The following is a 144,179-nucleotide window of genomic DNA, read 5'->3' on the forward strand; positions in this document are numbered from 1 at the left end:
TTAGCACCTTCTGCTTGTATTGAATAGTAAAAAAGTCCAATCTCATCAATGCCACTGGACTGGAGATAAAGGTTTTTCAAGGAGACAGAAGAGGACAACAAGCTAGTTATCCTTCCTTCTTTCTTGTTCTATATTAAGGAGCAGGCTCATAATATCAAGAACTGAACATTCTTTCTTTTGATTGAGTAATCGATTGGAGAGCTTTACAGTGGATGAAAAAATAAGCAAAAGTTTTACTCGCCAATCTAATTTTAAGAAATATTCCCCATTTAATTGCTATGCAGGAAAAAGAAAGCATGAAATTCTTTCAGAGTGTAAACATCGAACATTTACACTTTTTAATTGTTTTCATAATAAAAGGACAAAAATTTTACAAATATTTTTCAAAGATGTAGATTCTTTCATGCATTTGCTGCTCACTCGTATGCTTGCCCCAAAGCCCCACACTGCCACCTGCTGCTCTGCGGCCACACAGGGAGCAATGTTGAAAACTTCAAAAGGATATCCCAAATTACTTCACAGTGATAAGCACTATTTAGCTTTGATTTTCACAAATACAGTACTCCAATATAAGAAAATCGTATCTAATTGTTGACAATGCAGACACTAACCTCATATATTTTTGTTTTTGTTTTTTTGAGTAGCAATTTGGAAATTATTAAAGAGAAATCAAAAGTGTGACTGCAAAGTAAGCACCAGTTAGCCATCAATAAGTGGGAGATATAATCACATTTACAGCATATAGCATATTGCACAGAATCATACACTGTACCAGCATTTAGAAGAAGTCTGATCCTTTATACCACCACAAGAAGCATGAGAGGAAAGGCAGAAACAAATTTAATTAGTTAATTAAATTAAATTAATTTTAATTAACAAAGTTAATTAAAAGATGCCTCGCTCTAATGGCAAATATTTTATCTTCAGTGTTCAAACATGCAAAGTAAATGCACAGTTAGTTCTGGACACCATTTCCAAAACTATACAATAATGATGCCACATTGCTCAGTTCTTCATAGGATCAGACCTAATTTTCTGCAGCCTCAGCACTCAGATTGTAATTTTGGTTTTGGGTCTAAACAAAACCATCCAAGCAACAGCTTAATTAATTTGTAAGTATCAGTAAAAAATTTTGCTGCCTGCTTACAAAGGAAATGGTACTTGGAAGTTAATTCTACTGTACTGGAACGCGCAGAAAAACCAAGTGATCTCAGTGCTGCAGCATTCTATCATAAAACTGGGTGCATCTCAGTAATACCTTGTAAGGTTTAGGAAATCTTCCTACTGTTGCAGAGACACAAAGGGAACAGAATCTGGTTTGCTTTTTCATGCCGTGTCAAAGCTACCTTTCCAAGTCAGATCCTAAATTTGTTGTGGTCTGAACTATTGTGCTTTTATTCAAAATTTAGTAGAAAATTAGAGTCTGTTTTAGTGGCTATCATGAAGAACAAAATGTTTCAAGCAAGCAAAACAACTCAGGTGGAGGCTTGAACAGAAGGAGCAGAATGGTCTTAGACCAACTTTAGCTGGTTGTAAGACTGCATCTTGAGGCTATAGTTACCTGAAACACCATGACACCATCTGGAGACTTGCTGCTAATGAAATGAGAAGATTCAGCTTCCACTCTTTTCTTCTCAGAGGCTCTGGCATTCATTAGACCCCTCTGTGACTTCATTCAGCTCAATAACCTGAAAGAAAATTATTCATTGTTTCTACTTGAATAATAAGATGAAGGAGTTTATGAAAAAAATATGATCTGTGCTAGAGGATATAAAGTATGAAATCAGAATCAGGCAGCTCAGAATAGGGTGAATAGAAGGGAGGACCATGATATTTGCCATTTACTGGGGAGTTGTAGGAAAAAAAAAAAGATCTGACCAGGCACAAATATTTGGACTTCGAACAGTTTCACTTTATTATCCTAATTTTCACTCTACTTGTTTGCTGTAAGATTATTCTTCCAATGAGGAAAATGATTAAATGCTTTGATTTTGAGTACTGTCCACTCTCCCATTTGACAAATGGGTGCAATCTGCATACAGCACGTGGGACAGAATTGGGCCTGTGCCTCATATGTTCCTGTCACTAATATTTCTCCTGGCATGAGAGACCATCTGCTGCTTTTCTTTATTTTCCCCGGGAAACATTTTATAAAGCCACTACCAGATCTCAACGGATTATTTAGATATGTACTATGTGCCTTCATAAAGATCTAAGTACTTTAGTCTATGTGTACAAACACTGACATATGTTAATGATCATATCATGTGTTACAGAATGGCATGGCTAAACATAAAGGAAGCAAACCAGTAATGAACAGATCAGCCAAAAAAAACTGTACAGGTTTCTATCCTTTCTTTTGGTCTCCGCAGTTTGTCATTTGTACATTTGTGAAGAACAAATGCAATAACTTATTCACCAGGCAGCTTTAAAATACTTCGTAAAGAACACTCATACTTTCCCCCACATTTAAGCAGATGTAGCACCCAGTCAATCATTTTTGTCCACACTGCTCTGGAAATCAGCTAGTGACATCTAGTACTGTACCCAGAGTTTTTGTCCAAAAATGGATGTGAATCTTCCTGTTCACTTTATTGGGCAACCTAGAAAACGTCAACGGGTTTACTTGGAAATAAACAGGGAAAACAGTCTAAGAACTATTGGACTATATTAATTTTATGGCTGTTTTTGTGTCTAGGATTTTACTGATTTGCTTTGGCAGAAAGTAACAAGAGTAAATGCAACTGAAAATTGTTCTTGTGAGACACACTCTTCATTAAGCAACTAAATAACCATTTTGTCTAGGCCTAAATACAACCTTCAGATCAAGCACGTAGACTTGTTAGTTTGATAAATCAAAATACTTTGGCTTAAAACAAAACAAAACAAATGTTTGATTTTAACAGACTCATGCAGAAGTGGCTGAGATTTAAACTGATGCTTTTAGATCTGCTTCTCTGAGATCAAAACATCGTTTACTTTCTGAGCCTCTTCTTTCATTTATTTGATCGCAAACAGAAGATACTGTAGATTTATGTGTTTGTGTTGCAGAACACAGCTGTTTTAGCTTTTCTGTCAGACCCCCAGGATCCTGTCTTTATAATGAGTTCTTTAAATGCACAGTGCATTTGCCTAAGCAAATTTAATTTGTATTAAATTCTGGATCCAAAAGAAAGGGAAAAAAATGGAACAATAAACCCTCTAGAACACCTTTAGAAAATGTGTTTTTTTTATTTTAATAATGTAATCGTCTTTTAATCTGGTGGGGGTAAAAAAAATGGTTAAAAAATTTCCTCTCGTGAAGACAATTTAAACATAATAGAGAGGAAAAGTATGCGTTGCTCTTGAAAACAGCAATAATAACAAAAATAATAAGTTGCATATCATTAAGTAGCAAAGCACAGGAGGGCATTTCTACGAACAATTAATTTTGGGAATTAAGAAAGAGAAAACAAGATGGTAAAACAAATGATAAGAAATTCAAAGCAACGTAAGATGAAAACAGGAAAGTTTAGGGGCAATATAAAAACAAAATGGAGATTTGAAGAAAAATCATTACATGCAACAGAAGGAAAGTTGTGAAAGAATCTCAGAGCCGGAATATCAGAGGCAAAAAGAACATGAAAAGGGATTGTCACAACTGCAGAAGTGTTTTTTTGGCATCACTAAGGAACAAAAAGGCTTAAAGCTACAGGAGATAAGAGCTCTTTTAAGTAAAAAGAAACAAAAAAATGTTGAAAGGGATCAAATCAGTCTTGAGAAAAAATGATTACTTAACAGCAATAACTCATCAGCAGAAAAATGTATTCACCTCCTACTGAAAGAACTGAAGAACGAGGTGGCTGTGTCAATAAAATCAGTTATTACTAGAAAAAGATGGAAGAAAAAAAATACAGTTAGCACTGAAGAGGTATTAGACCAGTTTATAATCAGGACACATAACAGCTTGTGTCAGAGCCCAGGTTTAGTTCACAGTGCCCTGTGGGGCGCTCGGATTCAAAGGGACAGGACTTTAAACAGAAATGGAATGAGAAAGAGATTAAATATTTATTAAGAAGGGGGAAAGCAACAATTACATCTACCTGACTCTGAATAATACCAAATATTTACTATTGTTCCCCCCTAACAATTTGTATTTAAAAGATAAGCAGTACAGGAGCAGAACAGAAGAATGAAATTTATTGAAAAATATGGGCTTAGTTCTGAGCTCACTGAAGTCAGAGAAGGACTTCCAATGGCTTTAATAGGCTTTGGCTGAAGCCATTATACTGTTGCAAAGAAAACAATATAAACCAAACTGGGATTTATATCCCTACCATAAATAATGTATGTAATCTCAATTACTGGAGGCAGTATTTGTATATATCCAATTTATCATTATTAAAGAGAGATTATAGCAGCTTTATGTGAGACAGAAGCAAATCTGGGTCATTTACATTATCCACTGTAATTACTCTGACACTTTCATTCTTAACGTTTAAAATCTCAATCTTGCCCCCACGTGGCCCAGGAAAATATAGCAAGCAGGCACTGTAAATTCATCTTAACTAACCTGTAAAGACACTATATACAATCAAAAGTACTCCTTAGTTTTGTAATTTTCCCTTCAAATTTGAAATAAAAATGACAAACAGTCAAGGCACAAACAAAATCTAGGATATCTCCTCTTCAAGCTATACATATTATTAGCACTTGTTAAACTGACAATACTGAAGAAAAACATTTGTCAGACTTCTGCATTCATAAAGTTTCCCCCATTCCCTCTCATCATGGATTCTTGCATACGTGACAGAAGCCAGGCTGATGCAGGCTGATAATGGCTATGGCTGACCTCAGTTACACCATTTTCTGGGCGTATCTCAGCTGTGCTTTGCTACATGGCTTTGTCCAGCAGAACTGCCTACAGCTCCGCCCTCAGAGCTCAGTTTGGCCCTGTGGCTCAGTATGCCATCTTCTGTCCCTGCTGCCATGGATCAAAATGAAATCTCAAAATAAAACAGCTTCAAACATCTGTATGGTCTTTAGGATGGAAACTGGCCACTCTGATATATTAGCAAAGGCTCATGAATCATCACCATTGTCATCACTGCCATCAAAATAAAGGGATTCTGGTGGAAGTTGGAGGGGGACAGCTACCAGTGGCTTTGGATGCCAATACAAGCCCATGGCTACAGAGCTTAAAGGACAATTCCAGAGAAAATACTACTTTATCTCCTGAAGAAAAGAAACTTGCAGATAATACGCCTGAAAACAGACAATAGTATTACTGCCACCCAATGATGACAGTAAGGAAATAAACCACTCCATCTAGGGTTGGAGAACCAAAACAAATCACACATAACATGCTATTCATTTAGTTACTTCTCTGACAATAGAATAAGGTTTGTGTCATTCCTGTTACTTTCATAATCTCTGCCTTCTCTATGAAAAAATAAAACTTCTCTTCAGTTTAATCCATGCAGACTTAATTAATACGGATTCCAACCTGGTCCATTGTGTCCCTCAGAAAAATGTTTCCCAGGACTGCCAGATTCTTTATTATCAGGAACAAGAGAACCAACCATTAATTTTAAAAAGGTCATGTCATCAGCTGTGGACATGCAGACGCTCTGCCTGGGCTCAGTCTGTTCCTTCTTACAGCAATGGGATGCACAGTTCCAAACCTCACATTTTGTCTTTTTGTGTTTTTCCAGTAAAGAATTCTTCCTTCCTAACAACTTGCTACCACAATTTTGACATAATTACTATTCAGAAAAGCTGGCAGCCCACAGTGCCTTATTTTATTTATTAAATGGAAAAACAACAATGCGAGCTCCTAGGCTCCCCATTTGCTTTCCCTCTCCCTGAGATCTTAACCGAAGTGATTCAGCGTCAGCGGCCATCTGATCCTTTTGCTCTCTTGAAACTACCAACAAAAAGGAAATTAATGCCAACTGTGGAGGTGATTTTGTATTGAAACTTTTCCAATAGAATCCAGACAGACCACCAATGTGTTTCACAGGGGACATCCACCCCTCATCAGATGGTTGTAATTTTCCAACATCAATTGTCCTGGGATGCTTTCAAAATAGTAACTGAAGCTAAGAAAGATTCTTTATTTCATTATCAATAATTACACCACCAATTTTTCAAGCTAGTTTTGAATTTGTAAGTATACCAATAAAAAACATCCCACTTAAAGTTGTTACTTCTGTATGGCAATAAACCATACATAAAATATAACCAACCTATCCAACATAAATTCATATTATTTTATAAAACACATTAACCTGCTCTACTTCTATCTCCAGAACTGTTAGTTAATATTTCCTTTCATCCTGCCAGCCAAAAGGCTAATCCTCACAGCAGCTGTTACTACTCCAGTACGGAACGAATGTGAATTTAACCTCTCCTGGATATAGTCTAATAAATTCTGTTGTTTTTCTAAGCACTTCTGTGAATTAAAATGGACGTTGGCTTGCCATCCAAATTCATGAACAGGTCTGAAGTGGCTTTTAGGCAAGTCGCCAAATAACTTCCCAATTCCCTTATAGGGTATAGCTCTCACTTGAGGTCTTCCAAGCAAGAGCTGAAAAACAACATCTTCTCAATTTCCTCAACATTGTTTTTAATTTTCTTGGCATTATTTAAATAAATTAAGCACAAAATCACATTAAAATAATATTAATAATAATTATAATATCATTTGTGCTCTAATTCTCAATGATTTCAACTTGATTGTACCAGTATAAATATGAGAAGAATATGCCTTCCTATGACCTTTCTGATAATTCAAAGGTCAGGATATTGAAGGACAAAGCTTGAATACAAAATTCAACTCAGTCCCTGTATTGAATAAAGCTAGGTAAAATAAGAATGCTGCCCAGTACAACAAAGATCTATTATTAGAAACAAATACATACTTAAACAGATGCTTAGCCTTATTCTGACTAAAACCAATACATGCTATACAGTCTTTGTTTTCCCTAAGACTTTAATCTCCATTTTCAAGTGTAATACAATTTAGACTCTGATTTGGCACAGCAGCTGTCAACCTACTAAACTTTAAAACAATTGGAAACATATTTAAGCACACTGCTTTTGTTTTGAGATCTTGCCTCGAGGAGATGAAATATTTCCCAGTTTGTCAGTTGTCAAACAGATTGCATCACCTTGTGGCTTTGAGCATTTTACAATCCACATCATCCAGGGCCCTTCTTGAGACTTGTCTGCTTGTAAAAATACATTTTCTCTGATTCACACACCCCTAACTACAGCATGTGAGGCTGACACTCAGCAGAAGGTACAGACTAACTAGCAATAATTAACTAAGTAATGCCTACTGAAATATACTCCGCTATAATAACTGAGCAACTGTGTTAACGAAGTTGCAGAATCATTAAGATTGGAAAAGACTCCCGAGATCTCCAAGTCCAACCCCAGCCCACCGTGCCCACATCCCTCAGTGCCACATCTCCACAGCTCTGAACACCATCAGGCACGGTGACTGCCCCACCTCCCTGTGCAGCGCCTCACTGCTATTTCTGAGAAGAAATTCTTCCTAATATCCAACCTGACCCTCCCATGGTGCAACTTAAGGTCATCACCTCTCATCCCATCGCTGTTAACCTGGGAGCAGAGGCCGACCCCCACCTCACCACCGCCTCTTCTCAGTGAGTTGCAGAGAATGAGGTTTCCCCTGAGCCTCTTCTCCAGACCGACCCATCTCAGTTCCCTCAGCTGCTCCCATCACACTTTGTGCCCCAGACTCTTCACAGCTCCGCTGCCCTCTGGTCACGCTCCAGCACTCAATGCCTGTCTAGCAGTGAGCTATTTATTTCCCCCCGCACCAAGACACTGAAGTTCCCACAAGGGCAGCCTACGGCCGGCAGTGACCTCTCACCGACCTGAGAAGGATGCACTGCGCAGTGCCGCTCCTCAGGCAACAGCACTCGTGGTGTCCTTTGGATTTATTCCAATTTACGGGTCGCACGGAAAACCTGTCATCCCGTAAATGCCGGATTATCAGAGAGAACCACAGGACGTTCTTCGTTTTGGGTAAATTACTCCAGCGTTATTCCTTCTGCCAGGTGCTGCCCGCCGCCTCCTGGCTGACTGGGGGAAAGCAGCAGTTTGGCGGCGGGAACGCACAACGCGCGCTCAGCTCCGCGTTCTGCTACTCCGTGTCGCAGCCGAGCGAACACCTGCCGGTCCGCAGCCCTGCTCCGTGCCATTCCCGCCCAACGCCCCTGCTCTGACAGGAACGCCAACTCGCACTTCCACCTCAGCTCGGGCTCCCGCCTTCACAGCGTTCACACGAACACACTGAGAGCGGCTTTCTGACCGAGGGAGATTCTCGGCACGGGGAGCCGCGCTCGGAAAGACCGCGCACTCCATTTCCCGACGTGCCTCAGGAGCGATGCGGCGCCTGCGTCGGCGGCGAAGCGGGGCGGGGCGCGAGCAAGATGGCGGCGCTCGCAGCGAAGGGCGCGAGTGTGCCGCCCGTGCGGCTCTCGCGCGTGGCGGGGGCGCTGTGGGGATGGCGCGTGCAGCGGGGATTCGGACAGGACGCGGGGCCTGCGGGCGGTGCGTGAGCGGCCGGTGGCGGGAGCAGGAGCGCGAGCGCATTCTCTGCCTTTCCTGCGTTTCCTGCCCTTCGCGGAGCGCGGCGCTGCCTGGGTGGCTGAGGAGGAGGGAAGCGGGCCGGGGGCGATCACGGAGGGTGGGTGTGCGGCCGTTCATTGCGTATAAAATCTTCCGGCAGAAAAAAGGGAGGCGAAGCCTGCTTTTACGGATGAAGCGGTTCAGGATTTGCTGTACAGAATGACGGGGCTGAACCTGCAGAAGGTTTTCCGTCCAGTTCGGCAGGAGCTGAAGCCGCCCAAGTACCGGCTGCTGACGGAGGCTCAGCTGCAGGAGGTGCGCTGCGCAGCGGAGCCGCCCGCTGTGCGCTCCCGGCGCCGCCGCTCACGGGGCAGTTCCCGCTTCCCGCCTTTCTAACTTCTAATTGTGAAATCAATTCAACTCTTATCTGAAGGCCACAAGAAAAGCCATTGAGGAGGCTAAAGAAAAGCTGAGAATGCCGCCAGTGTTGGATGAACGAGAGCCCATTGATGATGTGTTAGCAGACGACAAAGTCCTCGAGGGAACTGAAACTGCGAAATACGTGTTTACAGATTTAACTTATGCCACTCCGCATCGTGTAAGTGACAATCCATCAATTTAAGAGCCGAGCAGCTGTGAATTTGGGCTTTAGTGCAGAAATAGAGGCGTTTCAGTTGTTGACTTCTGTCTGTTGATGATAAATCACAGCCCAGTGCTTAATAATAGAAAACACACGCACTGTTAATTTAGTGTGTATTGAATGTGTAAAGTCGGGCCAGCAGCAGCGTTAATTCCTTTCTCTGGGCTTAGTTACGTTATTTGTTCCATTTTGCAGTGTAAGTGCATATAGTGTTGTGTTGTACCGTCAGATTAAGGTGTAAATGTATAATTTATAAAGGGAAAAATAATTCTATGCATACTAGCAGTCAAAAAAGACACTGTAATATTAGCATGATTTTGGTGTTGGAGCACTTAGTCAAACAGGAATCTGTTTACGTAGAGAATGCTGTGGGAGATAATGCTCTTTTTGATCTTCTTTTCAGGAACGTTTCATTGTAGTTAGAGAACCAAGTGGTGTATTACGTAAGGCAACCTGGGAAGAGCGAGACCGAATGATACAGATTTTCTTCCCCAAAGAAGGGCGCAGAGTTATTCCCCCAGTGTTATTTAAGGACGAACACCTCGGGGTAAGAACACCTTGGGATTGGAAACAGATTGTTTTTATTTTCTTGACTGTGCTGTGACAGTGAAGCTGTGCTGTTTGGACAGAGTAGTGGCTCTGAATAAGCCAGTTGGTTGGTAGGTTTTAATCTTCTTGAACAATTGCTTACCAGTGAAACTTGTTTAAATTGCTTAAAATAAAATTCTGAGTTGCAATCAGATAAATACTGGGTAATGTAAATATTCTCTCATACTGCAAGTAGATGTGTAATAGTTATGTGTGCTGTGTTGCCCAGAAGAGGAATGTTTTCATTGCCATTTAAATTTTGGATAGTTGCAATTGTGTAATATGTAACCTATGCCTGAATTTGAACTGTTTCAGACTGTGTTTCAGCAAGACCGTCATGAAGATATCCTTAACATGTGCATTGCTCAGTTTGAGCCAGATTCAGCTGACTATATCAGAGTAAGTTCACTTTTTTTTTTTTTTTTTAAGTCAAAAAACATCAGGGAAGAAGTTTCAAGGTTTATTTTGTAAGCATAAATATTGTCTGGGGATCAGAGTTGTTCACGTGTGTTTTTCCCCCGTTCCCATGGATTACTTGTTATCTTTGCCGTGAGCTTTCTATTTTATTTATTTATTTATTTCAGAAAAGTGACCCATTTAAATATTTTTCCAACCATATAAAAAGAAGTACAGATACAGAAAATAGTCTTCTGGTATCCAACCAGAACTAATAGTAACTGTAACTGGCCACAACTAGAGTTGTGCTCCTTGAGTTGTCTTGACTACTATGCTAGGATTTGAAAAAACAGGTAGATAACATGCATCTGAGAGCACTGTGCACAAAATAAACTAATGCTTATGAGAAAAACTGGGTACAAAAATACACTTCCAACTGAAGGATGTCAATTTAGTAACTGTAAGTACTAATGAAGATATCAATTGTTATGTTGTTAAAAAGTTTTTCTATTGTATCTATTTAAGATTAACTAATTTCCCGAATCACTGTGAGCAGAACTTCCATTAATCACTGTTTCAAATAACTTTCTTTAACTTTCTCCATTAGCAACTCTTTGCTTTGACTTCATTGAAAAATAGATTGTAACTTGAGGGCAGTGCAATCAAGGTTCAGAGGTCATGTCCCTCCCTCCCAAAATTGCCAGTATGTGGGTTGCATTTAGTTTTTTCTTAACACACATCTATGTATGAGTTCTAAGAACTGGATTGTCCCAGTGTTACCCCAAATTAAAACAGTGTAAAACTTTGAAGTAGCACACTTGAGCTTGTGGCTTACTGCCACAGTTTAGAGAGGCCTAAAAATGGATCAAAAAATCTACGTGAAAAGTAAAGAGGAGGAACTGTCATGAAGCTCTGCCTATGCTATTGAAACTGAATTCTTTTCTGTATCTAGGTTCATCATCGAACGTATGATGACATTGAGAAACATGCAAAATACGATCTGCTCCGCTCAACAAGGCACTTTGGAGGCATGGTGTGGTACCTGGTAAACAGAAAGAAAACGGATGGCTTACTAATAGATATGATCAACAGAGACTTGTAAGTGGCATTTGTCATTTATTCTGTTTATCTAGACAAATAGAAAATGTAAAGGTCTGTTGTCTGAAAAGAAAAATGGCATTTCTGTAAGATGTCTGAAAGCTTCCATTTGCATGATATTTTAGACTAGCTGTAATTACTAGCTAGCTAGATTCTGAATGGAAATATCAACTACATTGCAGTCAAAGCGTTAAGATACCAAGGTAGGTGTCTGCAGAAATTAACCTCTTACAGTTGCTGAATTTTATGTTTTATGTACAGTTCCTTGTATTTTATGGCTTCTGAACAGTAGTAGATCAGGCTTAAACTGCAGTATGAATCAGTTTCTGTCTGTTAATTGCTGCATATGCTTCTGGTCTGCCTTCTCAGGAACAAGCTGCTATTACAGTAAATTATGGGCTGCCTATTTAGCTCTCTATTCTAATGACTGTGTATATGAAGTGAAAGTGTATGAAGGCCTGTCATGTGCAAGCACACTCAAATTATTTAGAAACAGTAATAGCTACAATTGAACCTTTATTTGTTTAGGCTGGATGATGCCACAAGTTTAATCACACTGTATCACATGCTTCATCCAGAATGTCAGTCAGCAAAAGAAGCTAAAGAAGGGAAACTTCATGGAATTGATCTGATCAAGGTACACTTTTCTATTTTAAGTAGTTACCTACAGAAGATAAGGCTTTTGAACACCAGAAGCCTAGTTGATAGCTTCCTGTAATGAACTAGAACTGCTGTATATTTTTTTGAACTGTATAAAACAGTGTAATGATGGGGTAGAAATGGCTGATGAACCACTGGAATGATGAAATCTCACCGTGTACTCCGGTCCTAACTGTACATTAATCTTCATTCTGCCTTGCTTCTAGGTCTTTGTGAAAACTGAATCACAAAAAGGCGGCTATATACAATTGGCCCTCCAGGCATATCAAGAAGCGATGGCTACTTCTACAGCTTCATGAAATAAACAATAGTTTATCATTATTTTGAGCTGTTTGTAAACTTTCTTTGTACAGGATTCTACAGTAAATACCATGATAACTGTGCATGCTAAAAAACGTTTTGGTACATAATACGACTCACTAGAGAAACAGGCTTAGTTGCAGAAGTGCTATACATGAACTCTCTCTTGTCACGTTCTTTTCTACTTCAAGGTGATGTATGTTGAATAAACACTTGCCTGTAATTCAATTTACTTCTTGAAATACAGAAGAGAACAGGAATGGAATGTTTAAAAGGATTTATTGAACTGCACATTAAATGAAAACACTTCCACGTTCCATGGTTTAGAGCAGGCCTGTATCTTAAATTTCAACATACTCAAATTTTTTACAGTTGCAGGGTTTGCCCCTCTCCCTACGTCTACATGGTCCATCTTCTGTATAAAAATCAAGTTAATGTGGAGCACGTAGTCCACAGAACTTCATTCCTTTGTTTGGAGTAAGTAGTAGTTGAGTTGGTGATCTAGAACTCTGTTCAGTCATCTAAGATCTCTTCATCCAGATTGATATCTGTGGTATCAATATCCTCCAGGTCTAAGTTATCGAGGTCATCTTCCAAATCCAGAAGTGTCTGGGAATTAAGTCCAGATATACATGTTAGATAGCTGTTGTGATAGCAGATGTAGTTAGTATAATGCTATATGAGGTACTGAAACATTCAGCAACCTTAAGGCAGTCAAGTTGTGCATAAGACCTACAATAACCTACAGAAAGAAATGCCTTCTTGAATAAGAAAGTAGTTTGCAGTACTGCAACTTGGTATTATGTTCTGGGTTGTGACTCATTTGTTTCCTTGTAAGCCTACAAGGCTGTAGGAATTGTTCTACGTTACCATGTACAGTTTCTGCACACTACAGGAAGAGATCCACACAGTGTAATAAGTCTCAGGAGTGTGGTTCATACAAAGATAAAAAGTGACATGTGGTATACTTAAGTTCTTCATTCAGCCACTACAAAATCCTTCCCTTCCTAAGATATATTCCAGTACCTTTTGATCTCGTGGTGGAAGTAGATCAGAATTTTGCAGTACTGTATTCATCACTTCTGGTTTAGGAGATGGAACTGCTTCTTCTGTCTTTTTCTAATGAAAAAGATCGCTTAATTTTAACAAAAGTAAGTAAACAACATCCCCCCAAGCTTTGATGGCTGTCTTCTAAAATTTCCCTCAGTAATTCCAGAATCACATCTTCACAGTCATTAAGTTTTCTGGTCTCCTGAGGAGCCTACCGTGTTTGTTTCCCCCCACACCCTCCCCATTTAATTCAAAGCAGTTGTTAAAAAAAAAAAAAAACAAAAAACAAAACCAACCTTCAGTCTGTGTCAATTAATTTAAAGAACTTAAAACTGAAGAACATGGCAGGCCTTGTTTATAGCTTTGATGCAAGATAATTGTAAATTAACATGTTGTAGGTAACTTTCACAAAGTGAAAACGTTCACTTGGGTGATAAAACCATCAGTCTGAGCTACTTAACTACTAAAAATATTCTATTTCCAAATAATTAATCAGGACTCCTACTCTCTAACTTTTGAAGCAACAAATACAAAGCATTTGTAATTGCTGAGGTATGTAAGAGATTCAATTTTCCAGCTACTGAGCTTTCAGAGTGCTAGAAGCAGTTGAGCAGTAAGGGTTTTGATATGCAATTTTTCTTCAGGATGAATTCAGTGGCACTACTGTGATTACACACATGTACTTGAGTGAAGTTGTAACAGAACAAAAACATAAGCAGCCACACAAAGTAAATAATTCTGTAACAACTAATGAGTTCTCTTAGTCTACTTTTTTAGTCAAGAAGCCTGAGGCAGAAGAATGTGGATCTCAACTGCAGTGCTTGTAGTCAAGCCAGTAAGAGCAACAGTTCAATCATCGTGGTTGTAAGTTCTCCAGGGTAGATGTTGCTGTACAATAGAAGCACTTAGGTCATTTGGTGGTAACACTGACCTGAGATGCCATTATTCCTGATGGTTCAAAGCCTTTTGCTTCTTCAAGTAAGTTTCTTTCTTCATTTGGCTAAAATGCAGAAAGCACAGACATGTTAATGGAAAGTTTAAATAAGTAATTTCATCAACTTGCTTACAGCGGAATTTGCACAACTTCAAATTTTTCTCTTTTGGAGAAAAGAGGAACTCCCACTTCTTACTTACAGTGACAAGGGGGTATTCCTTGGCTGGCTGCAGGTCAGCAAGACTTTGTTTAACATATTCTTCAACAACAAAAGCTTCCTTTAATCCAGGGAAAAGATTTTCATATTCTGTAGGATCAGCAAGGGATTCAGCAGCTTTCTGGTTAACTTTAGAGAGACTCTCCCGCCACAGTTTAACAACCCTGGAGACAGAAATCAGATTCATTGTATAAAGCTAGTTTTGAACTATGAATAGTATCTGTGTATTCTTTAATGTTACCTTGAAACTTGGCTTGGCAAATAGGTCCGTGCAAGAAAAGCAGCTTCTGGGAGACGTCCAGTTTTAATCAAGAGTTCCAAACATGAGTCAAGCCTAACGATTTTAAAATAGAATTTTTATCAGTAAGTTTTCAAGTTTGACTTTTGCATTATAGCTGTTCAGTCTATGATGTCAGTAAATTAAAAGTGCCCGATTTTAAAAAGTAGGCATCATAAAACAGTTTTTCTGAAAGGGTACATGCTACTGTCTTTCTTCTTGAAATTAAGTTAGCTGTAGTTTACCATCTGGAAATCAGAGTTCTTGGTATTTCAGAAAGCCCAATGAGGACCATCTGAATTTCTCACTACTTACTTTCCCTGCAGGAAGTAGCTCATAAATGCAACGTTGTTCTTGCCATCTTTTTCTGCTCCTTCAGCTAATTTATTCACCATGTTAGCATTTCCTGAGGCTGTAGCCAGCAGAAGTAGTCCTCCATAGTCTTGTGCATGGTGGAGACACTCCTGGGCTAGGCCAAACTGGCATTTACTAATGGCAAGTTCAGCAAGTTGCTTCCATTTCTGTTCTGACTGAAAGCACAAGGGGAGAGAGGAGAAAGAAAAAACAAAACCAAAGCTCGTATTTTTGAATACCATTAAAGATTTTTAAAGCATTCAATATAAATTCTAAGTTCACCTATTAAGATACTGTATCCCATCAGTATACTTGTCTTACTATTAAGATACAATGACTACTGCAGTTCGTTCTGCGTGTACCACTGCCATGCTGTCACTACACAGCATGGACATTGCTTTGTCCTCTTCCTGTTGAATGAGGAATATTAACTTAGTCCTATCACTTCATTATTTTACAAAAGGAACAGTGAGATCAATTCTCTTAAAAATAGCTGTGGGACAAATCACTGCCTGTCAATCTTCCTAGAACATCAGAAATGATGCAAGTTTTTTAAGGCTGGAACAAAGACCCAGAGGCTTTAGGGCTGCCACTTCTCTCTGTTCAACACTGAAGATTAAGGCTTCGTTGTTGGTTGGAATGTCTTACTCTCCAGGGGTAAGCAGACAACATGCTTCTGTTCCCATCCCACAGCTCAGGCAGAGAAGCTTCAGTAAGGAAGTTGGAGGCATATTTACGGTGTTCACAGAGCTGTGCTGCATCTTCACACTGCCTTTTCTTACAGGGCCTCTAGGATTTATAGTCAGAATTATTACGAATCACCAGAAATTGTATGTTTACCTCGGCTTCTACTGCAAGCTGATAAGCAATTTTTAATTCTCCCAGCTGAAGAGCAAGTTCAAAACGATGCTCTGGATCTGTAGATACTGCAAGAGCTTGTTGTTTGAAGCCCTGAAGTAAATAAATAATCAAAATAATCCATCAGGTCAAACAGCATCCTAGATGTTTTAACAAAAGCCCTCTGAAGAAAAGATTACAGTGTTCCAAATAAGTACAGATGATTAAGACGACTCTACATTTACAGGAAGTTAGTGGCTTTTTCAGTTCTTTTTTTACTTAGCAAATTCAATTAGAAATAATCAGCTGATTACTTTTTTGATGTCTAAGAAATAGTTCTCTTGCCTGTTTTTCAAGAAAATGCGCAACTCTGGTTCTCTGCTCTTTTGGAATGGTGGGAAGAACTTTGTCAGCCATACCGAAGTCTCTTCTCATCACAGCAGTTTGATATTCAAGCACAGAGACCAGCAAAGAGTAGCTAACAATGTTTAGCTCTTTATCACCCAAATAAAGTCGGTTGTCCTTAGGAATATACCCCAAAAGATACATCGTCCTGAAACAAAACAAAGATTTTTCACCTTGGATAAGTTTACTATGAGGTACTACATAAAAAAATCCAATGGTAGCAAGAATATTTGCATCAACTTTTACTCTATAACCATGCTTTCATACAATGCTATTTATTCTATGCAAGATTACATTAATTGTCTCAGAACATTAGCATTATCAAGTACCAAAAGTAATTACAGCAGAGTAAGTGGGGGATTTACCTTGCCATAACTTCTACTGAAAAAACATTTAAGATATTCTTACAATCTAATGCAGCAACTTACCTGTCTAAATGGGCAATCGTGACAATTTCTCCTCCGACGTAGTAGTTGAGTCTGTTCACAGAGCTGGTGTAAATAAAGCAGTCGCCAACCCACAAGCCTGTTTTCACTATCTCCTGAATCTCACCAAGAACCTGCAAATTAAATTTAACCAACAAGCTACTCTGAGATAGCAGTAAGACTGCTGTGCTTTCAAATTAAATGTAACATTCTGTACTTCAACAGATACAAGGATAAGTTGCAAAAGAAGCTTCAGGTACAAACTAGAAGTTCTGTAATCTATGCCTTCAGTTTCACAAAAAATGTTGTAAAAAAAAAAAAATCTCTATCTCAATAATTACCTGAATTACAAATCCAGGAAGGAAATACCAAAGTAAGTGTTAAACAAGATAATTAAAACTTAGTAATGTTCTGTTAAAGACTAACTTTGCTATACTCTGGCAAGACTTGCTTCAGTGATCTCTGATCCCAGTCATATTCCATTTTTAAATACAGATACCTCAAATGCATCTTCAATTCCATCTTCAGTGACTCCTTTGTGTGTTTCTTGGGCAGATGCAACTTTTTCTGATAGATATTTCAGAATGAAGAATGACTCCTCTGTAGCAATGCAGACAAGCTCACCCGAGTCAGACCAGAAAATCTGTGTCATCAGAATCAATAATGGCATTGGTTTAGAGAGCCCAAGTTAAGGGAGAAAGTATGTTTTAGCTTTTATTTGTACAAACTCTCATAGCAGCCTTAGGAACCAAGAAGCCAACACAAAAGACTTTCTTCCCTTTCACTACAAGGCAGAGATAAACCTAGGATGTTGTTACTTTACGGTTGACAGCTTGGCTTCATTATAGAAAACAAAAATCAAGTCTAGTCAAAACTGAGTAAACACAGACATGTACACATAGATTCATATCTTCCTTTCAAAACTTACATGTTTGGGCTGAATTTCAATTCTGCGGATCAGTTCCGTGTTTTCCCAATCATAGAATGCCAAACCATTAACAGATCTAACTCCCAGCAAGAAGCCACCATAGATGCCTGCAAGAAAACGAAGGTTGAAGAATTTTGCATTATGCAGACTGTGCACGTGCATCAGTATGTGTATTCTAGAAGTAAATACTCACCTTCTGCTCCAAAATCAGGTTTGAACGATTTCTTCTCCTTGAAGTTTTTAAATATCTTTACAACACTGTTGCTCTCTCTGATTGCATATCTAGAGATTGCATCATAAAAAAATATTACTTGCCTGTTAAAGTAGCAAACTACTAAAATAGTAAACATCTACAGGAAAACCCCCTGCATTTATCTTCAAAAACTAGCAGAGAAAAGAAAAGGTACTATTTAAACATTTTCTAAGTTCATCATTCAAACCTTTTTTTTTTTGCCTTCAGCCCAACTTAGCGTTTGTACAGACTGAAACATAACAGCAGCAAATTTAAGTTAATACAAAGGAAAAATCTGCAACACTTACTCTGACGAATCATGTGCCCATACGAACTCCTGTGCAGAACCAAAACTCTTGTTTCTCAAAGCCATAGCTGTGTAAATGATGTATTCGCCATCACCACACACTACAACAAACCTACAGCAAGACAAAGATGCAGCCTGTCAGACATGCACATTCAGTGCACTGGATCAAACACACAAATCACCTGAAGATATTAGAAGCCTGTACCACAATATAATTAATACAAATGCAGACAAAATTAAATAGGACAATTTTGTGTATTCCCAAACCCATCACATAATGGATTTTTTCTGCTTCATTTTGCTAGCTACTTGCTATCCTTTCTTGCTTCTGCTCTCCACTCTGCTGCATTTCTACTGTGTATCCCTTTACCTTTTTTTCCAAATTAGTTTATCTAATTAAAAAAACTGAGATGTAAGAGAAGAATTTGATTTGCTACTACTACATTATACATTTTGTTTGTATAATTCTTGCCCTATTTATGAAATGCAACTTGTTTGTTTAAAAAGTGAGCTATTATGCAGATGAAACACCTGTATGCCATAGGCTCTTGGTCACTAACCAGGACACATGCAATAAGATTTCCAGTATAAAAAAAACCAACAAAACAAAACGAAACCGATTTTTTTTTTCTGAAATCAATTACCGTCCATTAGGGTTGTGCTGAATTGTCTGAGGATATATTTCACAGCTCCCCATATCCTTCACAGCTAGTGGCAATCTTTCTCCATCTTTAATTTCAGCATCTCCCATAGCTTTCAAGTTGGCTTGCTGGACTTCTGAATGTTTAGCCCAAATAATTTTTCCATTTGCATCCATGGACATGGCTGGTTCTTCACGACCAAGCTAGGAAGCATAGCATAAGAACTTAGCAGATGGAGAAAATACAATTTTGATTTTCTTTTCAGTTCAACACATCTAGTGAAATATCCTGGCTTTACCTAAAAAAGGCAATTAAAATGCTAAATGATCAGTATTTTGTATATTATTACAATTTAGTTGCTCTTTGCACAGGACAGTGATGAATCACCTTCTCTCATTTCAAATAACTAATCGTACCTTAACAATGATGCTGCCTTCATCGTAGCCCAAAGCCACATTATTGGATCCTCTCAAACTGGCCACACACCACACTCTCTCCATCCCATAGTTGAGTGTACTTTCCAGGCGGTAGGTGCTTGAATGCCAAATGCGCACAGTTCCTAGAGAAAAAAGGAATACGTGCCTTACTGCTTTCCTCAGCGTAACACCATGAGATGTGTAGCCACACCACACCAAAATGTTCTCCCGTAGGTTCCTTGCCTATCCTTTACGTAGCAGAAAACAGACAATTACCATCTTCTGAGCCCGTGATTATGATAGGCAATTCAGGATGGAAGCTGACACAAGACACGTTCTGAGCATGTCCTTCCAGTGTTTGTACACATGTTTTATTCTGCAAAAAGAGTTGAAAGGACAGGTACAGATAATAAACAAGTTGCAACACTTTAACGTTCGTTTCTTAATAAATAAAATCCAAAAGTCTATCTGAAAGCACATTTTTTCTAGATTTCTTTCAGTAACATTTATTTCCAAGACACTGAAGTAGCAGCATTAAATATGTATTACATAATAATGATTGCACTGACTTAGTTTTCCATCAGGGAGAAAAAAATAATCTATTTTCCTTGACACAGTTTTCTGCTCTCTGTTTTCTGCTCACAAAATAGGCTTTCTCAGAACTAGGTAGTGCAACTAATAAAGACAGGCAGACAGCTGGGATTGCTTAAAAAAAAAATCAGAGCAAAAAAACACCTGAATTCAATTATAGGTGAAGAAATGTCTAATATCTTCATCAAGGATATTTGTTCACAGCTATAAAACAAAAGTCTACTCTGCTTGAAGCAACTAGGAGTGGACTATCTAATTAATATATACAGCTTTATGTGGTAGTAAAGCTTTAAGCTCAGTTACATAACAATGTTCAGCCTGGAGAAGAGGAGGCTCAGGGGAGACCTCATTGCTCTCTTATAACTTCCTGAAGGGAGGTTGTAGTGAGCTGGGGGTCGGCCTCTTCTCTCGTGTCATTAGTGATAGGACCAGTGGGAATGGTTTCAAGCTACAGCAGGGGAGATTCAAGCTGGACATTAGGAAGTATTACTTTTCAGAAAGGGTGGTCAGGCACTGGAATGGACTGCCCAGGGAGGTGGTAGAGTCATCGACCCTGGGGGTGTTCAAGGAAAGACTGGATGCTGTGTTGAGGGACATGGTTTAGTGGGAGCTATTGGTAATAGGTGAACGGTTGGACTGGATGATCTTTTAGGTCTTTTCCAACCTTGGTGATTCTATGATTCTAATCACTGCTGTAGTGCATATTTTAATTAATACTACTAGCTTTAATTTCTGATCTTGGATTTAATTGTGGACACTACACTTTCAACCTGAAACTTCTATCTAACAAACTTCATCTTATCCTTCTGACCATTAATGCATTTGTACACAGGAAGAATTTTTGAGCTCTACTTTCCAGCAATTGTCTCTGGATTCAATTTGTTTCTTTCCTGTACAGCATTCAAATGAGGCAATAATGCAACTCATTTGATGACCCGTGAACTGTCAAGTACATGTGAGCATGCATACATGCATGAAAGTTAACACTATTAACAACACCTTAGCATCAAATTTAAGTAACCTCTAAGTTCATTTGTAGAATTCACAGCACGCTCTCTAAAGAGTTAACAACATCTGAAAAATGTATCATGAAACACTGTTCCCACTTTCATCTTTCTAAGGAAGGAAGAGGTGTTGATGTTTTCAAGTCCTTTTCCTTTTTACAATTTCATGATTTTGCTGTGGCAAAATCTATGCAATAGCTTGCAGAAAGCTGAACACACACCTGGTAGTCCCAGATCTTAACCAACCGGTCATCTGCCCCCGAAATGAGATACGGCTTGTCTCCTCCGCTGTAGTAGTCAATGCAGTTCACCCCTTTCTCGTGGCCTTCCAGAGTAAAGTTGGGTGAAGAGGAGCCAAGCTGCCACACCTTTCCAGGGGAAAAAAAAAAAAAAAAGACATCAAAAATCCCCATGTAAGTTTTGATCTTCTCTCATCTAAGCCAACCTTGCCAAACAGTTTGTATTCTAATACAGTCAGCAGTCAGGCTGTAGACGCACTGACATTTTCCCACAATCACTGCATCACAGCAATATTTATACACATCTCGTCTCAACACCTGAAGAGAGATAAAATCAAAACTGTCTTTTTACAGCCAGTATACTGCTAATTTATAGGGAACTTGAGGAACTCTTACTCTCCAGCTGGTTGTAAACCTAGTCCCAGATACTCAGTAATAGCTTCACAGCAAATGAAGCTCAGAGTCTGCTGTCAGAAGACTGAAGACACTTCTGGATTCAGTTTAAAAGACTTGAAGCAAATGACTACAAATAATGGGAGAAAATTTTTTTTATTTTTATTTTTTAAATGCACACAGTTAAAGGCTTTACCCACTGTATGTATATGTAGGTTCAATTCTCCTGACTACATATAAGCAGTATAACCATAACCCTCACCAACCAAAATACACATCTTCATACAATAAAAATTCTATTAATGACCTACTTTTAAGAATTTTAACCCACTGTTCTCATTAATGGTTTGCATGTTCCTTCTGATTACTATTTAATAACTAAAAGAAAAAAAAACAAAAACCAAAAAACCAAAAAACCCACACCAACAGAATCCCCTACCTTGATTGTCCTATCCAAAGAGGCACTGGCAAACTGATTATTATCTTTTGGATTTATGACGATCTGCATGACATAATGGGTATGTCCTTCAAACACTTGAGAACAAGACCATTTTTTATCCCAGTCCCAGAGTTTAATAAGCATGTCATCTGAGGAAAAAAAAAAAAAAAACAATAAAAAAATCAAGCTTCAGTTAGTTCAACATCTTCTGAAATAATATAATTGGTAGTCACTTCAAGTTAAAGGTTCCTTCGTGTCTTCTCCTTCAAAGGAGGCAATGCTAATTCTCAAGATAAATATTTTCTCAATCTGTAAAATTACTGTTCTTTCCTTACAGGAAGACCACAGGGAATACAAGTTTCTCTAAAAGATTCTCTAGTAGTATGGTTATAAAACTAAGAAATGAGCCTGCCCAGATCACATAAATATACAATTTCTGTTCAGAAAATGAATCCGTCTTACAGGGATTAATAATTTAATACCTTAATATCAATTCTTAATCTTAAAATAACGGACAGATCTTAAAGAATTAAACCTGTGCTCTCCTCTTCGGCACCTACTGTAATGATCATTAAGGAATAGGAAGCAGAATCAACCAGGCTGTCTTCCTGATATCTTTATTTCAAGCATATTATCTTCAGCAGAAATAGCTATGATGCTTCCAACATAAAACGTTCACTATGTTCTAGCAGTGCTCAGGCTGTATCAGCAACATTTCCAGGAATTAAAAGGGTATTACCAACATTTCCAGGAATTAAAAGGACTGAAAAAATGAAGTATATACTCTTGGGAAAGATTTGTTGGGATACTGTGATTTTCCATTCCTACATAGCATAGATCAGCTCAAATAACAGAATTCTGTAGTATGCTGGAAAAACAGGTGAGAGTTACCTTCTGCTTCAATTCAGATTGTTAGCTGAAATACATTAGTATTTAAAAAAAAAAAAAAAAGGCGCTTCAGTGAAGCAAACTCTAGAAAGGTAACTAATTATCACCTATGTGAACTTCTTACTGAGCAGTTATTAAGCAACAAGATTCTGAGGTCTTGTTTGGCAAGAACATAAGCTATAATATTTTCAATTCTAAGTAGAATTGATATTCCATTAAAAATATGAACATACCTGGCAGAGAAATAACAATTGACAGGCTAGCTACTTGCTCAAGGATTTCTGCTTAGCAGAAAACTGAAAAAACATGCAATTCCTAACTAGTCAGAACCCTAGAAATGGTTGATGAAAAACATATCAAAATATATCAAAAAACTCTTACCACTGCTTGTCAGTATGAAAGGCTGTGTGGGATGTACAGCAATACAACGAATGTAATCTGAATGTGCTTCAAACATGTGCACTCTTTCCAGGGTGTTGTAATTAAAAACTCTGATTTGCATGTCATCCTGTGAAAGAGATTAGAATAAAAAATTCTAACAGCACTTTCCATATAATATACCACAACACACTGTAGAGTAGCTAGACAGAACATTCCACTATTAAAGAATCTCTTACAATGATATGTTCAAGAAAAATTATTTTCTGCATCTACCTAAATGAAACAAATTATTACTTGGCTCAGAAGTCTATAAATTACCCAGTATTATACCAATATTATAAAATAAACTTCAGCTAAAAATTCATTTTAAAAAGATGCACTTTGAATGATCTTTTGATTTAAAATGAAGTGCTTTGAAAGTTATTAATGCCTAACATGAAAATGAAAAGCAGGGTTCTCGCACTAAAACAAATGGAAAATTGATGTCAACTTGATTATTTTTCAGCTGGGAAGGACGTGAACAAAAGAAAAGGTATCTTTATTTCAGATACAGCATTCCCAAATCTTTACCTAGGTGTAGAATTTAGCACAACATTACTTGTTCTATCCAATCTATTTTCTCTTCCACCCTTTTCTTCTCTCATATACATTTGTTTAAGAAAAAACATCTACAGAAAACAACTGTCAGAATGGCAGAGAAGAACATGCACACCTTTGAAATCAGGCTAACATGAACATCCAATATGAAGAATAAGCAATATATTACATCACATTTTCACAGTTACTTTGAGAAAGACTTGGCCCTATTTCTAAAAGCAGCTTTGCCTTTTCCTCACTATTTCTTTGCCACTGCTTGCAGCCTCCCCTGGGAAAGCTAAGACCAATACAGCTGCACAATAAATCAGACTGAGGAATTGATCCAGGTGAAATTAAATTGATAAGAATACATATTAACTTCCTATGCAGCTTTTTGAACTCCTGTGCTGACAGAGGAGAGGCAGTGTTGTACCTCTAGGGAAATAGCACTGAGTTACTGTTGCTTTAACTAACTGTGTCATGGCAGCACAAGACAGCGAAAGGACAAGAAATTGTATTTACTGTGTGTATAGTGCAGAAGACTAGAAAGAAAAATCGTAGGCAATATTTTAGGCATCACTTCAACTTAGTGAAACTTTATCATAGAAAACTCTGACTTTCCAACAGATTACCCATGCCTTCCACGTACAGCTTTCAATGACCAATCTGAAGGCCGAAGCAGGAACAGTCTGCTGATCCCTTCAGGACACACCACACCAAGACACTGTTCCTGTCCTGACACACATCTCCTAATTCAATTTGCCGTAACAATTATATGGTTTGGACACCAGATTAAGAACTGATCAATGTTCATTACTTCAAGAAAAACGCGTTGTAAAGTTTAGAATAAAACTATTCAATGAGTTTGCTTTGCAAGGAATAAAATGAGAGTATTTTCCTAGAGGGGAACAAAATTCTTAAAAAGTTTGAGTATAACCAGGAAGGAAAGTAGAAAGCAGCTTTTAATTCATCTTACCTTGAAAAATTAATAGTTTCAGCTTTGTTAAAGCAGCACTACAACTATTTAGTCAAAATTGTATGCTAACTGCACTTCAGTTGACAGCTGAAGTTGAATATAGACCCAAGTTGCAATAGATATTAGAGTTAGCCACAAATTAGATTGTTCTCCTCTGAAATGAAAAATTTAAGTTTCTAAGTTAAAAGGAAAAAAAATTACTGGAGAAGTGTAATGAAGCATTCCTTTCTCTCTTGCACATTAATGCTGAATCATTTTTATGTGATGTATAAAAGAACGGCATGAAAACAAATTAAGAGAAATTATTACTGCATATAGAAATCAAAAGAAGACGACAACTTACAGCTCCTGTAACAACCCAGTTCTTCCTTGCCACAAATTTGGCAGCTCTCACTGGTAGGTCACATACTTCAAAAGTCTTCACTAAAGTCTAAAAATAAAAATAATATGTTTACAGCACTGGAAAAAATAACAGCTTTGAAATTAGCTTTTCTTAACAGTGTTCAATACATAGTCACTGACAACTCCCCAAGGGATACTACAGCACAGCACGGACATGTTAAAGCAGCATCTGTATCCAAGAAGATATTTATCTATGTGCTCACCTTATTTCCCATTCAATCCCTTCAGACACCACTCATACCTCCAAATCATTTCTAAATCTGCTGCCCAATTTCAGCCATACCTGACAGAGAAGCAGAGGTCTAGCACTTCCTTCAACCTTCATAATTACACATTGCAAGTACAGAGGAGATTATTTTTGTATTCTTGAAACTAGATGTGTAGGAAATGAAGCATCATTAGAGCTATGCTCAAGATAATACTTGCCTATTATTACTGTGACTCTTGCATACAAGTAACGGAGAGCACAATCAATTTGTAGCAGCATTTTCAGATTTTTCTTGTATATCTGGTGTTGAAAGTTAGAATTTATATACTGGTTGGTTTTGAAAAGATCACAGTAAAAGAAAGCCAAAGTTATCACCTGTGTTTCGTGGTTCCAAACGCACACACTGCCGTTGTAGAGACTTGCCAGCATCCATGGCTCTGTGGGGTGCAGGTCCACACTTTTCACCCGGTCAGACCGGGCTGTCAGCTTTCGCTTGATATCAAGTCGGAGAGGCTAGAGGTGAGAAAAATGGAGTACGCTGTGTTATTCCAGAATAAAACAGCCATAAAAGCGTGCTGGAGGAAGGAAAGGCAAAATTAGCCCCTTAAATAAACAGGGTTAATCTTGTTTTACGTCAAATAGAAGACTGCTCTTTTCTGTCCATCTGCCTTTGCTTTTGTCTGGGGGGCAGAGGTTTCTGGAAGCATCACATCCCTACCAGGGGGCCTGCTCCATCTACCTTCGTGAGCTCGCAGTATTTCCATACTGTAAATGGCATCTCCAGCACAAAGAGGCTCTGCACAGCTCCATACACATTTCCACGGTGTCCCTGACCTACTGAAGGAAAGCAAAGGGACCTCCCTTCCAGTGCAAGTGACTAAAAATGAATCTTCTTTCTGTTTCACTCGAGAAAAACCAAACTTGTGGAGAAACCAGCTGTCGTCTCAGAGAAATTTTGTGCATCACAGAGGTAGCGCTAAAATCGTGAAGAGAAACACAGCTTAGAGCAGAACACGCTGCTACAAGAACTGAGGGGAGATACAAGTTTAAGCGCTTCCATTACAAAGGAGGCTCCGACGTTCCACTTCAATCACCAGCAAAGCGATTATCCGAGACGTGCCAAGCACCACAACGCTCTCGGCCACCCGCAGCCCGGTGCCGCCGTGCCCACAGGCCCTCGGCGCTGCGCTGTCACAGGGCCGGCCGCAGCCCAGGACCGCTCCACGAACGCTCCCCCACAACAACTCGGGCGCTGCCCACCAGGTCACCTCCGCTGCTGCATCCCTCTAACACCGCGTCACACGGCCCACTCCGCTCTTCGCGGACGCCGCGCTCCCGCACTCACTCACCATGGCGCGGCGTCACCCCGCAGGAGCCCCGCTGCTGAGGTGTCCCAGGCCCGGCAGCCCGCACCCTCCGACGTGGAGCTTCCGGACGCGTTGTTCTCGCGAGAGCTGAACATCGCGCTCCCGGGCTTCGCGAGAGCGGGAGCCCCGTGGGATGCCGGGACTTGTAGTACGTGCCGCCTCTACTGCGCCTCGCGGGGCGTGCTGGGAGTTGTAGTAACCGGGCGCGTGAGCGCGCGCTGCCACCTCAGGAAGGCGGTAACGGTTGTAACGGTGTTAACGGTTATCACGCTTGGCGGGAACGGACACGGGACCCGCGCCATCCCCGGCAACACCGTTCTGTGTGACTTTGTACCTCATAATCCGATGGTAGCTGTGGAAAGGCGCGGGGCTCTGCCCGCTTTATGTGACTGAGGGCAGTCGGTGGTGCTCCGTGATCTGCTGCTGTAACGGCAGCGCCGCTCAGAGCGGTGTGCCCTTGTGGGTGTGAAATGCAGTGGGACACATTTCTCCTCCGGTTGTTTTTTGTTGCCTGGTGCTACAGCTAATGCAAGCCCCAGTACAGCCGTGCAATCATAGAACGTTCCGAGTTGGAAGCAACCCAAAAGGATCACTGCGGCCAGCCTCGGCTCCACACAGCACCGCGGTGAAACAGCTGTGCTTCGTGCGCCCCAGGCTGCAGGCGGCCCTTTAAGCACCAGGACAGCCATCTTCTAGAACCTAACAGAAACACTGCTGCATTTCAGGAAGCGCCGTTATTGAGAAAAGTTCTAGCGTTGCTGCCAAGTTAAAGTTCCATCTTTAATTAAACATTGCAACCCTCAGTTTAGCTCTAGAAAGGAGGGGAATAACACAAAATATATCCGTTGGGATCCAGTTAAAGAAAATACTTCTTTTGATACAAATGTGCACTTGGAGATTAGGAGCCCTGTGTGCTTCATTTGACAAAACAGTGGGAAGGATTACATTGCCCTGCAGTGTTTACAGTTTGAAGGACATAAACAAACAAAAGGATGACAAAGAGATTACTTCAGCTCTTGTTGCTTTTACTGCAAGGGAGCAAAGACAGAAAGACACTGGAAATTAGAAAAATACGAGCTCAGTGGAAACATGATAAGAGATGCCTGAAGCGAGGAAAGGGGCACAGTGTCAGCTATTATCGGTGAGTTTAGACTTTTTGCTTCCACTTAAGGCTTTCTTTTCACTTTATTTTTGTTATACTAATGATTGTGGAATAATGTTTAAAACCCTTGAGTTTCAGTATGTAGAAGACAATTAAGAATTTAAGATTTTAGAGTGTAATTAATGATTTTTAAGGAGGAGAGGTGCTTGGAACTGGATGGAACCCTGTAAGAAGTGCTGGGGAAAGATACCACTGTTAGAGAATGTAGGTAATGAGAGAATGGGGAATGAACAATATGCATATATTTTTCCTTGAAAAAACTCAACAAGGTCCTGATGAGAGATGAGAGCATTGCAGGGGTATCAAAGAGAGTAAGGAAAGTATGTGAAAGATGAAGGAATAGAATTAATCAAGAAAATAGTGGGGAAAGGACGAAATTAACTTGATGTTAGTTTCTCCTAGGAAGTTGTAATAATAGAAAAACTAAAGTGCAAGTAAAAAGACATGGGCTATAAGCCAAGGCTGACCTTGCAGAAAGAGAGCAGCAACGAAATAAAACCCAAACAAACAGTTCCGTGTGTAAAGGATGAGAACATTTCTCACAATTGCTAGACATAATGGTACCACTTTTTAATCAAGAAAAAGTGCTCCACAAATTGTTGGGAATTGAGTGGGTATACAGAGAAAATATGATCATGTATGTGTTTTCCTTTCACATTTTTTGCTATATATCTTGTACCAGACACTGTTTCAGTTATATATAAAGTAGGTGAAACCATGGGCTGTCTCTAAGAAGACAGTCAATACAAAGACACTAAATAAAACAGTAATCTCCAGTTTGAGTTCTTTATGCTACTCTATGGCTATTTTTATTGCCAGCTTACTGAGAGAGATCCTTCTGGGGAAAAAAAAAGTAAACTAGACATTTTCTTAGAGAGTAACAGAGCAGAGGAAACTGCTTCTTGTGGTTATTGCCCTGTTCCACCATTCCTCCTTGCCCCACTCATACTCCCGCCTGCTTAGCTATGCAATAATACTGCAGTTTTCTCTGAGCAACATACCTATGTGCTGGCCACTACGACTGTTTTCTCCTGGGCCTGAAAAAAGTTCTAGCATTTTCTTTAGCTTGCAGGAAGTGCACAGTCTTGGATTTATTCACCTGCCATTATTTGGTATCTTTAAGTCCATGGTCAGGGAAGAGGAGGAGGAATGATGTGCAGCATGTGAGGAAATGGCTACATATCAGTGGAGCACAATGTAGGCCTTGCTTCCTTAAGAAGGTAGAATAAAGCTGTATAGGAGCAATTACAATGCAGCGTCTGGTACCATCCTACAGCTGCCTTCTTGTTAGAAGCACAAGTGGTGGTTCTGTGAGGTGTGGGTATGTATGTGTACTGAGGTGTATAATGAAGGAACTGGTTACATGGCATTACAGGACACGTTCCTTGTACTTGTAAAGCTACTCTGAAATCTCAGGAAAGCCTCAGCGCAAACATTAAAAAGATTCTTTTTTCAAATTAAAAAAAAAAAATGTGTTCTGTACAACCAGCTAAGTGCTGGTAGTTGAAGCAATTGCATTCTGACACAATTTACTCTGTAAAACTAAAAAAACAAAAACAAAAAAAACCCCAAAATTAAAAAAAAAAGTACTAGTGGATTTTTCCATGTTTTTGCAATAGGAGAATTAGGTAGAAACACTGAATCTATAATGGAGATGCTTATGAAGACACAACTGTTGTCCAAAGGAAGCAGCTATTGTACTGCATGCTAGTCTTTAGGAGGCTCTTGCTTCTCAGGATAACCAGTCTGTTTGCTTTACAGGTACCTCAGCTTAGATCCTTTTGACTATGAAATTATTGTTGAATTTGTATGTCAGTAAAATGTTTTCTGGGAACAGGATAGACCATTTCAAGATAGAAAATTGCACATTATTGATATTCCAAAGAAAAAGATCAAAGCATTTTGGAGTACTGGTTGTTGTTGTTGAGTACCTGTTGTCTCAGGTAAGACCTAGAGGTCTGGAGTAGAGCCACATCCATGCGGCTCACCTAATATGCTTGGAAATTTGCATTCAGGTGAATATCTAGCAGGTCCTTAGCTAGGTCCAAACCTGGTGTAATAGATACAATGTGACGTTGCTTGTTACAGTCAGCAGCTCTGTCCAGAGGGGTCAGTATTTCTGTGCCTTGATGGTTCTATTCCGGACGCTACCATTGCTATGTAAATTCTCCTTTGTTTTCTCATGGGGATTTTTAGCACCTCCCAGGCTCACTGCATTTCTTTTTGGATCCCAGATTGCAAGCATGTCTGAGCTGGACTATTTCATTATCTTGAGGTAGCATTATGAATTGCTTATTTATTCTCCAAGTATTCTGTGAGTTATTTTGTAACTGAAATCACTTTATTATTCTTACTAGGTCCTTTCTTTTTGAATGTAGAACAGCTTTTATATATTTAGGTCAACTCTATAGGACTGCAAAGTACCTATTTCATATACAAAATTAATGTGAAGTCTCGTTCATTGCCAAGAGTTAATAGTGGCAGTGCAGTGAACTGAAGTAAAACTCATTGCAGCCTTAACTTGGAAGATGGTAAAGATTGATGGAACACAGTGGGTTTAAAGAAAATGTGTTGTTAATGTGGAGGTGACAGAGCTGTGAGACAAAGCCCTCTGTAGATCTACTTAAAAGCATCCTATACTGTACTGCTTCATTTTGTTACCAGTCAGGGGATATGGCATCTTGGAAATGTGCTCCTTGGGATACAAACCTGACTCATGTATGGAGATCAGATTGTTAAACTCGTGAAGATAATAAGGAACTAAGATACTAGTAAAGAAATCAGAACTTTCAACAGAACTGTTAAGAATGCAGCATTCATATTAGAAAAATAATCCCATCCTCTCCATATTAATTTCATCTGATAGTGCATAAACAGAGTTCAAAAAATAGCTATTGTTTCAAATAGGATCATTATGTAGTGCCCACAAAGCAAACAGAGACTGCAGTACATAAAGAGGGGTCTGGGAATTTTATATTTGAAGTCACCTAAAATGATATCACATGACACCTTTTTTACCTGCCTTTCAACCTAAAATTCTGCCAAACTTCAGAATGTGGGCTTAGATGTTTTTGCATGAACTCATCTGAACAAGGCACCTATGTCAGCTTGTATTTTCAAGTTTCAATAGAATGGATCAGCTCTTGTTTAAAAGGTACTAAAGGAGCAAAAAAAATGCTCCTTCCTTAAATCAGGAGCAGGATAATCATCAATATTTTTAGCAGCTTGTAATTTAAGCAGACTGATTTAAAACAGAAAATGCAAGGGATTAATGGTGGTAGTGTACTCGTGGTAATAATGTGAGGAGAGGTTTCTATAAACAAGGAACACTGACAAAATTCAGGTTATTAATGAGAGTAAATGGAACTGTTGTGCATAACATAGAGATACAAGTTCTTACCCTCTTGTTCTACTGCTGCTTTGGGTAAATTGATTCATTAGATAAGTGCTATCTCTGTGTCATTTATGTAATCACTTACAGAGAAGGATCTTGATTGACCCTCTAGTACTTCTGATTTATTAACACTTAGTTCTTCACATTTTATGTTCTGGAGGCCATAGTCACAATTTGGGCATGATTCCACTTCCATTAAGATCAGTGGCAAAAGGGCAGGCCTTGAAAACACAGAAGTAAAATGCAGCAATTTATATCCTCTCAGGTGTTCCAAGTTTAGAGCATGTAATTTTTTTTTTTTTTAAATCAGTTTACCACACTTTCCACTACAGCTGAATATTGGTATTAATGTTCTTTTCTTTTTTTTTTTTTTCCCTCTTTTGAATTCTGAGGCCTCATAAACTTATTCAATTTTCTCTGCTTTTCATTAAACCTATCTGTCAAAGCATTTCAAAGATCGGATTCAGCAAGCGGTTGAATTTGCCCTGAATACAGTCTTGAGACAACACAATTTTTCTTCTCCTCTAGGGGATATCAGTCTCATAGCCAATTTAAAATTTCAGGCTACTTCAGGCTATATTTTGAAATTTCAATGATATTAGTGAACAGAAATACCATTTTGTTTTCACTTTTAATTGCTATTACATATTATTACCTTATCACTGATAACTGTGGGGTTGGAACATGTCAAGCAAATGTTTCAGCATAGGATGTTTCACAAGGTTGCACAGACTGTTATTGAATAGTTTTACAAGTCATCAGAACCATCTGTTGCTCCAGCACTGGCAAGTGGAAAATGCCACATTTGCTTTCTGTTAATGCTAGTCAAGATTGACATGGAGTTAAGCAATAGTAAAAGAGGAAGAAAAGCACTATGGACACTCAGACAGAGTGAAAGGTTAGTGGCCAGTCTTTAGTAATTGACTATAGCCTTGGAAAGAACAAAGTTGTTTGTGTTCTGTGGATCAGGCAGATTTGTGTTTTCTGGATGCAAAGATAAGGTCTCAGTCCCTGATGTAACAGCTGTGTTCACAAGGTATAAATAATACTGAACCAAACTCTCAGATCGTGCTTTCACTGAGCTAAAATGAGCCACCATACTAATATCTTAAATATCCTACATTGCTGTCTATTTCAAACGGAAAGGAATGCTGTCAAAACCAACCTAATGGGACTGCAGTGATGTAAAGCAGAAAATAATTTTTCAGTTGTTCATTTTCTTAACAAACAAAGGGAAGGAAATTGAGGTTAAACATTAGCTATCACTCTCACTACTACAGTTCTGATGCTTCAGCGCTCATCCCACATGACCCAATGTTCTGCTGCAAACGATCTTTTGTTTTATGATTTCGTAGCAGTTGTTTCATCACAGCACTAGAGGCTGCAATGCAGATAAGGCTTGTGCTGTGGTAGGCATGTCAGACCCAAACACTACTGCTAGGTTTTGTTTTCAAGTCACACTCATTTACACAGGGTGTCAGAGCAAGCTTCTAGAAACCCAAAATGTGACCATAATCCAATAGTCATACTTTTAAGGTGTACCTCTCAAATAAAAAGCAGCTCTGTCAGCAGGTGTTGGGTTTTCTTTTCCCCATTAGTTGTAACATGTAGGTTTTGTTCAGGAAAGGATACGAGCTCTCAATCTTTGCAGTTTGAGCTGCCTAGTTAGATGTTTTCTCAGCTTGTGTTGCAGTTCAGTTAGCAGTCACAGCACTGTCTGGCATTTCTGTAGCACTGAAGTGCAGCACAGTCTTTTTGTCACAGCAGCACAGTAACCAGTTATCTATGTATGACAGCAGGCAGTGATGAAAGCTGTATTAGATTTTATCCTTGTGCTATAATAATCTCAAATAATGTACTGCCAGAGGCACTTTTAACAACATACTTACATACACAAGTCCAGTACAAGCTCTGTTTCTTTTCCTGTTTCTGATAGAACCCAAATTGTTAAACGTTTCCATGGGCAGAGGCATGGTTACATGTGTAATTCAGTATTAGCAGTGTGTGCTGTGTTTCCTTTTCATCCAGTCTGAGGAGTGCAAGTTATCACAACCATCTCCATCTGGTGGCTTTACTTTTTAAGTCAGACTGTACCAAGTCATACTTTTAGCTTTTGTGTCTCTTGTTCAGTCTCTGACAACATATTACATGAATGGAACGCGATTTGTGATTTGCAGACTTTATGGTGTTCTGGACAAATCCTCTTGCAAAGAAGAGGTGCTCAAACTGTTGAGTGAGCATCAATGTAAAACCATGGCTTAGGCTTTTAATTCCGAGTGTCTCTGGTTCAACTTTTCTCTTGTTAGCTAGAGAAATGCTTTGATATATGCTCCAGTAATGGTAATGATGAGAAACAAGCAGGTTTCAATAGCTTGGTATTTTTTAACAGCATGAATCTTGTATCCAACATTCAAGTGCATACACAGGCAGGTGCTTATTGAAAGCAGTGGTTAGGTGCTGTATATGTGTATTAGTGCAAACATTTTGGTAAAAGCGTGCATTAAAAGCAGCATGGATCATTTTAAATGTTAAAAAGGTAAACTGCTTTTATCTGACTAGACTGTTAGCAGACAAATGATAACCATCTGATGTCTATCTTAATTTTCTGGATAGTTTTTTGTTCTATTAGTCCCATAAGTGTTGTCTAGTTGGGAAAGCTAATGATTAAATACTTCACAATTCTTGAATATTTTGTTTGCAAACAGATTCTTATTGCAATAACAAATGATTCATTTCGCAGCTTCATCTTAGTATTTCTCTTACATCGTGGCAGCATGGCTTGTCTGATTCTACTGTGGGTTGATAAAGTACCCAAACCCAGAAACTTGATTAGGAAACTCTACAACTGCGTGTTATCTGCCTGGAAATGCTGCAGTCAGGTTCCCTCTTCGTGCCCACATTCCACCATAATAATAAAAATAGCTGTCACCTATACTTAGTTTTATATATTTGTGAAGAGGTAAATTACATTCACCTATATGAAAGGGCTCTTTTTATAAGGCCACCCAAATTAAATTGGATGCTTTTTAGTAATGTGTAACTTATGCATAGTTAGAATTGAATTCCCTTGAAGTAAAAGCTCTTGTGGTGTTTTTGCATACACACGTGACTTAGTACTTACGTTCTTAAGAAAAAAAATAATTTTTTTTTATGCTTCTATTCTAAGTGTTGGGAGACATAAAATCCCAGCTCTGACGCGTCGCCCTGAGTTCACCCCGTGAACTCGGCTAACGGCCCCACATCCCCGGCCTGCGCGTTCAGAGCTTGGCCGCCAGGTGGCGCCTCCATCCTGTGCACCTCCTCGAGCTTCCCGCCTCGTGTCTGCTGCCGAGCTCCTGGGAGCGGGTCTAAGGAAACCCGGAGAAGAGCGCTGTAGAATATGGCTATATGTATTTAAAGGACAATCTTGAAGGAATTTTACTGAATATTATTTAACTATAATATCGTCTGCTGCCTTTAACTTCACTCACAGAATCACAGAGGTTGGAAAAGACCTTCAAGATCATCCAGTCCAACCGTCCACTTATCATCAATAGTACTCGCTAAACCATGTCCCTCAACACAAGATCCAAACGTAAACTCCTGTAAACTTTTTTTTTTAAAAAAGATGTTTTTATGATTGTGCTCCATCTGGTGGGTTTTTTTTCCTTACTGGGAAGGCAGAAGGGAATTAAACTATATTTCTGTAACACATTTTAATGCTAGTGTAATTGTATCTATTTTATGTTTTAACAAATATGTGGGTACGTATCACTGATGCTGATATTAACATACTTATATCCACAAATAATTCCTGTGTGGGCCAGGCTAGTGTGAGACTGAATTCTGTTTACTTACAGATCAGTCAGTGCAGCAAGACAAGTGCTGTACTTCTGATTCCTCATTTGTCAATCTCTGCACTAGTTGAACTCAGGACTGTGATACACAAACGAGTTACTATGGTAGAACAAGTTACCATAGATTGCTCACTTCACATTCACACAGTTTACTGTTTCTACCTGGAACTTATTTACCATTAATCTAAGGAAAAAAATCACAACAGGTTCCCTTTCAGTGAAAGATGGGATTTCCTCATCTTTGGTTAAGCAGTATTTTAATACAGACATTTGCAGGTGAGCTGTTTCTGGCATGAAGCTGAGCAGCAGGAGCTATATGGATGCCCATCTCCAGGGGAGCTCAAGGCCACACTGGTTGAGGTTCTGGGCAGTCTGATCTAGTGGGTGGCAATCGGACCATGGCAGAGGGTTGGAACTTGTTATCTGTAAGGTCCCTTCCCATCTAAGCCATTCTGTGCTTTTACGATTCTCTTTCATATTTTGTGTGTGTGCGCGCGTGTGTATTCTTCGCAAAAATCTTCCTCTACCAGATTTTACACAATATGACACTGCTGTCTTCCTATACATACTCAGTTGTGTTGCTGAGAAAGTTCAGCCTTATTAGATGAGTTTGTGTCTGTAAGAGATAATATCCAACTTCAGCAGTTACGAAATAGAGACCTGCATTATAGGTCTACTCTACCAAAATATGTCCTGCAATTCCTTTGAGTTAACTTGTTCCATTCAAAAAGTTCAGCCACTTATAAGATAATTGACTGATAATTATTACCATCTTGTAGTTCTGCATTGCCTCTATAGAATTTCATGGTGCAGAGATGTTTTAGTATAAGACAGGCTAAGCAAAGTGATGCCAATAGGAAGAGGAGTAACCTGTTGCTGTAAGCAGATACTGTATCTGGGAGCTCAAGTTGTGGCACAGACTGGAGCTATCTAGCCTTCCTCTGAGGTCCCCACTGGATTCTACAGCCCAGTGGCTAACAGTTAATGTATTCCTGCCATTTTGAGTTAGTCATAATTAGCATTCATTTTGCACTGCTGCAGAATGGCTTTGTAATCATCATGACAGTAAAAAAATCTGCTTCACATTTTAAATGGCACAAGTTCACTAAAACAAGAATAGTTCAATTATGATCATACAATGCCCTTCTCTGGAAAACACTTATTTTCCTTTAGTGACTTTTGATGTACTAGCATTTTAACTAAGCATTCATGTTTTCTGTGTATTCAGTTTATGCCGTCAAGGAAAGCAATTTGCTGTAATGCTACTCAAGGCACCCATTAGTAGCAAACAACAATCTGTGTTTTTAGAGACTGTTTTTTTTTTTTCCACAAGGAGAGTGATTCAATTCTGCCTTAATCCCTTAACCAGTAAAGCTCATTGTCCAGGTGATATTTGTGACTAGTTTACTGATACTGGCTTCTCAAAAAAAAAGTATCGAGTCTAATTTAGATTAATTTGCTGGTAGTTTTTTTTTTTTTTTTTTTTTTTTTTAATCAGTATGGTACATATCTAATTTGAGAACTGACACTTACATACTTTTTGGACATAACAAAAGATCCCATTTGTCACATGGGAATATTCTTTGTTGTGCACTTTGAACATCTTACTGAAAAGAGAAAATTTTAACTTAAAATATCTTTTTCCTAATATCTTCAGGAAGTTTTCCAGTCTTTATTTATTGACTCTTTGAGGCAGATAACAATAACAGTGAATATTAATATGCAGTTTCCTGACACTAATATTTTGAATTCTAAATGCATTAAATTCTGCAGCTTCAGAGTCTATATATTCTGTATTATCAGATGTGCATGACCTGATTTCAAGATTCAATCTGGCTGAATGGAATAATTGACTCCACTGAAGAGCTCTGAGTTATACATAACTACTTGCAAAACGATGCTCCAGTCTACAGTTTGATGCCTTATAATAATTTCAGAAGTTGAAATTTCATTAAAAAGTATACTGAAAAAATACATTTATACATTTTTGGGAGTGTATACTTGGTTTGCTTTTGATAGCAAACTGAATTTTACAAAGACTTTACCTACTTTTGTGACTACATTACATTTGCCTTTCATTGATCAAGCTAGAATGTATTTTCTAGAACACTGGAAATGGAGTAGAAATGTTTTTTCAATCCATATGTTGAAAAGATACACAAATTCAGTTGAGTTTTAGGACAGCTGCTCTACAGTAGGTCTTGGAAGAACACTGCATCAGTCTAGTGTAATGCGATGGAAAGTACAGCAATAATAGTGGGGTGGCACAATCCTCAGCTGAAGCAAATGGCAACAAACCCAAATGCAGCAACTGGGAACACAGAAACAAAGAAAGAAAAACCGCTTACCTTTGGAAGGACTCAGTTAGGTAGGGCTCTCCAGTGAGATACGCTCGCCTCCACTGCCGATCCTTAAATGAGGTTTGGGAAGGGCTGGATCCTGGCTCCATTCCTTCTGGTCACTCAGGTTCATTGCATGCACTGGGTTGGCCCACTCTTCCACGAGGTGCTCAATCACTGTCTCAGGCCATGATTTAGCATTTCTGCTACATCTGATCACTCAGCAAATTTAAGTGATCTTTAGCTTTAGGGTACCTCCAGGAAAAATACATATTCTTCAATTGTTATCATTCTTTTTCCCTACACATATATAGAAAGAAAAGAGTATGTTTTGAAAAAACAAGTGATCAGATACACAAAATGATTTCTTCTGATCTTTATCATCTGCATAACGTGTGCAATCAGCAAGCTGAAATTAAAACATATGCAACCTCTACCCTTCCATTCAAGCATGAATTAAACCTGAAAATAATGTGTTCTAGGGGACAAAAAACCTTCAGAGTAAATCTGAATGCTTCCATCCTTTCTATTAGTCTCTCCCCCCATTAGGGCGAATTATGTGCCCTTGGTCAATAAGAACATAAACAAAAACAATTAAATGACAGTTTTGGAAGTGAAATTATATTTGCCTTTGTTAGATTGTAAAATAATGCTGATTTAGAAACCTCAGACTTTTTTACAGATGGCAGTGGAATAGACATACTTCACAGGCAGCAAATCAGCAGAGTGAGTGGGATATTTATGGGAAAATTGAAAGCCATTCTGTGCACATACAACCTATGTGGACCTTCAGAGCTTAACAGAAAGGCAGCATCTTACAAAGTAACCATACAGCATTACCAGTGGGAGCATTTACAACATTATCCTACAGCAATGTTGCCTTCTTTTCATCATTTGACTTTCCAGGAGCAAAACTGGCTTAATGCAGAAAATTTTTAGAAATCCTACCATAAATATTTCCTATGCCCATTTGTGTCATTGTGGTTTGAAAAGTCCAGTGACAGGCAATGGTTCTGACTCTTACTGTACTCATTAGAAATGGCTTTTGTTACAGTACAGGCTTTTTTGCTATCTGGATCAGAAATCTCCTGGTAAATTCCATTCCTGTTAGCTGTATTTGAGTAATAGTATCTATGAGGAAAAGAGTCAATGCAAATGGTAATCCTTCAAAACAGCTGAAACAGTAGTGCATGCCAAAGGGCTGAAAAATGTGGATAAGCATTCTGTGGTTGACCAATGAAATTTGTTCCTTCAGTGCGAGTATTTAATCTGCTGACAAAGGTAAGGGGTTTTGTGGAGCTTAGAGACTAACCTAACATCACAAATATGCAACTGAGTATACCTTTGGAAGTAATTATAATGCAGTGTAGTAAGTATCTCCTCTGTCTCCAGTTCTGTATATGTAGTTATAAAGAAGGCTGCAAGGTTTTGTGTATCAGTGTGTGCAGGAGGAAACTGCTGTTTTGGGGCATAAATAACCTTGAACATTTTCCCTCCTCTTATTAAAAAGTCAAGAGTTTTCATTTTCTGAATTTGCAGAAACATAAGGTTAGATGCAGTTTTCTCTCTAATCAAAGTCTACTCAAGTGCCACGTTGCCTACTTCATTTACTTCCCATCCATATCCACTAGATATGACTTGTAAACTTATTAAGAAATGAATGCTTATTTTCCTCTTCAATCTCCTCATAATTTCCTCATCATCTGTAAATTAATTGCTGTTCTTCAGGATATGTAAGAACTTTTGTTTAATAATTTGTATGGAGTTATTAAACTCTGTGCTGTGCAGGCTTTCTCTTGGCAAGAGCCAAATATGAGTGATGCCACTGATTACGACGTACACATTCTTTATTGTGGTGATTACTTAGTTCTGATAATATTTTGAAAGCTTAATGAACTGTGGTCCTTCTAAACCTAATAACTAGAAGGAGCTTAGATTTAGGAATTAAGTATATTTTTATAGGGAAGTTCAGATCAGGGCTGAATAGAAAAAAATAAGAAGGAATTTACCAATTCCAGGTGCAGTTTCTGCACTGTGAACTCTCATTAGAGCATTGTTCAGTCAAAGCATACAAGAAGTTTGATATCAGGTCAGTATCAAATTTTTATCAGAAGGAGCAAAGTCTAATTCATAAAAGTGGCACTGCATAGCTGTTTACACGTCTGTGCACCTGCCCATCTCAGTATTAGTGATATATTAATCAGATTTGGACTTTTGCAAATGATTCGTAGTTGGAAAAAGCAGACGAGCTTTTGTGTGTACAAACCCTTCTTCAGTGGAACATGCAGGCACGCTCTCTTGAATAATTTGTTTCCACCTAGTGAAGCAGCTCTCACCACCCATGGTAAATTTAAACTTGCCTGTAGCAAAAAGCATGAAGTCTTTTGAAAAACCCTAAATAAAATGGAAGACAATTGCATGGAAATTACTTTTCAAAGTCTTTTAAATTTTTTTTTAAACTCTAAAAGTGAGGTGCGAGGTGAAGACTGCTGTATGCTGGATACTCTTTACGCACAGATACACACAGTCTGTGTAAACTCCACATGCACAGCATACATGCACTCTATGTAAACTCATCAGTTTTCCTCTGATAGCCGTAAGTATGCCTTAGCTTTAACTTCATGGAACAAGTCTTGAATGGAGTGGTGTGCTTCTAACAGCTAACTTCTGCTCTGGGATTATTAGCAGAGTGCCAGTTCCAACTGACTGCTTCAAGGAGCTACAGCATTTCACATTCGCTCGTAATGAGAGATTACATACATAACATTCTGTGGTTGGGATAACTGTGACTGTTAATTTTCAGCTTTGTTGCTAAAGAATGTTTCTTTGGAAAAGACTAAGTAGATTGTAAAGATACAGGAAAGCACAATTTGAAAGACAATTACTTTTATTTAACTCCAAGAAAAGAAAAGAAAAAAGAAAAAAATGATGCTGTTTATAACTGATGTTATTTCTACAAAACTTTTCTCTTCATAAACATGCACAAAATTGCATTCATGTAGCTGTTTCAAAGAGTTATTACAAAATCTGGTTTGTTTCTTTTTTTTTAGATAAAACGTATCAGCATAACAGTGTGAGGAAGGCTTAAGTGGTTTTCCGGTTACTTTTTCTTCTTAAATATCTGATGGCACACCTGGTCTTCACACGTCAGTTCCTACAGAATTAAAACAATTAGTGGTACAAGTTGCATAGCCAGAAGCTCCCCTGCCCTGAAATTTCTACAACTGTGCTATTACATTACAAAGATATACTTATGAAAAAGAGAACATAAGGAAAGAAGAGTGAATTCTATAAAAACAATCAGCAGGCATGCACCACATGTTGCAATAATTAGATTTTGACACATGAATTGAGCTCTAAGATGAATATATATGAAAAATACATTAAAAGTAGTCTTTAATGAAAGTCTCTTTCATGCTCCGTTGTTAAAACAGCATACAATAATAGTTTATATTTCATGTTATCTCAAAATTCATGAGAATTAATGAAACAAGGAAATTCAAAACAAACAAAAAAGGGAAGATGCTTTAAAAGAATGTTTAATTCAAAGAAGTGCCCAGCCACTTTTTAGGAGTCAGATCAGGATGGCATTTTTGCATAGCACCACAGCTGTCTCCTAAAGTCTGGCATACGTGCACATCACAATGCACACTGCTTTATTAGTCTTCCAATTAGCTGGCATTGCTGTGCCAGATAAGGCTTGAAGATGAACTGAAGCTGGGTTTTCAGCCAACAGTTGCCCTAACCTGCAAGATTGTTCCTGGAAATTCTTCTGAGATCCTGGTCTGTCTGCTTCCCTGAGTCTTAGGCTCAATCCTGCAGCCAGCATGTAGCATTTTTGTTAGGTCAGCTTTTGACTATGTATTAAAATGGAGATGAAAATGTGTGCTGGACAACTGGCTTTCAGTGACATATACTGTTTTTTCAATTAATTCACACAATTAATTGCCTTGACTGTTCAAGCATACAGACTTCAGGCAATGTGGCTCACCATACCAACTATTTGTAGGGTAAACTTAGCAAGGAGTAGATATCTAAGTGCATATCATGAGACAGAAATGAATGAGGTCTTCTCCATAATCTTTCTGCACCTACCTACTGTACCATCCAACATTATCTTACCCATTTCTTGATTGTTCTCCCAAGAAACTTTTGGAATAGTGTTAATTATGTGATCTGTTATTTTGCAACCTTTCCATACTCCACTGAGTGCTCCTTTCCTGCACAGCCCTTCTGGCCTCTATCAGGCTCAATGAATTCCTTTTCAGGCTCCAGTTTTTTTTTCTCTTTCTGTTGTACTAGCACAAAATAATTGGAAATATTCTTCTTGAGTCACTTCTGATCTGGAGAGTGTCTTCTGATCTGGACTCCTACATAGTTCCTTCTAAAATTACATAGTGCTTCTTTAGGGACAAAACCCCACATTTTTCTTGCAATCTTTTTCCCTTACTTTTTTTTTTCTTCTTTTTCCTACCAGTGATTAAAGGAGAATGAGAAGATAGAGGTGCAGCATAACAAGAAGGGTTAATAGCTGGAGGACAGTGAACTGGAGCAAAAAAAAGCACTGCAGGGTTATGTCTTAATTGGGAGCAAGTGAAAAGAAACTGAGCATTCCTGAGATGAAGCAGGGAGAGGGATTTCCTTCGAGTTCAGAGATCAGAGCTGTCCAAATAAAGACTTTTCTAACTAGAATAAGTAAGAGAAGCTTTGAAATGGATGAACTGTACTTTGTCTGTTATGTGCTATGATTCTGTATAGCAGCTCTTACCAGATGCAGTTGGTCTCCTTCAATCCAGTGCTTCCAGCCACGATTTTTCTTTTCACCTTTCTGAACACATACCAGTTTGTCACCATCCCAGGTCACTAGTGTCTGCATCAATTAATTCAGATATGTTAGCAAGAAATTTATGAATATGTGAAAATAAGCTAGTTCAAACAATGAGAAAAAAAAAAATTACATTTTCTAACCATTGCTCTCCTTGTTTTTCCTAGAAAAAACCCAAACGAATCAGTCATTCAAAACCCTGAATGCTTTCAAGATGACAGTCGTGAACCTTTTCCAGAGCTTTGTTGTCAATTTCCATTGTGTACACTAAGTTAGCATTCATACCAGCATTCATACTACTGCTGAGTCTGAAATAATTGCATGAAAATTGTGGGTTTTTTTCCTAAACACAAGATAACACTTTTAAACTGTGAAGATGATCAGGCACTGGCACGTGTTGCACAAGGAGTTTCTGGAATATCCATCTGTAGAGACAGTGAAACCCCAGTTGAACTCAGTGATGGACTGTGTGCTCGAGCTGACACTGCTTTAATAAAAGGGTTGAGTCAGAAATCTCTGGAGGTCCCTTCCATTCTTAATCATTTTTGGTTGTGTGTGATTCAGTCTGTCTAACAAACAGGGTATTGGATTCAGTGGATCTCACCCAGGAGCAGGAGGATCATATCTGTAGTGAGTTCCCTTTACAGGATCAACTTTCAACACATAAGAGGTTGCTCCAAAAGTATTGTCTCTTATTTATTTCCTTGGAAATTACAACAGATAGAAAGAGCATAATAACATAGTTTGAGAGGACAAATTCTCAGCTACAAAACTATTTTTCAACATAGTCACCACCATTAAATGTTCACTTTTGATAGTGATGAGCCATGCTCGTAAAAATCTGCACCTGCAGAAGTGGCCCACTGTTGCTGTTGCCACTGCTGAAGTGCACCAGCTTCTGTCTCAGTGTGCTGAATCTACTGTTTGGTCACCAGAAACATTCAGAAAGTGTTAATGAGTGTCAGTGGGTGCAATTTTTTCCACACAGAGAAATTCAGTTACGTGCCTTTGCTTCAGGCACAATTCTATGACAGACACATTTTGTCAGACTTGCCCTCTGCTGTCACATGGCAACAAAATGGAACAGTGGTGGGAAGGTATAACTCCCACTGCCATCCCACTGTTATCTGCCTCTGACTCTGTAGACTGATTTAATAGAATAGGAGGCATTACTTTCAGCATAACCCTTGTGTATGCTACGGTAAATTCAGAGCAACTTCTTTTGAATTACTCTAGATTTGAACCATTGTAAATTAGAAAGACATTTATCCATTTATCATAGCTAAATCCTCATTAGAGACTGGTTACAGTCAGTGGAAGTTGAGTTATTAAAAGTCTCCAAGAGTATTGTTACCCTACTTTGTGTTTTAGTTCAGGGTTGGATGATTTATTTCTCTTACAAGGGAGCTTTCTAGTAATAGCAAGACAAAACTCATTGCATTTCAGTTAAGTTCTTTCATATTTACAGTATTTTTAAGCTACATGGTTTTTAAATTATCCATGCCTACTTTATGTTTAAATGTTGCCTAGCAGTTTTATTACCTTCATGTGTTTGAGGCACTTTTTTCTTAATAAATGACCAGAAAATTATTTTAGAGTAGCCTGGAGATTAATGGCTTGACGTGCTTCATCCTTCCTCCTCCTCTTGTTAGAAACAAAGAGTATAATTTGTTCAGAATAGGATATTATACAAAAATGAATGTTCCAGGTAGAGGAATAATTGTACAAACTGTGCTTCCTTCTGTCCAAGTAATTGGTAATAAAGAGGAAATCAGTAAGACTGCAAGTGAAATGATTTTGCACAGAGAGAAAGAAAATGTCTTTTATGGTGGTGAAGATGTAAGGATTTAAGAAGTGATGTAATGGTTGATTCATTAGATCTTAGTATCTTCAACAGGTCTAAGAGACACGGGTGCAAAGTTGTAAAGCATAAGCTCTGTCACAGGGAAGTGTCCACCCAGTGCTCACTGGAGAAAGCAGCAGGAAAACATTTAGTCGTAGGGATGTTCAGATACTGAAAAATGGGTTTTATTATTTGATGGTTTACAGAGTTCTGAATGAGAAATAATTTGGAAGAAGTCATAGGAATTACACTGCATAAAGTTGACTGAAAAATGAAAAGTGTTTTATAATGAATAAAAAATGTTCTCTGTAATATGATTTGTGCCAGTCTGGTGAAGGATTACCTGAATTGAGATGCAAACATGGTGCTTTCCCATGGCAATTGCCAAAACAAAGTGGCTCTTGTTGACAGTGAGCTTTGATCTCAGCTACTTAGTTTGGCAACAAAGTCTGAAACTTTGTTTATTGAGAAGATAATGAGGCGGGGGACAGTATCTTTTTGGAGAATAGCAAGAGATGTGAGCTGAGAGGAACTATGACAGATGTCAGATGAGTTGATAGAGCTAGATTCGGGGAATGATAACCAAGACAGGCATGTGATGCAAGATTTTCAAGACCCTGAATGGGACAGTCAATAAAAATTTAAAATCTGTCACCCTTTCTGCCTTTGGAAATATTGCTTCTGTGTTTTAGGGGTGAGAAGAGAGTAAAACAGAAGTAGTATCAATACAAAAACATGAAGCTGAATTCAGTAAATGAATTTAATCAGTGATTATACTTATTTTCCTCACTAACTTTCCTGACATGGTCTGGTTTGAATGCCACACAAGACTTTCTAGCTGAATCTATTGTAAGAGGTAGAGGATGTGCTAATACACAATATGGTCCTTGATCCAAACATCACTTGTCTACATAGCTCACTGAAAGTGTCTGAAGATATGTCCACAGTTTCCTCTGGGAACTTTGAGCTCTAATCTTTAAGAAATTAAAGCTTGCATTACAAGGCCTTCTTGCCTGTGGCTGTCTGTAGGCCTGCATTTGCATCTGTACCAATGGTAAGGTGGGCTCACATTTTCTTCTTATCTCTTCTAAAAGCTCACTTATGTTTAACAGCTGAGCATAGGCTTCCTTTAAATAGTATTCACATTTTAAACTGTCCACTCGAGGCTGAGCCGCACAAATCCAATGTAAACCTACTGATTCAGAGCTTAAAATGTTTATGCAGAGAAGATCCTAAAATCAGAATGATAGATTTACAATCTATTTAAGGAGATTACACAGGTAAAAATAAACTTATTTTGTTACTTTCTAAATAAATAAAGGCATGTAACAGGAAAACTGAAAAAATCCTCTATTAGAAAAAACATGTAACTAATGACTACCCTCATTTATGTGAGCATCCATCCTGATTCGTATTTTGTATAAATGATTGGAGCAGGAAAGGAAACTATCTCAAGACACAAACTATTTCTGCTTTGTAAAAATCCTTAAGTATCTGTAAAGTTTTGGTGATCTTCCCCCACCATCACCCCCCCTCTTTTTTTTAACCATATTCAGCTGGTTTTTGGAACTGCTATGCTGATATTGACTGTAGTGTAAAGAGAAATCAGATAGTGTGTACCTTAACCACCCGGTTATCGAGTCCTTTGGTATGTTCTTCAAACTCCACTCCCACAGTGTAGTCCAGATCATAGTTTCTCAAAGTACTGAGTGTTTTTGTTTTAAAATTGTCTCCATCTTGAATAATCTCCTTTGTTTGTTTCAAGTGTTTTGCAATCTTACGAGTTGCAAAATCAATGTCTGATAAAAAACAGAAAAGAAAGCATTGCACAGAAAATTCCAACTTCTGTTACCAAAAATAAAACAACTTTTGTACTTACGCATTGTAAAAATAATATTGTGTTTAATGGTCAGTTAATTTCACAAATGACCTCTTTACCTGCAGTATTTGCAGAGAAAAAGATCATTAAAAAAACCCAACAGCTTCCGTTTTCAGGACTTTCAGCTTGAGCGTGTTCTACTGATTTTACGTACTCTTATTAAGAGAGTGTCTGTGGGAATATTATGAGCAGGACTACAGCAAACAACCAGCAGTTAATATATGCTGGTTTCTTAAATTTTCTGAATCTCCAGATCTTTTGGAGATGAAATAACAAGATTTGTATTCTTTCTTTGGCTTCACTCACACATGAAGCTATGGGATACTAGGAGTGCCATTAGCTTCTCATGCTTGAGAGCCCTTCTCTCTTCTATATCTGCTGTATAAATTATGTAGCTCTTGGTTCTGCAGTGTTGCGAATTTTGGCCACTCCTGAAAGACTGTTCTCAGAACACCATGCCTTTTCAGAAAATAAGCATGTTAGTAGAAAATGAGCATGTAGTCACACTCATTTTGGATTTTAACATGATATTTTTACAGGGAACCTATCATCTGTGGGAGCATACAAGAAGTTAATTTTAAAAATCGCAAAAATGTTCCTAATGAATAAAAAAGAAACAGACAAAAGATTGGCTTGTCCATTGTGGTTAAACAGCAAAGAGACAAATAAATGGCAGTTAGGTGTTAGAGGAATAGTGATTCAAAGTCAAAAGTCAAATAGTATCAAACTACAGCACTTGACAGTTCATTTTTAATATTCTGTAAACAGTTAATGCAGTCCTGATCTCCTTGACATCCTTATCTTGTTCATGATGTAGACTAACTTCTTAATGTAAGCAACGGAATACACTGAAAGTTACTGAAAGGACAGTATATATTATGATCATGACAGTTTGTCCCAGACAATCCACCTCTTGCCAGCTGCATTACCATCTGCAATAAATATTTCTGACCAGCTGGCCATGAATCTTAATATAGTGCTCTATGCAAATGAAATAATCTCACATGTTACTGAAAGTTACTGAAAAATGGTTTTGGCTTGCTATCCATCCCATAGTAGTTCTGCTTGTGAGTTAATCATTGTCTGCTCAGCAATGCAACAGACTAATGGAGTCCTTTCTCTTTGGGTAGATTCCCTATACTACTTGTGATGTACTAATTGAGTTGAGTGAGAGGTTTGGCTTGAAAAAAAATGTGACTTTTTTAACATGGGGAATAATGTTTAGTATTTATATCCAGACTTCTCGGGTATATTTTATCTGCTATGGTGGATTAAAAGTGTCTCTGGGTCTGATTTATAACCAGGTAACATAAAATTTAGGTCTCTCTGTGGAAAAAAAAATGTCTAGACTTCTAAGGAAATGCTATTTCTGACTAATATATTAGTCTTGTAGCTCCTGGAGAAAAACTGGGAGATTTTATTAAAGCATGGTTTTCATAACTGCATGTTGAACGATACAAGCAATAAAGATGATATATTGTTCTATTATAGTAGATTAAAACACTTTGTAATGTGTTTATGATAAAAGCAAAATTTCTAGCTTAAAGGGCAAAAGTATTCTTTAATTAAAGTACAGAAATACATATGTATTAATTATAAGGATGGATGAGGTTTTTTTAAAATCCCTCGGTGTGCTTTGAACCTTAACACTTTTATACTTAAGTATCGGCCGCATGTAAAACTGGGAGAAACAGAGCAGAAGAATGTCTTTTCACTCCTTCCATGTCATTTCCTTTCACTGATCACAAGTTAATGTAGGACACATTCTGAGAATCACCTATAGCCATATGCATCTTTGTACTGTTTTTTTTTTTCCTTTTTTTTCCTATCCCACTAATTTAGTGGCAGTTTGTCACTAGTATAATATGTAATACATGTGTGTATATATACACACCAAAAATTATGACATATGTATGAGGAGCAAGATTCAGACAATTAGTGCAAATTCCTTCTCCATCCCAACCACTTACTGATGTTCTTGCTGTGAAAATATTTTGAAAATTTTGTCAGAAAGTTCACCCTCTCCATTTGTTTAGAGTAGGCAACAAATCAAAGGATTTTCCAGGAAAAATAAATCTGTTTTGCATTCTTCATTCTAACATGTTTTTTCTCCTTTGTCTTAGGCTATTGAGAGCGTCGAGTGCTTTTAATCTTGTTACCACGTTTTTTTAAGTCAGCTTTCCAGGACTAGATATCTGGTAGTTATGCTCAGGTCAATCACTAGCGTAGGCATTGAGAATTGTTGGATATGAGGTTTTTTTTAAAGATATCACTGATTTCCTAATGTGTTACACTATTCTTCCTAGCAAACATACTATCTTGATATTATCTTGACTTGTGGAAGGTAGCTATACAGATTTTGAACCACTGCTTCTTTGGATAATCAACACCTTTAGTAGTAGCTATTTTTGTGTCCGAGCAAGCAAATTCTCTAGATATCCAGTAAATTAACTCAACAGCTTTTTGGAGAAAGTAGAAGGAAGCTGTAAGTCTGATCTTAACTTCTGATGAAAAGTACTTGAACTGAAAAAAATTCTTGTTTATAAGCATAACTTTTTGTGGTGTCAGCTACAGTAAAAATCAGAGTAAGAGGAAGATCAAATGCTGAACAGAAGATACAAATCAGTGACCATTAGATAGAAAACAGTGAGACAACATCTGAGAATGGGAAGAACAAAGGCACAATTGGGGCAGTGAGGGCTATTAACTGTGAACATAAAAATAAAATACGTTTAATTTTGTCATGTACTAATTTAGCCAGTCAGTGTTCTACAATCTAGGTTAGATGAGTCAGCTCCAGTGATTACTCTTCTAAGTAATATTGACATCATGAGTGATAAAGAAACAATGATCTTTTGTAGCATTCATCTGTGGTGTATTAAAGCCAGGAGAAGATTTCTGATTCTAAAAATTACACTTCTTGTGCAATTTGTGTAAATTAAACTTCCTTATTTTTTGCAGCTTTTTGAAATGCAGCCATGTTACTGCAATGGTAGAAGGAAGGTAACTGATCTTTGAGTGACAATCCACTATCTTCTGAAGAAATTCATCAGAACTGTTTTATTTTGTCTATAATTTCTTTTTTTTAGGAAATTAAAGATCTACATCTTTGCTGACCTTAGTAGAGGAAGAATTTTCTGCACACTACTTGCATGATCATAATGACCTGGAGCAAAATCAAGCTTTTATCTTGATGAGAATAAAAATATCTGAAAGACAACTTATACTGAAAATAATAGGTGAAGCAAAAGAAGACATTTCTCTCAAAAATCTCATGGCAAAAATTGAATATTGTGGGAAAAACAAGTCTACAAGCAACATAGACTTAATCTTTATACGGAGTGACAAGAATATTACTTGCTGTCAGTTAATAGTGCTTTGGTATTCCAGCATCTACAAAGTATGCTTAGTATCCTATACAGTGGATACACAAACTGTAGCCATCAGATCTCTAACAATAAAGAAGCTAAAGAATAATAACTGAAAGTTGTGTAAGGAGCAGGACAGCTCTTTGCACATGTACAATTTATTGTTGCCATCAGTGATGGTGGCCAAGTGAAATTTAACTTTTGTATCATCTTCAGTTGATCCCATGACCTACCTCTCCTTGCTGTGTAAGCATGATTCCCATAAAAATTCCCAGAAGAATCTGCCCATTTCAGCTCTAATAGCTTTTGCCATGCAACTGCTACATACAATTCCCACTAGTTCAAAATGCTAATTAAATACTAAACACAACTGCTGCTTTAATGACATGGGATCTATCTGTTTGTTTATTTTAATTTCAATATAGAGCAATATACTTGGCTACAATCTTCTCTTTCTTATATGCCAAGGTCACTGTAATTGCACGTACATTACAATTACTTGATTTCTAATGCGATTGACATAAACCCTTAGGCCAGAAGGCACAATACAAAAATAAAAATTTTCTTATTAGTTCATAGAAAGATATTACTTATAATGAAAGTGTAGTTAATATTTTTCATTTTACCTAATGCAACCATGTAGCCTTCAAAGTTCTCATTGGATTCCATTTCCCAAGTCCCATTGTAATCAGCAGGCATGGTGGCAAGAGCTTAAAACCAACTTCAGATTGAAAAGTGAGGCTGGAAACAGAACCTGTTAGGAGAATGTTTTATAAACCTTTTTATATCTTATTTTTTTAAGGCTTATGAGTTTCTAGATAATACAGTTTAAGGGTCAGAGTGATAACCCTAGAAAACTTCGCTTTTATTAACAAAGTTCAGTTTGTCTGCCTTGCTGGCAAACAAGGATCACTTTCTGAAATACGTCGCAATACAGGATATGATTTTACAGTGACCTTTGTAAAGAACTACTAGCTATTATGGGTACCTTTGAAATATATTAAACATAGTGGCAAATTGTACAACACAGCTAAAGTTCCCAAAGGTGAGTTCTATTTTTCAGTTCCTTTCTAGATATCATATTTCCATGTGAAGAATAAGCCTTACAGATCTGACAGACCCAGAACTCCCATTTAAAACTGATGAACTTTTGAATGTGTAACACATACAAGAAAGAACATAAAAGGGGATATTTCTGTTGAAAATCTATCTGTTTTCCTTTGATTTTCGAAATGTTTTTATACCAAGAGCTTCAGTTGCACCAACTTCAATTTGGCAGAATTCTTGAGGATCTTTGCAGCAAGTTTATAAATATATCCATATATAAAAATATATCCATATATATAAATAAATCCAGGTAAATCATAATTAGTGCTGGTCATATACTAAAAATCTTTATTTATTTTGAAAGATAGCACTTTGTGTTAGGAAGGTATTTTTAATCCAGCAGCACTATGTTATTGTGGGGAAAAGCACAGATGACAGTTGTGCAAATATTCAGAATGTGTCTGCCTAGAAAATTTGAATGTTCAGTAGGACTTTGTATCAGAGAGTCATGGGATCATTAAGGTTGGAAAAAACCTCTATGGTCCTCTAGTCCAACTGTCCACCAATCAATACTGCCCACTAAACCATGTCCCTAAGTACTACATCTGCACTTTCCTTACACACCTCCAGGGACAGTGATTCTAACCATTTCCTTGGGCAGCCTATTCCAATGCCTAAGGCTAATGTGCATTCCTAGATGGTACTCAATGAAGTATGTTATGCAGAAAGTAATTTCAAATTCTGAGTTCTTAAACCATTGTTCCACCAGGATATTATGTAATATTTATGCAATAGGCTTGTCTTTACCTATCTCCATGTACTTTCTTTCTTAGTCCACACATTGCATCAACCTGTTTAAATACATTTTCATTATTTATGCATTTTTCCTATATAATAAAATGTCTTTTAAAAACAAGGAATAGGAAGACTATTGTTCCCAACTCAATCACTCACTAACACTCAAAATCAACTGTATGAGCAACATCAATTGCTTTGTGCACATGCGTGATAATCTCTAAGTGCATTACAAACTATTTCTCCAGCTGGAAGTTATTCCCTCCTTCAGTACACTAAAGAGTGTTCAATTTATAAGAAGACACTCTGTTTTACCTTCTATCACCAGTTGCCTAGTGGTGGATGTATAAGGAATTAATCAGACAGAATGTGTAACTTTGCCTTATAAAATTAGAGTATGTGGTAGAAGCTCATGGAGATAGATTTTATATACTTATTGATTTTAGCTCTGAAGTAGTTTGCTTCCTCAAGTCATTTTGTTAAGATGCAGAAGTGACTGAAACTGTGTCATGTGATGATCAGCAATTACCATCTATTAAAACTACTAAAGAATCTAGTAGTAGGACTACTAGTTCTGCAGTGTAGATGTGCAAAGCTAGGCACATTTAGAGGAAATAAACTATGAGATGAGAACATCCTGTACATATAAGTTCCTAATTAATTAATAGCATAAACACATAATTGTATAAGTTTTCACAGTGGTGCTTTGTTTATATCCATCCCTTATTATTTATTTAAGTGTACGTATTTTTTTCTGTGTGTGCATTTTGTAAACTCTCTGTTTGGACCTCTTTCAGCACACGCTTACCCAACAGCCTTGAAATAGCTCTTTTGAGCTTTTTTCATGTAAAGAAGTAGCGAGCCTGTGGGCAGCAAATTTAACCAATCAAGGAAATATCTAAGTAGGAAATTAATAAAACATAATGTATTAAATTGACAGAGCTCTGTGATGCTTCATGAGCATTGTGCTAAGGTCCACAAAGACAATGTTTGGTCTAGGAATCAATACCTTGATAGGCAGTAAAACCCTTATTACGTTTAAATGCCTGCTAAAGTCATATAAGACTAATAGATAGTTTTTTAACCCCCATGTGGATAATTCTAAGCCTGTAGATCACTCATCCACTGTATCCATAGTGTTCTTTTGGGATTTTGCCTTGCCAGTTATACTGACCTGTCTCTTGTCACATATTAGTTTTAAAATTTTGACATACTGTTCATGTAAAATTAGAAACTATTCTTTTTGCTTTGTGTTTATTGCTAAACTTTGAGAAAAACTCTACATACATAAAGAAAAGATACACATAGAGAAAAACTCAGAAAATGGCAAAACATTCCATTCCTATGCCATCAGTTTTTGCTTGCGAAAGTGAAAAAGTGTCTTCTAATCTTCATGATAATCATGTTCTCACACTCTTCCTTGCAAGATCAAAAGTAAAATCTATTGGCACACTGTGTACAGCATGTAATGAAACTTGAGAATGGGAGGAATTAAGTGTCTTTTTTCAGGTTTTCCAATATCTCTGTTAAAAGCAAAAGCTCTGGGCTCATAGCTTGTGTCAGGTTTCAAACCAGGAATAAGTTTTAGAGCCAAGTAATAAGATCTCAGAAATGAAGCAATGTCAAGAAAAGTCGAAATACTGTACATTGGTAAAGCTTGAGAACTTTTCCAGTTTGTGAATGAAGAAATGAAGATGACTTTTCTCGCCTCTGTCCTACAGCTTAATATTGGTAAGCGGCAGTTTGAAACAAAACTGTTCATAAAATGAGCCTAAGCTGGCAAGATTGAAAAGGCCCAAATCTTGTATCTATGGAATGAGTGAGCAGTCATGAAAGCCATGGCTAACATTGGCCTCCAGATTCCTCTCATGATACTTGAGGCCTGCCTGGAAGAAAAATCCTATGTATTTGAACAAAGTTCAGCCTTCTTGTTATCTGGAAAAAGCTTATGGTACTCTATCCTTGGGCAATCTTATGCAGTAAATCACTATTAGGAGAACTGTATCAAGAACAAAGGCTACTAGTCTAACAATTTTTCTCTGAAAACTTCTGGGCATGGCATTTCATAATGTCACTAGTGATCATGATACTAAGTTTGGTAGAAAGAAGAAATCACCCAGTGAATGCTGCCTGCTTGAAAACTCACCTCAATAAGAAATGGTACGCATTATGAAAAAATATGTCACTGAGAAAAAATAGCCAACCTTGATTTTCAGAAGAAATGAGAAATACTGAATTTATTTTCTATTTAATTCTACTTAGCAGTTATTCAGTGTTGTCTACCCATAGGTCTCAAGGGAGCAGGTAAAAATCATTAGCCGTTATAAAATCAGAGAAACTTAAGGAGCAGCGTGGTTTGGTCAAGGTCATGAAATAAGTCACTAGACAGAGCAAGTTATAGAGCACAATCATTTGTTTTATCCATTAAAGCATGCTTCTTCCTGAGCTAAGTTTAATATAGATTGAAAGCATGTACCCAGCCTAAGTGCTTTGTCATTGACATTAAGGCTGCCTAAATCTTCTCTTGAAAGATTTTTTCAAGATCTGAATTCCTTGCATGAGCCATGCATTAATATATCTAACTGTAATCTATTACTTAATTGTATTTATTCTATGGTGAAGTTTTGTAATTGCAACTGCCAGTTCTTATCTTCATCAGATAAAAGTTGCATTACTCAGACATTGAACTGGAATACTGATTGATGGCTTTTGAATTAAAAGAATCTATAGATAGCAGTGTGTTTTATTTTTCTTATGCTTCTATGACAAGCATAATTCAGCTGAGAAACTGTGTATTCCCTTTAACTTGTTCGTTTTAATGCAGGGTCTCCTCTATCAGCATAACATTTTGCTCAGCAGAAATTTCTATTACCTCCTCTGGAGAACACTTTTGAGAGATACTTTCAAATACCTTAAACATCAACTTTTCACATACCTCTTAACTGATATAATCTTATGCTGGGAAGATTTATAGTATATAATCCCATTTTGCTTAAAGTTCTAGAGTCCACATAAACAGATAAAGCCATGTCAGATGTTGGAATTAGTATACGGTTTTGAATTCACAGTAGCCATTTAAAACAAGATTAAAACCATTCTTTTATGATCACCAGGACATAAGACACTTAAGATAAATTATGCCAAGGTATATTTGTAAAAATATATAATACATAACATTCTGCCAGTTTGCTTCCTTTTATTTTTTTTCTCTCTCTCTTTTTTTTTTTTGCTACCAGCATATAGTATTTACAGAATTGCTATCCTAGTCCTAAAAAAATTACTAGAAAGTTGAATGTGCCTGCTTCCTGAATGCTTTCTGAAAGATCTTTGCCATAAATCAGTTTTGTGGCTTCAGTGAAAAAAAATCTATCTATGCCAGTAACCCAGAAGGAAAACTCTCTTCCAGGGAACTGAACGTTATTACCCTGTGTTGTCACATATCTCTTAGAATTTTGGTGTAAGTCTTTATTTCCTGTTGGTTAAGGGATTTTCTGTGTTGTAAATCTCATAAATTTTGTTCGGAGTGCTGTATGGTTACTCTTTTCTACATGCATCTCTGGCTCGACAACAACACTCCTGCTGAGGCAAAGATTCTGGCTTCGTTCTAGCATATCCTGTTTGAGAAATGAAGCCAGCATGTAATTCCCTGATGAATGAATTCCCTGATGGGTTCTGGAATTAATTTTAAAATAATCCAGCTTAGTAATAGAGGTGTTTACATGCCTGTCTGTCCCTGCAATGATTTTCTGGCTTTAGGTTGCAGATGTTTGACAGAAAAAGCATTTAAGATGGAAATTTACAGTCATAATTTAAAGAAACCCCAAAACATGTAATTTACAAAATCAAAATATTGTCTGATGTAGTTAAATGAATCAGTGTACTCTGTGCTAATAAGATGTAAGTGCAGCATACTTGAGACTGCAAGATGGATCTCTAAGCACATATATAGTCAACTTAAGACAATTGATGGTATGCCACAGAATATGCCTTGGGTGCATTGCCAAAATTAAGATTCCTCCCAGACAGTTACAGGACAGGACTTTAGTGGTAGACATGCCACGGTTCCAGGAATTGGATGCATATGCTTGCATGCACATGAGAAGCAGGGGGAAGGTTCATTTATGTCTGGATAGTTCAGTTACATTGCCGCTTGTTGTCTACTCTGAAACAGGGAATTGATAAATAAGGAATTTTCATATTTTCAGCAACAAGTACCATGTGAGTTTAATGTTGAAGATGATACAAATGAAAATAAGATTTCTTAAAATGTGTATTTTAGAAGAAAATTTGTAGATAAAATTATAGATATTGAAATTGATATACATATACATTTAGATATACTACTGAATGTGAGACTGCCCTCTTTCCTGGAAGAGGAAAAGAAAAGGGGAAAGGAATTGAACTAGATGATATTAAAATGCAAAATTGAAACCTAAGTATAATCTCAGATGGGGAAAGGATTCCCCAGTTATTCAGTCATTATTTCAGTGATAACACTTCTCTATTTTATACATGAACAGCAAGTTAATAAATTGATTGGGAAAGTTATTTTAAGAGAGTATTTGAAAGTAAATTTTTCAAATTTCCATTAAAAGTTTCTTAGTAATGGTAAGAAGCATACCAGTGAGGTTTTTAATATACCAACTGGGTTTAGCCTGGCAAGGAAAGAAAAAAGAAAGAATCCTTATTGATGGACATAACAATTTGTTTTTATCTGTCATCCATTATATAACTGGTACAACAGCTTGTCTAGAATGCTGCCAAAAAGATAGCTTAAGGAAGCTGAATGAAGAAGGCAGCATAACCATGCCTTCCTGGAACTGGTCAATACTTAGTGATTAACAGCAAAAGGAAGATATACGCACTGGTTTTCAAAGATTTTACCCACTTGACCCTTTTGGGCTGTATTTGAAATTTTTGTTGTTAGTTGTTCATCTTCACTCTGACTGCATACCTGCTGGGAATTTCCACGTGATCTGATACTGTAGCAGAGAAAGGACAGTATGGAAATGAGTATATTTTTTCTGTGAACATAGATGAAAGTAGTGTAAGTACAGTGCCAGTTTTGTCCCCCATGTTGACAACACTGAGAAAAAGAGCTTGAGTTGGAAATATTCCCACAAGACCCTTACACTCCAGAGTTTCTCAGGAATCAGTGTGACTAATACATCTGTGGTATAAGTAATCTGTGGTATCAAGTATGAATCAATGAAATTAATAAAATAAATATATTAATATTTTAAAATAAAATAAATATATTTATATTTTATTTTATATATTTTTATACATGCATTAACTCCAAACATTTTTTTTCTGATATTTTATTGTAATTTCCTGAGCCATGCCAAAGGTAATACCATGACAAAATACTACTGTTCATTTCCTGTAAGTTGAGATTTCCATATACAAAATCTTTGCAATTGTGAGCTATTGTGTCTATTCATAGAAAACGTGAAATGAGTGGCATTCAGTCTCACAAGCTAGAAGTCCTTACATCATTCAGACTATGCTTAGCATTCCAGTGAGCTTAATGATCTCTCTTACAAGTACAGAAAGGGATGGATATTGTTACAATACATTGTACAGATGTGTGTTGTAGTGTTGCTCGAGAAATGTGTAATTACATTTTATCATAAAACTTGCATATTGTGGCAGCTAAAGTTCCCCATGCAACCTGAACCTAGTTAAAAAGCCTTAGCCAGGGATCACTGATAGGATATGAAGTCTGAACCTGTGGATTTCTAGGTCCTGCTGCCAAACTGGGACCAATGTCGCACACTATTATGTTTGGACTTAGTGATAATGAGGGTCTTTCCAAACTAAATGTTCCCATGTCTCTGTGATTTACAACCATGGATGAACAAACTCCTTTGTTAAAATCAGATGTATTTCTTGTAAAAATGTATATCTGAGTAATATTTTTTAACTTACAAAGCATTAAATAAAAGACTTTGTTGTAAGTTATATATCTATCAGAATGATGTTGATCATCATTTTTTGTTGCTAGTAAAAGACAGCTGCATCAGGGAAAAGAGTGTGTTGGTTGTCAGAGTACTGTGCTCTGTTGGTTCCCAGTTGAAAGATGAACATTTTGGGGAGTGCTGCCTGAATTAACTATCGAGAGATTGCAGGTAGAGAGGCACTTAAGGTAGAAAAGCATACCAGTATTGCCTTTTATAGCAATATTCAGTTTGAAAGGGGAAAAATCTCTTTTCCTACTTGTTACTAATTATAAAACTACATCTTCAGCAAGCAATGTTAAAGATTCATATTGCGCTGTGATGTAACACACACAGTAGCAAAGTACAAAATGATTGGAAGGCAGCAGAGGCCTATTAATGGGCAATTGTAAATTGCCTTATGCCTGTCCTTCTACTGGAATACACTCATTGTCTCTGAAAGCTGATTTGCTATCTCTGTTCAACAACTTATCCTTCCATCATGTGAGTAAAGGTTACATTACTGCGTGGCATTCAGATATATCTGCAGTTTCAAAGGAAACACCATACCATTGTAACAGCCTTTTATATAGTGTCTGTTAAACAAATACTCGTTAGACTGAGTCTGTAATGGGATGCTTTGAAAGTTCAGATTTAACGAAAGCAGCCCTAAATCATTCTTCCTTCCAGCATTGATACATCTTTCATTAGTCAGACCATGCAGGCTGCTGAGCAATCTGCCTTTTGTCTAGCCAGCACATCTGCGTAACTTTTTCTCCTTTTTGTCTGCAGTTAGCATTGTGTTTGATATCAAGGTAGAAAGCTCAGTACCTTGCAGAACTCCATTCAGATTTATTTGTGATGTGGACAGTGCAATGATCTTAGGTGTCTGATTAAAGTAAAAGTATTTGCATTAAACCCGAACATGCAGATACCTACTTTTAAAATCCTAAGTGTGATTAGAATTGGTTTTGCTGTCTTTTCAAGGAAAAAAATAATGGAAAAAAATGTTATTTCAGAAGGTACTTTCTTTGCAAAGAGATAAAATCAATAGCAAATAAGCACTGAATTAGCACATGGCTGCAGCATTACATGGATGAACTTTCTGGAGAAAGGGATCGCTTGAACCAGAAATGAAAAGAGTATGAAGAAAGGGTAATCTTTTTGCTTTGCCCAGGCTGTTTCACAAACAGTTTTTTATTTTTTATTTTTTGTCCTATGTAATACAGGTGTTGCACAACAACTCATAATATACCCCTAAAATGTTGAAGTGAGTCCAGGAAGAGCTACAGAGAAACACCTTCGACAATAAGAGCCCTTTTCTGTGGGTATCCATTACCCTTATTTTTAATATTGAATTACACAGACATTTTTAAAGGGAAGAATGATCAGGTGAGGTAAGAAATCTGCCATCCTGCAAGAAACTCTGCAGAAGTCAGCGATTTTCAGACTGAATCTTTGACCTGCATCCTTCTTCCATTACAGACAGCATTCTGGTGTTCTCCTGTGATCCCAGGACGACATGGTCCTTGCCATTCCTCTCATTGCTGATCAAAGTAAATAAGCCTTTGATGTTCCATTAACAGCATACATATATGAAGCAGGCTTGTCTTCTGAATTATACCAGGAATTCTTCTTGGGATTCATTTCTCAGAAGAAAAAATAAATATATCAATTTAAAGCATCTTACTTGATTCTGCATTGTCTAGTCTCAGCACTAGTGATTTCTTCAGCTCACTCCCACTTGGCTGCAGCAATCCCAAATTATACTTCTGCAAAACCTCTTTTCCATTAGTCTCCAAATGCAGTGGATGTGCTTCCATCTGTGGGCCATTAGTAGCCTTACATGCGTCTTCCCCAGTGCAGGGAAAAGGCTGAGGGTTATTGTGCAGAAGGTGAGCAACATCTTATAAGACAGCCTGTTTGAAGGAATCTTGCTAAAGGCCACTTGTTAATAGCAGCTTTTTTTTAAGTTATAGTCTCTCCTTGTTATACAAGCAGCCCAGTGTCTTCAGCCATTATGCTTCTCTGAAGAGAACTGTAGAGAACCTTTGGTCAGCTCTGTTACTGAAAACTGTTCTAAAGCACAATGAAATGTAGATGATTATTTTGTTGTGATGAGGATTTTTAAAATTGTCACCACGAAGGTGGGGAAGAACTACGTTATTTGTTTTCATTGAGGATGTACTTTTCATTTGCTTCCACTTCTCCACAATTTGGTCATTCCTTCAGATCTGTAATGTCTGATGAGGGAATGTGGTTAGCCCCAAATGAATTGTTTGTTTTTGTGCTAAATCACATTAACTTACATAGGGGGAATATGTAACTGAGAAGGCATTTAGCTGTTCCTGAAGTTACACAAGCTGCACTGGGAAGTGCTGCATGGCAGCATGCTAAAGAGGGAAAGCATTTCTCAGAGCATTAGTATGGCTGAAGAGGGAAAAAGGCTGCCCTAAAATATCCATGTGACGTTCAAACAAATTCGGTACTTATTACCCATTAACTTCAACTTACAGGTAAGCACCTGGCAGGGTTTTTGAGCAACATTTAGCAGATTAAATGCCTACCTGTCGCTTTAGTCACCAAAATACTTTTGGAAATACTGTCAAAAATATCTGACCATGTTGGGAACTGGAAATGAAACTTTGTGTCACATGATGCTTCAAATATTTATGAGGCAGACACTGTATGAGAAAAACATGTTATAGAGCATTATACATATATGTTGCAAAAAAACATTCTGCGCAATAATCCTGCTTGTAGGTTTTTGAGATGGAGACACCTTGCTTTTCATTGCCCAAAAACTTACAAAGTTTTTTTTGGTATGATGATGATTAAAGAGCTGGAGCCATACTACTTGGAGACTGTTTTTGCTGAAGAACTCTGGTATTCTACTTATTTTCTGTTTGGCTCATCAGGGAATGAGTCATCTGTTCCTGCATCATTTACGGCAGTGTGAAATGTAGCTCGCAGATCTTATTTGTCTAGCTCCTAAGTCAGCCCCCATGTCTGAGATTGGTTTCAAGAAACCTAACAAAATTAGCACAATGTGTCACTGCTGCGGTGTTGTGAAAATCTGTTATGTGTTTTGTGCTTTCCTAGGTACAAGAAGTCTAAAACTCATGAGTAAATCTTTCAGAATTCTTTCAGAGAGTAATCTGTAAGCAGCTCTTGGAAACTGAGTATGTCTCTGTGTTTAGATCTGAACTACCTGAACATATGTGTCAGAAAAGAAGACTAGTGATGACTAGCTTTCTACCTAGTGGGATTTTAACAATGCAGTGGCCTTTAAGGATTGTCCCCAGTGATCGGCTGTTTCTAATGAACACTGGTATCAGTGAGACAGTGGAGAAGACTAACCACATTGCAGTGAGCTACACTGTTGTACCTGAAAATTGGTGTCTGGAGGAGCTGCTGTGTTTGAATAAGTGCTTTGCTATGTTACTCTAAAATACATAAAAGGTGCTGTTCTCCCCCTTTCCTTTCCAAAAATAAACTTGGAAATGTCAGCATCAAGAATGGCAGCATATTTCTTGACAAGATGAGTGAAAGACCACAGTTATTTCACAGAAGTACTACTGAAATGTGTTAACTTCTTTAACATGCCCAGCTGGAGAGAAGTGTTAGAAGCTGTAATGGTTATGGATAGTGAGCATCAGTGTCTCTGTAAGAAAAGATAAATTGAATCATGCTGATTTAGAATTAGAGAAGGAAAGTGATGAACTTCTGTAAGTCTTGTTGCACTTGACTGAATGTGAAATTTCAGCTCGTCCCTTATGCAATGCTTCTAAACCTAAAAAGTGAAAATGGTGACTCCATAGCATTATAAGTATCTATTTTTATGTAGCAAGGACACTGACTAGCAATTGAGAAAAAATGGCTGGGAACATCAAGAAAGAGGGACCTTTCATTTTAAATTCCAGTACAATTTTGCATTACTTCCTCTGCTTTTCTTATATTTTATCTCTGCACTTCTGTAATGCTGCTTTGTGCAGCCTAAAGGGGAGGGGAAAGAAAGGAAGTGAAACTGTTGCATAAAAGCTTTTAATATGATTCCACAATGCTGATAAAGGCATTTTTATGAACTACGCATCTTTAAAGATTATTACTGATATTGATATCATGCTGTATGTATTTCTACAGATGCACAATCAAGTTCTAAGTGTTACCTACTCTGTGATTGTGCACCCATAGCTAACTGCTCATGCTTCTGCTACAATCTTGAACTCTCAATTAACTGAATATTTAAATAGAGTATTTTAAATTTGAAACATTCTTATCACAATATTGACTTCTTATTGGCTAAGCGTTAGAACAGTGTTGTACCAATCGGTACAATTAGATATGTGGTCTCTGGCTATGTAAATTACTGTTGACTCAATAATCACATACTTTCTTCTTTCTTTATCTGCTATAATAAGAATGTAACTCTTGAAAGGGAATTTCATTCTTTGGAATGGAAACTTAACCTTCAGGCAGACTGGTTGAAGGAACTAAAAAGCTATGCTGCTCAAGTGTTCAGTGTGAATACTTTTAGTGTCAGTACAGAGAAGAGTGCATTCTTTGTTGATAAATCACAGGATACTGAAGGAATTCTACTTTTTTGTGCTTTTTTGCTAGACAGGAGTCAATTACTTAAATAAACATTTGCTTTGAGGTTGAAAATTTTCTTGAAGTACAAATAGCAGCAGCACATAGGTACTATTCTAAGAGGAAATGTTTTACTAATAGAAGATGAATGGCCATAAATCCTTTACATGATTACAGGTGATATTGTCCAAGAAACGACTCAAGACGATACATGCTAGGAAAGTTTTATCAATGTTGTGCTGGAGAACTCTTTTGCTTTACTATCCACTTAGAAAATTTAGTATAGTGGAGTCAATTAAATGATAGGCATTGATGAAAGTGGATGTATCTCCTGGAATGCACCTTTCATGCCATGCTAGTGGCATGAAAGGTGCTCCATCTCATATAAGAGACTCTTTAGAAATCTAACACACCTCGTTATATGGAATTTGCCATTCTGACAGCTCATTTTAAAATAAAAATGTTACACAGATCACACAAAGCAATTATTTCCCATCTTTCACAGTTGTATAAATGCAGACTGCAATCTTAGCTCTTATTTCTGCTGTGATTTCTATGGATGGATTAGACTAGAAGAGATGCTCTTAGTCCATCTGTTTCAGTTGAGTGTTTCTGAGTGGCTTGAATTGAAATGGGAGTACTGTGGTCTTCTGAAGCTTTAAAAAAGACTTCTAGGAATAAAAACATTCAAATTTATACTCTGGAATCAGTGTAGTGATTATGATTCTGCTAGAACAATCATCTCACCATAATACTAGGGGTACAGAAATCTAAGGGTCATGGCAGAAACAGGGAATGGTGATTTCGTATCTCTTGCAGTACAAGAATTAGGAATAATTACATGATAACAGAAGGCAACAGGTTCAAGCGAACAGAGAGATTTCTTAAACAACTGTGTGCTAAATATTTGCATTGATCTAAAAAATGACTTGAGATTTTTATGAAAGAAAAATATGGTGAAGGTTATTAAATACTGAGATAGCAGCTTCTGGCTTGAGCCACAGATTAGGAAAGACTGGGAGAACACTGTGGTATAATCTCAGTCAGAGTAGGTGGAAATCACAAAGTTTGGTGTACTGCAGGTGTGTCACTACAGTATATATCCGAAGATTCTTTAATGACATTAAAGGTATTTCACAATTAATACCACACATTTCATATTATTACTTAATATTAAAACTACCTCTTCAGATAATGCAATCTGATTTGTATTCCTTTGTCTGTGTAAAACATTTTGTTATCTATTAAGAAATCCTGGTTTTCTAAAATAAAAATATAAAATAGTTAACATATATAAAATAAAAATTTTGCAGCCCTTTCGTAGGCTTACATATATTTTGTATAGGTCTGATTAGATTTTTTCTCACATCAATTATTTAATCTTCAGATACTGAAATAATTATTTTATACTCATATTTGCACCCACTAAAATTAATGTGTGTATTTTGACTTGTTCAAATCAAACAGAAAAAAAACACAATTTCCAAATGAAAATATCATCTATTACACCATTAGATACTACATAATCAACTTGTTCAAAAAATATTCTCCTGCTGTTAAGAGAGCATCCCATTTCCTCTACAGATCAGTTACTATAAAGGTTTTCAGTTCTCTAACCGATCCTTTACATTTGCTTTATGGTTTTAGAATCCTTCTGAATCTTCTTTGCTCTTGTGCAAGTTATACTCCTTAATCATTTAATGTTCTGATCCTACATCCTGACTTAGTGCTTTTCCTGTTTTTCTTCTGTAATGGGAGGGGTAGATCAGATGGTGAATAATCACACAAACCATGAATAAAACAGTTGAGGATCACATTAAATGATTATTGCTAAACTAAGTTGAAAACAGGGGAAGAGAAGAAAAAGTATAAGACTCAGAAGTGCCCTTTCAAAGAGGGGCCTCCTAAATTCGTGGACATCTTACTTCTTAAACCTGTAAGAATGTTTAGTATAAAGTAGTAGGTCAGTGCTTTTCTATATGCTACATGAGAACATGAGCACAATGATGGGTACTAATAAAATCTGAAATGTACAAAGCAATGTTAGCTATCTCTTTTGTACGTTGTGAGTACAATTACATAGTTACTAGCAATAACCTTACTGTTAGCTTCATCAGAAAAAGAAAGAAAGTGAATAGTCAGTCATTGGCTAAAGCATTTAGAAAGGAATTGCCTCTTGGCCATAATTCTGTAATTGCTGTTTTTCCAGATTATTGATCCATAACTTCACTTAATTTAAAAAAATCAAATCTTTAATTTTGGTGGAATACTTTCAGTGAAGTACTGCTCCATTGGAGCAGGTGGTAAAATTCTCGCTGGCTTCAGAGAGATGAGGATTTCTGGCCAGCCACATACTGCAGTTCTCATTCACTTCCCTACAACAATTCATAGCCTGAAAACAAGATTACATTAAGGCCCCTTGTTAAAGCTACAGAAAGGCAATTTTCACTGTAAGTAAAATATGTGCTCGCATGGCCTTTAACTCTAGTATCTTGTTTTTTATCAAGCAGTCTCAGTTTTCGTGTAGTCAAGAATTATGGTGCACACCCACTGATAGCGTTTAGTAACTTTAATAGGGTTTTATTTGCAATTATTTCTTTAAAATAATTTGTTAAAAATATTTCTGGCTATACAGTTCTAATGTAATCTTCATTTCTGTATTAACTCTCATTACCGATGATGTTCATTACTAGTGCTTGGAGATTTGGTGGCAAGTCTGTACATTCTACTGTTCTTCACTTCTGTGTCAGCAGTAGACTCACTGTACCTTCTTAAAGACCTGCTTACATTTGACTCCGCACACTCTTATTTCCTAGGAAGAGAAAATAATTTTAAAATTACATCTTTTACATATTATATGTGCATTATATATTCATGGGTATGTCCAGCTTAATTTCAATATATTTCTTATCAAATTAGATTGTATAGCTTGTACATATTTTAGCCTATTTTTAATCCTAATAGTAGCACTTGGTTTGGGCTTATTGTCTGGAGAAAGGTGGAGTAAGAGAAGTTACTTTGGTATCTCAGATCTTAGAAGACCAAATGTGTTCCAGGGGCATTATTGTTTATTTGTGCATGCAACTGCTTAGGTCTTTGACATGAGCATTCTATATTTTGGACATATAGACAAGGTATTTGGGATGGATTTAAGTAACAAATTCTGAGTCTGTATGTTGATGATCAGTAGATCAAACTTACAAATCCAGAAATCAGCCAAAAGCCCATTCTAGCAACCCAGTGGTCATGGGTAGGATGGGGCAGGTAATCGCATACAGAAGAGTTGAGCTAGGTCTATAAACCACAGCACAGGAGTGAGTTTTGACTGAACTTCACTGTGTTAGATGCCTAACGCTGTCCGCTGGTATTCTGTCTCCCATAATAGGTTTTAAAAATTCTTTGCTTGCTAATAATTGGGTCATATCTAACTGCTCATAAGAATGTACACTGATTTATGAGACCTACTGTTGTTCACCTAACATCACTGAAGATGCAGTTTAATCTTCTCTATTACTGAAACTGTTGAGGTTATACCTGAGTTGCACAGACTTTGTGGGAATTAGTGGAGGTGCTGACTAGTTTTCCTGGAAGAAGAAAATTGGTGGAACTTCTTAAGGAATGTATAGACAAAGATTATATATGACATAGCAGAAGGACTGTACTTCCTATTTCAAGATAAGACTTAAATAAAGTTGTCAGAATATTTTGAGGAATAGGAGGTATTGTTAACTGGGAAGTTGTGCCCATTTCCTTGTATTTCTTTACAAACTTTAAAATGACTTATTAAGAAGAACTTACACTGGGTCAATAACCTTATTCACGTGTTACCAGTCTGTTATGAGAGAAGGTGTTTCATGATGAATTGATGAAACAAGCAGACTGGTTCTGTGAGTTTAGTTGGAACTGTTTTTGTTCATTGTATATATAGTGAAGCAAAAAGAAAGAGTGTGCAGTAAGTCCAAAGAGATCTGCTGACAGGGATAAAAACCTGCAGAGCAGAAGCAATCAATACAATAGAAAATGGCAATAAAACTCAAAAGGAAATGGAGAATGGTCAAATAAGTCACTCACATAAAACAGAATCCAAGGAGGAAAAAGAACTACAAAGTACAGACCATAGATTGAAATGATAAAAATAGGAGGTGATAAACTACTAAAGGATGTGGTACTACTTTCTACAGAACCATGGAAGGAATTAAATTAACACTTGGCTCATTGTGTAAAGTTCAATAGCATCATAAAACAATCGAAGTATCAATTTCTTAGAGGTAACTGCCCATTGTATCAAAGTACTTTCAGGAGCACAGGGCCCAGTAATCTTGGCTGATCAAAAGATACTAAATGGAACTATTTCTGTGCATGTGTAATGGAGAGAGTTACATTAATGAGGATTCAGAGGAATAAAGAGGACATAATTTGAAGTTCATGAAATATAAAATGTGATAAAATATTGGGTACGGGCTTCTAAAATATTTGGGTACTTCTTTTGCATGAAGTAACTTTGTACTGGCTTTTGGGTGCGTGATGGACAGATCACAGTAGATTGTACAAGTTCAGTTAGTGCATGGATACCTGAATGTGCTGGCAGGTATGAAACTTCTCTTCACAGCCTTTTGAAGCAAAAGCATCAGATCAGTCAGGTGATGTTAGGGTACCTAAGGTGGCAGTAGACAACAGTGGCACTTGCACCAGAATCTGAATTTATGCCTTCTCAGGTATGACTCTTGACAGGTTTAAGCATAGAAAATGGTCTGGCCTGCAGGTTCGTGGCCAGGTTGTATGGCTAGTGTATAAGTCAGAGTAAGGACAGCAGAAGTCTAGACTTTAAAAAAAAATAAAAAGATGTTGGGAGTAGTAAATGGGAAGAGAGAATGATTTCAAGGAGACAAGAACCTGAAATTCACAACATGGAGGCCAAAGAAATCCGAGAGCAAGTAATGCCATCGCTTCATGTGGGTTAAATGCACCAAGAAATAAGCTGAGCTTCAGGGCCAGACACAGTGTGGCTAATTGCAACCTGTTTGCAAGCACAGATTCTGAAAACGCTGCTGCTTGGGGTCACAGCACTAAGTGCTTTTAATCTGGGAGGTAGTGTGGAACTGCTGTAGTGTTTACATGTAGATTGAGGGGATGTTTTGTCCTGGTTTAATCAGTATTCCATATCACGACATCTTGCAGCAGGATATTGGGTGCAGAGGCACAGTGCACTGTGGAGCTGTACTTCCTGATCCTATGCTCTTCAGCACTTTCACATGAGTTCCAACCTCCAAGAAAACTACTATTCCCAGGAACCTCCACAGTTCCCCAAGTGATGCCCAATTCCAGGTGACAGGGAAGAGGCACTTCCAGGTTCCAGCAGTGATGGTAGCCTTCCTCTCTCTCCCATTTGAGTTATTAATTGAAACTCTCTTTCTTGTTATTATCTTGCGTTCTTTCACCATTTGTAGTAAATCTGTAATCTCTCCTATCTTAGTTGGATCAATTTTCTTTCCTTTTCCTCGAAAGGAGGAGGAAGGGGCTCCCTTCTCCTGTTGCACTTGAAACTGTGACATATATACACTGGAAATTCTGCAGTCTCATTTTCATTGCTTCACCTGTACTTCTGTTGAGGCCATGACTGCAACTATAAATTTACTTCCATCCCTACCTGCATTACATCAAGTATGTAGTCCAGATGGCAAGGTTTATTACATACAGTCCTTCTCCAAACTTGTTTCTGGGACTTCCACTATTTCTTACTTGGTAATAAGAGGCTTAGGGTACTTCTGCAAATATTTCATCCATAACAGTTTCTGATTTGGATATTTAGAGAATTTTAATTTGGGGTGTTGAATGCTAAAAGGACCAAGCAGAAGAATGAAACTAAAGTTGGATTTTATTTTCTCAGCACGAAGAGTGCATTTTATCCAAAGTAATGAGAGAGTGAATATGCTATGAAGAGCTATGTAAAGAAAGAATACGCATCTTCTTTCAGATCCTGTTAACTTGGGAAGATGGAAATGGTGATCAGAGAGAACATGACATTTCAAAAGCCTAATTGCTGTTTTAGTTCTCTGGGCTATAATGCAGTTTGGGCTGTAACTATTTTAAAAGAAGAATGGTATATTTTCCCCTTACGGCTTATTGTTGAGTGTGTAATTTTACAAGCTCCCATATTGTGTATTTCACAGAGCGTACAAGGATCATTCTGTTAAATGGTTTCCTCAGTGTAAACATTTCAAACTGGTATGTCTGAACAGACAGTTATCAGAAAGAGTACTGCTTTGAAATGAGGCAATTTTTGTAAGGGATTTGAAAGAATAATGGTGCCAAATTAAATTACTACTTTAGAAGCAAAATACAGCAAGAAGTCAAATACAGCACCAGTACTTAATTATGTCAAAGAATGCCAAGATAACACAGCACCAAATCTTGTTTCAGTAAATAAAAGGATGGCACTTAGTACCCATTATATGATCTTACCAGGTGCATTTCATCTCCTTCAATCCACTGAGTCCAACCACGATCTTCTTTTTCTCCTTTTTGCACACAAAGCAGCTTATCTCCATCCCAAGAAACTGTGGTCTAAGAAAATGGGCATGTTCAGCATTACCGTAGTATTTCACTAGTAAATCACTATTTTGATTAGTTTACTTAAAGAAAAACTACTCTTATATAATAGACTAATGAATCTCATAAGCAGAATAATTGTAGCGCATTGTAGTACTTAGGATAATTACAAAAGAAATTTGCTTAAAGAGCAAGTTGCTTCCCAACTGCCTGTCAAAACCTGCAAAGGTGAGACAAAGCTGTTTAACTGCAAGAAAAAAAATCACATAAAAATCATTATGTAAGAGTGCACTTCTTTTTCCCTGCTGACAAATACAACAGCAGAAGGGATATACAGCCTAGTACTGTATTCATAAGAAGAGCTTTAAGATTCAGGTCTTTTTCTACCACAAGGACTGCTCAGCCCGCTTACTGGCAGCTCTAGTTAAACAAGAAAGACTTATAAATACTGGGCTTTTTTTTCCCCCCATATCTTAATCTATCTTACGTCATTGAGCAGAGTAGCGTGGAAGTATCAGTAAATTGATAACATTGCCAGTATCCTGTTTTGTTTAGCTGGAGCAGTAGTTGAGCCAGGACTAGTAGAATACCAGTTAAGGTGTTGCAGGATGTAATGCAGCACTTTCATGAATACCTGCACTGCCTTGAACAGTTCAGCAGAACTTAATGAAATTACTTGAATATATGAGAGTGCATCCTTCCACTTCTTACTGTGGCTAGTCTTTATTGACAGTATGCTTTTCACTTCTCCCTAAGATAAAAAGAGGAACATTCTATAGAATTTTTGCAGAGGGAAAGGAAAGATTAGTGGCAGTTTGTGCTGCATTAGGATAGCTTAGCACAGATATTAGCACACTGCTTTCAAACCAGCTTGAATAAAATGAATCTGAGGACTAGCTACAGATTTACTGTCTACCTCATGTAAGTGTTCCAGCCACTGCCTGTATAAGCAGCCAGATGTGGATAAATTCTGATCTATTTAATTAAAGGAAAACTTTATGCATCCATCTTGTGTGGTTTCTAAGAAAAGAAGCTGCCGTAGGTTTTTCATTCTATGAATTAAAATAAGTTCAACATTGAAGAACTTTCAGACCTATTTATTTAATTTGTGTATGTCACAAGCAATTAATTCTTAAATGATAACCATGATAGCATGATAGCCACATCAGCCAGCATTCCCCACCCATGGGAAGCTTTAGACTAAACGGGCATGGAAAAATGAATCACCAGAAAGAGTGCCAGCAAAGATTATCATAGGCAAGGCATTATGAGTGATCCAATATAGTCTATTTGCACCATAGGGGGTTTCTTAAGAATGACAGAATGGCCTGGGTTGAAAAGGACCACATTAATCATTGAGTTTCAACCCCCTGCTACGTGCAGGGTTGCCAACCACCAGACCAGGCTGCCCATCCAGCCTGGCCTTGAATGCCTCCAGAGATGGGGCATCCACAACCTCGTCGGGCAACCTGTTCCAGTGCCTCACCACCCTCTGGGTGAAAAACTTCCTCCTAATACCCAACCTAAACCTCTCCTATCTCAGTTTACAACCATTCCCCCTTGTCCTATCACTACCCACCCTTGTAAACAGCTGTTCCCCCTCCTGTTTATATGCTCCTTTCAAATATTGGAAGGCCACAATGAGAGTCTCCCTAGCGCCTTCTCTTCTCCAAGCTAAACAAGCCCAGTTCCCTCAACCTTTCCTCATAGGAGAGGTGCTCCAACCCTCTGATCATCTTAGTGCCCTCCTCTGGACCCACTCCAAGAGCTCCACAAAAACCAGACTTATTTGTCCTCACTAAAAATCTTTCTGATTTGTAAAGTGCATTGGCAATTTTTTCTGTTCAGTCATGTAAAATGATGCATTTAAACCTAGTAGCAGATAACATTTAAAAAATGCTATCTCCTTTCAATATTTAAAATGCTAATGCAGGGGTGAACAACACATTGTGACAAAGCTGTAATTAAGAGAGCTAATGTGGTTGCCATTGTTAACATCGTTTTATGTATCTATTTTGAATCTACGGATATCCAGTTGGAAAGTAGAAGATGACAAATAACACTAAGTTTATATCTCAAAGGCTTTCTGATGATTCTAAACCATGAATATATCAGAAAGTGAATTTTATTTCTGCCAGGGATCTACAGATGCAGGAGGTACTGGGGAATAAGTCATTTTTGTATGCAGATTTTCTTAGTAGCAGTACTTATTTTTATCCATTAAGCACTAGCTTAATCACAGATAAATTGTTAGATTAGCTGTAAAGTTAAATTTTGTACCATTACATGTGAGTTCCAAGGCAATATACCATCATAAAATCAGATCCAACATTATTAGAACTACTCACATGCAAAGTCAGTTACTGTGGAAGTTAATAGTTTTGATACTTCGCTATCTTAGTAGACTTGGGGACACTAGAGAAATGTTTGTGGCAACACAAAGAACCTTTTCAGCCTCTAAGAGTTTTAAAAACATTCTCAATTCAGAAAACACACTTTTTTCTCTTTGTTGTTGTTTGGTTTGGATTTTCTCATCAAGATTAGATTTTGGTGATCTAGTGACAACCATAGAGAGTAAAATATCACAGACCATTAATCATGCCATTTTATCAGAATTCCCAGATATTATCCTTTTTCTTCCTTTTCAGAAATATAACTACTGATGGGATGTGAGGACACTGTACAGTTTCTGATTTTTGTATTTGCTATGAAGATTATAAAGGAAAGAATATATTATATGGCAAAAGAACATAATGTTACCTTCCTTATTGGCAGAAACAACTGCTTCATGACAATAAGATTAATTGGTAGCATTTTTATATTTTCTTTCTTTAGGTCATATTCTAAATTCTGATATAAGACCCAAATAACACATAAGACAGAAATTTCTCTTTTAAGTCAGATCAGAGGAACAGTAAGTTCTTCAATTCCAAATATCTCTACTGAGACAGCAAAGTATTAGTTGAAGTTGGAATTGTTATGGCTGTTGTAAGTGCACTGGTTGCTGCGAATAATCTACCCTTTCCCAACAACAAAGACAGCAAAATTAACCTTATTTTCAAATATTTGAGCCAGAACATAATAACATCCCAGAAATATTGGTAAATATTAGTCCTTTTGTTGTAAATAAGAACAATTATTTTAGAGTTTTCCTTTTGGCACAGATACTCTTCTTTCTCCTTTCTTTGTGTATATGGAATATTTTTTCACTGACTACTGACTGGGAGAAACACTATAGCTCTAAAAATGTAGGTTTTCTTTTGTGTTCATAACTGCTAATGCTGTTCATACTTTAAGTGAGAAAATAAACTATTTATGTATTCCCTACCACTTTTGACATTCTCCAGAGAGTCCCTTTAAATTCCCACGTTAACTTAACAACAGCATAATGGCAGCATAAAGAAAAAAAAATGCCAGGAAGAAAAGAAGAATGGTAGGGAGATAATGTAGGCAATTAAATCTATGAACAGGCAGTGCTTGGATTCTCTTATGCCTTCAAATTCTGTATTATGCTGATTTTTTTTTTTTTTAAGCTTTATTATTGCAGCTTAAGCTCTTTCCTTGCATCACCCAAAGATGGGCAATGTGATAGAACTTGTTAGAAATGTGTCATTAATCAGTATATCATCTCAATGAGCTATAAAAGCACTAGCACCATGCAGTCAGCGACTAAAGGCGAATACTGATCAAGGATTTCTTGCTTACATTCTTTACATCATTGCTTACTGCCAGATCAAACTGAAACCTAGGATTTACATATTTTGAGTGAAATATATGTAATTCTATAGGACACATCAGCAGATGCTAATTAATGTGATTAGTGGACAGCATGATTAATGGTCTTGCTCCAGTTTAACTTTTCTCAAAAATTCTAACCAACAATATTGAACCTCTTTTGGCTTAAATACCTTGTTTCTGACATACAACTACAAGTTGTAATTAAGAAAAAGAGAAGAGGCCAATATTGTATCTTTTGCCAATGGTCCCAAAGTCTGATGCTATTTCTGCCTGCTAGGAAGAGATGGATTATTTTACAAAAAAGAACTATACTTTATACAAGCTAATTACTCCTTGAGAGTAACACCTTCAGAGTAGCCCTGCTGAGAAGGACTTAAGTGCTCTGGCTGGTGAAAAAGTGAATATGAGGCAGCAGTGTGCACTTGCAGTCCAGAAGGCCAATGATATCCAAGCTTCCACCATAAGAAGGGTGGCCATCAGGGCAAGGGAGATGATTGTTCTCCTCTGTTCTGCCCTTGTGAGGGCCCAGCTGAAGTACTGCATCCAAGTCCAAGGCCCCCAAAACAGGAAGGATGGGAAGCCTCAGGAGATGGTCCAGAGAAGACCACAAAGATGATCCAAAGGATGAAGCACCTCTCCTATGAAGACAGGCTGAAGGAACTGGGCCTGTTCAGCCTGGAGAAGTCTGTGAGGAGATTTCAGTGCAGCCTTCCACTATTTAAAGGGAATTCACAAACATAAGGGAATTCAACTTTTTAGATGGGTAGACAGTGATAAAACAAGGTGGAATGGTTTTAAATTAAAGAGAGATTTAGATCAGATGTCAGGGGGAAGTTCTTTACTGAGAGAGTGGTGAGGTGCTGGAATGGGTTGCCCAGAGAGGTTGTGGGTGCCTTGTCCCTAGAGGTTTTTAAGGCCAGCTGGATGAGACCCCAGGCAATCTGATCTAGTATTAGATCAAGTGGCAGTAACAGCAGTGAAATCTTGTCAAGTTACAGTAGATAATACTTCCAGCTTCTAGTAGTAAGGCACATTGACCTACAGCCAGATATACTGAATTGTGTAATTTACTGAAATATTCAAACAAACTGATTTATCAGAAAAATCTGCACTGTCAAACTGCATAAACATTTCATGTTGGCAATGCACAGTGTTTCTCATGCCCATGTTGGCTGTTCCTTATGTGCTAGCTTGGGTTGTGTGCTGTGCAACTGAAGACACCTAGTGTATTTTATGGGTGAATGAAATACAATTTTCTCCTTAAGTAGCCAATGAACATTTTTTGCTGAAGCTACATAGATTTTTAACGTACTACATTTACAAATATGAATTGCAGCTACTATCTTTCATCAAAAATGTTATTGATTTCCCATCTTTCGGAGAAACACAGCAGTACAGTTTCCATTTTTCTTCTGCTTCCCTTCACAGTGTTGTCTCTATATTACAGCGCAGTAAATGACCGCAGTGCCCTAGGACTGTATGATACAATCCATGCTCTGTCTCAATTCAGTAATTCTGTGCTTATGGGAATCACTAGTCATTTTACAACTGTAATTATGATTTAGGAAAAAATTAAACCATGGAAAGCAATTGTTTAGATCAGATAGATACAGGAAAATCCACTTTGAGATGTGTCCTATGTTTCCAACTAACACCAAATAAAATATTCTAGAAATTTCAGTCAAGCACTGCAATGTATCCAATTAGATATTAATTAGATGCTCAAGATAAAGCTTTTTCACCTGGACTATGGAAGTGATATAAAAACATCTGATAAGCAGTTGCCAGGTAAAATATTCATCAACTGAAGCATTGATAGAATAAACTAATGTTGATATCACAGCCACTGTAATGCAATGGTGGAAACACATTCGTTAGCATCATAGTCACTACCTGTGATCTTTTGCATAGGAAGCATACTCTACATTGCTAACAGGTGGGCAACAACCACATTAAGCATTTGTCACCTCTCCAGCAACTCCTTCAATCTCACCAAATCTATAGCTGGTAGGTTGTTGACATAAAATACTGAGAAAAGAGCACACAAGCAAAAAAATACAGATGTTTTTCTGTTGTTCTTTCAATTCCACAGCTAAAATTAGGCAAAATTAGTTTTCTAAGAGAAGTCTGATCCAGAAATACTGGGAACATGTAGAAAAATCAAATTGAAGAATGAAAACTATAGGTAATTTTTCAAAGAGCCTCAAGTTAAATAAGGTATCTACCATAACAGTTTAGATATTCTAGAGTCAAAAAATAAATTTGTGATAAAGACATTCACTTAATTTCTAATACTGCTTAAAGCAATCTTCTACCTTCTTACAATTATTTTTTCGAAGTGGATTTTTTTGTTTAGGTCCATGTTTACTGTAGCTGTTTTCATGGACTTCTGAAGCAAATCTTACCAAGTTGAGTAATTTCCTTGCTCCTCTACACGTGCTATGACAAATTGCAGCTAATTTCAGTAGGTTTAGACTGTAACAGCCAGAATTGATTTGAAGTTATAAGGGTCCATAGCAGTTAAGCAATACTTCCATAAATAAGATTTTATTGAGTTTTGATAGCTTTGAGAAAAAAAGGACCTGAACTAAACACTTGGAGTTAGGAAATTCCAGTCACCTTCAGCAAGCTGGAATTGCACAAGTTCCAGGAGGGTTTGCCACATAGGAAGACAGAGTAATAGTTCTGGATTCTGGCTTTGAGTGTCTGGCTCCAATATGATCTGCAGCAGCCAGGCTCTTCAGTTGTAAGAAAGCTGCTGCACTCTTCTACCTCAAACTCAACCCATTTTTTTCATAGACAGTTGTTTGCAAACCAGTTGAAAGCGCCATATGAGATTTTTAGTTGTGGTGGTCCAGACTTCATTGAACCTTTGTAGAGTGCAGTTTTAATTCCAAATGCTCCTGCTCAGACCAATTTGGGTAACTGAGAACTAAGGCTGAGAGATGTGGGACAGTTAAGACTGGAGAAGACAGAGGAGATCTTATCAGGGCTTATAAATATGGCGGAGAGGGGAAGTGAAGTGGATGGGGCCATGCACTTTTCAGCAATGCCCAGTGACAGGACAAGGGGCAGTAGGCACAAACTGAAACATAGGAGTTTCACCTTCTCAGAGGCTTACAGAACACCAGAACAAGCTGCCCATAGAGGTGGTAGTGGTCTCCTTCTCTGGAGAAATTCAAAACCTGCCTGGACATTTTCCTATGTAACCTACTCTACTGAACCTGCTTTAGCAGTGGAGTTGGACTAGATGATCTCTAGAGGTCCCCGCCAGCCCTTGTGATTCTGAGTGTACAAACCATCACACTACAGACTGAGTGAAAATCCTGAAAGATGCAATTATAGAGATGTATCACCAAGAACATCAAGATAAGGTCTCTATCTAGCAACCCAGTACTATGACTGTTTTTTCTCAGTTGTCCTTATTCTTGACTGTATTCTGGCTCTGATTTATTGTATTTGAGAACAAAGTAGCAATATGCTGGAAAATGTAAGCAGCTGCCAATAAGGTCACTATTATATTTAAGACCTTAAATGGAAAGAGACTGCTGTTTCCGTAAGGCACTATCAATGGCACATGGTCACTGTGGAACAGTGGTCAGTAGGTTCCAAACAAACTGTTTGGAAATCTAGCCGATCTTAAAATTTGACACAAATATGAATAGCCTACATCCCTACATTACTCCTCCTACCTTAAGTTCTAATTAAATTAAGATACTCAATTTTTATTGTCTACATAAAAGCAACTTAGGATTATGAAGATAAACTGCTACAAAGGAGAAGCCTGACAATCTGAAAAAACTGCAGAAACATTTCTTAATTGCCAGGATCACTTATCTATTGAGAGAAATAAACTTCTTGTTTGTTCTGTTCATGATCATCCCATGAATTCTAGTCACTCTTTCCAAAATCTAACAAATTATTCTGTTAGTATTGAAAATTAAGAAGTGAGGTTATTATAGTATTATACCTTAAAGATCCATGTGAAATAAGGGTTCACTTATTAGGTAACTTAAGGTAACGTCTTCAAAAGAGACAGATCTCAAACAAACAAAATGTGGGCTTATTTTGTCTCTACTATATGAAAACATCTATTAAACATTCTCCAACAGAAAAATGAGTGATGGGATTCTTGGACTTTATTGCAATATATCGTTTCTAGAGAGAGACTATACGTGTTTAGCTATCCTGTAGCTAGAGAGGATGCTAAAGCCTTTATCAATCTTTCGCTCCCATACCAACTTCAGTTCAACCCTGTAAAAGCCGCTATAAATCTAACCTCCCATTTAATCATTCCTTCTTTAAGCCAAGCAGCAACAGAAACTCCCAGAGTTAACTAATAGGAAAACGCTGGTAGCACAAAACAGAACATTTCTCAGCTGTTTGTGCTGGCATGTTTGGGCTGGCACATGTGACATATCATAATGGGTATCTGTAACTATAGAACTCTGAAATGTGTTTTTGTGCCATTACAAACTTGCTCAGATCATTGAAAGACAAGCTGGTTAAAATGTGGGCATTCTGTACCTGACTGATAAGCTTAGTGAAATTCACTGTAGTAAAAAAAAAAAAAAGACACTTGTGACACTTCTAGAAGCGTTGCTTCAGTGATTGTCAGTGTCTCCATTCCTAGCAAACAGAATTTCAATGACAAGTTTTAGATCAAAGGGTAAACTACTGTCAGTGTCAGAACTTAAAGTGTTCAAATTGCTTATTTTGAATCCTTGCTCATAGGAGCAAAGAGGGAAAGGAAGAAACATTCCAGGCTTTGGAGTAGAATAAGCATTCTGGTTAGCACATGGTGTTTTATTTCTTAGGAACGGTTAGGTTTTTTGTTATTGAAATAAAACTGTAAGAATCTTAAAACAAAATGAGATGACTTCTAATATCCTGTATCAGAAGAAAAAGAGTAGAAAACAACAAACCTAATTCACTTTGTGCAAGGATCAGAATTGACTCTAAGACATTTAAATTAATGTGCATAACTGATATTACTGCAGAGAAAGGGAGCGGAAGATTTGATGGAAGACTAGGATATACACATATATACAAAGACATCTCCCATCAATTATCATTCTAGAACAAAGCTTTTTCCAATATTGTAAATAGTAAATGAGAAAATACTTACAAGCCTAAATCAACAAATTGAAGTAGTTCTTAAAAAGAAAGTGACAACATTTTTAGAGGTATAGAAATGAAAGAGTTGAATTACAGGGATCAAGTAAAGACACATCACTGACCTTGCATCTTACTAAAAAGAAACAATTCATTTTGCATCTTCTCATTCTGTGCGGACTCCCTACCAAAATTCCAAGTGTCACTAGTGTTTGCTTTTTCTAACAGCAGAGTATTCATTGCAATGCCTACTCTAAACTAGATTAACAGCTGTGAATTCCATTTGCAGTATTAAAGGAACCCTGCTGAAATAACAATTTAAAAAAGTTTAATGAGCCATGTAATTTTAATAGCACTTTTTTTCTAACCTTGCAACAGTATAAATCAAATTATGCCTTGAGTACCTTAACTTCATTACATTTTTTCCTGAATACAAACTAGGCAGGAATGATTTCTTGCTTAGAATACAAGGAATATCAACAATTGTTTTGGTTGCACTTTGCCTATCATTAGTGCTCTCTCCTGAGTGGGTAGCTATCCTTATGCTTGGTTTTACGAAACAGAAATTTTATGTTCTAAAGCAAGTCTTCACTTTCCAAGATAAATAGAAACATAGAAGTATTGATATCACCATCCTTTAAGAAAATGAAAACATACAAAAATGTGCTGCAGACAAGAAAGTGATGGTTAAAGATGGAAAAAAAACCCCAACTGCTAAGGATTATCCATCTGAACTATCTCAGATAAGCTTCCAGCAGAAACTAAGTGACCAGCTATGATAAGGAGAATAACCCTAAGTGAAATCAAGAAAGGCAGCCTATACTGTCATAAGACTTGTTATTATCATACCTTTGCATTTCTTCTAATTTTAGACTCAGCAAAGCTTGTCAGCTTTTACTCATTGCATACTATTGATTTTGAAATATTGTAATTACTCTGACAGATTCAAAGATGTGTTTTACAACTGAAAGGTGAGCAAAATTGTAGTGACTTTTACACAGGAAGATTGAACCTTTCACTGTGCTTTTATTTTTAGTGATGTTAATCCTAGTTAGATGACTCGAGCTATATTCCTCCTGTTAGATCTGTTCTACAGAGTAATGTTTAATATGTAATTTGTTGTATCCATGTTACTTTGTACTTGTTTTGTGTTGAGCTGCTTGTTACTGAGGAGAGAACCAGCCCAGCAATCTGCTCAGTTGACAATGTAAATAACAGTAAGTGACTCAAACTCTCCCATTAGACAGACTGGACATTAATGATTATGCCATTTATGGCATGTAGATTCATAAGAATCATAATGTCACAAGGTTGGAAAGGACAAGATCATCTAGTCCAACCGTTCTCCCATTGCCATTGCTTCTACAAGCCACTGAACCATACCTCATAGCTCCTATGTATAAGGAAAGGAAACATCAAAAACTGCATTCAACCTTCACACTTACAGTGGCTTTCCTCATACTACCACTCAAGGAGTGTTCCAGTATTTATCAGCTCAGCTCCATAACCCTCCTTTCACAAGGCGTCTGTCCCTCTGGAGTTATTTCTTTGCTTAAAACTGCAAATCTTTGCTGACATTTTGGTTGTTAGATTTGGACTGAAGCTGCATCTCAAAAACAGTCTTGTACTTGTCTTTCTTTGGAAAAACTGAGGTTTCATAAAAATATCTTTTATCAGAGAATTGAACTATTATGTATGATACATTACAGGCAATGATTAGATTGACCTTAAAGAGCTGCAGTTGATATCTTCTGACATGGGAGACCACAAAGAGATACGAGAGACTTCTGAAAGCTCTTCTGAAGTTGCATGTCTAAGTCATACTTAACAAAGAAACTAATTGTCAGGATTAGTGTGACTACAACTTTTTTTTTTTTTTTTCCCCCAAGGCAGGACGATGCTGATACATCCTGTTTACAATTCTGAGTGATTTTGCAACGAACCACCAATAGATACATTTTTTAAAGAACAATTAGAAGTAAACTAGATTCTGTTCCAAATCTAGTAACTGCTGTAAATGACAGGAATAGTGTTTTATTTCTTCCTGCTGATTCAATATTTTACATACTTTCTTATTACTCAATTTAGAAAAGTCAAGTAGAGAATACTGGCCTATTACAAGTAGTGAAATGTTTCAGGGAACCAAGAGTTACATGTAATACTTATTCAGCATTTCAGAAGCAGGACTGGGCAGGGATCACATTTTCATGTCTTCTGAATTTTTTTTTTTTCTTTTTTTTTTTCTTTTTTTTTAAGAGCACATTGGTTGTCTGATACAGTTTGTGAGAACTCATTGCAGGCACATGCTAGCAAAATTACTTCATTCTGGCAGGTAAAGGATGTTTTAGTTGGGAGTTTAATGGTCTTTAAGTATAGGTAGTGCTTAGCTGGAGATAGTTCTGTACACATGCATATCAGTAGTTCTCTGAATTAAACAATGGGAACTTTGGATATTTTTAGCCCTTGACCAGATAAGTTGACCACTGCTATCTTTGAAAGCGCTTTAGCCAAGAAAATCTAAGACCTTCTTCTGGTCCATATTTGCTCAGTAGACCTGGACTTCTTTATCTCGATGAAGAGCCTTCCAGAAGTCGTATGATATTGGGCCACTTCCCTTTACACACACTTCACCATTCTACAGTGTTTTTTTTTTCTGCACTCCATCACGCTCTTACGCTCTGTAACAAGGAGTATAGAAGGATTAGTTGAAGACCTTGCTTGCTGCTCACCTGCCCCTTTTTTCCCCTATTCTTCCAGGTCATTCCCTTTCCTGCCATTTACAGAGCAAAAGCAAGTTAGTCTAGTGTTACAGAATAACATGCTGCATACATATACATCTTTCTAAGACTGGAAACTTATCAATTTATTTTATATTACTTCTCTATATTCCCTGCTGAAATAATTTTCTTTTACTTATCATCTTCACTGTGGGATATCACAGGCATCATACTCTCAAAGACAAAAGAAAATATCCAGCTGTATATATCTGAAGAACTTGGTATTCTCAAGTTCTCCCTGATTTGGTATTTATCAATCATAAGCTAGAAAATATAGTCTCTTTGGCAAGCAAACAGCTCATAATGCAGAGACCTCAGTTCCTGCTTATTGATTATGAAGATCTGTTCCAGTTAGGCTAATTAACACATCGGTTCTACCACATACACCCACGAAGGAATGAGCACAGAAATACAGCTTTTGAGCACCTGACCATTGTTTCAGATGGGGAAGGATACGAACTGAAATGAGTTGATTTCTTCTACTGTAAAGCATGTCAGTGAAGAGATTCTGAAAATCGGAATGCAGACGTCTTTCAGACTAACAAATATTCCAGAATAACTAAGAACATTGAAGTTACTATTCATTAATTGCTAGAACTTTGTCATGATTCTGATTATAATTACATTCCATTAACTTAAAGGCATGCTAAAAACCGTGCACATCTCAAACTGAGAAGTATAAATATAATTTTAGGAATAGCCACAAAAAAAGAAAAGGCTTATAGATACAGTCTATGCAAAGCCTTAATAGCTTTGTTTTTATTTTGTCAGTTGTTACAGTTCTAATTCTTACCATGCATTTGCGATCATCCACCCCAGCTAAATCCTCCTCAAACTCCTTTCCTACATCAAATTCCATGATGTAGTTTCTAAAAGTGCTTAGCGTTTTAATAATCATATGATCTCCATTCTGAAAGATTTCTTTGTCAGGTTTTAGCAAGTTTGCTATTTTTCTTACAGCAACATTTACATCTGAAAAAGAAAAGGAGTTACTTTAAGACAGAAACATCTACCACAAAAAGAGGCATGTAGCTCTTGGGAGAAATTAGGTGAAAATAAGTGTCCAGATATTTCAGGCCAGCTTGTTAAAAAAAAAAAAAAAAAAAAAAAAAAAAGAAGTCCACAGCCTAGTTCTGTTACCTACATTCGTGTCTTGATTTGCTACTTGTATTTGACAGTTAATCAGGGCACTAGAATTCCTGCAGGAATACTAGCATATTATGTACTTTGTCACATGCAAACACACAAAACAGCCTCAAGTACATTACCATCTCTGTAGAATGCAAAATTTTCACTCTCTCAAATTGTGTTTGGGTTTTAAATTTGAAGTCTGCCACTTACCTCTTTCAGCTCTGTAGTTTAGTCACTACAAATGGAAACTCTGATGTTAAAAAGTGGACCACTTAAATGAATTTTGCACAGAGCAATTCTTAGTTCCTGAAGAAATTGTTTCTCACAAAAAATGCTTTATGACCATACGAGTAGAATAGATTCATGAGAAGATTAGGATAGTCTGCATTTATTGATCACTTAAAGAAACATGAAGGGAACCTTACCCAGTGCTTTGAGATACTCCTCAAAATTTTCATTGCTGATCATTTTCCAGTAACCATTGAAATCTGCAGGCATCCCTACTTCAGGTAATTGTCAAAATCAGCCTCAGGGTCTGCACCTTACAGCTCACTGCCTTTCTTTGTGGCAAATCCGAACTCTGGTTTCTTTTATCTGGTTTTTAGACCACATAGCTATGCAAGTCCTTCTAATCCGATTATTGCTGAAGTGTTGCCTTTAAATCCTTCCACAAGGCTGAACCTCTGAGATTTGTACTGACAGCAAGATGACTTGATTTAAACAGAATGAAACATTCATCTTCCCTGCAACTTCTGTAAAGCTACTGATTATCTGGAAATTCATTTTAACCATAACAACTCTTCTTTTTTAATGCCACTAAGAAATAAGTGGCTTTAGTTTAGGTTATTAGCCAAGGCTATACAAGTGTATACCTTGTGTGCTTTTTTGAGGGATATCCTACTTCCTTGAGTACATCCATTTATTTTATGGCCTCCTTCTTCATGGAAAAGAAGGCCTACAGACCTCTCATACAGCAATTTGTGTCTGCATTAACTATTCCATGAGCTCCTTAATTCTGCCTGTTGAGGTGTCTGGGCAGCTGAGGACTCAAAAAGGGGCATTTAGGCATAAGCAGCAGTGGTTAGTTCCATATGTGAATAAATACTGCATCACAACAGAATGCGCACTCTCAGTTAATTTAAGCAACACTGGAGCAAAGAAGCACTTCATAGACATTAACTTCTCATATGCCTTTACAGCAATAATTTGTTTCCTAAATACAGTTTTGTTTTGTTTTTTTTTTTTAAGTAATACTACTAAGTGATTGAAAACAAGAAACCCTTAAAGCTAAAAAAAAATAGCATGCTGTTTTAAGGTGTAATGCTATAATGGGTTGAAAGTGCCGCGATTATAGCAGGCTGGCAAAGTCTTTGGCTGCAGCAAATGACAACAAGCCCACGTGCAGCAGCTGCGAATGCAGAAATGAAGGAAAAGAGCTGCTCACCTTTGGAAAGCCTCAGGTAGGCAGGGATCTCTGGCAAGAAATGCCCTCACTTCTACTGCCAACCCTTAAATGAGGTCTGGAAAGGGGTGGATCCTAGCTCCACTCTTCTGGTCATCCAGGTACATTGCATACACCTGCCTTTCCTTTCAGGTGCTCAAACATTGTTTCAGGCTCTGACTTAGCATTTCCACTACATAAGGATAAGAGCAATAACCAATTTTGAAGCAAAAAACCTCAAATTACTTGTATATTGCATCCAGTGGTTCCAAAAGTTAAAGAGTCAAACAATGTAAGACATACGTAAGCAACAAATTCCACTAGACTAGAAACAAAATTCTTATCTACAAAGATATTGACATGCCACAGGTTTGGGATTTTAGCAGAAAGTACCTATCACGTAACAGAAATCTGTCTTGGCAGTATAAAGGTACCTAACTAACATGACCTGCAGGAAGCGAGGGAACATTTGCTTTATAGTAGACTCAAAAAGCATTATTGCTTTACCTTTGTGTACAAACACAAAAGTACAGAAGAAATTAGGCTGTCTTCTTACCCCCTTTTAAGTTTGAAAGTCTGAAGATCTCTATTCAGTTTGCAGTAAGCAGTCCTCTTTCTTGTTGAAAAGAAGAGATAGAAACACAACCTAACATCTTATCTGACATCAATATGCAACGACTATCTTATACCTCAGCTTTTCTCCTTGTGAAGCTACTTTGGGGAAAGGGTACTGATAGTTTTATTGTAAGGGGAAACACCTTGGGAATTCAGACTAGAAGCACACAACTTCTATTCAGTTCAGTTACTCCCACATAAGATACCCTTCTGCAGGGAGCTGAACAACTGTCATGTTGGTAGATACAACTATTGTGCATTCTAAAATACTAACTACACTGTATTATTTTAGGGTGCTTTAGCCTCCATACATCACTTCATTACAACCTTTTTTCACATCTAATGATTTAGAAAAGTAATTGTCAACTATAAAGATGGAGTATCTTACTCTTACTGAGCTACATTAACTGAATTCTGCACAATCCCAGAGTATGGATGGGGTGAGCATTTAAGGACAACAAACTTCCTCCTTTGCCATCTTTTAAAATTCACTTCCAAAACACAGGCTTACCAAACATAGATAGCCATTGTAAATGCTGAGATTAGAAAGCTAATATCCTTGTAGAACCAATGGAAGAAAGGAGGGCTTGTCCAAGACTGGTGCAGGAGCCTGACTTGAATAAACTGAAGTACACTGAAAGAATTTCTCTTCCACAAATAAGATGCCTTAAACCAAGCTGTGTATGCTACCATGTTTACATCTTTATCCAGTACAAAGAAATCCTACATGAGCAGAGTTCCTAATATCCAAGTAGTTCCAGTACATTAGACCAGAAGTCCTTGAAGTCCATAGGCTAATTTCAGCAGTGCAAAGGTATGATACTTTCCAAACATACTTACTATATTTTATTAATTCTGAGCCAAATATGTACTCTTAGGTTAGAAAACAATTTGCATTTTAGTGGCACTATAGGAAATGTCAAATGCTAGCACTCATTCAGTGTGAAGTAGTAGCAGCTACTCTCTTTCAGAGAAGTGAGTACCTAGCTTTCCCTATCTGTTGAGTCTTCTCTTCTAGTATATCATGGTTTTACAGAGTCCTGTTTAAGTAGTAAAATAAGAAGCTACATGAGGCCTACAGTCAGGTTTTTGCCTGTTTTCCTTCCTCTTTCCTGAGTGTAAAAACAAACAAACAAAAAAAAGGTAGAACAATCCTTCCAGAGCTTGCTGTTAACTCACAGGATAGCTGAATGCATCCTGTTAAAAAGTGAGTGAGATAGAATCAAATTAGGCAACCTACCTGCAAGAGAATGGATTTGTCTGGCTAGCATTTGCATTTAAATACTTAGAAAGTCTCTTAGGTATTTCATGTTTTCTATCACGTCTTTTCAAATGGTACAGGTTGAGCTCCATACCACTATTATCAAAGTAGTCCTCTATTTTGGCACAAGACCTGTACTTTTTTCCATTTTACTTATTTACTAAAACATTATGCTGAATTAATGGTTTTCTTTACAAAGAGATGTACCTAGACCAAATAACATTTTTGAAAAGAATTACTTGTAATTTATTGTAGAACAAAAAAATGTTTTTTCTTTAATACCTTTCCATATCATTCAAAAGTGAAGTCACCTGTAGAAAAAGACAAGGTGTATATTTTATGTGACACAAATCTGATCTATGAAAAAGTGGATGCATTTTAATATTACTTGAGAAGATGGCCATTTTTAGGTTTTGGTGTTTTGCTTTTGTTGTTTTTCAGAGTTTTTTCTTATTTTCCTTTTATTTTGCATTGCTATACATCCAAAATGCAGCAAGAAAGCATTACATTCATCAGTGGAAAACAACTACATTTTGATTTACCTCACAACGTGACCAAGAACATCAGTAACTTTTTTTTTTTTTTTTTTTTTTACTGCTTAAAAAGAGGGTTAATGTTCTACAGTCCTCTAGGATACATGATCAACAAGGCTCTGGAATAGATAACACGCTATAGACTCCGTATCAGAGAAACAAAGAAATCCACTTCACGTAGTGGTACAGAGACTGTCTTTCATTTGTAAATCAGGAGGCTTAAAACTGATATGAACGGTGCATTAATTTTTAAAGCACTTGCTTTATTTCAACTTCTCTTATCTGCCAAATAAATGCACTTGTAGCTTACCTTACACTCTTTAGAAACAGAAATTTGGGGTCCTAAGAAGTCAACATTTAGGAGTTTTTTTATTTTTAAGAAAAATAGGGAAGTTACTGTTCATTTCAATTTGCTGCTTCAGAACAATAAGACATCTTCATCCTTAAACTGTCCATAGGATTAAGGAATTCCAAATATGGAAAGTACAATGTTCAACCTTCAAACGTTACTGAAGTTTATTATTTATTGCTAAAACCATATTTCTGCTTTTACGGTATTCAACTGACTGTGCTGATTTTATGAAGCACTACAGCATGCAAAAAAAAAAATTAAAACTCAGGAAGTTCTGGGCTGATATATTTCCCCTTTATCAAGAAGAAACATCTTTCAAGAGCTTCTCATGAAGAAAAGGCCACGTTTGTCCATTTCACAAACTATGGGCTTACCGCTGTATTATGCAATTTCAGAGGCTGAAGCAAGTCACCTTCATTCTTCTGTTCACTTTCTTCTGTGTAGATATTATGGTAAGCAATGTAGGCTATGACAGAATCTGGTATGAGGTATTTTACACTTAATCCTCTGGACAAGGCATAGCGTATCTGTGTTGAACTGATTTCATTCTGAATCCATTCTTTCACTAGAAAGATATTGTGCTGAAATTTAGTTAGAAGTTCTGATTCATTGATATACTGAGCAGGATCAGAGCCAGCACGGCTTATACAGACCAAACCAAACTGTTCTAAGATTTCTTGGATGTGCTCTTTCTTCCAGAGATTGGGTGTCTGAAATGTCTGCAGAAAATCAGCCCCACAGAGGAGCTTTAGTTCTGGTAGAGCTAGAAAGACAAAAAGAAATAAGGGATTTCTATACTTGCTCAGTTTTATTGGAAGATTAGGAACATTATACTTACAATTGTTTTAATATGATCGAATATTTCTCTTTTACTACAATTTTCCTTCAAAAGGCTACAGGAATGATTTAGCTTGGGTTTGATGTGTCTGGTCAAAATTAATTACCATAACTACTTCATCACTCAAAGCTGCACTAAAGGGGAAAATGATTCCTCTACTCAACCAATCTGAAAAGGACATGGAACAAACAAAACGTGAGAATGATTTTGGCATAAAAGACCAGGCAACAAGGGAGTGAAACTCCAAAATAATGTCCATACTTCCACTAGCTGATGAATGATCAGAAAAATGATAGGAATTCATACAACAGTAGATTCAATCCAATGTAGAAATTCAAGAGGAAAAGCCCTAAACTAGAAACTAATTTAAGAGATTTTAAGCTCTACAAAAAGAATTTCTACATCTATGCCAATAATAATGTCTTTGGCCCTTTAAGGACACTTTGCTAAGTAATGATTTGCAGCTTTCACAATCGGGGGACAAAAACCGAATAGGTGCTCTTCATTTCTTTTTAGAGAAGTACTATAGCCTTAATTTCAGATATGGCATGTCTTAAATCAGGGAAATTTTTGCTGTTTTTTCTTTATCAGCATAGCTCAATCAAGAATGGTGGGCAGTGTTGTACAGGGGAAAGGAGGATATAAGCTGAAGTGGAAAAAATTCAGAGTATCTGGACTTAAGAATGAGCAAGGTCTAATGAAGGACAACTGCTGTTGGATTGCACCAAGGAAAATCATTTGAAAGGTGACAGCAAAGCTGGCCATGTGAACCAACTAAGACTTGAGGTGCAGAGAAATCAATATTAAATGACAGGAAGACAGTTAACCATCTCTTGTAATTAGGAAAATAAGTATTGCATGCAAAGCTGTACTTGAAGAATCAAGGAGGAATAGCAAATCTTACCAGAGCAACATAGGAAGAGCTAAGAGGAGCTTTTAACGAACATTAGATACATACATATATGAAGTCTATTCAAAGCAATTTGTAATACAGGTGTTTCATTTGAATGCTTAGCCGTTGTTTACACTAGTTAGTATGCTACTTTTGAATAAAAGCAAAGAATGAACACTGAAGTGAAGATATGGACATCTAACACCTAATTCCTTCAGTAAGGCTATCCACATTTTATGTTCCCATAACAAAATTTTCAGAACAGAGGTGAAGCCTGAGCTCTCAAGGGACTTTTCCAAGGTACTGTAGGCATTATAGGCTATCAGCATACAGGAATAACCAGAAGAAACTAGTTTTATCTGTTCCTGATATTTAGAGCTCAGATATTGAAAAATAAAATGAAAAAAATCCAAGCCCTCTCTATTTCTTCTTTGTTCTGAATGGATGGCATCAATAAATTAGTCTAAATTTAAAAAGCCATAATAAATGTTCTATACATGTCCTTAATGAACCTTTTTTATTTGCAATATATACTAAAATTACCTGATTTTTGTATGTGGAAAAAAATCATGAGTCAGCACCATACAAGGGAATCTTGTAGTTCAGCAAGAAAACATTTAGTAGAAAAATAGTGTGTCATGGAATTTTGTACCATCAAATTCAACCTGATCTTTGCAAAAGCTTCATTTATATAGGAGAACCTTCCCGCAAACTCCAGAGAAGAGCCTGATTCAACAGATTTCACTGATCCCTCACGTGGTGTTATAGAGGAGTTTTTGTGATGGAGGGAAACTGGGTGACAGCTGCCATTAGACAGTCTGTGCTAACCAACTCATTTTTGAGAAAGAAGAAACTATACCCCATTCTGGAGTTTTTAGTAGCACTCAATCTTTCCCTGTGCTCCAGTGCATTGCATACAACCAGAGAAAGTGGAAAAATCTGTTCCATTCCTTTTCAGTGGTGTGTTTAATATAACCAAGCCCATATTGTGGCTCAGTCTGACAAAGTGCTGCAGGCAGAAAAGAAAAGAAGCAACAGGTTGCTGGACTTCTTTCTGTTCACACTAACAGATTGTTCCCTGGAAATAGCTGTCAGGTAGAATACAAATAGAAAAAAATCCAGGCACTGTGCTCTAGACAGGGAGATCTATTTCTTGTCAGTCCTTTTCACTCAGCTTTTGCTGTACCTCTTGTTTTTTTACTTCAGAAAAAAAAACCTATGCTGATGACTGATTGATTCTAAACCAAGAAACTTAACAGGAAAGACAGGTCAGTTTGAACTTTAAGTAGTTTTTTTTTTTTTTTTTTTTTTAACAGAAAATTCTACAAAACTCGTAAAGCTAAAGAAAATAATAGATATTTTACATAACGGAGAATTAAAATAGTCTTATGTACTTTTACACTAATTTTCCTCAGTGTGGTAAGGAGAAAAACATGATTTACATTTGTCAATAATAATTCAACCAGGCAAGATTCAGCTGCTGCCTAAACACCACAGACTTTCTCTCTTCCATCTCTAATGCTACAGCAGCCCATACTTTGAAAACTTAAATGTAACCACAAATAACAAATAGATTATTCAAGTCCAAGTGCTACAACACTAAAGGAATAGTTTAAAATATCAGAGATCCACCCATACTTTAAGGAAGTTAGGGAACCAGATAAAACAAGAAAGCCAAAGCTGACTTTACAGAATCTGTCAGAAGTCTAACGTCAGCGAAGCTTTTCTATCTAGAAATGTAGTTAAGAAAACAAAACAAATAAAATGAGTGCATTAGGATCACTGGTATTGCAGCCATATACTTAGTAAACTGTATAGCAATTACCATTATAAATAACCCCCATATCAATGTTCTTTATTAACATACTCTATATTGCAAAACAGCAGGGTCACAGCATACATCTGACACAGCTAGAGAGATGCTTATAAAACCAAAAATTAATCCAACCCCCCAAATAAATCTTCTTTCTGGGGAAGAGTTGTGGAAATCTCCTTATTATGTGGGATTTACTACAAAGTAACAACACAAGCAGTGGTAGTTTGTTCTTGGCATGTAGCCCCAACCACCCCAAACATTAGAACTTCCCAGCTACCATGTTAAATTTCATCATTCAGTCCAGTTCCATAAAGTTACATTGTTTTAATGCTAAACTAAGTTGTGCTTACATTTATGAACCAACCTGAGCACTGGGAAGAAAGGAAATTCTCTGTAGATCTTTCTGTGGGCTGTTTGTTTTTCATGAATTCCTTCTTGGACTGGAGCTCATTGTAATGGTGCCTGCATGAAAAATAAAGGCTTCTGTGTGAGATAATCCTCTCAGAGATGCACAAAGCGATTACCTGGCACTTTCAGACTCAAGAACACAGTCTGCTTTTATGCACTTCGGATTTGAATACAATTTGTTAAAAAAAAAAAAACACTATGTTCTTCCTACCATGAGAGTGGTAGAAGTGTAGTTAAATTTCGCACAATCCGTGAGCAATCTATGTAATGACATTCTAGTTTTCAATTTGTTTTTGAAATTCTACCCTTACAGAAATTTTTATAGCAACATTGAATTTAAAGCACTGTGTAGGTTTTTGCTTGAAAACACATGAAATCACGCTTGAATCACTGCACTTAATCTATTAAATAGAACTTCTCAGATACAGTGTTTCTGTAATGTGTGCTCTTTAAAAGCCTTCAGGAGGAAATACTGTTGTTCTCTCATCCTCTTCTCCACAAGAAATACATTTCCTGAGTTTCGACCATATGCTTTAAATTAATCACAATTCAAAGAAACTCAAATTACACAGTTCTCTCTCAAGATTTTTGCACACTTAGCATGCTTCTTAATTCACCGAATTCAGGTTTATAAGGATCCTTTCATCAGTTTTTCCAAGTTTCACTTACTTTACTCTTTCGTTGCTTCAAATCCTTGATGTCCCTCTGTGTACTATCACCTTGTGGTAGTGGCTCCTTCTTACATTCTTAGAGCAAGCACCAATTTTATATCCATACATCTTCACTCTCTTCCTTCAAATCAGCATAGCTTTGCCTGTATAAAATAGGCCCTGGCTTGCACTGTCATAAGCCATGCTTATGTAATGCTCACATTAATTGGCATAGCCAAGGACTCGCGCCAGCATCACATCTGCCTAGTATTTACACATCCAAAGTGACTGTGAGGTCTTACAACAGCTGTATCACAACAAAGCTTGTGGGCTATAGAGTACAGCTTTGCCCTTAACTGTCCAAATTCAGAATGTGTACAAAACTGTAGATATCTTTTGAATGCCTGGCCTAAGGAATTAATGTAGTGATTTTGAGTGTACACTCTTCAAATCACACTTGGAGCCACAGTAATAATTTGCATGAATGCCAAGAATATGCAGCTAGCCAGGCTGCATAATTATCCACAGTCATTTTTGTTGCTCAGCCATTGGCTAAGGGAACTGAATAGACGAGGGGTGTGGGACATATGGCAGGAGAAAGTAGGTAGCAGTAGCTTGGCCTGAGCCTTCCTACATTTCTATTTTTAATCCTGCCTTCTTGTAAACAGGCTGATGCTATGTATAGTGAAGTACACTAACTTCATATCATGGATTGACATTCTTGGGCCTCGATTCAAAACCAAGATTTTTTGGCAAGGAACTCACTGCAGGACTCACAGCACAAGCAATGCAAAATCTCAACTGCCAAAAGGTCTGTTCAGCAAGCGTTTCAAATGCTAAGGTGGGGAGAATTATGTTATTTGAAAGAGATATCAAAAAGGACAAGCCAATCTGTCAGTTTATCAAGCATTTTCTGGTCTGTATGAAGCTTTCAGTTTCTATATAATTAAATCACAAGCACAACTCAGCAGAACTTGTTGGGCAAGACATACTATGAATTAATTTGGAATTAAAAAATGCCTATCTTTACTGCAATTACATTTACACTACAAGAGGAATAAGAATAGTTCTTTGGATATTAAAAATATGCTTCCTTGCCTAGGAATATTCAGCCGTGGCAGCTAATAGGGAAGTAGCTCTATCATGCTACCTTTTCTTGTTTTAAGAAAAAAACAGCCTTGGGATAGCCTCCAAAATTGTCATGCTCACTTAAAGTAACAGGCAACTAAAGATGCTTCCACAAGCGGGATACAGCTCTTAAAACTCTTTTGTGCCGGAACTATTTCTTAGTACCTGCAAAGTCCAAAGATTTTGATGGAATGTGACAATTTCATCACACTCAGAAGTAGTACTGTAGGAAGAGTCCATTCATGACTACATTCCAGAACACAAAGTTCTGTTGAATTCAAAACACTGATAACAGGAGGCATTTTAGGAAAATATATAAGAGTGACAGTTACAACACTGTAAGACCCAATCACTTAGCTGTGACGTTTCATTAATGTACTGCTTCCCTAATCTGAACTTTGTCCCTGGAATAAGTTCTGTTTTCACTGTTTCCATTTAGAAAGTAAGGTAGAAAGTGTGGGCAGGAATGAGAACTAATTACCACTTCTTACAGCACGCTTGCTTTCCTGAAGAATGTTTCTTGAAGTCTTTTACTTTCACAGTACCTGTAGACTTTCACAGTACATGTGTTTCAAAGGTGGTCAAAGGAAGTTTGTTTTTATACCTTGCCCCATATTGCATGTGTTATCAAGATAAAGCTTATAGGAAAAAAAAAAAAAAGTACATTTCAAGGCAGGTTTCAGACAAATTTCTTCATTTTTCCTTCTAGCACAGTAACAGCAAACTTAGTCATTTTGAAGAGCAATTACGGACTTGGGTTTAACATGACATTAGAGTTGATAAGAAATTTTGATCAAGTGTGAACAGATAAACCTGTAGGCATGATATTGCCAAGACAGCTAACCTAGAATTAGCTATCTTAGTACATCTGTTTGTAAACTCCTGTAATTTTGGATTAAGGTCTTTCTATTATCTAGTTAGAGAGTTAAAAACTACAGAAGGAACACGAGAACCAAGCACTCTGCATGCTGAACCCTTTCAGTGACTGCAGTTTTGCAGGGCCCATTCTTGTCAAAGGCTTTCAACACAGCGTCTACTGACTTAGACAGCAAAAGAGCAGTACTTGGGGGTATCATGTTGGTCTGGGCAAAGCCTATCTGCTTTGCTCTAGGAAATGAAAGACTCAAAATGGGGAAATAACGATTAGGACATCCTTTCTGAAGGAAAGTGACATGAATTTTTCACTGCCACTTCTAAGAGGTGATACCATAAACAGACATGTTCTGCTTTGCTTGGATGTTTTATATGAGCAAATTCCGTGCATTGATCTGACAGCCTGACAGATTTCTAGCAGTCAGGACATTCATAACAAAAGAAAAAACAGTTCAATTACCTTAACACTTTTACTGTCTCTGTCCATGACTCCTGCTCAGTCTCCCATGGATCAACTCGAATCCAGTCAGATGTCTCCAGTGCTAGCTTGGCCATTGCTATCCGATGCCTTGCTGAAACCAAGCCTTTTTTTCTGTAGTCATCATTGACAGGAGACATTATGCCTTCAATCACTTGGTATCTTCCTTCCAGAAAAAAAAAGAATAGTCATATTGTCATTCATAAGCATTTTGAAAATTTAGAACAGATGGAATATCAAGAGCTCATCTAATGTAACCTCTTCTTAAAAGCATGCTTAACTTCAAAGTTACATGAAGCCATGAACAACCTGATTTAAGTCATGTTTCTAATAAGAAAACAGCAATTTAAAAGAATTGAAAAACAACCTGTCTGTTTATCTGAGCTGCTCACAAGTACCACCAATGTGGTTATTCTAGACAAAAAAGGAGAGATAAACATGCAATTTTAAAGCAAACAGAGATATTTATAATTTATGTTGCAAACTATCCAAATAGCTGGGTAAAATGAAATACTCCAATAATTGTATCAGTACAGCCAGAATAATGGATGACTTAACTGACCAATGCTTTGTTCTTAAGTGCCTATTACTTATCAAAATCGTGCTATGTATCAAAATCATTGTGCCTCTTCATAGCACTAAAGCAAAAATTACAGCATATTGTGATGTAATTAAGGCAAGTCAGACAAATAAGATGATTCAAATAAAAAGGTGAGCTAATGGGATTTAAGATTACTTAGAAATCTATTGTCCAAACATCAGCCGAGCTGGCGTTAAACACCTCTTATATCTCAGTGTTAATTAAATTTGAAAATATGCCTGTATTTTTCCCCACTATTCTGAAGTAGACATTCATACAAGCTCTTTGTTACAATTTGCATTTCTGGGTTTATCTCAGGAAACAAAACTAGAAAAATGTAATTTTAATAAATCAGAGAAAAAGTACTGATAAAGTTGCATCCCTTAACCTGTGAGAAGGGAAGAGGTGTTTCAAACAAACAGAAATGAAATGGAGGATTTCTAACATAACACATATATTTTAAAGAACTACCATACATATGGTATTCAAGTATTTTTTTTTTTTTTTTAATCCTGTTTCAGCAAAGAAACTCAGAATACAGCAAGTTCCCTCTAGTCCTCCATAATAAAAATGATTGCCCTGGGCTCATAATTTAGTGATATGATAATTTAATGACATGATAATTTAATATTTTAAAATCAAAAATTACAAATTAATTTTTCTAAAATAGGGATACAATTTTCAAAAGAAGGGAGATGAAATTTAAAAAAAGAACATTAAATTCCAATAGGATTTACAGGCCTGCCTCCTATGATAATGACAACCTAACCCATCCTTTGTTTTAAAAACATTTTCAGTATAGGCAAAATGGCCAACAGAGTAAGGTAAGATTTCAGGAACATGCAAAGATGTGTACAGAATTAAGTCAATCTCTTGACCTGAAACTGGAAATATTTCCACTTGACATACGAATAACAATTATTCTCTGATATATTGAAAAGATACAATGCTATAATAGATTCCAACTTAGAAAGGAAAGCAACTATGGTACTTCCATAGGGTTCTTTTTGTTTATACAACAACTTCATCTTCTGCGTTTCAGTTCCTCACTGGTCAGTTTCTACAGATACACATTGTTCCACTGTATTTTAAACATGTATTAAATGTAAAAATTAAAATTGTGTGGTCATGCTAGCTAATGAGCGGAGCTCTGCCATATCCTTGAGATTTGTGGATATTTCAGTCTGAAGTTAGGCCTACAACTGGATAAATTGTATAGGACGAAAGCCCTGAAGCTGTATCAGCTTGTTTTACACCAGAAATGAAACCAACTGAATGAGAAAAACACAAGATTGCTAACACTTCAGGTACTGAAAAAAAATCAAAGACAGTAAGAGTTTGAAGAGACTGAAAATCCAGCTCTGTACAAGCATAACACACGAGAATCTACAACCTAAAAATACAGATGTACAGCCCCAAATTACTGACTCTGGTAACTTATGTCCTCTTCTGTAATTCAAGAGTTTACATGTTCAAATATGTGCTTGAATTTTGGCAGCACACAAAGAAGAAATCATTAAGTTCTGCCACCTTCTTGCTTGCCCCATAAATCATTTCAGGCAGTTTCAAACTTTCCTTGAGTCAGAATTACCTTCACATTGTACTTCTTTTGAATGCTATCAATTGCATTCAATTGTGAATTCTGTTTTATTGCCTGTTCTGATGTTTAATTAAAATCTATTGTTAAAGCTACACATTAATGAAAGTACAGTTAACTACAAACCGATTAGATGAGATTTGTTTCTCCTAGGGTTCAAGAACCTTAGTTCTTTGGGGTCTAGATGTCCCCCGTATATACATACATACACGTTTCGCTGGCAGTTTAAAGCAGGAGTGCATGAAGACTTCAGATAATTATGCTGTATGCATTTGCCTTCTGAGCTTTAAAGGACTCTTGGTGTTTCTGTTATTGTATTTAAGCAAATTTATTGTTCCCCATACACAGTTTTACTGTTAGAAATTTTATCTTCTCTTTTAACAGGGTCTTACACGGCTAGAATTTCTCTACTGAATGGATATAGGTAAATGTTATTTGAAGATGGACTATGAAACCATGTCAACCCATCTTCCTCTCAGCATCATACAAAAATCCATGACAAGATAGGAAGCTCTATAGCTCCACAGTGTTATCCTATTCAGTGAGCAGGAATGACCCCATCATTCTTCTCCCTTCAGTCACCTCCGGAGCAGGCTGAAACAGGTCAGTCTTAGAGCATTGCTTTATCTCATTCCTCTCCCAAAATGCTAAAGGCAGCACTGCTTTAGCATTAACAGCTTCTGTAAATTTCAGTCCCTGCTGCACATTTCCTGCAAAATTTAGCCTCTTGCTTTTCTACAGCTAAGAATTAGACCAATCCATTTAGCCAGTCTCATTAGTTACATCAAATTAACTGCCCCAAGTCTTCAGGATAAGACTTCAGATTTACAGGACACCACTATAAACAGGCAGTACCAACATATAATAGTTACAAGGAATTCATGCTAACTTTACTGCATGTAAGATTTTATGCTTTCATATGACTGAAAACACCAGATGAATCATTTATTTTAATATTCCTCTTAAAACTGCAAAACTTTACAAATTTCGCTGATGTAGGCATACATAAAATTATTATGGACTATTACTAATCTCATCTCTAGGCTGCAATGAAACTCCTTGTCATTCAGTTTACACTTTATAGTAGGAAAAGAACAGGCTTGCTGTTAGCATTTGTGACATTTTTTAAACAATTCAAAGCCTGCAAACAGACACATTTCCACTTCCTGCATACATAGATCTTAAAGACCATACAGACCTCAGCCTATTCTTAAGCTGACAGATTTTCACTCATTACTTATCTAAGCATAAACCAAACCAAACTCTGGGCTTAGCTTTTCTTCCAACTCCCTCCTGCAGTCTGCCGCAGTTTCCTTAACAGCACTGAACTCAAGACGGACAACTGACTGGTGTGGTCCACCAGTGTGAAGGGGAGAATTCAACCTCAGTGTGTGAAAGAATCGATGCTCTTGCTCACAGAGGTATGTAGATATGCCTGGAAAATAGAGCAGCTGCATGAAGCAGAAAAGCTCAGAAAAACCACACATTCAGATTCAACCAACTTAAAAAACGTCTCCCCCAGCGAAATATCCTAGGTCATTCTACTCAGTTCTACTTGAGAAAGATAGTTTACAATGGCTTGCATGAACTTAATGTCATGATTATTTGTACTGTAAATTCCCTTGGACTGAGGTTAACCACTCCTAGTTTTCACAAGTAAAGGGGTTCTTCAAGTCCATTAAGAGATCAATGGAGATTGATCAGAAGTAATATGAACAATTGCATGATGCAGGACTGCACATTTTTGGTACAGAGTTCTGAAGATTGGCCCAGGAAATTAGCATTTTCTCTGCTTCATTAGGTCTATGTTACCCACATATCTAAGAACAAAATGAGTCTGATAAGCAGTTTGAATTTTGCCACAGTGTTTACACAACATCAAATACATAATGCAAATCACTGATTCAGGCCTGCTTTGTGACAAAAATGGCAGCTATTTCAAAATGCAGTAGAGTGATGTAAAAACTTAGTATCAAGTGTTGAAAATAATCTAAAAATCTAAAAATGCAGCAATACCTTACATTAAAGCTTAAATTTCTATACTAAAAACCAGACATTTGCATTTCAGAATATGATTAATTGGATTATTTAATTTCTTTAATCCATCTTCTGTAAGCACACAGACATTAAAATCACATAATACAATTATGTATCAAAGTAATAGTAATAGTTTTCCTTGAAATCACAAGAGATAGCAGTTATCCTCCCAAAAATCTGACTATTAACATCAGGAAAACACAATAAAAAGCTTTCTAATTTTCCCATTAAAATAAAAAAAATTAGCTTTTTATAGATTATAATTAACTGGGGAGGGATATCTAACATCTTTGTTCTGATGCTATGAAGCACAGGAAAATGAAAAGAAAGCACCAAATAACTAGATACAAGAAACCCCATACATGACTTTTTCAAAACTGTTTACAGATAAACATCAAAAGGATATAATCCTATGCTTACCTTCCCTTCACATGTATGTAGACATTGCCAAGCATGAAAAAAGAAAAGAAAATAGCAAGACTTTTTACTTTGTTCAGTAACCTTCTATGAGGAGAATTCAACAGAAGGAGAATCAAAGGAGTAAGCAATTTAGCTGTCATTGCACTGAAAGTCAAAGTAAACAACAAATACATCAGAACAATAACAGAATCTTTTGTGATAGCTCTTCATAGGATGGATGGCTTTACCTTCACCACTTCAAAGTGTTTAAAGATGCATTCACTGAAATAGATGAGGTGTGCAAAGATTGTAGTGACAGATGCCACAGGAGTAACTAGATATATCATATATCATATCCACCTGGCTGTGTGAACAATGGCCTGAAGATGCACATTCACCCCATAGTTGGACAGCCACTCTCAAACACTGACTTCATTTACTCCTCTTGGAGAGTTTCTGGGGATGTACAATGATCAGTCCTTAAACAAATGCTGTACATCACACCTAAAATAAGCATTTTATTTCAAGACCTCAAAATACTACTTAGAGTTCACTGAATTTGGACAAAAAAAAAAAAAAGGAATGGCAGTGTGTAGGCAGCTTCACAAATGCCTGTTTCCTCCAGAAAGGAAACAGAAAGCTAATACTGTGTATATTAATGCAGGATTGTAAGTCTGCACACAGGATATCCTATCCTGAAATCTTTCATTCATGCTGCCTTCTGCCATTTAATTATAACTGGGAAGAAATGGTTCTTTTCAGAGAATACTAGGACTCCAACCCCAAGTGTAGGGCATAACATGAATATCACAGCAAGCAGGGGATGCCCACCTCTTATTTCGCTGCATTTTAGAGTAAGACACCCAAACTTCTGGAACAGAAGGACACTTATAAAAGCATTTCTTAAATTTAGAAAAAGATTAGGAGCTAAACTACACACATCAAAAAGGACTCAGAAAACTGAGTTTTATGTACTAAGAAAGTTTTCTTTACAGATGTGATGTATCTTTAAATATCTTCAGATTTATACTTCAGTTGCTTTGATTTGCACCTCCTGCATGTTGCAAAAATAGTGCACAGAAGGAATTAAAGCTAAGCCACACATACATCTCTCCATACAGCCTTCTAGGGCAGAGCCTAGCACAGTTAAACCAGTACCTGCCACTTTATTTAAGAGAGCAGTTGCTATAAGCCTTACAATGAAAACAAAACAACAACAACAACAACAAAAATCACACATTCGTTTCCTTTAATTCAAGTGCAATGAATTCTAACTAAGGTTTATTAATATCAATTGCATGTGGAACAAGTAATGACTGCAGAACTGATCCTATTCCAATCATATCTGTGCTGTTGTACACACCACAAACAGTAGGATCAAAGCATTTTTTATGCTGTTTTGAAGTTCTGGTTACCAGAATCATTGCAGGAAAACAGCAGGAATGCACAGACTTTGACTTGCTGCTATTACAATCTGACCTCATCCCCTTCTTATCAGTCCATTTCAACACGATGCAACCCTAGAACAGCAGGAGTTTCTGAATTCCCAAGACTGATTAGTAAGTAATCACTCCTCAGATTTCTCAGTTGTATTGCCCAGAACTGCACCAGACAACCAATGTCTCAAATCTCCATAAGATAGTGTTACAACTGGAAAGATTAACGCACTGGAAAGGCAACACAGGAGTGGAACAACAAAGGATAGGATGGTATTTCGAAGGAAAAGTAAAGGCGCTCGCCCATCTGAAGACCTAGGCTCAAAGGAAAGAGTCCATAAGGGAGGGGTCCCCAATCAGATACCCTTCCCTAGTGGCTGTCAGCCTTTAAATCGATCTAAGAGAGGTGCAGCCAGGCTCCACCCTTTCCTGTCTCACAGGTGAATTGCCTTCACCTGTGTTCCCATTGGCTGACCAGGTCCTTTCCCCAGGTACTCAATCAGTGGTTCAGGCCATGACTCAACAGTTACCATACAGATAGTAACTCATTTTCCATCACCTCTTCCTTTCACCTGTGTTGTCAGAGCCAGAAACATCTTTCCTTCCCCTCCTTTGGCCTGCATCCTTTTTGTTCTTATCTGGAAACTTGCTGATGTAAGCATCCTCCACTAGCAGTACTCAGCAAACAAGGTTCTAAAAACACTTACACGGGTTGATGTTAGTACTTTGCACTTAATGGTCAAAGAAAAAAGCATCTTACACACACCCTCAAAGAAAAAAGCGTCTTACAGTAGGTATTAACAGACTGAAAAGGTATTTAGCAGAGTCAGTGTAACTTTCAAGAAAATGGTAAAACAAAGGATTGAATCTCAGAGAAGTTTAGCTGTGTGTAAGGATGTGTGAAGAATCAAACTGATATGACTGGAGACAAAATTCGGATAAAAATAATCAATTACATGTAGACATGTCTGTTGTATTTAGAAGGTAGCATTACAAGATTTGTTGACTGGTACTAGCAAAAAAAGAATTACTTGACGTGCAGCAATGAAATTGCAGATGCTGCTTAAAACCTCAATGAAGTAGCCTACTTACTTTTTCATACATACTTACTCTAAGATTAGACAGCATTTGAAACTGAAGTGACAGGCAAAAAGTTGGCAGGCAGAATTACTGGAGATGTCAGTCAGGATGCATATTGGGGTAGTCATGTCATTCATAACAGGAAAACTTGATTGTGAACTCAACTGCAGCCAAATTATTGCATAGGTCATTAATTTTGCTTGACTAGCAGCTTCAGTACTAGCAGAAGTACTGAAGAGACACCATCAGCAGGCAACGTTATCAAGGCTGAGGCATCACCTCCTCAGAGTAACTGATCTCACACTCAGGTAGCTACTTTTTCCAGGCATTCAGTGTGTATGTTAGCTACAACGTGCATTGCTGTGACTGAAGGATGTCAGTACAAAATGGCAGATCACTACCTCACTCCAACCAATAAGCTTAGCTCGAGAAATATATAACTACTGTCTCCCAGCCCCGCTATCAGCCCCCAGCCTGCAACTAGTGCTACTGCTCAACACATAGGCTCCAATTTCTCCTCTTTGTCTCAGAGTCACTGCAGGAGCAGAAGCAAATTAGAAACAATGAAAAAAGGATTAATGAATGTTCCGGGTTGGAACAGTTCTACCACAACACAGGTATCCAGAATAGCTATTTTTCACAGCACGTTGCAAACCTTTTGCTTGAGCTGTGGTTTTAGGCATAGAGCCAGAAAAAATTATATACAGCTATGTGTACATACGCATATACACATATAAAACACATTTTTAGTAACTTCAAATAAAGCTGCCTCAGCTTGAGATAGGTAAAGTTCCCACAAGCTGATCAAGGATTCTTGCTTTGCATACACAATGGGCTAAACATTCATAAAATGAAGTGATTATACTGTAGGCAACTCAGAAAATAATTTTCCTTTTCTTCACTGTAAGGAGTACTTATATCAATAAGTCTCTGCACACTGAGCTAAGAAGTCAAAATGCAAGTGATACTCTACACAGAAATAAGGAGTAATGATACTGAGTTGCAATGTAAGGCACAAATTTCATTTCAGCATTTCAAAACTTCATTTTTAATATGGCTTTCACTAGACTTGTTTAAATAAACCGCTGTGAGTAAGGGATGGAGCCTAGTTACAGTTACCCTGACACAGACTGAGGAATGAATTGCAATTCAGGTCAGTCCTTCTGTCAGGGTAAAGAAATAAGTGAGTGGTTGGATTATAACATATGACAAAGAATTAGCAGTTGGTCTCACCTTGCCTTTTGCCTCTTTGCACACTTGGGCACCTGAAGGAGTTATGACAGCAGGAAAAGAAAATTCCATAAGCCATTGTTTCTAGTCCTTCAAAATAAAATCATTTTACTTTTCCAGGGCAATGGAGTATGAGAGGCAGTTATCAGAGCCAGATATGTAATCATTCCTTGTGAAAAGTATTCTCACCCTATACAATGAGTACATAGCTGCTGCTTTTACTGCAGAACTGTACCAGATCCCCTCCTGTATCCCACCCCCTTCACCTTTGAGGACCAAATTCATTTTTATCATAGATTTGTTAGAGGAAAGGACCCTTGAAGTTCATCTGGTCCAACTCCCCTGCAATTAGCAGGGACACCTACAGCTACATCACGTTGCTCAGAACCTGGTCCAGCCCAGCCTTGAACAGCTGCAGGAATGAGGCATCAACCACCTCTCTGGGCAACCTGTTCCCATGCCATTATTGCTCTCACTGTAGAAAGCTTTTTCCTTATATCCAGTTCAATTTGTCCTCTTTCAGTTTGAAACCATTTATCTTTATCCTGTCACAGCAGACCCTGCTAAAGTCTGTCCCCTTCTTTCTTGTGGCCCTCCTTTCCATACTGAAGGGCTACTCCCTGGAGCCTTCTCATCTCCAGGCTGAACAGCCCCAGCTCTCTCAGCCAGTCCTTGTAGGCAAGGTGTTCCATGCCTTGTATCACTTGTGCATCTGGAGGAGGGTCACTGCAACAGGAGCATGTCTCTCCTGTCCTGAGGACTCCACATATGGACACAGTATTCCAGGTGAAGCCTCACCAGTACAGAGCAGAGGGGCAGGATCATCTTTGACCTGCTGGCCATGCTTCTTTGATGCAGCACAGGATGCAGTTAGCTTTCTGGACTGCAAGGGAACATTGCCGACTGATGTCCAGTTTATCATCCACCTGTACTCCTAAGTTTTCCAGCAGGGATGTGCTCAATCCTTTCATCCCCCAGCTTCTGTTGATAGCGAGGGTTGCCACACCCAGGTGGCAACCTGGCCATGACCTTGCACTTTGATTTGTTGAACTTCATGGCGTTCTTCTTGGTCCACTGCTCATGCCTGTCTACATCCCTCTAGATTGCATCCCATCCCTTGAGTGTGCTGACCACATCACACAGCTTATTGTCATCCACAAACTTGCTGAGGGTGCTCTTGATCCCACTGTCAACATTGCTGATGAAGATATTAAAGAGTATTGGTCTCACTGCAGACCTTAGGGATACCACTCATTATTGCTCTCCATGCAGACATTGAGCCATTACATTGAGTATGATCTCACAGCTAGTTTCTCATCCACTGAACACTCAAATTCATATCTTTCTAATTCGGAGTCAGAAGGGCTTTGTGTGAAAGCCCTTACTGAAATCCAGATAGATTATATCAGTGGCTCTTCCTTTGTCCACTGATGAAGTTGTGCATTCCTAGAAGGCTCCTTCATTGGTAAGGCAGGATATGACTCTGGTTGTCTTGCATCACCTTCCTGTCTTCCATGTGCCTTAATACAGCTTCAAGGAGGACCTGCTCCTGGATTTTCCTCGATACAGGAATGAGGCCAAGAAGCCTGTAGTTCCCCAAGTCATCCTTCCTACCACCTTTCTCAGGTTCCTATTGCACCACCTTCCTAGGAAGGTCTCTGTCAGGTTCCAATAAGCTATGATTTCCTTCAAATCAATTTCAGATGCATATGCTTTAGCAGTCAGAAGGAAGATAAAAGTATCAGCAATAAAGACGTTACCAAGCACAGAGCACAACGCTCCTCCATAGCTTTTCTCATTCTTGCTGAGTTCCTGGTGTTACCCACTTTCCCCCTTTGTTGCTGAAACTTTCTAGTCACCTGAAATCTAACTTTTCTTATCTCATTCCTAAAGACATTATTTAGCCAGAGGAAATAAGTTGTTTCTCTTTGAGAGGATGGATAATGAATAATTAATATTTCATTTCTCCAGTTTCACCTAGTTGTCAAAACTTCTTTAACATCACATAAGGATGAAATAAAAAAAATGTTTATTTCCAGTTTCAAAACTATTAAAATCTTCCACAAAATTGTCTATCCCATATGGTTCTAAAACTGCTGATAAAGCTTACAGTTCAGTTGCATGAACACTCATACTTTTTTAAATTTAGTGCTACAATTCCTATATAGAATATGCCACAAATGTTTCACAAATGTATTGAATCATCAATAAAGAAATTAAAATTAAGCTAACTGTAGATTTACATCTTAGCTATACCAAGTACTAAAAGTGTCTTCCTCTCCACAGCAAAACACCATGTGCTCATAACAGCCCCTTACTGACCTGTTTGATGCAGGTGATCTCTAGCCAGCTCAAATAAACGCATATGCATATTTGTGATGGGATTAAAGGAGCCACATGCTAGAAGAATGAGAGGTATCCTGCTCTTCACTGACATGAAGATACTGAAACTTCACCCTAAAGAGAAAACAGCATAAAATAAAAGACTAAGTGCAGTCTTCCCATCATTCCTCACACCAAAAGCAGCACTTTTCAGAATCACGTACTCTTGACATATTAGTAAAGTATCAAATGTTCAGTTTGCTGTATCATCACAACACAAAGAAATTAGCTCAAAAACGCAGGTTTTCTAACAGTAATGAAAGTTTTATTCTCTACATACAGAAATAGCTAGAAACTATTTCTAGAAATTCATGTATTACTATTATCAAGAACCATCAGGTTTTGACTTTTATTTTTAACCTGTTTTTGTCAGAAAGCAACTCCTCATACTGTCCTTCTGTCAGCTTCCTATTAATAGCTTTAAATCCTGTAGGCCTGTCAAAAGCAAATTTTTAATTTTTATTTTTAAAATAAGTAGGGACCTGTGCAGCATATGGCAAAAACCCACTTGCAACATCAAACCTACAGGTCTGGCTTCCTCAGAGGTAGGCAGACAGCCAGTCTGCACATACTTTATTAGCAGCTGCCTGTATAGTTTCTTCACTGGATGGCAGAAAAGTGACAGCTCAATGATAGGGAACAGAAGCTGTAACTGTTATACAGGGGACACTAAAAATCTATGGATATGGAGAATGGGTGGGGAGAAATAGTTGAACTGGAAAATAATCTTTTAGCCAACTTCAGTCATCTCAATACAAAAGCAGTAGAAATCAATTTTAGTCACTCTGCTTAGCACTACTTGCTTAATTCTTTTTACAGGTATGATTCCAACAGTTATGTCCTACATACATATCTGCAATTATGATTTTTAGGTGTGCTCTCATTTCCTCACATTTGAGCTTAGCAGACATATCCATCAGCACAATTCCAAGTCCGTTATTCCCTTATTTTTTTCCCCTTTTTCTAATCTTATAATTTGAAAACAATGGTTAAAACAAAGCCACACTGAAGCTTCATAGTTACAAATTCTATCAGATGATTTATAGAATTTATTTTAGTATTTAAATCTACAGACTAGGACTGCATTCAAGGTACAGAGCAACAGTATTTTCACATTTAAAGCGTTAGCAGTTAGAAATTTTTTTCATAGAGAAAACTATTTGAAGCATGAGCTAAGATTTCATTATCTAGTACTAAATACACATTAAGATTCCCCCATCCCCTTTTTACTCATCTCTCATATAATCCTAAAGATATACCATAGGCAAGAAGACCATGGCTGGAGAGCCATTAGAAGCTAACAGCAATGTGATGGTCTGCAATTGCAGTAGCTGTAGGAAGCACATTGTGCAGCTCTGTGTCCCTCTTCCTTGGTTTACCAACCCTGTCGAGGCACTAACAAACTCATGCACAAAGGCTGTCTGTAGTCATTACAGGTTCCTTATTCAAAAGGAAACTGAAACCAAACTCAAAAGCGCTCTTTGCTCAGTGCCAGCAATTCAGTAAATATATCATAATTTCATTATGAACGACTTGGGTTTTTTAACCTGTTTCAAGGAAGAAAGATACCCGATTGACTGAAAAATAAGTTGAAAAATTTTTAAGTGTTCTTTCCTGTTCGGCTGACAAGTAATTTATGCTTCTTTTGCACTGCTTTTCTCAGCCACGTTGAAAGTTATAAACTGAAAGATTTATTTTTGTTTGCTTTCAAAGCAGCTCTTTATTCTATACACTTTTTTCTCACCTGAAAAAGATACCTTCAATTGTTGGATTTCAGCTCCTATTTATAAAAAAGAAAAGATCAAACAGAAAATAAGCTAAGAGGCATTCCAAAATATATTTATATGGAAACAGAAGTACAAATAATAATCAAAAAGGCAGTGCTGTTATTCCCAGTACCCCTGTGCAGTGTATCCTAACTTACTCAGCAGTTACAGTATAGCTTTTAAGATCTCAAAGAAACCTTTCAGGTTCAGCTGGTCTTTCCTGGGTTGACAATTCAAAATAAGTAAACCTGGGCTTAGAACTATCAGTTATGGATTGTCTCAAGCTGTAAAGACTGAAAAGCTGCATTCCCAAGAAAATGTTCTGGGTATCTCTTTTCTGTTAGATTGAGAAAAAAAAGAATGACTGGAAAGGAATTCCAGCTGGAGTGAACACTCCTGTATTTTGAAAATCATACCCGAGTATATTTTAAGATATCAGCTCCCTACACAAACATAAACAGAGAATATCATTAAGAAGGAAAAGAGAAGTTTATACAACTTCCCCATTCCTCTATTTATTCTTGTTCATAGAATCGCCAGTATGTTTTCTGGCTTCTTTGTAGCTAGTAATGTATGCCTCATCCCAAAGGTAAATGAGGTTTCTCCCCACAGACAGGTTTCTATTTGCTACAGACTAGTGAACTTAAAGCATCTTATACAAAAGCAGATAAAAACAATCTAAATCGACCCATTGCTCAGAAAATAACCCAGATTCAGTGTTGAGACAAGCTGATCCCTTCCAACATAAAAAGGGCAAACACGGATTTTATAGTAACTGAGTTAACCCCCATTGGTAACATGCCCTGGAGCCGTGGTGAGAACCTAGCAGCAATGCAACATTTGTCTAGTGAAAATCACCATTACCATTCACAAGAGTTAGATAAAGTACAAGTAGCATATTAATTCACTAAGGATTTAAAGTAATTGAAGCATCTCCTCCCTCCCCTCCAGAATTAAGTGAACAAGAACATATGCATACAAAAATACATAGGAACAAGCAAACCAATCCATAGATTTTTTTTTTAAGCTTAATTCCTAGAAAAAAAATAAATAAATAAAGAAGAAAAACTAAACATTACAATATTCTCCTAACCAGTTTACCCCCTATAATGCAGCAGCAGTTACACTAAGTGTGGGAACATCTCAGTATTCCTAGCATTACAAACACCTCCAAACATTAAAGTCAAAGTCGCATGTATTTCATAGGTTGCCATTATTAGCCCTAGAAAACAGCAAAACTACTTTAAGCAAGTTAATTACAATACCAAACAATATCATTAGGAACACCAATAATCATACATAGGAAAAAGGTTGACTCATCTAACTGGTATCTAACTGGTGATGAGGACCTCTGGCTACAGAGCACTCAAGAAGAGACCTCCATACAGGAAACACTTCCTCCCCTCCCCCCCCCAGGCTAGCCTTTAGCCTTTAAATGAGCCCAGGAAGGGGTGGATCTGGGATCTGTGGGACTTCCAGTCACATGGGAAACACAGGTAAGTTGTTTGCACCTGTGCTTCCTTGGCCAGCCACTCCCTTCACCAGATGCTCAATCATCAGTTCAGGCCATGACATAACAGTCCTCCTACAGCCATTTAACTGAGCATTCCTCAGCTGAATACAAACCACAAACAAGTAGGTGATTGTGCTGTCACCAGGCATTTCTTCAGTGTGCATATTGTGCCAGGGGAATATATTTGTTTTTATAAAAGTAATCCAAAAAGCTAGTGCTGAGTACTTGGATAAGTTGTCTTCCCTTGCTGAACAGCCCTCAGACCAAAAAAACAGTGTTTAGTAGCAGCAGTAAAAACCTGTGTCAATTTCAATATGCTAAAACTAATTTGTACCTATTAGTTGCTATATGTGTTTGCAAAAAGCAGCCCAGCTGTCATATCACTGATGTACTTGGTTAAATAATTAATCATTCATTAATTCGTTCCCTAGCAATTGGCCCTACATAATGCATCTTCCGTTAGTGGTGCCCCGCAAAACATGGTTGCTCATAAGTGTTTGCTCTTATTGCAGCTCCTAAGCCTAGCTGAAATATGAAATACTTCTGAGAAAGTACACAGGTAATTCAACTGTTCTACTTCTGTGGTAATTTTGATGAAATATATACTAATTAGTTCAAGTATGTACCTTGCTTTGTAACAGAAAAGAAGAAACATGGAAAACACACAATATCTGTAGATTGGAAAGGGAGGAAAGGACAATGTACCATATCAAATTGGATTGCAACCAAGAAAGCAAGTCTTCTCTTAGGGATCTTGATAACTAAAGTTTAGGAATGCTTCAATGTTGTGGTGCTATTAATCAGCAGAAAGAACAATTATTCAGCACTTGTAGAAGGCAGGTCTTCATTTCTGCTCTTCCACTTCTGTAACTGTGAAAAAGGAAATAGAATTCAACTGTTCCAGAGGCTGTCCCTGGCTTCATGCATACCAAAATTGAAGTGACCTTATTTGTAGATACCTACTTTGTGCTTCATCCTGATATTAATTATTAGATCTGTACAAGTTAAATGTTCCATAATCATTACAAAAATAATCTCAATCCTCAAATAATCTCAATCTCCTCAATCCTCTGAGGACGACTGATTGAATAAAGGAATCACTTTTGTACTTACAGTCATTCTTTCATCAAAGTGCTCTACATTCCCAGAAACTGAAGAAAAAAAAAAAAAATCACCAACCACTACAAACCTTAACTACACAACAAATTCAGAAAAGATCAGGTAGTATTTATTCTGAACAAATTCTAGTACTGGTATTGCCCCTACTTTAAATACATGTACCTTATGCATTACAAGGAACAAGGAATTGTTGTGCACATGGAATTTAGGCCTTGACTTTCCTATCTGATCCAGGACAGCTGTGTACTCTCCTAGTACATTTATACATTGATTAAGTACAAGCTCCAGAGGAAGAATTCTAGCAAATCTTCCAAGATCAAGTAATTTGTTTCACATAATTTTCTTTCCACCATTCTATTATTGAGTCTACAAAGCAGCATTGTTACTACATCAAGTTTGTTATTAAAAAAAAAAATTAAGATCTCCCTCTTGCTAATATTAATCAGTTTTATTTATTTCTTTTTAAATGCTTAGATTTTAAGAGTTAAGCCTCCCACAATCTTCATTTGCTATAACTTCCAAAGACCCGCATGCCAAAAGCAGAAATAGCAAATTGTGTGGTAACTTTCTATACTGATTGGGTACTCACTACTGGGCAAACCAGTTTCAAGTCTTCACTTTTTTGAGAAAAGGGGCAGACAATCACAGAGATAACTCACGTTTGTAATCTTCCACCATAATAACTCTTGTGCTTTCGAACTGTCTTCATGTGATCAATGACTTGCTGCCACTTTGCTTAACACCAGCAAGGTTTTAGCAGTCTGCTTTGCTACTCAAGTGCTTGCTGCATTAGCGCCATGTCTATGTGTGCACCTCAAAACATTAAACCAAAGTCAAAGCACCTAAAATCTCCTAAAAAAAAAAAAAAAAAACAAAAAACAAAAAAAAAAAAACCCACACAAAACCAACCCTTCCACTATCCTGTATTTCAGAATTCTGTATTTACAAAACATTAGTGAAAAATGTCTGCTAAAGAAACAGATATAAGATTGAGCTGCACAAGCTTTTTTTTTTTTTAATTTTACTGATAAAACATTTTTTATGATTGTTTATGCTAGTTCTGCAGCAAAATCTCATCTATTTTCAAGAATTTTGAAACATTTAATAGAATGCTTGGGAACAGGTCATTTTAACATCACATTTATCAAGCAGGAATAGTATGCTAATTTTATTTTTTTTGAATCTGTTTAATTTTTTTAAACCAATTCTGGTTTTAAGAAACAACTACATTTGATTTTTGCATAAAATGAGTAAATTGTATAAATACATCTCCTGCCAGTTCAGCTTCCCTCTTGACATGACAGACACTGCCTTTTGTTATATTTCTGGTTAGTGAAACATTACACAGCTTTCGTCACCTTTGCTGTCTTCAAAATTCAAAAATAATGGAAACAAGAAAAAGCGCAGCTTTGACCAGACAGTGCAAAGGTTTTGCTTTTAATGACAAAATGGATGACTCAAAGAACAAGGCTCAAAGAAGACAGTTAACAGGTTCGCATTTCCTGCAGCAACTGTCTGGCTCCTGGTGAGCTCTTCTGATTCAGGGCTGCACACGCTCCGCCCTGAGAACATCCCAGTAGCCTTGGCCAAACTGATGCCTTCTTTCTACATGGTAGTTGCTATGGTACTGCCTGCAATGTAGAAAACTTTCAACAATATGGCACACCACGCAGCTATGCATAAAAGGGCAGATAGCTTCAAATGAGGAAGCCTCACTTAGGCAATGCAATAGATTATATGATGGAAAGAACTGTTATAATTCTCATTTAAAAATTTCTGCAAGTTCTTATTCTATTGCTTATATTCCTAAATACATCAATAATAGATGATGTTACAGATGACCACAGTTAAATTCTGCTGAAAGTTATTAATTAGAGCCATATCTGATTAATTATCAGAAGCACAATGGAGTGCTGAGCAGTGCAGTCTGATTCATGAGCTGTTAAATTAGTAAACTGGAGGAAAAGACACTGATACGTGCACACTGTGAGGTGGGCTCACCCTTGAGGTAAGATTTCTGTAAAGAGCAGAAAGAAACTGAATTTCAGTACAGGATGAAAGCGTTATCTCCTCCTGTGAGGGCAAATCTAGACCAATTTATATAAATTTAGATTTGAACAAGTTCAAAGCTGCTCATATCCTTTCTTTCATAAGGTCACATCGTTATCTCATATAAATTTATGTAGCTACACTGAGCCCAGCTGAGTTATACTAGTGACACTAAGGATGTTATGGTTGTAAGACATTCTCAAAGTGAGAAAAAAGTACATTTTACAGGGTAACTAAAATCACAGCAGACCATATTACACAAATAACCCTTAAAAATATGATCAGGTACCTGAGATTTTTCTCGTGCTGTTACTAGTGGGAGCCATTGCTATAACAGAAGTTAGTCCAGTCTCTATGTTCCCAAGATGTACTTTTACTAAAAGCAGTCCTCCATAGCAGTGACATACATACCTACATATCCACCCTTTCCACTTCAATAATGAAGATAACATAAATATCTGGGTAAGAGAAAAAATGAAAAATGTATAATATAGGGTGGTGTTTTATTTGCTTATCAAAAAGTTACTCACCCCAGCCAACAATAATTTTACAAGGTGGCTATAAATATTATTCACAGTTTAATATGACACTAACCCTCTAAAATGGCTTTTTCAGGGCCACATGATAGATCACATTATTGTTAAATTCCAATGACTCAGGTGTACTGCATTTCTTTGACTTTCATTGAAGAGCCATTAACAAAGTAAGTGTTGGGATACATGATTTTTGATCATATTCAGCATTATCCAAAAGATGAAGTTTTCCCTTTCAATCTCCATATTAGAGTTGTAGTTAAAAAATGCAAGTCTCGTCGCCATTTCTAAATCAGCTTCAAAGAAACCCCCAAAACTAACCAACTCCAAGCTTGCTGCAGGATTCATCAGAGCAACAGCACATGCAACTTGACAGAAATCATCTTTTCTTCCTCCTTCATATATCTGTGAAAAGGACCCAAAGCACACCAAATGTTGTCTTTAGTGGTGTGTGGTGTTCTTGTGTTTAAACAGAGGATAGGCTTAATTTTGGGATACTCACCATTTTTTCTTCTGCTTTGTGCAAGCAGTAACTTCCCCAGCAAATTGCAGTGGCCAAAGCTATCAAATTCTTAAGCCATTAGAATGAAAAGCATTACATACAATTTCTTACACTAACGCATGAATTTGCCTAGTAACACCGAGGATTTGGCACGGCAATGAAGCTGTTTAAGTAAATGGTTCCTAGGCACAGGATTTCACATTGCTTGTTGTCTTTATATTTCTATTAGTAAATCAATTTAGAATTTCTACTTGCTTCACCTTTTACAGTCAAAGAGTTCAAACCAAATAGACAAAAGCATGTGACTTGTTATCACTCAAAATGCTTTGCTTGCTCCTGAGAATATTTCATCATTCATTTGGTATGTAAGCAAAGAAAGAATTGGCAATCTGGACCTGACACCCCAATGGGCTGGACAGACCACTGGTCTGACACATTGTGACATTTCTTAGGGCTTTTGAGATCTGCATAATACTCTATAAGCCTAGTGGCTAGTTTCTTAGTTTCTATCATACTATTAAGAAAAACGCAGAATGCTTGGTGGATAGCAAGGCTGCCACAGCTTCTTCAGTGATACATTACAGTAAACCAATACAGGAAAAAATCAGGCTGTGAATTCACTCTGGAGATCTGGCAGCCTCAGGGCAGCAGCACCCTGCAGCCGCGGGGCGGGCAGCTTCCCCCATCTGCTCCAATCTGCCCTGCCAAATGCTGCAGTTGGTGCTCAAGCATCTTATAAAATAAGATGCCAGAAATCATCACTGCAATGATGTGATTTATCTCATTAAAGTACTTTAAAAGGCAGAACCTCAAATAGTTCCAGTTCGCCTTTGACAGGACTGTCACCTCCTCAGTGCCCCTTGGACATCTCTGGGCTTCCCCAAACTTTTTCACAAATTCTTCTAGACCATCTGAGTGCTAATTAGCTAACTGAACCTAAGCTAAATTCTACAATTTTTCTAAGTTTAAAGGCATGAAGTTAGTTTACTGCTAGAACTGTGTGATCCGACCAATCCTAAACCACAGCTACTAATGATCAGGAATGAACCGACTGCACACTGTATTGCGCAGAGCTTAAGGAAAACAAACACAGCCCCGCCATGGCCCAATGCCTGCTGAAGTCTTTGAATAATGCAACGCCAGGGATCATTTATAAATCCAAACACCAGCTGCTGCATGAGTGGGGAGACGGCCTCGGAGGCTGAAGGAGGGGAGACAGGAGAACGGTTACACAGTGAAAGCTAGGGATTGAAATACGTCTGTGTATTAGACATCCTTGTCTGCTTTAACTCACCGACAGTCTATGAAGCGTTTGGGAAAAAAAGCCAAAGTTCATTTATCAGCTTTAATTACCGTTCTAAATATCCATATATAAAATTCTCGGATGTGTACCGCTCCTGTATTCTTCGGGAACAGCGCTGTACTTTCAGTGCCGAGCAGATCAGCTACACGCTCATGCACGTAACAGACACCTCCCGCCGTCCTGGCGGAGCCGCTCCGGTTCCAGCACGGAGGAGCGGCCGTTTCCCAATCCCCTCGCCGCCCGGCGCACCCGGGCTCCCGGCCCCTGCCTGGCCCCGCAGGAGTCGCCCAACGTTGCCGCTGCCCCCCCATTCGCGCCGTGCCCGCGGCTCGGCCCTTACCGCGCGCGGCCTGCCGCTGTTGCTGTAGTCCTCGCGGCGCCGCGTCCCGCGGTTGGCAGCCCTCTGCTGTTCTGCTTGTAAGGAGGAGCGGAGCGCTGCGGGCCGCGGCTGGCACCAGCGGGGTGACGAGGTCGGGTTACAGACGAAACGTCGGTGCGTTCCGGTGGCTTCGCTGAGGCTCCAGGACTTAAAGGAAGCTTGTGAACAGGAGAGAGATGGACTTTTTACACCACCTGATAGTGATAGAGCAAGGAGGGATGGTTTTAAATTAAAATAGGGAAGATTTAGGTTAGATGTTAGGAGGAGATGGTTTGGCACTGGCACAGGCTGCCCAGAGAGGCTGAGGATGCCACATTTGCAGATGTGCTAGGTCAGGTTGGACGGGGCCTCAGGTCTGATCCGGTGGATAAAAACCCTGCCCACAGCAAACAGTTGAGGTGGTCTTGAAGGTCCCTTCCAACATAAGCCATTCTGTGATTCTAAGAACACAGATCTGCAGTGGTCCTAGGGTCTTTAAGAGTATTGGAGATGAAAATATTTAAATCTGCAATTATTAACATGCAGTGATTCACAAGACTAGGCTTTGGCCTGGCTTTGACCAGCCAATTCGGCTGGCTGCAGCAGTGCTGGTATATGATATTAGTGCTAGCAAAATAAATGCTATCCTATCCTGGATATTGTTCACCTAGAAGTGAAGAGGCAGTGCTTACCAAGAAAGGATGGCATCCCTGTTTTGGTGGAGGAAGATGAGAACAGCTTATCCTTATTTTTTGGTGAGTATGTGATGCAGACTTTGACTTTCTTGTTTTTGTGCATTGCTTTGTAGTGTCACATCCTTCTCCTCCACTGGCTATCAAGAATTTTGAGATCCTTGCAAAGTGGGAAGTCCGGAGAATTTAAAGTCATATTATTCTTTCTGCATATAAGCAATGAAAAATCAAGTGTCGCAAGATGCCAGAATGTCACTAGTTGTGTAATCTACACAATGTTAATAGGCAGCCCAAATACTCCTCTTACTTGATATATAGTAAAAAAAAGTATGGGATTGTGGAATGAATTTTAAATTTGCTCTCCGAAATGCACAGACAAAAGGTAACACTTCACTGCTGCACTGAGGACAGAAATGCCCTTCAGGTCTTTGACCTTGCCTAATGCTGCCTCAGGGATGGTTTCAGCATTTTGAACTTTTACTTGTGTCCGGAAGCAGAGTATGTACTCTTAGGCACCACTTTTGGAAGTCTGAAGTCATAAATTAGATTCCCCAGGCAAGGCACAAGCTTAAAAAATGTAGTTAAGTATAGAAAGTGTTTTGTCTGTTGCTTTAAAGCATATATAAATTCTGATGTTTCCAGACCTTTCTTCCTAATGCTAAATCTACAACATTATAGAAACATTAATTCTCCCAACTTCCTTTGAGGGAGAAAAAAGCTAGTTAAAAAACTTCATAAAGCTGACATCCCAGAGCAAAATTGATCATTTAGTTCTGCTGAGCAGGCTTACTGAACATATAAAGCTTATTCTAAACAAGAATAGCTAGAATTAAAGTCTCCTCTTTGTATATTTTAAATTACTGTTATATATTTGGGGAATAAATAAGACTTCCTATAAGAGGAAACATTGTGCTTCGTTTACAAAAAAAGAAAAAAGAAAATCAATCTAAAGATTAAATCTTGTACATTAAGCTTGAAAACTGAGGGCAAGCACCCAAGTTAACACAGTTAGTGCAGCAGCTCTGATGGCAGTGCTAACTGTGCTTGCTAAGGAGCTTCACCATTTTTGATGCAGGCTGTCATAGTTAAACATTTCTTCTTTGTTGTCTTTGAACATAACTTTCCCATTTCTAATTTTAGAAGCTGTTTAATAAGCAGAATGCTTCCTGAACTGAGTTGTATCTGGAATAATTTGCTGATAGTAAGTATAGAAACCAGTAGGCCTGATCTACTGCACCCTCCTGACATCAAAGGAATTGCAAATAGTTCCTGAAGTGCCTGGATGTGAAAGAGATTATATGGGAAAGAGTGTCAGGCAGGAAGACGTGCAAGAGCAGAAGCATTTGGATGCTGCCTTGTAAGGGAACAACAAACAACCACAGCAAGTTCCAAGTCGGTTATGAAACATGAACTAATTAAAATCTATTTTCCAGCAGTTAAATTAAGACAAAGTTACCACTACAAAATCATGTCGTGTTCTGACAGTTACTCAAAGATAATAGATCCCACTTTTTATTACACTGGTGTGTTTCCACAGGTTTCAATTCTGGTCTGCTTCCTGTGGGAGTTTGAAGAAACCCTACCATTCTGTTACTGTCCCACTACTGTGAAGCTGGAGCACTCACATCTGCGTGTAAAACTGTGATTATGAAATCCCAAGCCAAAGTTGCTCCAGATGCTATGAATCAGCTTCACTACAGAATTTGGCATTAGCTGCAGCTCTTGAGACAGAAAGCTCCCAGGGCCTTACATAAGTTGTGCATGCATCAAGGCTGTAGAATTAGGCCTTGTAATTGTAAAACCTGCCAAAAGAGCCTCACAGCAAGTCAGCATAATCTGCTGGTTCTTGGCATCTGGGCCTTACTGATGTGTATTTCAGTGCAGAAAAAAATCAGTTGGGAAGAGATGGAGAAGAGAAACATGAGAGAAATGTTCATTAACCTTTACCCTCCATAATGGTATTGGAAAGCATTAACTTCAAGTCTTGGCTTGGACAACAAGGTAATCATTCACTCAGCTTAATCTATGAAGTAAATACTCAAGCTTTTATTTTTATATTACTTAAATGCTGCAGTTACAGCTAGTTTGAACATTACATCAAATATTACAAATAGGATGGACAAGAATATGTTTACTTGCTTTAAGTGGAAATCATTCTGTTATTTGATTGCTATTAGGATTAAAGGCAAATATTAGCAAATCCATTATTTCTGAGGCAGACAGTAGAAATCAGAAGGCTAAAATTCAGTACAGAAACAAAGCAAAGCAGACTCGAGTGTACTACAGTTCTTTGGAGCTGCAGAAGATAAATGAGCAGAGGTAAAGAACAGGGCAGTGCACCATGCTTTATTTGAAAGCCAAGAAAAAAAAAACAACTTAAAAGGGCTCAAACAACAATCATAAAACTTGACTTAGCTGCACAAAAGCCTTATCTGAAAGATAAAAAACACTGAAAGGCAGAGAAATAAAAATTTCAAGTTTTAGGCTTTGCAATGATAAAAGCTTTTTTTTTTTTTTTTTTTTTTTGGCCTCAGATGAACTAGATGGAACATTTGTGCTTGGCTCATTTCTTTCTTCTATTAGAGAATGTTGTGTATTTTTAGTTGTTTGCAATTGTTTGTGTCTTTTTCCCTCTTCTCTCTCTAATCCTCTTATGTTAGTAAAAATCTGTTATTATACATCAGTTGTTTCTTGGTAGGACTTTAGGTTTGCCATTTGTTTCATCTTTTGTTTTTGGCCATTTTTCTTCCTTGTAGCTTAAACTTCAGCAAAATTAAAATAGCTCATTGTGTTTGCGTAATGTTTCAGATATCGTTACAAATTATCTTCCCAGAAGAATGGTATTATTGGCTGATAGAGTCTCAGCAATGGGATTATGTTTGGCAGCATAGTCACTCCGAAAAAAGGGCAAAATATTATGTGGAAATATCAACATCTATGCAAAGAATTAGCACCAGCTTGTCAATGCAAGAAACTTAGTGTTTCTTTCCAGTGGATTTTAAAAAGGCATTGGGGGCCTTCCTTTAAATTCTCACAGAATACGAAGTATCTGTTGATGTATGTTAGCATGCTACTGTGTTTTTCCTCCATAACATGCAGATACTTTTAATTGCTGTACTGGAAGCTACAGCATCATACTTGCTAAATGTTGATTTTTCTTTATCTAAAGTCTTTAAATCACTGGAAATTTGGTATCTATTAGATCTACTAAGCTGAAAGTGCAAATAATGCTACTGTCAAAAAGAACACATTCTTGTTTAGCTGATATGTTGGTGTAAACTCAGAATGGACTGAAACAAAAAACACTTTTGCTTTAACATGTTTTTGCCCAGTAAAGTACAGGGAAGGTGCTGTAACGTACCCACTGCAGTACGTAGGTAAACCAGTAAAGAACTTCTCAGCATGTAGTGGTTTAACATTAAATACTGGGTGCCACCCTACATGTTATGGCCTACCAGATATTACTGCGCTGAGAGGCTGCAGGAAGAAGAGATAAGAAACTGATATGAAAGCCATAGTCAGACAAGGTCAGTCTCCCACTGGAGCAGGAGCTCCAATAGTAACAAGTTTTAAAAGAATACACTGTAAGCTTTAGGTCTGTTTACCATCAACAAACCAAAATAAACATTTATTTATATACACATCAATGAGAGAGTTACAATTAGACTGAACAACGTGAAGGGAAAGGCACTACAACAGAGTTACAACACCAGAAGAACTAGCATAACAGAAAGGTACTATAAAGAAAGGGAAAAATATTACTTACCCATATCAGAAGATTCTTAGCTTGCAAAGGAAAGCTTCATTAAGGAGAAATATCCAGAAAGAAAACCTTCCTGGGGGGGAGGGGTCAGCCCTTAAATGAGTCTAAGAAAGGTGCAGGCAAGCTGCACCCCTTCCAGTCACACAGCTGAATTGCCTTCACCTGTGCTACCAGGGCTGATGGAGTCCTTTCCCCAGGTGCTCAATTAGTAGTTCAGGCCATGATTCAATAGCCACCATACAGATAGTAATTTGCATCTTTGCTTTCTTATCCTGAACAGAACCATTCTAGCTTTACATTGGTGTACCTGAGAGGAAGAACAATGCTTTGAGCACCAAGATTCTGTGTGAGGCACAGAAACAGTCCTTTAATGAATGGAATATTTTTTAACTAAATTATTTCAAGTTAAAATGGATTAGTAAAAGTGGAAGTACATCACAGTGGCATATTTGCTCAGATAAGGTTTTGATTATATAGTGCTTGTTGATGTAAGTAAGGTAGAGAGAAAACAAAACAAATTAATAGAAAGCTTGCATTTTTATAAAATTAGAAATCACAGTGTAGAGAAATGTTAAGTCATGGTCTGAAGCAGTGATTGAGCACCTGGTGGAAGGCAGGGCCAACCCAGGGGAGCTCAGGTGCATGCAATGTACCTGAGTGACTGGTAAGGTTGGAGCCAAGATCCAGTCCTTCCCAGATCTCATTTAAGGGTTGGGAGAAGAGGTGAGGGTTCCTCACTGGAGATCCCTGTGTACCTAAGGTTTTCTGATGGTAAGTGGCTTCTTTGTTCTGTTTCTGTGCTTATAGCTGTCGCATTTGAGCAAATACTCACTTGCTGTAGCTTAGGATTTTGTTGCTATACTGTTATTGCTGCTTTTTCTATCATATTATGCTTACCCAATTCTTTTTTATAATGTTAACAAGAGGACTTTGTAGTCTTTCACTGTAGCCCCAAGAACTTTTTCAAAACCTCAAAAGTTTTTGCTGTTAGTCATCTGAGAAATAAGCTTATTGTTTTCTTACTCCAAGCTATGTGAATAATCCAGATCTTGGTTCCTGCTGCTGTAGCCACATGTGTTTGTTGATCAAATTTGCAGTCACTTTTTTAAAACAAACTGTAGATACAGAATTTTTTTTCTTTAAGAAACTTCTTTATTCTCCTGTCCTTCTGGTATTTGTAGAAATTGAGGAAGTCTCTATCTACTATTCATCATTAATCAGGTTAGTGCACCAAGGGTCTTGTACTCAAGTAAGGAAGAACATGCTTAATTGGTTAGTAGTGTGCTTTTTGTGTTTTGAGTAAACACACCAATGTCACTATTCTTGCAACAACCTTTCTGTGCACGCAGTGATCGTACTTGTGATTGTTAGAAGCCACTGAGTTTCAGTAGCAGCAGAAAGTGTTATGCAGGTGTTGCTCAGCTTCAATGCTTTTATGTCAGTCAGGTGCCTTTCCTGTGTTGCTAATGTTGCCATCCTTCTCATATTTCTGGTAGTCACTGATGCACAGCATGGTTTTAATTAAAAAATGTAATTAAGTTTGTGTTTGTATTTGTACATTTCTAAAAACACCTAGCATTGTACCTCAAAGGAAATATTAAATATATTGATTTATGTTAAATATAAATGCAACTGTCACACTTAACCATTTTTAATGTAGTTCTCTTTATTGATTTCTGTTATCATTTTATCAGGTAAGGATTATCTCTCAGCACTCAGTCTAAATTTCAATGGTTTGGCTGGAAGATTATTTAAACTGTTTTATATAAACCTGAAAATGATATGATGAGGTATAAATATAATGCTCAAAATCTTGATTTTAGTGTAATTTAATATAAAGAATCTTCTAAAAAGCAGTACTGTGCAGCTCAAAGCATCAAGGCTCTCATCTATCTTTATTGTTTCTCATTTAAGCCCAGATCCACACTTACATGCCAGATGGCAACTGCAGAGGAGTTTCAAGTTATAGCTGCAGTAGATGAAGATAAGTGCCTCTTGAGAAAGGGTAAGCCAGATTGCATATTCCTTTCAATTGCACCTGATGACTTATTGCTAGTCACTAATTGACTTGTCCATACACAAGCAATTCAGAATCTGACTGCAGTGCCTGACTTTATCAGTAATTCTCTTCTTCCTGCAGAGATCACTGATGAAATAAATCCTTACAGCAAATAATATTTTATAGGAAGCTATACCAAAAGCAGACCTAGAGTCTCTTCTTATTATTACTGTCATGTAAAGATTTTTTTTTCTCTGCAGAGATATAAAATCTTGTGTAACTATCACTGTTAGTTATAATTGCAAATAACTGTCTATGATCTGCTAACACTGAAAGGACAATATATGCATTTTAGGAAGAGACAAAACTATGATCAGTACATCTTTGCCATTGAGACAGGCATATATTTAAAGAAAATTAGACAATCTTTTCTCCCATGTTTTATGAGTGCGTTTTCATTTTAGTCCTGGGTGAGACATTTGACAGAGAACTTGGAGAGAACTAAGAAAAGTAAAAGATAACTCTGGAATGAGAAACTGCTCTTTTATTTTCTCTACTTAGAAGCTATCAGCAGTGAAATACCTCTAGAGCTTTGGAAAAGCCTTATTGCTCATTGTTGTTGATGACAGACAAAATCTGGGTAATGGTAGAGTGTATAGCCAACAGTGTAATGAGCCCTTTAAAAGGTGAAGTATCCACTTAGAAGCCAGCATCCTTGGTAAAATGATGTGTCAGTATTTTCTAGCTAATGCAGAGCCTGCATTGTCTCCCAAAGTCTTCAAATGAAAAGCATTTTCCCTAGACATGTTTTGCTAAATGCAGTAGCAACTGAGGTACTTGTGAACAGAAGAAAAACAGCTTTCTGTATCATGAATGCCTAGCAGTTGTCCTGAAGGAAAAGAGATATGAAGTAAGACTACATAATTAATTCTTAATGTTCTGTGTCTCTGTTGCCTATGTGTGTCTAGTTGTAGTCCAGACAACAATGTATGTGTGAAGGGGCACAACACTTTAGAGCTGTAGCATCATGTAAGTAGATAAAGAACATGAAGTATACTGTTACGTAAACTGAAGTAAAATAAACCACTTGGATTCAATAATACTTAAATGTATTCTCAAATGTGAGAAAGTTAAAATATTCTTAAGTATAACAGGGTCACATAAAACATCTAGAAAAGTGATTGAAGAGATTACAGACACTTGAACAGAGATACCAATTGTGCCTTCTGACTTACTGCTACTGAATCCTCTCTTCCTGCTGAGGGCTTCATAAATAACACAAGGGATGATCACAGGCACTAAAATCACAAGCATCTGATCACAAATGAAGCAGTTTAATGCTTGGATTGCTATGCAGTCAAACCAGTATTATTAGGAAAATGAAATTCGGGCATCTTCATGATATAAGAAGTTAGTGAATGTAGAGACCTTGAGTCTTTTCTTTACATGGTGTTCAGACATAAGTGATAGAGCAGTCCTACTACTGTATCTGGCCCAACACTTTGGCAGCTGACTAGACTTAAAATCCTTTCCATTTATGCAAAGGAATTTCTTTGCCCCTCAGCAGCCACACATGGGTGAAATGCCACTTAATTATCAGAACACAGTAGCTTCATTGGTGTCTAAATGGCAGATGTGAAGGTATATATCCTACTGACTACATGGGACATGTAGGTAGCCCCAGTTGTGTGGAGGAGTGCACGCTTGGAACTTCTCAGTATGAGTTATTGTTGTGGTAGTGTTCTCCTTTGAATCAGCCTTTTGTAATAGTGATCTGGTGCTTGCATGAGGGTGTTGGAAAGCAGCTTTGGTAGTGATTTCTGCAATGACCTTGGCAAACTTTGATCCACTTTAGTACAATGCCTCTTGAGATACACATACAGATTGATAGATAAAAATGTTCACAACTTTCCTTTCATCTTTCAGAAAATCTCTCATCTTTGTAGTCTGTAGCATTCTATAAACCCTCTGAGGAAAGGTAAATAGCTGCAAAGTAAGGGAAGAAAGTCTGCTACAGTTTTAGACATCTTGTGAGGCTAAAATCTTAGGATTAGGATGGATGGCTGGAAAGACAAAGAATTACAGTAAGCTTGTGAAGAGATACTTGCAATTGTCAGAGAGTAGTTTCTAACAATGGTAACATAATAGCATATTCTGTAATTATCACTGTGTTTGGGGAGGAGGGAGAGAGTGTTTTTAAGAACTGGATAACTGGCTAATATATTATTACTGATTTTGCAGACCAGCATAGAATACTGTACAACAGGAAGAGCTTTCAGACTTGTCAAGGAATGGTATAATAACTGTCCCCCAGTAACTCTTCTTTGAGTTTGCTTTCAAAGCATTAGATATTGTCAGTAGTTGGAGGAAATTCAAAGGCTCCAAATGACCATTAGTGCACTTCTCATGGTAAAGTGACATGAGTATTTTTAATGTGAATTTATTTCTCTTAAAGATCCTGGCTTGACTGAAATACTGCAGCCCAACTTACCTGTAGAAATAAAGCTTCAATGAAGAAAGGGCAGCTTGGTTAGCTAAAAGGTCATTTAAATAATGTAGAAAAAAATTACTGCTTTTTCTCCCTGAGATGAAATGTTAATTGTTGAGAAATTTAGAGGTTGTTTTCTTCAAATGTTTTTTTTTCTTTCTCAGCTAGCACTCTCTGAATTCAGTGGTGGTTGTGTGACTCTCCTCAGTAACTTTGTGCTGATAACTACCAAGGTTGGTGGGTCCTAATTGGCATTGGTCAGAGAGAGTAGAGGTGTTGGAGGGTGCTTGCTTTTTGAGTCAGAAAATCCAGTATTTGTGTGCAAGCACTTCATTAGAAATCTTTCTTTTTTGTTTGCAGGAGTGGGATGACGAGTCTGTATGGAACAGTGGGGACTTCCTTACTGCTTTCTCTCATATGAGAGAAATAAGTAAGAGCAATTCTCTTTGCTTTTTTTTTTTTTGAACTTGACATTTTAAGTACTATGACCACTGTTTTTATTTGTTAGTATGCCATAGCATACATATCAGCAAATATGGTAAAATGTAATTCTGTTTTCGAGGTCAGGCCTGCTACAGAAGCTGCTATTTTCTAGGTAAGGGTTCAAGGTGCTTTTCAATGAGCCACTGCTTTAATAAATCATTTTGTGTATATATACTAGCTTACATAAGTTAGGATATTAATTTCCAAGTGGTGCTCGACATGAATATGCAATTTAAAAAACCTGAGCTGAATAAAGCATATGGCCTTTACAACATCTCAAGACCATATCTGTAATTCAGTGTACATTCCTACTGATACGCAGACAAAGGTGAGTTACTTCCAGACAAAAACATGTCAATGCTCTATTGAGTAGTCAATTATTAAACACATAATGGAATCTGAGGTTATCAAGACATGCTCAGAATGTATCTGGGATGTATAATTTGTACCAGAATAGAACAACTAGACTATTACTAAAAAATCCAAGCAAAACTATACTAGCATAGGATTAGAATGAGTTACTGCTATTGCTGTATGATGGATGAGAAACATTTGCTTTACTTACCTCCCAATGAGCTAATTTCAAAGTCCTGTACATACATACTTAGAAATATAACAGTAAGCAACTTTTTTTTTGCCCTCAAGAAATATCCACCTGATATTGAATATTCCATTCTTTGGAAAAATGATGATTTTGAGAACCAGGCACGAAGGTAGATGTTGCGATGTAAGTGTCCTGACAATTACTATGGTGGCAATTTGGTTGAATAAAATGAAGAAATAAATGATTAAGTTACTGCTGAATGATGAGAGAACTACTTCATGAATGTCACTTGCATGAAGTTCCAAGTGTTATTCATTCACCTCAGCCTATGGTAAAGATTTTATTTATGGGGAGAAAAGTGTATTTGATGGTTGGAAAAGCATTTCTAACAAATTACAAACATTATTCAGGTTGTGGCTGTTAGTTTTACTGCAATTATATATCAGGATTAATACATTGGGTCTTTGGTCTAGTGCTTACTTTTTATTCACATATTAGGCAAGTTTCAGGTTTATTGCAGTTTGCAGGAAGGTACCATTTAAAACATCTAAGAAGTGTGTCAGGCTGGCTCCATTGCTTCAAGTGGGTTTTAGTAGAACTTTATCCTCAGTTGTCGTAGATGTAATTTTGAGTATAATTAATTGAGATATTACTGTGTTTTTATGGTTCAAAAAAAATTCTCATCTGTGATTTTCAACGATGCTTCTCACTAACATTTTTGCAGTGTGATTATAGTTATTTGCATGCTCCAATAGGAATTGCTCTCTAACTTGATTCAACAGGTTGCTGTTTTGTCTTCCTAAGAGACTTGGGCAGTACATGAGTCAATGTTCAGTTATTGACATTTTGTGCCTTTTAAATAGGAAATCTGTGATGCAGGCTTTAAATGTATGAATTGGTATATCCAACAGAAACAAAGCAGACACTGCTTAACTGTAAGATATCAAGAATGTGCTGGCTAATGAGACTGCAAGTGCAAGCTAGTATACATTTATGAAAGTAGAGGAATTCAGGGATAGAAACTCAGGAGCAGAGGCTATGTATCTCTTTCCTAGGTAACCTTTTCTTCTAGATGTTTCTTCTTGAAATTGAATGTAGAGGTGAGTTGTTCATTCTGCAGTCTTTAGTTCACTGATACTCTCCTAAAGATGCTCAATGCCACTACATGATGTTGAAGACCACAAGGACTTACGTGGTTATGTGCAAAAAGCAGCTGTAACTTGAGATGTAAGAATAAAAGGAAAGCTTACAAAAGAGGTGGGATAAGGTTTCTCAGTTTCTATGTAAGATGTTTAAGTGCATCTCCAAGCAAGCAATGTGAGTGTGAGCTTTTACTGCAATAAATAACATGCCACAATAATAAGCAAATGACACTTTTTCTTCATGCTATAATATCTCTCATAGTCATTGCAGCAGATTAAAAGTATCTTGTAATAACTTCCTGAAGTTAACTCATTTGGAGTAGGCTTTAACAAAAGATTCTGGTGAGAACTGAGCAAATGTGAGTATCAAAAATGACTATTCCTAAGCCTCAACTTATAATGCATCATTAAATCTCAGCCTTCCAAGCATCGATAGTCTAACAAAGCTCTGCAAAGAAATATCTTCATCACTAACCATTTGTACTGCTGGGGATCCTTTAATTGAGGCCTTCAAGTGGGACCCTGCCTTATTATTAATGAACTTCCAGCACCCGTAGCCCAGGCATTTGCTCCTGCTGTCACTCTGCTTGGCCTTTGCTGATAAGCTCATTCATCCTTCTGCTCCAGTCAGTGATCAAGAAAATTCTTATGTTGCTTTTTGAGTATCATCTTGATACCCCAGCAAGTATAATTGCTTGTTGTTACTATTCATAATGTTGCTGCTTTTGAACTTTACTGTTGTTTTGTTCTTTCAAGAGAAGGCTGTGTGATTAATGATGTGATCAGAGCATGGCAAAAACTGTCTGGAATATGAAACTATCTTGGTATGAAGGAAGGGCTCCTTTATATGAATGGGATTTTTTTCTCTTAGTTTTGTAGTTGCTACTGTAAACTTCAGAGTATGCCTTTATCCATGTAGCAAAGCTTTAGGCAATGATTATCTATTGTATTAAGGAAAGAAAAAAAAACACCCAAAAAACATTCAGAAGGAGAATATTGTTCCAAAGGCTTTAATTTTTTTCTCATGCTACCTGTGTTAAGGAAGAGAGAAGGTGGTAATGGATTTAAATAGCACCCCGTATGTTCTGCTGAAACTTGGAACTGCGTTCTTTCCTATGTTCAGTTTTGCTGTATTTATCCTGAATGTGGAGCCAGGGCTAGAGCTCTTTGTGCTGTGTAAGGACCAGATAGGTGCTGGCTGCAGCACTGCTAGTGCTTTGGAATCTGATTCTGTAAACTCTAGTGGAAATAAGATGGATTTCTGTGTAAAATAAGTTCTGAACTTTCAAGGCAGTGCATGACATTGACTAGTTAAAAATAGAACTGTGATTATGCATGAGAGGAACAGCATCACTTTAGAGGAAATATTACTTGCTTATGCAAAAATGTTAAAAACACTTGTTTGTAGACTTTAATTTTTGTGTGTGATACAGACAGCCAAATAACTACAAAGGGGGCAGACTTACTGCAAAAATAAGAGAATCACAAAATAACAGTGGAAAAAGTGGAGGGAAAAGAGGCCCCAAAGCTCTAATGTGTTTTGGTTTTGAAATGCAGTGAGTTGAGTAGTGCTATATTTAAAGCAACTCCATTTCTTCAGTTGGCAAAGAATGGCACAGTGAGGTAAACATTGTGAAAGAAGAAAAGGTATGCCTTGTATTCTTACAAAGATAATGGGCTTAAGAGATGTCTTAAACTCCGGCAAAACTCCTAGAAAAAATAAAGAATAGATATCTAGGGAATGTAATGTATGACTTCAGTCATTACACCACTAAAATAAAGCATCATAACCCAAGAATAGTTCAAGCATCCACAGATATGATATCGCTAGAAACTGGTGTATTAAAGGAGAGGTAGCTTACAGAGAACATAATTAATGTTTAATTTATTCCTCTCCAGAGTTTTGTGAACCCATACGTAGTAAGTGAAGAGTGAACTAGGCAATAAACAGCTGCTCTTGTAAAACTTTCTGTAGTGACAATGTAGGTGCTCGTTATCTCTGAAGTTGCTTTATAGTGCTGAATTCACATTTCGTACTAATTTGACTTCCTTTAAACATGAATAATTTGAATCAAAGCAATAGTAGGAAAGGTGCTTTTGATTTACCGAGACCTGCAATTCAGTGCAGTTAATAATGTACTGCTTTATTCAAAAAAGGAATTTGCCCTTAAGTTAGAATAAGAATTTTTCAAATGAGGTGCTTTAAAAACCTAAGTTACTTTTTCTCTTATCAATCACTGGCACTTTTTACAGGGGAGCTGCAGATCCTTAAAACACTTATTAGCTTAACATTCATATCAGGCAAGGATACTGTCCATGTTTTAGAGGTAAAAAATGACTGCAGATTCATACAACTGTTTAGATAGATAACCCCGAAGTTATCTGCAGGACTTTCAAAGTTTTGGGTTTGGTGACTTAAGAAGTTAAAATATAACATTTGTGAGATAGCAGAAATCCAGATTTGAGTCTTGTACCAATACTGGGCAGTGGGTTTTGAGCATTTTTGTACTGTGGAATGCCTGCAGCTGTCTAAGAAATGACTGAGTGACACTAAAATGTGTGCTTTTTTTCCCCAAACTTCCCTCTGAAGTATTTAGTTAAGTCTAAATTATTTAGTTAACATTCTAAATATTTCTGATCAGCCAGAATTTATTAGAGTAGTTGTGATTATTTATAATTTCATTCATAAAACAAGATGTGTGGGGGTGGACTTAGATTTCTTCTTGCTTCTAATGTATCTATTTTAAACCATGGCTGTGTGACAAAGGAAGAGCTGACATAGTTTTTGACTAACGGACATAGAGGTGAGATATGTAGCACAAAGAAGAATCTAGTCATGTAATTCTTTTCAGAAGTAGGAACAGGCAAAAATATCTTGTTCAGTGTTCATCCCTAAGCTGTGAAGTTTACATGCTTAGAGTTTACCTCCCTTTTCAATATCAATTCTGACATGTTAAAGCAATTGATGCCTAAATTAGTAGGAAATGCTATCAAACATTTGCAGGATGAAATTTGTAAGTATCCACTTAGTACAAATGTATCTCTTAGCATTACGTACACCAGCTACCAGAATGAACTGTCTAAATGTAATCTGGTTTGTGCATCTGCAAGTGAGAGTGAATGAAAACCAACCAAAAAATCATAATGCTATGAATGCCTCTTTGTAGAGTCTGCAATGGAATACATATTTGACTTTGTTAAAATTATACAGAAAGTAAAATCCTTGTTAGCACTGAAATTGTGCTAGCAATGCAACTTATACAGAAGGTACAGTGAGTGATCATTTCCTTCTCAGATACAGTTATGGAGTTAGCACGGAAAGCACTGTGTCATTTGATTTTTACGCATCTGGAGTAGAATTCTCTCTAGCAATATTTTAAATGAAACATTTTCACCACTTAGAGAAAATCCATACTATTATTAGAAAAAACCCTGTAACTCTAAAGAAAATATGAAGTGAGGGAAAGCTAGATTTCATGCACTGGCAAACAGAACAATGGTAAGTTGCTTCAGAGAGAAGGCTGAATTAATGAGAAGTCCAGCTCTGAAAACTGCATTTGCTTTGTCAGGAGGCGATTCCTGCAGATTGCATTAAGCCTCCAGTTCAACACAAATTAAGGAAGTACACAGCTAATCTTCCCACTGCAAGTTGTGTGTTAGCTCTCATGGGCCTTTTCCATTGTGGATGTGGTTTGGTACTCCAGAATGAAGTCCTGTGAGTTGTTCCCTGGTGCATTTCTAATGTGTGCCCATGGAAGTGTGCAATACTACAAAGTTGGGTGAAACAATTGTTGCCCAGATGAGCAGGACAAACGTAGTGATCCCATTTTTCTGTTTGTCGTGAATTTACATTTCACATAGATTTGGTGCATTTCAGTGTAAGTAGCGTAACTGCTCTTATTGGATCTCCAATGCAAACAGTTTGGAAAAGTATGGTAAAATGAGAGGACAACTTCAGTCTGAAAATAGTGAAAGCTTCCAAGACACCACCAACTTTGTACTGTATTTTTTGTTTTTCCCCATTTATCTCCAGATCTACGATTGTGAAAGGTTTCACAACAGCTATGAATGTGCTTCACTGGATACTGTGTGTTTCTACAGTCAAATAGCTTATTATGCTTCCAGCGAATAAATGCCCCTGACTATTCTGCTAATAACTTTATACACATTTCACAACTAAAAGTCCCTATTCCCAGTACCAAATTGTTGTTAGTTTATCTCTTCTCTTTTGACCTTGTTAATATCTTCTTCCTGCCTGAATCTGGCAAGCTGTGATGTGCTCATTGTGTCATTGCCTGCTTTATTCATTCAGGTCCATTCTGACATTTGCAAATACAAATATCTAAAGCAGTTTAACAATTGTCATTACTTGGGACTAATTGTTCCCACCTCTTTTCTGTGTGCCTAGACATTTCTGCCTAGAAATATTTCCCTTTGTGCTCTTCTGTTGTATCTTGCTTTTAGGAAAACTGTGAAAACAACAAGTGTTACAAGCTGGGATCAGCTGCTGAATTAAGGAAAATACACAGAACAGAATTTGTGGTGATGTACTGGCATTTTTCTGACCTTAGATCCAACTGAAATTCTTGTGCTTTAGTCCTAAAGCTTTTGTAAGGCCTTGCAAGGACCATCCATCAGCAATCTGCTCTGACAGAAATGCTGACAAGGACCTTGTCTGTCAAACTGCTATGAAAGTTGAGGCAAGTCTACCTATGTTTCAAGTATTGCAGTATTTTTAATTCAATTTCTTCACAACAATGTTTTTTTATTCTAGAGCTGTGGAGATGTACTGAGAGACAAGGTTAGTGGGCATGGTGGGGTGGGTTGGACCAGATGATCTTTAAGGTTTTTTCCAGCCTTAATGATTGTGTGAAAAGGATGGGAAAAGAATAAGGAGAAAAGAATACATGAAGTGATGCACGTTGCAATTGCAAATTGTTGACTGATGCTCAGCTGCATGCTGGCAGTGGCCACTCCTTGGCTAACTTCTCCAGTTTTGTTTTTCAGTGTGATGCCACACAGTATGGGGCATCTCCTTGTCTGTTCTGGGTCAGCTGTGTGGGCTCTGCACCCTCGTGGCTCCTTGTGCTCTCCTTGCTAGCAGGGCAGCAGGAGAACCTGAAATGTCCTTAACTTAGTGCGAATGCTGCTCAGTAACAACCAAAATGTGTTATCCATGTTTTTATCCTAAATACAAAACAAAGCACCATACCAGCTTCTGGGAAGAAAACTAACTCTATTCCATCCAAAACCAGGATGTGCGTACACAGGTTTAAGATTCATCTTTGCTTTTGAGACCTCTGATATTTTCTGTGCTTTTATCTTTGTAGTTTGTATTTTTCTGAATTTGTCTCTCACATCGCTGTGCCTCCTTAAGAGGTGAGCATTAAAACTAAGCTCTGATATGGAAGAGATAAAGAAGATGCAAACAAAATACTCTCACAAGTAAACAGACTGCTTAAAGTAAGCAGCCCAAATTGGAAAGTACAAGGAATGTACCAGCTACAGCCCAAAAAGTGAACAAAAAACTGTACTAAGAAGAGCTAAGTGTTGCACTGCATATTGTCACTTCCACAGTACAGCTGAGGAATTTCATTTCCTGTGTTGCCATAGGCTCAGACCATTGGAATATGTCAGCAAGTCCAGTCCTTCTGTGTCTCCCTGTGTCAGGATGAAGCTGGTCCATACTGAGTTATCTTCACACAAAAGCTGTTTTTGTTTATTTGGGTGTTGATTAGATTTCATTGGCACTGCCTGTATGTCTGTACAGTATCTGCTGTTATAGGAGGATAATGAATATTAAGAGTAACAATAAGCTCTATAATTTGATGCATCCATCCCATGTCTAATGTTGATAGGACAAAAAAAAATACAGCATTTAGATTGTGAAAGCTTACTTAAATTTCATTCAAGCATGCAGTTTACTGAAGTGAAATGCTCCCAAATTGGAGCCTAGGTGCTGCTTACTGTCTGCATAGGCACTGCAGCACACCTGATGCACACACCTGCTCTGCACCCTTCCCTTGCCTATCCTGTCTTATCCCTACAATGCAGATCAGGTGCACAGAATACTAAGCCAGCACAGCTGCTGTCTTCGCCCTTGTTGTGTGGAAACTCCAGTTTTGATTTGCACTTTGTATGTGCCACCTGTGCCATGATAGTAAGAATTTTTCCCTCTGAACAGCTGGTGGGAGAGAAAAGAGTTCCACTTAATGTGAGATTGGGTATTTGTTTCCAGCTTTTCACTGTTATGTCAAAATGCTTTGAATGAAATGTCCCAAGAAATTGGTTATTCTTTCCACAGGCTTTCTGGTTAGCTGGGATAGCTAACTACTGAGAGAAGAGGTGAGTGCTACAGGCAGAAACGTGAGCTGGGTAGGGTCTAGCAGGTGAAATGATAACTTTTTTGGCTGTGATGGAAGATTGGTGTCTTGACTCAACTGCTTTTAGTTATGTTAGGGAATTCTTTGCATCCTGTATTTCATGCCCATTACGAAATCCTATGGTGTTCTTTATCTTTAAAATCATTTTTCACAGTGGTCTTTCAATTGCTACTATGGTTTTCTTTACTTACAGCATTAAAACTTCATTTTATATGATATCCATTATTGATTGCTTTTACTTAATGATGAGGTATGACGCTTTTCCAGAAAGGTTGGGATGCTGAGCTCTAACAGTTATTTATGTAATAAACCTAGGACTGGGTGGGATGGAGGATGGCTTTGAAGCTTAAATTGTACAGCTTAAGCAGGCTGAAATCATCTGTTGAGTTTCTCCTGCCCACTTGATCTGAGGAACTGCTCTTGATTTGACTGAAATTCTTGTTTCTTAAGGTAGAGAAATGGGTTCTTGTTGGTAGTCTGACAGGAGCCAAAATATCTTCAGAATGCAATGGAAATTTCCTGCCCTTGAGAACTGGGGCAGAAAATTTCTGAAGTTTGACACAGAAAAGGTACTGAAGTTAGAAATGGAAATGAAGATCCTCAGCCATGAAGCTCCAGTCTCTGGAGCTATAACAAACCAGAAATAGATGTCTTTATTTTTATACCACTAAGTAACTCATGCCTCATGTTCCTCTTGGTAATTGTTGATGATTTCTGTAACTCTTGGTTCCTCTGAAAGAAAAAACTGGGTAAGTCTGATGGATGCCAGCTTCCAGATTGCACAAAGTAATTCAGCAATATCAGCTAAATAATCATAGCCTGTTAGTACATGGTTTGTGTCAACTAGAAATCAGCAATTTTAGAGTACCTATCTTTGCTGGACAACACTTTTTTTAATTGATAATTTTTTTTATTACAGTCTTGGGTTTTGATTTTGTTTTTAATGTGGAAGTGAAGTAATATGACAAGCTAGCAGGACAGGCTACTGGTATTCATATAGCTGCATTTGAGAACAGTGAGTAAGAGACAGAATCACCATTCTGATTCCTGTTCCTATCTCTGTTCCCTGAGTGTGGGATGCAGCAAGGTGAGTCCTGCCCCATCTCTTGGTGGCTCTGGGAATCTTAAGTGGACTCTCACACCATGCTATGTTTGTAATTCAGTTTGTTATGCTGGCCTGGCAGTTTCCCCTTCTTGTGTACAGCACTTCAGCTCTGTTTTCCACACTGACCTTCAACTTTACATCAAGTTCTTTCCTATATGAAAAAAAATCTATTTAAAAAAAAAAAGAGGAGCACAGTTAGACATCCAAGACAAAGAAGTCTAGAAGGAAGTCTGCAAATACAGTCTTTTGATCTAAGAATCATGCATTAATGAGAAAAGTCAAGAATTTATTGCATTACTGATTGCTTAAACTCATCTAATTTTTGATACAATAGAATTCTAGAATGAGGGAATTGGAATTCCCTATGAGGGAAAGAATGAAAATTTCAGAAATGCAGCTTGAAATTTAGGTCAAGAAAAAACGATGTTGAAAGTACCCGGTACTCACCAGGAGAGGGAGCCTGGCAAGGAGAACCGAAGTTAACCCGTCTCACTGTAGAGATATAGAGAGCTCTAACATTATAAATTCTTATTTCCATCTGTTTCAGCAGCTGTATAAGGTGATACAGGTAGAAAAATGTTTCTTTTCGAAGTTCCATATGAATTTAGGTTGAATTTAAACTGACCAGCAAGGATCTTTTTTCTCCTGTTGATGACATAGACCTGAGACAACAGTTAATGAAAAGGCAATTTGTGCTAATGTTGTGGTGGTTTACATGAGAAGGGCTCTATTTGTCTAGAACTGTGGGCATTCCCTTAGCATGGAAATGTTACACTATGTTGATCAATTTATTAGCTTACGAATCACATGTATGGCATGACTTTCTAACTGGAAATCTGTCAGATAGGACTGAAGTGTTTGTGATACGTTCACAAATGTCAAGTTCTTATTAGAGGTGAGAATGTTGAAAATTCCTATTTCTTTTACTGGATAGATTTCCTTATTTCTTTTGGTCCTGCAGCAGGCCTTGTCCTACTTGATAAGTATTCTTCCTAGGAGGAATGCAACTTCTGCCTGCCCTGATCTGTACAATCAATTAGTCAAGTTTTGATTTAGAAGTGTTTTCAGGTTTCAAATTTTGTGGTGCATATTTGCCAGGCTGATTCTAGAGCAATTTATCTTAGCCAATATGGAAAATGCAACTTTTTGATGCTTCCATGTATATAAATTAATGTTGGAATTTCTTAGGGCATGACAGCATGATGGGTCTTATGCTTACAATGTAACCTTTCAAATTGCTGATGGACATATAACTTCTGTATATATTGAATATATAAAGGTGTAAACATGACCAGAACCTGCTCCACAAATCGTTAAGCCTGTGGAAGTCTTTTCTTAAAGTTTCTTTCTTTTGAGCCCCTAACACATAGTCTTTGGGTTCAGATGTAGCCACAGGGAAAGATTTTCTTATAATACCAACAGCCTGAATAGATTATAGCTATAATCTAAAGCTGTGTTATTTAGGCACTAGAAAATAGGTAGAAGTGGGGAAAATTTAATGGTGAAAATAAAAATACTGTTAAATCTTTCAAGTGATGCTGCATATCTCACTTTTTGCTGAAAATCATTTGTTTGCAATGTCTAGTTTAAAAATGAACTAGCATCCTTCTACTTTGTATTGTCTCTAACTACATTTTTTAGGGGTGCAGAAGAATGGCACATGAATAGCTGTATAAGGCTGATTAAGTCTCATGGCATCCTGGTAATTTTTTTTATATGAGCGAACAATGTAATAACTACAAACTAGGTAGATCTATTTTTCTCAGCTTTTGGACAACTACTATTATAAGGAATTTAATTTTTCTTTGGAGGCAGAACAAAAACTACTGGATGTTAATAAGGAGGAACAGAATGAGATGTGGATGTCACCATGGACAGTGCCATTATGCATGGGTAGTGCTCTGCTTCCCTTCTGGTCTGGTGGTTGTGTGGATTACTTTGTTACTCCCAAGGAAATTACTGTTTTTCCTAGGTTATTTTTCCCCCAGGTTAATGAGATGGTCTTATTCACTGGGCACTGACTGCCAGCTGTGAGACTGGTGGAAGGAAAGAAATAGGGAGCTGCCAGTGGCAATATGCCTGAGGTGAAAATGGACAGACCTTTTGGCAACTGACTAGCAACGTGGAATTATGTCTTCAGTGCAAAAGCCGTTGAAGGAAACTGTAGGATTTCGGGTTCTGTGGCTCTCAATTCAAATGAAGTAGAAACAAATGGTTGGAGAAGAGAGATGGAGAAACTACAGGGACACTATTTTTGGAAGAAACCATCTACAGAACAGTAAATGAAAAGATTTCTAGAAGATAATGTGTGAATGGAAGTAGTGAGCGTAGTCTCTGTATTTGCTCTATCTTGGTGACTGATACAGCTGCATTACGTGTTTGGAGATGTAGTTGCCCAGTTTCCGCTTCTGGAGTGCGGAATACTTGGTCCTTAGGTCTAACCCAAGGAATCTTCATGAGTATTGAGGAAACTGAGGTTAAGAAATGTGAATAGTTCTGAGGTACTTTAATGCATGTGCATGCCCTTCTAAAAATGGTGAAGGGACAAGCTCTTGAGCTTGTAAAAGAAAGTTTCCACTGTTTTGTGTCTCAAAAATGTCAATATAAAGAATGCCTACCACGTGTGCACTGTTAAGTGTTAGTCTTGGTAATGGGAGTGTTTGTATTCTCCCTGCAGCTAGCCAAGGAAGCCTCTTTGCTATGAGAGTGTAGCTGAAAAAAAAGCTTATGCTAGAGGCTAGCAAAAAGAAGACTGTAATCAATTCAGTCTAAAGAAGGCTAACAACAATCTCATGATCTTCAGAACATGAGTATTTTGCACAGTCAACAGAAGGGAGCTTAATTAGACTTGTGGCCCTGTCCCATACTTCATAGGCATTTGGTTGTCTATACAGACTGACACAGATAAGGGGATAGATGAGAATAGATAGGGATAGACAGGAGTAGGGCTGCTCTGTTTTTTTTGGAGCTTTCTATTGCTACCCATCTGACTGTGCCATTAGTAAGATACTCCTATGTCAATATTTATCATCTTCTTTCCCTCCTGGGGTAAATTCTTCTAGAAACAGGGGCAATGATATATCAGCTACAAAGAAAGTAACATCTTTGCAGGTTTTTAGCTGTCTCCCTTGCATCTGCTGTCTGCAGATGAAATAACATCTGAAAAAACATTGCCATTTATTTAGAGAGGATTTTACAGCCTTATTTTGTAGAGCCGAAGTATTCAAAAGTGCAGATGCTTGAAACAGGTTTATGAAGTGCTCTTGGCTAAGTCTCAGTGACTGTTCCTGATGTACAGGCTTGACTTGAGTCATACCATACAGCAAACAAATCATGTCAGTCTTGAAATTTTTAGGCAGAGATAGCATTTGAATAAATGAGTACTAGGCAGTACAGAGGCTGATGTGGTATTGCAAGGCACATCACAGAGGCAAAGGAATAATTTGTGCCTGAATGGACTTGAATGAAAATAGAGTATGCTGCTTTCTACTCTTGTCAAGCATTACAGAAGAGAGGATCTGTATTATTCCTGTTTTATGTAATATTTCACAACATCTATTTAAGGGCAAAGGGAAAAAAAGTTGCTTGTTGCTTTTTAAGGGGTATTGCTCATCTTCAGAGCACAGAGTTAGTCATTAATGTACACACCAATTATATAAATCAAATAAATGATGCGAGACGTTGTGAACAGCTTTGCAGAAGGCATTGTTTTGTAAGGGCAATTCTAATTGCCTGCTTAGAATGTAAGGAAGGGAGGCTGGTGTTGTTAGGGTACATTTCTAACCCTTTCTGCCTGTCGGAATATAGATGAACTAAGTATGTCATCATTAGAATTAAATCATTCTGTTGGGCTTACTTTGTTTTCTATTATTTTCTCAAAGGTTTTTGGACTGGAATACTGTCATTACCAAGACACAATCTTTGAATTAGTCATTGGTTCAATCTGAATAGGCTGATGTTAAGAAGTAACTCTAGCTTTCTCAACTATCAGAAACCTCTCTCCCCCTCAGTTATCCCGCTGCATGCTTAATACTTCAAACTGATAATGATAAGGATTGAAATATCTTGAACTCTGCTATCATTACATAATTCAAAATGAGACTTAAATCGTGCTACTATATTTCTTGCTGAGTTAGGCTCTTTTGAAAGATGGCAATGTTCTTTTGAATGCCAAATCAATACCAATAACCTGTTGAGCTCTTGAGCTCATGCAGGTTAAATCCATTCTATTCTTGGAGACTTGTTCATAACAAACTGTAGTTCATAAAGAAACTCTAGCCTGAGCTTGTAGAATTTTCCCAAGTAGAGATCACTCATTATATGTTTTATAGCTGTTAGATTTCCCCGTGTAGTTTGGGATGTTATAGTGTCTACAAAAAGTGACTGCATTTTATGTTTAGCAGAGAAAAGGATGGCACTTGTTTCTTTCAAGTCCCTTTAACACAGCACTTCCTACAGCAAAATTATATCTGAGTGATGTTACAAATATTTTTATGGTCTTTCTACAGTTTCTAGAATGTCAACAGACACGTATTTGTGTTGGTGAATAGAAGTGGTAGGATAACTTCTGTGAAAGAGTATTCATCATAGAATTAGTCTATATTTATACTGCTGTAGCACTACTATTTTCAGCATACAGGAGAGCTTAATACCCTACTTTGTACTGAGAGTGGTCCTTGTTCTTTTGGCTTCTCAGAAAGAAATGTGTCATTAAAGTCTGGTTAGCCAGTTCATTTTGTAAAGAATAAAAATAGTGGGAAGGTGGCTGCAGATCCTGATGCTAGAAAGCCCAGTGTATGCAGCATTGAATGAGACCATTCATGTTGATCATAGGATGCTGCACAGATCCTGTCTGTGGTGAGGTTTACCAGCCTCGTTTTTCTTCACATTATGCAGCTTTCCCAAGGAAACAAAGCTGTCAGTCTTTTACCTGTGCGGTATGGTAATTCCTGGTACACCAAGGTTCACTGAAAGCATTATGCTCTTACATCTCCCCATAGGAACGAGCCCTTACAAGCAGTACATACAAATGGTAGTGTTAAAGGAAGAACATACTAATATCACAGTTATGTAGCAGACCCTAATGTGAAGGTCTCTGCAATAAAGGACTGTAGTGAAGCACTGCCTAAGTTCTGCTTGGAATCACTGTCTCATTGTTATAATGACTCACAGTGGCCCACTACTGATATCGATATTAAAATGGTATGTATGTATTCATTCGGTTGGACTAGATGATCTTATAGGTCTTTTCCAACATTGTGATTCTATGATTGTGATTCTATGGAGTATAACAAACCTAATACTTACATCCACAACAGACAAATTATCAAAGCAACATATAAGACCAGAATTTTGACCTCAATGGCATGCAAAGACTAGGTTTCGAATGAAAGAGTAATTGAGACTTCAGGGGTAAATAGACATGGGATAACATGCAGTGTGACTTTCTTAAGTACGGATTATAGTAACTGATAATCTTTCTTGATAAGAATATATCTGACTTCTTAAACAAGAGTAATGCAATGGACTTAATCTGACTAAATTTAAAGTGAAGTATTTCTTATAGTTCCCCTAGAGAAAATAAGAGGAGAAAATAAGGATTAATTAAAAAACTGAGGTTGATAAAGAACTATAGTAGCAGCTCCAGTGAATTACAGTGAATGGGAAGTTGTCAGACTGGAGAATAGTTAATGATTTTTTTTCAAGGTTTGGTCTGGAGAGCAATTCTGTCATCTCTAAACTGGGCCCCTAGTACAGAAACAATATGGAGCTGTTGGAGAGAGACCAGAGGAGAGCTAAAAAGATGATCAGAGGGCTGGAGCACCTCTTCTATGGAGAAAAGTTGAGGGAGTTGATAGGGACAGAGCTTTTACATGGTCTGATATTAATAGGACAAGGGGGAATGGCTTTAAACTGAAAGAGAGGAGACTTATGTTAAATATTAGGAAGAAATTTTTTTACTTGAAGAATGGTGAGGTGCTGGAACAAGCTGAATGAAGAGGTTGTGAATGCCCCATCTCTAGAGGCATTTGAGGCCAGGTTAGATGGGATCCTGGGCAGCCTAATCTAGTGTTTGGCAACCATACCCACAGCAGAAGGGTTGAAACTGGAAGGCCTTCAAGATCTGCAACCTAAGCCATTGTATGGTCCTGTGATTCTAATTTTTAATTAGTAATCTTGTTACAAAAGTGAGGTGGGTACAATTACAAAGTTTGTAGCTGACACAAAGTCTGAAAATATTACGTTCTGGGGGAGGACTGGATCATAATTTAAAAAAGATTAGATAGATTCTTCCTGAACTATGACCCAGTCTACTGCCAGTTCTGGAAATGCCTTCTCATTTTGTCATCTACAAACTTTGTATGACTTGACTAATGGAAATGGAATAGAGTTTAATTGTATGAAGTCAAACACTTATAGCAGAAGTTACTGTAATTAGTCTCTGTGAATGATAAGGTGAAATGTTATCATTTGAAGTTATTTAATCAGTTGTGGTTTGTTGGAGACAGGTCAAAGGATATATTTTTGATGTGTATAATTCTAAGAGTCTACAGCTAGTGAATTGAACTTCTTACCATAGGTGATTTTTTCACCATAGAAACAATTAAGGAAAAAAAAAAAAACCGACATGATGGCTCAAAAAATGAAAATGGCTACTTTGGCAGGAGTGTAACTGAAGATTGTTAGTTCAAAGAGTACTTGGTTCTGTATATTCTTATTCTGACAGCTGGACTGAAAGCATCACAAGGTATTCTCAGTTTGTGTGTGTAGTTTTTTTTTTTCCAGGAGGAGGCTCTTTTGAAAAGCACGAATAAGCTGCAACTCATATTTGCTATTACTCAAACTCATAGTGATTGTTAACATAATAAGACTGGACACTAGAAAACATTTCTTTATCATGAGGGTGATCAAACAGTAGAACAGGCTTCCTAGTGAGATGGCTGATGTCTAATACCTGTCAGTGTTCAAGAGACATTTGTAAGGGGCATTTAAATAACTCCTTCAATAACATGCTGAAAGTTTTAGTTAGCCTTGAAGTGACTTCCTGCTATTTTCTTTCCATGGTATACACTTTGTTATGTATCTTATTTGTATAAAAAGTTCAGGCTTTTTCAAAAAAGGAAATCCACATCAACAGCAGCTTTTCATAGCTGATATGAACTGACATAGCTTCAATGACTGATGTATTTATATTTTCACTGTAAAACTGTAGCAACTTAAGATTTAAGTATTTAGATGTTATTTTGAGAGAATACTAAAAATAAGTCCACTTTTTGGCAGTAGAATTGTTTCAGTAAAATTTCATGGTGTTATTTGTTGGAGGTTAGTTCTTCTTAAGTGCTAGCATGAGGGTTTCCTTATGGTATTAGAAAAGCTCCTATACTGCTAAGAACGAACGTTAGCACGTCCATCATGCCTTCCCTTCAGGCGTCATAGTAAGACATGGTATTTGAGGGGAAATAAACCATTGCAATTTTATTGCACATTGTGTTTGTCAGTAAATGACCTACTGAAAAAGCATCCTGCATATACTACTGAGTTATTTTGGCAGTATAGTGTATGTACCTCTGACAGCATTGTCTGTATAATCCTCATGAAGTTCTCACTGAATTCTAAGTTACAGAAAAACATTAGAAATAAATGGACAAGAACCCTAACAAAACTAGAAAGTCAAATACAGAGGAATTATATCACTCCAAAGTGGAACTTGAGAGTGTATAAATGGAGGTGTTCCTAGATGTCATGATTTGATCAAGAGTCTATAGTTTTCTATGGAAACAGGCTCAATCTTGCCACCAGAAATACTGCCTTGCTGAATTTCAGTTCCCTACTCCAAATAATATTGCTTGAGATCTGCCAAATGAATTCTTAAAAGCAAATAAAAATTCTGAAGCCTTTCCATAACATGTCCATAGAAATGACAAGACCATGTTTTATTTCACCTTGAAATGTGTATCTCCTAAAACTTTAAGAAAATTTTAGATATGGGAAACTTTGTGCTTAACCTCTCAGAGCACATTGAAAAAATGAAATATGATAATGAGAGGGACTGAGCAATCACTGAGAAAGTTATCTCAAACATCTATAATGATACAGTTCAGGCCATTATCACTGTCAGAAGGCATGCATTGGGCACTGCTATAAATGGTAACTGTTTCTGAATTAGACCATTACCTGAATGTTCAATACCCGCTCCTTAATATGTACAGTGTACTGCATTTCTGCATCATAAATTTTTGTGCATTGCATGTGCATACATAATATTAACAAATTTAACATTTCTCAAAGCTTTTGAGATGTTCAGTCACAGCATAGTCTGGTAAATCACACAAGCTATTTCACTGACCAGGAAAGAACTAGTTCAGTGAGTAACTGAGCAGAGAAAGTAGATGCTGTGAACTGATACCATCTACAAGTTACAATGGAATACTGGTGGTTTTGAACAATTAAGCTGTACAACAGCCGAGGAGTTTCTGGGACTTTGAGAAGATGAAATGTAGCTCTTACACAACGGGACAAAATACCCTTTTTCCTTTCAGAGATATTCAGGCCAGAAGTGTACCTGATCTATAAATATAAGACTGCCTTGAAGTTTCACAATAAAAAGCAATGCCTGCCTGCTTTGCCTGCAGGTGCTGGGAGAGTCTCAGAAGCAGGGACAAATCTTAGGCTTTGCAACTCTTAGCAATTGTCAATTTGTTTCCATCTACTAGAGGCAGCAGTAGGAGCACTAAAACTTCTCAGGCTACTTTGTACCTGGCAAGGGAAACTTTTAGGCCTTTTCCCAGTATTCATCTATCTGTATGTGCTCAATGAGCTTGTTCAGAATGTAGGATTTCCAAAGCAGTGTATAATTCATGCCCAAGAACAACTAATTGGATTTCAATTCCCAGTTGGATTTCATACATTAAAACTACTAATAATTTGGGTCTGAACAATCTATTACTCTATTTTTAATTTCCAGTATGCAATTTCTGTGTTTCTCTAGGAGGCTGTAGCAGCAATGCTAAGTCGTGGCTTGAAGCAGTGATTGAGCACCCGGTGGAAGGCAGGGCTGAGCCAGGGGAGCTCAGGTGTATGCACTGTACCTGAGTGACTGGAATGGTAGATCCAGCATCCACCCCTTCACAGACTTTATTTAAGGGTTGGCAGTGGAAGCAAGGGTATCTTGCTGGAGATCCCTGTGTACTTGAGCCCTTCCAAGGGTAAGCAGATGCTTTTGTTTCTATGTTCATCTGACATGCATTTGAGCTTATCCTCCCTTTCTGCAGCTTAGGACTTTGCTACTGTACTATCATTGCTGTGTTTTCCGTTGTTGCAGCATTACAGAGGTAAAAAAAAAAAAATACTGTTATTGAGTTAGTGTATAAAAATACATATATGAGATCATATAAGAATACATAAGTCTTCATTTTCACTGATTGGTTAATTTCTTCTGGATCATAAATAACAGCAATACCCAGATCTTGTGTGATCAGGGATTGAGGTTTAAAAAAAATAATCCAGCCTCCTTTATCTTCCAAGTGTGATTAATACAATTTAATATGCTATTCAAGTGGAAAAAGTATTCCATAGGAAAGAAGCTCTGTTTGGGGAATCTAAGTGTAGGTGTGTGATCTACTGATACCTGTTTTTTGTCCAATAATCACAGACATAGCCAAATTAAAATCTTGGCATACTTGTGCTTTTCAAATTTCCCCCCAGTTAATACTGCCTACCTCATGTTTTTGTTCAGTGATTGTGTTGGCCTGACTTTAATTTAGAACTCATTATATTCTTGGTGCTGAGTTTCTCCCATTCTTTAGGAGTTTGTCCACCATGCAGCCTTCTTTTCAGGTTCTCCACATGCAGGACTTCATCTCTCAAGTTCAAGTGCTGTGAAACAAGGCAGAGTTCAGAGAGTCACAATGACTTCTTGTATTTAAGTAATCATATACCTATGGAATATTAAAACAAACAATGATGAATGCTAGAGAAAAATATTTTAATATTTACTCTCAGTACTGAATATGAGAAGAGAATGTTTCCTTTGTTGTAATTAAACTCAACTTCCTCACTGAATATTTCAGATCTTAATATGTGTGATGAAATGGTTAATGATTTCTTACAAACATAAGTTGCAAAGCATTTGAACTTGCCTTTCCAGAAAGATTGTCAGAAGCTGTGGCCAGGGTTTCCAACTGCTCAAGCAGTGTGCTTTGTGTTGCTAGGCTTAGAGCTGGAGTGAAAATTTCTGTATTGGAAATTTTGAAGGAAACCCTTGAAGGATTGTAAGTCCTTCTTCCTCTCACTGTTTTATGCCAGGTGGTGATGGTTCATTAGGTTCTCAGTAGAAAGAGGACTCCAGACTCTGTGGAGTATTGCTTAGAATATCTTTTATATAAGGAAGGATATTATGTATGGTCTTGTATCCCTTTGTGTGCTGGAAACCTGAAGTTATGCATTAAATAGACTTCCAAGCAGAAAACAGCACACCATGCAGCTCCCATTCATGGAAAGGTTCGCCTATCAGTTTGGTCTTCTGAATCTTTACAGGATTTTCTTAAAAGATAATTCTATTAATTTCTACTGTCCAAAAGAAAAAAAAAAAAAAAAAAGGATGCTTGCTTGAGAATTTTTTGCTGTTTGAAATGAAGCTAGCACCAGGACATTCTTGTGATCTGCCTAAACAACTAAATTCATTTATATTTCATAACTGGGGTTAGTGAAATCACTTGGTCATTTATGTGTTGAAGTTAAGATGAACTGATCAATCTAATGATGCGCTTTTTAAGGCAGCTGAGCTATTTACTTATTTTAAACAGATCTTTTGGGAGTGTTGGAATGTATTTATGGCAGCACCTCGCAAACAACGAATCACTTTTGCAAGTCCTTTTCCTCTTCATGTATTCATGTGAGGGCACCTATAACTCAAATTGGTACAGATGCTGAGGAGAAACTTGCTATATCAACTACATAAAAACACTTTCCTGGAATAATGTAACTTGTTTAACTACTGAAGTGCATGTGTTTGAGAACTGGACACTGCTCCCATTGTTACTACCATAGCTGCTCTCAACTCAACGTATTTCTCAGAAGGGAGTAAGACAGCACACTGGGGGTCTAATAGGTACAAGCAGCTTTGTACTTTTGGAAATAGCCGCTCATAATTGGATGCTTTCACACATAGGATTGCTTTGCTATAACCTGAAATGTCTTGGTGATATCTGTGTTCATCAAATGACACAGCTGCCAGTTTTTGATGGGGTAACAGAAGAGAAGCCATATCTGCCCTGCAGATTGCAGGGCACTTGTAGTGAAGTTTCCATGGCTGTGCAAAGTGTTTTGTTCCAATTCAGTGATGTTGGTCTCAGTTTTCTGAGAGCAGAGGTGCTAGTAGTGAAAAAGAAAACTCTCGTTGCTGGAAGAAAAATTTTTGAGCTTCTCTTCACAAAGGTGTACCTCACTGTAAGCATTAAGATGCACAAGTGTTTTGCTGGTAACAATTTAACATACTTTTATTAACAATTGATGGGAAAGTTCATACCACAGAAATGGTACCAGATTAGTTGTCTATTAAATCTGTGGGTTTTAGAAATACGTGGACTTGAAAAGTACAAGATATTCTTACTTATTTATATTTAAAAGGCATTGGCATTGAGACCTAGGTTTCATTTCCTTATTTAATAAAATAAAACTCAAATCATAAGGATCAATTCCCTAGCAAATTAAGAACATACGTTTTTAATTCTGTTTAGTTTATTAATCTGCATCTAATGGTAAATGGCAGATTAAGTCTAGAAACTGAAGGCTCTTACAAATTTGCAAGGAATGTTGCAGGTCACAGGCAGCATCCAGCTACTTTGCTTCAATTTCAGCCCGGAAAAGCTGTAGTGAAATATAAAAAGGTTGTTTTTGTGGCTTGTCTGAATTTCTGAATGTGCCTGACAATCCAGACATTAATTATGATGATTACTTTATAATATGAGTATCGCTCTGTTTTGAACTGAGCTTATACAAACTTAGATTGCATTGACCAATGAATAGCAGAGGAGTGAACAATTATTGGTCACTACCACTCAGGCCTATAATGACTAGGTAAACAATATTTATTCTATTACAATAAACTGTACCATCCACTCCTTCTGTGCATTACATTTCTATTAGTGATATGGAATATTTTCTGGCAATTTCTTGTAATTATGATTTCAGATACACTAATAAATCATCTTGTTCTTGTTGTTTTAAGGTTCTATCAGGTCTTAATTTCTACAATCCTGGGCAGACTAAGAGTTTCAGCTCAAAAGCCTAAAGAGTAAAACACTAGACAGACTCTTATTCTGTCACTACACTCCCCAATAAGGGAGTAATTTTAAACTAAAGAAGAGTAGATTTTTATTAGTTATAAGGAATAAATTCTTCATTATGAAGTATTGAGACATTAGAGCAGGTTGCTCAGAGAAGATACAGAAGCCCCATGCCTGCTAAAGGCATGGATGAAGCTTTAGGGAAGCTGGTTTGGTGGGAGGTGGAACTGAATGGGCTTTAAGGTTCCTTCCAATCCAAGGCATTCTATGTCTGAACAAAAACCACCTGTTCTTTAAAAACTAAATATTTGCAAATGTCTCTCCCCTAAGAGCTGAAAGCCTTTAATTCATCTTTTAACCAGTAAGAGCTTGAAAGCTTGCAGCAGCTCATGGAAAACATCTTTTAGCACTAATAACATAATAAGAACAAATTGGGCAATGATCACAAAAACAGAATAGATAGCACCCTGGGAATATGATATCTAACAGATTGTTAAAGGTGAGGCTGTTTACTGATTTCCAAAGAAATTCACTTTTGGAAGTGACAGCTGGAGCCTCTGCAGGGGATATTGCTGGCTGCATGTTCAAATGCTGGCTTTGTGGTACAAGGAGAGAATTATGTGGAACAAGAATAATCTCTAAACAGGCAAGAATATTTCTTTTAAATGAAATGCAAATGTGAGCAGAGTTAGAGTTTGAACAGCATTGGATTCAGTTCCTCACTGTCTTTCTGTAAGCTTTTCCCTTTCGAATGCAATCCCAAGTATATTTATTATTTTAAGATGATCTTTGGAATATTTTTCCATGTATTGTTACAGAGATGTTTGCCTGTATTTTCTCTCTCGTTTATCACAATTCTACAAAGTTGCACCCCCAGGTATGCTCAGTACATTACAGTCAGGGGGCCTGCTGTAGTTTTTCCAACAACATTTCATGTCTACTTCAAAAGAGTAACTGAATTGGCTGAAAGGAAATTGAAAGGAAAAAAAAAAAAATCAGTTAACTGGAAGCATTTTTTCCTGACAGATTAAATTTCATTGGCATT

At 37.4% G+C, this 144,179-nt stretch overlaps 5 protein-coding genes across 10 annotated transcripts; 1 reads left to right on the plus strand and 4 right to left on the minus strand.

Annotated features, from left to right (window-relative positions):
• Positions 1 to 8,200: 8,200 nt before the first annotated feature.
• MRPS22 (mitochondrial ribosomal protein S22) lies at positions 8,201 to 12,286 on the plus strand. The gene is made up of 8 exons (XM_010716680.2): positions 8,201 to 8,565; positions 8,744 to 8,898; positions 9,017 to 9,181; positions 9,627 to 9,770; positions 10,127 to 10,210; positions 11,160 to 11,305; positions 11,834 to 11,942; positions 12,172 to 12,286. Exons 1-8 carry the CDS (start codon positions 8,445 to 8,447, stop codon positions 12,262 to 12,264), a joined length of 1,017 nt encoding a protein of 338 aa, XP_010714982.2. The 5' UTR covers positions 8,201 to 8,444; the 3' UTR covers positions 12,265 to 12,286.
• Positions 12,287 to 12,525: 239 nt separating this feature from the next.
• Positions 12,526 to 26,892, minus strand: COPB2 (coat protein complex I subunit beta 2). The gene is made up of 22 exons (XM_003209050.5): positions 26,735 to 26,892; positions 25,761 to 25,898; positions 25,119 to 25,205; positions 23,224 to 23,350; positions 21,955 to 22,103; positions 21,105 to 21,251; positions 19,565 to 19,664; positions 19,289 to 19,431; positions 18,876 to 19,075; positions 18,233 to 18,343; positions 17,886 to 17,974; positions 17,693 to 17,799; positions 17,264 to 17,407; positions 16,768 to 16,898; positions 16,280 to 16,487; positions 15,938 to 16,048; positions 15,059 to 15,273; positions 14,708 to 14,800; positions 14,450 to 14,630; positions 14,247 to 14,315; positions 13,292 to 13,384; positions 12,526 to 12,874 (listed from the first exon to the last, which is right to left on the minus strand). The coding sequence occupies exons 1-22, from the start codon at positions 26,735 to 26,737 to the stop codon at positions 12,779 to 12,781; spliced, it is 2,742 nt and encodes a 913-aa protein (XP_003209098.2). The 5' UTR covers positions 26,738 to 26,892; the 3' UTR covers positions 12,526 to 12,778.
• A 13,460-nt stretch (positions 26,893 to 40,352) lies between these two features.
• Positions 40,353 to 50,183, minus strand: RBP2 (retinol binding protein 2). The gene is made up of 4 exons (XM_010716452.3): positions 50,025 to 50,183; positions 45,772 to 45,950; positions 42,252 to 42,353; positions 40,353 to 40,637 (listed from the first exon to the last, which is right to left on the minus strand). The coding sequence occupies exons 1-4, from the start codon at positions 50,095 to 50,097 to the stop codon at positions 40,584 to 40,586; spliced, it is 408 nt and encodes a 135-aa protein (XP_010714754.1). The 5' UTR covers positions 50,098 to 50,183; the 3' UTR covers positions 40,353 to 40,583.
• A 14,140-nt stretch (positions 50,184 to 64,323) lies between these two features.
• Positions 64,324 to 81,586, minus strand: RBP1 (retinol binding protein 1). Its single transcript, XM_003208997.5, has 4 exons — positions 81,505 to 81,586; positions 80,742 to 80,920; positions 68,232 to 68,333; positions 64,324 to 64,581 (listed from the first exon to the last, which is right to left on the minus strand). The coding sequence occupies exons 1-4, from the start codon at positions 81,575 to 81,577 to the stop codon at positions 64,528 to 64,530; spliced, it is 408 nt and encodes a 135-aa protein (XP_003209045.1). The 5' UTR covers positions 81,578 to 81,586; the 3' UTR covers positions 64,324 to 64,527.
• On the minus strand, positions 81,001 to 112,385 carry NMNAT3 (nicotinamide nucleotide adenylyltransferase 3). Of its 6 annotated transcripts, none has more exons than XM_085232516.1 (7): positions 112,231 to 112,385; positions 103,046 to 103,180; positions 100,727 to 100,813; positions 92,347 to 92,530; positions 89,192 to 89,289; positions 85,656 to 86,044; positions 81,001 to 82,713 (listed from the first exon to the last, which is right to left on the minus strand). In XM_085232516.1, the coding sequence occupies exons 2-7, from the start codon at positions 103,158 to 103,160 to the stop codon at positions 82,702 to 82,704; spliced, it is 885 nt and encodes a 294-aa protein (XP_085088642.1). In that variant the 5' UTR covers positions 103,161 to 103,180; positions 112,231 to 112,385; the 3' UTR covers positions 81,001 to 82,701. The 6 variants fall into 6 exon arrangements, with proteins under 6 accessions (XP_085088642.1, XP_085088641.1, XP_085088643.1 ...); XM_085232515.1 differs by lacking the exon at positions 81,001 to 82,713 and adding an exon at positions 104,850 to 104,885 and having other exon boundaries at positions 84,619 to 86,044; positions 112,231 to 112,350; XM_085232517.1 differs by lacking the exons at positions 81,001 to 82,713; positions 112,231 to 112,385 and adding exons at positions 104,850 to 104,885; positions 109,964 to 109,983 and having other exon boundaries at positions 84,619 to 86,044.
• Positions 112,386 to 144,179: the final 31,794 nt, after the last annotated feature.

This window comes from Meleagris gallopavo, chromosome 11 (assembly GCF_905368555.1).
Source record: "Meleagris gallopavo chromosome 11, MGAL_WU_HG_1.1, whole genome shotgun sequence".
In the NCBI taxonomy this organism is placed as follows: Eukaryota; Metazoa; Chordata; class Aves; order Galliformes; family Phasianidae; genus Meleagris; species Meleagris gallopavo.

What these genes read in the sequence shown, in the direction of transcription:
- MRPS22 (XM_010716680.2), top strand. Translation starts at nt 8,445, where the DNA reads ATGGCGGCGCTCGCAGCGAAGGGCGCGAGTGTGCCGCCCGTGCGGCTC. An exon ending in CGGAGGCTCAGCTGCAGGAG is followed by an intron (nt 8,899 to 9,016) that starts GTGCGCTGCGCA and finishes TCTTATCTGAAG; the next exon opens with GCCACAAGAAAAGCCATTGA. An exon ending in GATATGATCAACAGAGACTT is followed by an intron (nt 11,306 to 11,833) that starts GTAAGTGGCATT and finishes TTATTTGTTTAG; the next exon opens with GCTGGATGATGCCACAAGTT.
- COPB2 (XM_003209050.5), bottom strand. An exon ending in TGGGCACATGATTCGTCAGA is followed by an intron (nt 17,975 to 18,232) that starts GTAAGTGTTGCA and finishes TGCAATCTCTAG; the next exon opens with ATATGCAATCAGAGAGAGCA. An exon ending in ACGATTGCCCATTTAGACAG is followed by an intron (nt 16,488 to 16,767) that starts GTAAGTTGCTGC and finishes GTTTTGTTTCAG; the next exon opens with GACGATGTATCTTTTGGGGT.
- RBP2 (XM_010716452.3), bottom strand. Translation starts at nt 50,097, where the DNA reads ATGCCTGCTGATTACAATGGGACTTGGGAAATGGAATCCAATGAGAAC. An exon ending in TCGATAACCGGGTGGTTAAG is followed by an intron (nt 42,354 to 45,771) that starts GTACACACTATC and finishes TAATTGATGCAG; the next exon opens with ACACTAGTGACCTGGGATGG. An exon ending in AAGGAGACCAACTGCATCTG is followed by an intron (nt 40,638 to 42,251) that starts GTAAGAGCTGCT and finishes TTAATTCTGTAG; the next exon opens with GAACTGACGTGTGAAGACCA.
- RBP1 (XM_003208997.5), bottom strand. Translation starts at nt 81,577, where the DNA reads ATGCCTGCAGATTTCAATGGTTACTGGAAAATGATCAGCAATGAAAAT. An exon ending in GGAGTATCTCAAAGCACTGG is followed by an intron (nt 80,921 to 81,504) that starts GTAAGGTTCCCT and finishes TTTCTTTTTCAG; the next exon opens with ATGTAAATGTTGCTGTAAGA. An exon ending in TGGATGATCGCAAATGCATG is followed by an intron (nt 68,334 to 80,741) that starts GTAAGAATTAGA and finishes CCATTTTCTTAG; the next exon opens with ACCACAGTTTCTTGGGATGG.
- NMNAT3 (XM_085232516.1), bottom strand. Translation starts at nt 103,160, where the DNA reads ATGTCAGTGAAGAGCAGGATACCTCTCATTCTTCTAGCATGTGGCTCC. An exon ending in AGATCACCTGCATCAAACAG is followed by an intron (nt 100,814 to 103,045) that starts GTCAGTAAGGGG and finishes TTTATTTTGAAG; the next exon opens with GACTAGAAACAATGGCTTAT. An exon ending in GAGACAGTAAAAGTGTTAAG is followed by an intron (nt 89,290 to 92,346) that starts GTAATTGAACTG and finishes TTTTTCATGCAG; the next exon opens with GCACCATTACAATGAGCTCC.